This window comes from Neovison vison, chromosome 4, assembly GCF_020171115.1.
Source record: "Neovison vison isolate M4711 chromosome 4, ASM_NN_V1, whole genome shotgun sequence".
NCBI classification, from domain to species: domain Eukaryota; kingdom Metazoa; phylum Chordata; class Mammalia; order Carnivora; family Mustelidae; genus Neogale; species Neogale vison.
The window spans coordinates 173,402,276-173,546,454 of NC_058094.1; the positions used below are offsets into that span (position 1 = coordinate 173,402,276).

The 144,179-nt window shown below is 39.1% G+C and overlaps 2 protein-coding genes and 1 long non-coding RNA gene across 4 annotated transcripts; 2 read left to right on the forward strand and 1 right to left on the reverse strand.

Moving 5' to 3' along the window:
• The first annotated feature begins 12,128 nt into the window (after window positions 1-12,128).
• Window positions 12,129-45,385, forward strand: TSPAN13 (tetraspanin 13). The gene is made up of 6 exons (XM_044246145.1): window positions 12,129-12,291; window positions 35,577-35,744; window positions 36,407-36,487; window positions 37,566-37,679; window positions 39,199-39,312; window positions 44,255-45,385. Exons 1-6 carry the CDS (start codon window positions 12,229-12,231, stop codon window positions 44,327-44,329), a joined length of 615 nt encoding a protein of 204 aa, XP_044102080.1. The 5' UTR covers window positions 12,129-12,228; the 3' UTR covers window positions 44,330-45,385.
• A 4,393-nt stretch (window positions 45,386-49,778) lies between these two features.
• Window positions 49,779-74,355, forward strand: LOC122904056. Its single transcript, XR_006384137.1, has 3 exons — window positions 49,779-49,793; window positions 51,087-51,153; window positions 74,329-74,355. It is a non-coding gene; the product is annotated as an uncharacterized LOC122904056 (long non-coding RNA).
• AGR2 (anterior gradient 2, protein disulphide isomerase family member) lies at window positions 51,802-63,245 on the reverse strand. 2 transcript variants are annotated; one of them, XM_044244547.1, is made up of 8 exons: window positions 63,176-63,245; window positions 60,427-60,572; window positions 60,125-60,188; window positions 59,954-60,006; window positions 58,250-58,323; window positions 55,917-55,980; window positions 53,332-53,415; window positions 51,802-52,092 (listed from the first exon to the last, which is right to left on the reverse strand). In XM_044244547.1, exons 2-8 carry the CDS (start codon window positions 60,563-60,565, stop codon window positions 52,043-52,045), a joined length of 528 nt encoding a protein of 175 aa, XP_044100482.1. In that variant the 5' UTR covers window positions 60,566-60,572; window positions 63,176-63,245; the 3' UTR covers window positions 51,802-52,042. The 2 variants fall into 2 exon arrangements, with proteins under 2 accessions (XP_044100482.1, XP_044100481.1); XM_044244546.1 differs by having other exon boundaries at window positions 63,159-63,230.
• Window positions 74,356-144,179: the final 69,824 nt, after the last annotated feature.

Here is a 144,179-nt window from a genome sequence, read left to right on the forward strand (position 1 = left end):
CATTGGACAAATGGCAAAGAGCCAGTAAAATTTTAAGCTAGCCTGATAATCAGGTCATATCCTTTCTGTGCTTTAGAATGATTACTCTAGTTGCAGGACAGAGAATAGATTGAAGCAGGCTAAAATCCGAGGTAAGGAGGCTAGTTATAGAGGCTAGCACAGCAAGCCCCGGGAAAGCTGTCCTGAATTGATGGAAAGTCTAGGAAGGAAGGGTGGGTGTGGGGTGGAGAAGACTATGAGTAAGACATTTTGCTGGCTTTGGGATGGATTCTTGCAATGTATTCAAATAGTTCAGTGTCTTTTTTTTTTTTTTAAATATTTTATTTATTTATTTGACAGACAGAGATCACAAGTAGGCAGAGAGGCAGGCAGAGAGAGGGGGGGAAGCAGGCTTTCTGCTGAGCAGAAAGCCCAATGCGGGCCTTGATCCCAGGACCCCAAGATCATGACCTGAGCCGAAGGCAGAAGCTCAACCCACTGAGCCACCCAGGCGCCCTAGTTCAGTGTTTTTCTAAAATTTGCGAACACAAGATATTTTAACCCTCATCACCTGACTCTCCCTATGCCAACTGCCCCCTCTATTAATCTGCTCCCTTTTGTTGAATGGCTTTGTAGAGCCTGTCAACATATTTGGATTGAATAAGGGGAAGTTGAGTTGGGGATGTATTTCATTTAGGTTCACTGTGAATAGTTGTGTAGCCTGCAGTCTCTGCCATATGTCATTAGTTATCCCACATATATTTCATATATAGTTTAGCCAGTCCCTTGTAGGACTAGCTTCCAGGAAAATTCATACCGACACTGGGTCATGTCACCCCATGAAACATGAAGATGCAGTGCTAGAAGTCATAATGTGTTATGGCTTTATCCTATGGAACCCAGCACAAAAAGAATATTAAAAAAAAGGTTTGTGAGGTATAGGGCCAGAAGTCTGTAGAAAGTTTTATTAATCGTTGGATATGTAAAATTGCAAATGGAAGATTTTGTCTCAACCACGCTTCGCCAAAATGGAAGTTTTCTCCTATCAGAATTACATAAAACTCCTAATATTTCACTACACATGGACATCAATGCAAACTTCTTGAGTGTTGTCAATTCAAGAGTATTTAAGATTATGAAATGCCTTGAAATTAAAGAAATGTATTATAGGGTATCAGCTAGCATCAAAGATAGACCCCAGTGCCTCCTGGGGGCTCTGCCCTTCTATAAGGGCTAAGTCTCCTCCCCTGAAATCTGGGTTGGCCATATCACCTCTATCATAGAGGTGACTTCTGAAGCTACGTTCTAAGAAGTCTTGCAGCTTCTGTCTGGATCTCTTGAAACATACACTCCAGGAACAGCAATAGATTACGGGAGAAGTCCACTTTCCCTGAGATTACCATGTGAGAAAGCTCATGCTAGTCATGTGAGGAGCCTGCATTCCTCACCTGCTCAGCCATCCCAGCTCCTGACGTGCAATAAGGAAGCCATCTTGTATGTCTGGCCAATCTGAGCCTCCAGATCACTCTAATGTTAGCCTCCAACTGCCGGCAACAGAATGAGAACTCTCAAGTGAGAGAGGACAAGCTGAGTACCCAAAACACACAGAACCATAAGGACTGATAACAAATTATTTTTTTAAGCTTCTGTGTTTTAGGGGTGGTTTGTTAGGTAGCTGAGAGATAACTGAAATAGGATCACTGTGGTATAATTAAAAACAGCTGCAAAATCTTCACCATACTCCTATCAAGAGTTCTGGTCTCTTTTCCTCTCCCCTTGAATTTGGCCTAGCCTCTGGCAGCTCCGCCTGATAAGTCCAGTGGAGATACTGTTCCTGTTCCGAGTCCCACTTATTAAGAGGTTTGTTAGTGTCCACCTTGCTCTTAGAGCACTGAGCCACATGTGGCAAATTCACAGAGATCACATGGAGAGGTCCTGAAATGACATGGAGAAAGGACGTCCCAGGTGAGCCCAAGCCTGTGAGGACGGACCCTCCAGACTACCTGGCTGCTGCCTGAATATCACCAGTGGCTCTGGTAATACCATGTGAAGCAGAAGAATTGGCCAGCCAAGCCCTGTTCAAATACTTGACCTCTAACATTATGAGATATAATATAACGGTTATTGTCTTGAGCTACTAAATATGGGGGTAATGTGTTCTGTAGAAATAGATAATGATGAGGGGTTTTCCCCAAATGTATATAGAATTACCGATAATGAATTGTGACTGTAAGTTGTAAAGCAGAAAATGTTTGTTTAAATTACTGATAATAAAAACTAAACTTCAACAGTTGTGTGCTAGAGGAAAGATTGAATTACGCTCTTCTATCTTTTTTGTAGAAAACACTATAAAATGGTTTTCATATAAAGAGGAAATCTGAGAGTAAGAAGACAAAATATAGTGAACGTGTATTATAGGATTATATCAAATGGCTAATTAATAAAAACAATATGATTTTTTTGGCATTTTGAGAGGTTTGTAGTACTTATCGTTTGTTTTAAAAATTTAGAATTCATTGTTTTCTTTTTCCATTTTAAACAATTATTTTTGGTACTTAAGTTCATTTGTTTTTGTACTTTGGTATTCTTTTTCTTAAAGAGATCCTCCAAGTTTTCAGAACACTGAGGTCAAAGGGAAGATTTTACAAGCTTCCAAAGAGGAAAAAAATACAAATTGTCATAAGCAGAGTATCGGGAGGGGCACGTGAGTGTACAACTCTTGGTTGATTTCGGCACAGGTCATGATCTCAGGATTGTGGGATCGAGCCCCTGCTCAGGCTTCAGGCTCAGCGTGGAGTCTGCTGGAGATTCTCCCCCTCTGCTCCTCCCCATGCTTTCACTCTCTCTCAAGTATATATTTAAAAAAAAAAAATCTTCAAAGTATCAGAATCAAAGAGACTGTGGAATTTTCAAAAGCACCGCAAGATAAAATTTATTAGAGAAAGCCCTTCAAACTTAGAAGGAGAAACCATATCCAACCTGGATTTCAATATACTACGAGATATTAATAAAATGACAAAGAAGAATGAAAATATTTTCTGGCCACTCTACGATCTCAGAAAATTTACCATGCTCCCTATTTCAGGAAAGTTTTAAACAACGTGCGCCAGTATATTTAAGCCTGTGTAAACAGGATATGACCTAACTCTGGCACACTTTTAATTCCTAAAACTAGGTCTTGCTGCCCTAAATGGCACGTGGTAGACTTTGCCAAAAATATCATGAAGACACAATTGGCACTTTATGGCAATAAGGCTAATACCCAAAACCCTCTGATGTGAAATGACAAAGGTCAATTTATCAGCTTCATTCCCTAAAAAAGTTACCATTCAAACAAAAAATCTGTGCAAGTAACCAGTTTTGAAAAATACACAGATGGTTTTACTATTTTTTTCTAGAATAACAAGAATATTGTTTAAATAGTATAAAATCTGAGATTACTTCAGGCTATAAATTTTTCTCCCCTCCTCCACTCTTTCACAATGTAATCACAAAGGGATCCTCCAGGACCATGACCGACACCCCAGGAGTCCCCCTGTGCCTTTTTCCAATCACAGTTTCCTCACATAGCTCCTCAAATGCTTGATTCTCCTGTCATGTTTATCAATCCCTTGCTTTTATTTCTGGTTTGACCCTCTAGTACTCATCTCTAAATATTGCATTAGAATTGGTGTTTTTGAGCTTTATATAAATGGAATTATACAATATACATTCTTATATTTCTGGTTTCTTCTAACTCCGTGTTTGTAAGATGCATCTTTGTTGAGGTAGCTGTATTTTGTTCACTTTCAGTTTGGACATAGGTTTCCATCATGTGACTGTAGCATGATTTCATTATGCATTTCCAGTATTGATGGACATCTGAGTGGTTTCCAGCTTGAATGATTTCCACTGTGCCAGGAGCTATATTATGCTCTATCAATCTTGCTTTTAGAACTCATAAGCTGTTCATAGATAAGAAGCAAAAAGATAGTTTTTAAAAAAATTTAACATCTGGTTCTCCTTATAAATGTCGGGTTTCCTTCCATATTCTCAAACACAATGTCAGCTTATTTAAAAAAATTCAGTAGACCCCTTTAATTGCACCTTTTCCTATTCAATTTTACCTATTGTTCTCTGATACATATGTATTCACTAAGGCAGTATTATTAGCTTTCAATATAAAAATTACATTTTTACTGAAGTAGCTATTGGACTAAATAAATACAATATAAGTGGATTTACAATACTCAGAATGGAAACAGATCAGGCCTTAGAATCAGTAGGGTAGATTTCCAGAAAGTTCTTTCGGATGTGATTGGAACCTTAAAAATATCAATTCATTTCAAATTGTACTCTCATTGGTACTTCATTAATGCAGCATATGAAAAAAAATTTGGAAGGGAGGATGTGGAGAAAACAGAGGCAAGGAGTGAGCAGATTATCTCCTCCTGAAAGCTGATTTTCTCCCCTCATTTGAGGCAGCTGATCAGTGGTCTGGTTGATTTGTCTGGCCATCAAGCTAGATTTGCCCATTAGTGCCTGGAATTGCATGCAGTGCTATCATAGCTGAATCTACTACTAAAAATAGTCACAGAAATTCAAAATTGAGATTTTAGTGCCATAGCATATGACAAAATGGTTCTATAGGTGCATACTTTTAGTCCCGTTGACAACACAGGGGAGGAAAAAAAAGAAGTTGGTAAAAGCAAAAACAAAATAAAACAAAACAAAAAACCTTCAAGTTTAATTTGTGATTGGAAGAAAAAATTTCCTGTAAATGAACTATTATTTAAAATCCTTTGGCATCAATAATGAAACATCCTGCATAGCAAAAGGGAGACAATATTATTGTAGGATGGAAGAATATGTCGCTTTCAATCGCTGAAGTCTGGCATAACATCAAAAAGGATAACACAGAGAAAACAGCGGAAGAGATAGAGTCGGAAGGAGAGAAGCAGCTACTGATCAGTTTCTTTGTCTTTTTTTTTGGCCAAGAAACTCATTTCTTATGCTTCACTGAAACCAAAAGATTACAGATCATTTCAAGGGAAAGATTCTACAGTTCTTTCTTTTTTTGTCCCGGAGATAGTAGAATATCAGAGGAATAATGGACAAAAAAAATGTGTAATAGAAAAAAAATCTATCGGGCATTAGAAATCATTTAGCTGGATCAATTTTAGTTAAAATCATTGACAGATATTTTAACAATTGGCATTTGATTTATTTAATAATGATTTCAGGAAACATACTAGGGTTTAGCATAGCAAGGTGTACTGCAGTTGAAGTGATTTAAAATGATCTATATCACAGATATGTTTTGTGACTATAAAATGCGTATGAACAATTTCATGTTTATCTAATTTCATGTTCATATTTCTGAGAAGTCCAGAAAGTCTTTTGGTAGACCAGTTAACAATGTTGTACCAAAGCTTAGGAATTATTTTGCTTAAGATTTATTGAAAACACACACACACACACACACACGATTTATTAAACATGGGGTGCCTGGGTGGCTCAGTCAGTTAAGCGGCTGCCTTGGGCTCAGGTCATGATCCCAGAGTTCTGGGATCGAGCCTCACATCAGACTCTGCTCCACGGGAAGCCTGCTTCTTCCCTTTCCCTCTGCCTGCAGTTCCCCTTGCTTGTGCTCACTCTCTCTCTCTCTCTGTCAAATAAATAAATCTTAAAAAAAAATTATTGAACACAATGAAGTCCTTGTATTGAATTATTTTTAAAAATGTTGACCTTAAACTTGAATGGCAAAAAAAAAAAATAAAAATTTCAAGACAATGTCAAGCTCAATCTAAAGCATGAAGAGTTTTTATTAAAAAAAATTTTTAACAGCTTTTTTTTTTTTTAGGTAAACTCTATGCTCAGTGCGGGGCTCCAACTCATGACCCCAAGATCAAGAGTCACATGATCTACTGATAGAGCCAGCCAGGCACCCCATGAAGAGTTAAAACCTGAAATGGATTACCCAGAAGAACTTAGAGAATTTCCTTCCCTGATAAAATGATGAGGACTGAAAAATTAAAAGATGGTTTGAAATGTGACCACAGAAATATTTTTAGGACATAAGGGCAAAATATAGTTAGAATTATTTTTCAAGAAAAATAACCTCTCAGATCTGTTGTGAAGAGCATAACTGAAGCTAGTCTCAATTTTATATTCTGATACCCATCCTTGCATTTGTGCTGATGTTTCCAGCCAATAAGTGTGGTAGGGATACTGAGGCAACTGCGTTCCAGGGGAGTATGCTAGATTTTTTGGACACCTGACTTTGGCTCTCTTCTGGCCTTGCCAAATCTTAAAACTGCCCTGAAGTTTATATCTCCCTTTCTCCCTCCTTCTTCTTTTTTCTTCTTCCCCCTCTGCCTCCCTCTCTCCCTCCTTCTCTCTCCTTCCTTCCTTCTCTACTTCACAGAGGTCAGACCTCCATTATGTTCTTCTAGTGTTCACAACTTCCTGTAGCTCCTGGGAAAGCTCACAAATGTGTCTTCCAATAAATCTCTTGCACTGGAAGAGTCCACTCTTGGTGTCTGCCTCTCCAAGGATCTGGACTAATGCACAAGAACATAAGAATGCTGTTTCCCTGGCTCAAAATAAATAAATAAATAAACAAAATAATCAAAATAAAACAAAGGAGTAGGAGAAAAAGAGGGTACCAATCTCCTCAATTGTTAACAATTCATTTCATATTAAAGACTTATTTAAGAACCAATAAATTACATGTAAAATGGATTAAATTTAGTTTATCTTTCTTACTCCCATTTATTTTATATTTTTAAAAGATTTTTAAAAATTTATTTGTCAGAGAGAGAGAGCACAAGCAGGGGAAGTAGCAGGCAGAGCAGACAGAAGGAGAAGCAAGCTCCCTGCTGAGCAAGGAGCCCCGATATGGGACTTGATCCCAGGATCCTGGGATCATGACCTGAGTTTGAAGGCAGATGCCCAGCTGACTGAGTCACCCAGGCATCCCACTTATTCCCACTTAAACATTATTAAAAATGGTTTGCTTAGGAGACCCAATTTTTTTTAATTTTTAATTTTTTTATTAACATATATTATTAGCCCCAGGGATACAGGTCTGTGAATTGCCAGGTTTACACACTTCACAGCATTCACCGTTGCACATACCTTCCCCAGTGTCCATAATCGAACCACCCTCTCCCTACCCCCCTACCCCCAACAACCATCAGTTTGTTTTGTGAGATTAAGAGTCTCTTATGGTTTGTCTCCCTCCTGATCCCATCTTGTTTCATTTATTCCTTTCCTACCCCCCAAATCCCCCAAATCGCCTCTCAATTTCCTCATATCAGGGAGATTATATGATAATTGTCTTTCTCTGATTGACTTATTTCACTAAGCATAATACCCTCTAGTTCCATCCACATCGTTGCAAATGGCAAGATTTCATTTCTTTTGATGGCTGCATAGTATTCCATTGTATATATATACCACATCTTCTTTATCCATTCATCTGTTAATGGACATCTAGGTTCTTTCCATAGTTTGGCAATTGTGGACATTGCTGCTATAAACATTTGGGTGCACGTGCCCCTTCGGATCACTATGTTTCTATCTTTAGGGTAAATACCCAGTAGTGCAATTGCTGGGTCATAGGGTAGCTCTATTTTCAACTTTTTGAGGAACCTCCATGCTGTTTTCCACAGTGGCTGCCCCAGCTTGCATTCCCACCAACAGTGTAGGAGGGTTCCCCTTTAGGAGACCGAATTTTTAAAGGAAATAAATTTCAGAGACACCTGGGTGTCTCAGTCGTTTAAGCTTCTGCTTTTGGCTCAGGTCATGATCCCAGGGTCCTGGGATGGAGTCCTGAATCTGGTTCCTTGCTTAGCAGGAAGCCTGGTTCTGCCTCTGCCTGTTGTTTTCTGTGCTTGTGCTCATTCTCTTGTTCTCTCTTTCTCTCTCTTTGACAAATAAATAAATAAAATCTTAAAAAATAAAAATGAAAAGAAATTTCAGTTATCCATTCTATTGATTTTATGGCCACAGATAAATTTATTATATAAACATAAAACTTCCTCTTCCATTGAATAAAATGTAGTCTCTTAGCTTCGTCTCCATTGAAACTCTCTGAGAACTACAGTCTAATGTCCTGTTCTTTTTCCTCATATAAACAAAGGTAATTTGTAGGGTGGCTCAGCTGGTTAATCATCTGACTCTTGGTTTTTGCTCCAGTCATGATGTTAGGGTCTTGAGGTTGAGTCCCTTGTTGGAATCCATGCTGGGCATGGAGCCTGCTAGATTCTCTCTCTGCCCCTCCCCCATCATCTGCTTTTGCACTCTCTCACTCTCTCTCTTTCTCTAAAAAGAGGGGGCAATTTGTCAACGAAGGGGCAGTTTGGAGGCATAATATGGAAAAAGGACATTACTTGTGGCAGGCTTTATTTTCCAAAGATACACTGAAGTTTTTCCTATATATGTGCTCCTCTATAATGTGACCTTGCAACTCTCCCATAATAGGTGGAGTCTGTGTTCCCCTCTTGTTGAATCTGGGCAGGCTTATGTTCCTCTGCTCAGTAGGGGATGGTGGAAATGACCATTTTTGGATCGTGGGTTGATAGTTCTAAGTTTGGAAGATTCCTAACCATTATTCTCTTTATATATGTCTTCTCTCTGATTTTTTTTTGTCTTCTGCACACACACACTACTCGATCTTGTCCCACAAATATCAGAGGCCCTGGTACATTTTTTTTGGGGAGGGGGGACTCTTTTTATCTTTGTGTTTTAGTTTGAGCAATTTCTGTTGACCTACTTTCAACTTGTTTTTTCTGTCTGTTTTATTCAGTTTGCTTAAATCACATTTAAAAATTTTTCGGAGTGTCTCTCTCATTTCATTTAAAATTTTTTCCAACAATTTTGATTTTCAAAATTCCCCATATGTTCCTACTTGTTTTTCATGGAATTCTTTAACACATTTGTCACATTGAGTTTTCGGTACCTGTCTGATAATTCTAACATCAGGATCATCTCTGGGTCTGGTTCTATTCATCATTTCTGCTTTTGACCTTAAGCCCCAAGTTTTTAATCATCCACAACCTTCATAATTTTTTATTATGTGTCAAATAGTATGTATAAAAGATCTATTGAGAATAAATTAAATAATATTTAGTCCCAGAAAATGGTACATGCCTTATTCTATCAGGTTGCTATACTGGGTGCTTAACTCGGTCTAAACTATAGTTGGGAGGGGTCAGAATTTGTTAGAGGTTTAATTAGATTCAATCAGCATTGGCTTCAAATATTTTTGAGGGAATGATCAAGACTTTTTTCCTACAGAAAGGAGGTCTGTGTAGAGAGCTTTTTTACTTTATACCCAGTCACCAGCTTTCTGACCCCTGGAAGGTCTCTGTGCTTTACAAACTAGCTGTTACCATTTTGTTTGCTGGGGAGTGGTCTTTGTTCTCCAGTCATGTTCTTGGTTTTCATTCATGTCCTTGTGAGGTCTCTCCTTATCCTACTGTTCTAGCTCATGTCTGGAGGGCTGTAACAATATACCATAGAGGGATTTTTCTCTTCTGCTGCTCCCTTAGTCTTCAGCAGCCAATGCCTTCGATTAGTTAAAGACCCATATTGTTCTGTAGGGGTCTTTCTCATCTTTCCCATCCTTACCCCAGTTGTTAATCACTTTTTTGGGTTGGGGGAGGGAGATCTGTTAACCTTGAGATAGCTGGGGAAAGAGCACTCTTCTCTGACCACAGACTTTGAAACATGTAACCCTTGTACTAAGTGAAGGTTTATAAGTTAAAGCTGGCAAGTAGTTGTAGACTCACTCGTGGCTGGGGCCTCCTGGAACTGTCATAGTTGACATGTGGAGATTAAAAGATGGTTAAATGATCAGCTAGTTATTCTTTGTCTCTCATTTGATGTAGTGTTCTTTCTGCAACCAATCCACACGAGATAAAAGCAGCTGTGAACTCTTCTTCCTAAAAATGTCTTATTTCCTCCTGGATTTTAGTTCTGTTAGGTGTCTTTGGATCTTCAGTTTTCTGATAGCTTTTTTTTTTTTTTTTTTTTGGTAAACTGAATTTGTAGTGTTTTTGGCTCATTGTTGTTAGGATGGGATTAAATGGTCTTTTATAAATCCTAAAAAGAAACCCACTGTATTCATTTTTTTTCTAATTTGCAGTAGTTCCTTGGTTTTCTCTATTAAAGGCCATAACTCTTATCTTACAATGCTTCTACAGCTACAGCTCTTGCTTGACTTTTGTAACTGTTTCCTAAATTGCTGGTCAGACTTAAGGGAAGTGGCAATTACGCATTCTTGCTAGATCTGAACTGTTCCACTATTCTTTATTGGCTTCCTTTAAACTTGTCTACACTTTTAAAGATTTTATTTATTTATTTACAGAGAGAAATCACAAGTAGATGGAGAGGCAGGCAGAGAGAGAGAGGGAAGCAGGCTCCCTGCTGAGCAGGGAACCCGATGCGGGACTCGATCCCAGGACCCTAAGACCATGACCTGAGCCGAAGGCAGCGGCTTAACCCACTGAGCCACCCAGGTGCCCTAAAAATAGCTTCTTTATTAAACTCTTTTTAATTATGATATTTGAATGAGCTCTATCCTTCCACTGGACCCTGACCAACACATTGGTAGCATTTCTCTGAGATAAATTAAAGACTCAACCCACACGGAGACAGGAGAGGGTATTATGAAGAAGTCAAAGAAGAGTTGCCATGGTTGGGGGAGCAATGAAGTGGTAGCTGTGTTGGCAGCATCCAGCAATGAGAAGAGGAAAAATAGATCTTCCTGCTAATACCTCTTTAATAAGTCTCTGGCTTTTAGAAAGGAAAGCTGGGCAGCACTGTATTGTTTGAGTTGGAAGGTCATTTTCCAGAGTAATTTTTGGAATAGTTCTGACTGTCTACAAAAGGTTAATGTGGAATACAAAAGCTAAAGAATCAATGAAACCTTCTTGGTGTGGTAGGGTTTGGAGAGGTAAAGAGAGCTTAGAAGCGGGAGCAGAAAACTACATGAACACTATTTTGATCAGCTGCAATGTTCTATTTAACATATATTTAGCATTTGCTTTCACATAATTTACTCAACATGAACCCTTAGGCTCCACATAAGTATCTGAACATTTCTTTATATAAAAGGAACCTTTTTTGGGAGAAGGTACTAGGAAACAACCAAGCCTTTATTGGCTTAGTTTACTGCCTGGAACACAGCAGGTATTAAAAAACTGTTAGATCTACAAATACTAGCTGACATGCATTGAGCACTTACTTTGTGCCAGGCACTGTGCAAAAAGTGCTTAACATAATAACTCAATCTATAGGTGAGGGATCTGAGAATACAAGATGTATTTCCAGAGTAGACACTCAATAGTGCCAATGCAAAGACTGACGTGAAGACTCTATCATTTAAAAACATTTGCACAATCCTTATTTGTGAAAAAACAAAAGTTTATTGAAATTCAAGATTGAAAGACAAAAATTACCTCTCCTGATTTTCTCTTGCATGCACATATTCATAGTTACTAGTATTTTGCAAATCCTTGTAGAAAAAATTTTGGCCTGACAGGAGTCCTCACATTTATAGGCCATGTACTTTACCTATTTCCTAAGAGTAGCAGAGATTTCATTCTCTCCTTTTATTCTTTCACTTATTTTCTTCTTTTCATTTTCCCTCACTGTGTTGTCTCTTTTAAATCTTTCACATTCATTAATTTATTTCTCCACCTATTCATTCAAACAAGGCTAGGTGCTTAATTTTCAAATCTAATTCAAAATGGTGCCACGTCATCCACCAGGGCCAAGAACCGAGAGGTGCTGTCATATTCTGCCCTGCCAGCGTGGATCTCCGTCGGGCCCCGCCCTCTTCTCCTCACCTGCTCCCCAGGAAACGACAGCGAGGCGGCGGTCACACGCTCTGGCCTGGAGCTAGGTCCCATACGGCCTCCGCCCCCTCCCCCTCGCGCCGGGGCCGCCCCGCCCCTCCCCGCTGCCGGCTGGCGGAGCGCATTTATTTGCATATTTCTACCTTTGTTCGCTGCCGGCGGCCAATCAGCGCGCGGGGCGAGGCGGGGGGGCTGGGCGGGGCTCGGGCTCCGGCTCCAGCTGCGGCGGCCGTAGGTTCCAGAGCGGGTTCGAGCCGCGGCGGGCGCGCAGCGCACTGCAGCCCCAGCCCAGGGCCCCCCACCCCGGCCTCGGCCAGGCCCGGAAGGCAAGGACAAAGAGGCTGTCCCGGAGGCTCCGCCCGAGCCACGTTTACCTGCGGTTGCGGGAACCACAGGCTCCAAGATGGTTTGCGGGGGCTTCGCGTGTTCCAAGAACTGCCTGTGTGCGCTGAACCTGCTCTACACAGTGAGTACCCTGAGCCCGGTCCTCTCCTCCCGGGGGCTTTGCACCTGCTCGGTTCCTCCTTGGTTTTCCTGCCGGACCAGCGACTCTGACTTCATTCCGCTCCCGGTTCCCGTCTTCCCACGCTCTGCGCGCCCCTGGCCTCCCCATCAGTGCCCGCCGGAGACCAGGAGCCGGCGCTTGTCGCAGTCTCTTCCTTTCCTTCATTGTGAAGCCGTCGTCTTTCTGGCTCACTGGCCACGGCGCTGCCACATTGCTCTACCCCGCCCCCTCACCCACCGCCTTGTTTTTCAGTCATTTGACCAACCTTCCCACTTTCCCATCGCTGTTCCTTCTGATACTCCCTCCTGGCTTCCAGACCCATCTGGGGCGGATTTGGAGGCGGCAGAGCCGCCTCAGGTTTGAGGACAGTTTTGCAAAAATAGCGTGGTCTGAAACTGACAAGGCGGCATATGGATAGTGAGCATTTTGGTTAGCTCTGCGTGGTCTTGTGATTTGAATTGAGGTCACCGAGTAGGTTTACAGGATATCCGCAGCTTCCGAAGTTTTGTGCTTACATAAAGGGCTCTCTTTTCTTTTCCTTTTTTTTTTTCCTCTTTTTCTTCTTCTTCCTTTTTTTTTTTTTTCTTGTTAGTTTGCTCATACTGGATGCTTTTTCCATGTGGTCTCCCATCTTATTAATATCCTAACTCCATTTTAAGCGAGATCCTCCAGTAAATAAGCAAGCCTCCACCCGAGTCATTTCTTTCTTTCTTTCTTTTTTTTCTTTCTTTTTTCCTAACAAGCTTGGGCCTTTTAGTTTAAAGGGGTAGTCTATCTCTATGATTTTTGAGGCGCAGTTCTGGGTGAACAGGAGAATGGGGGAGCAGGTTGACGCTTATCCATTGCCTACTACATCCCAGGATTTCGTTCCTCGTTCTGACAGCCATCCAAGGCAAGGGGCATTGTCTACATTTTATACTTAAGATAATAGACCAAAAAGGTGTCCCCCCCCCCCCCCAGCTAAGTTTACATAGTTGGCAAGTCAGGACTAGAACCTAGACTGTGGGATCCAGATCTTTCCACGGGCTTCTCTCCCAGGTGGAAGAAACTTCCTATTCTGTCATCATCCCTCCATCCTAGTCTTGCTCCCTTCTATAAATACACCTGGTGGTTTGCAGCACCCACCCTGAAAACAAACCCAGCTCCCCTGCATTAGCAGAAAGCTAGGCCATCTGTGCAAGCTTAGGTTACATCCTTGGAATGGAGAGGCCTTGTGGTCACCAACAGAAGAGCAAGCCTGGATCATTTTACCATTACTGTTCCTTTGTATATGAACATGCTTGTTAAGCTTTGAAGGCGAGACAGTGGAATAAAGTCTGCTTTTCTGGCTAGTTAGTAGGAATCTAATCAGCAGGTCACTGATAGTAGGCATGGGGGAGGGGAATTGTAAAACACCTGGTGATTCATCTCCTTGTAATTGGAGAGTGTGTCAAGTTTCAGAGCAAAATCCACCTTTGTCTCACCTGAAGCATGTTGATCATATTGATTGTTTATTAAGTAAGTGCTGACCACTTCTCCAGGTATTTTCTTTTATTAGCATGGAGGGCCTGCTTAGAACTTCAAATTCACCATTTTGTGCCCTGACTTTTGCTCCCACCCCATGATTTAGTCATCTGCTCACCAGACACTTAGCCTTATAATGTGTGCTTACAGTGGAAGATCTGCTTTGCATGCTTACTTGACTGAGACGTCTATAGAAATTAAGGTGCAATATATATACATATACATAATACAGTTGATTTATATAGGTTAATGTGCAGTATATATTAAAAGGCAAGTTATTTTTAAGTCTAGTTGTTTTCAAGATAGGTCCCTTCTATTTGTATTCACTGTGTATTAGGAAAGCAAGGAGAAAGGTGATTCTAAAAGAACATTTTAAGACTTAAGTAGATAATTCAACTTACTGATCTTCAAAGTGTATTCTATTGATTTGAATAGCTATTGCAGTAAACCTTAATTAGAAATTTATAAGGCTGTAAAATGGTTAGCATCCTTTTAAATCCTAGACTTTTTAGATAAAAAGGATATTTTTTAAGACTAATTAATGTGTACTTCTTATATATTGTGAGCAAACTTAAATAAGGTGAGCAGTTTAGATTGGGGGTGAGTGAAAGGTAAAAAAGTTGGAACAGGTCTTAAACAGATGGCGAAAATGAGCCACTACTCTTACTGAGATTATGTATCTTCCGTCGTCTCTCCCTCCATAATTGAAGATGAGAATTGTGAAGTGGTTGGGGGCAGGGCTGAAGTTGAAGACTTGGGAGATACTTCTAAGGTACAAATAGGTGGACCTTTCATAGGTTCCAATCTCACCAGGATAACTACCTCTAAAATTGCACAGAGTTGAAGGATTGAGTCTGAGGTCATTTCTAAAAGTGTTAGTAAAGCCAGGATTGCATATGGGAGTGGCGGGTGTAAAGGCCACGGCCTGCTTTTGTGTTGAAGCATTTTCTTGAGGAACTTAGGACTCTGTGAGCCAGACTGTCCACATGCTCAGGTGGCCTGTAGATGAGCCTCAGAAGAGAGTGAATTCATGGTTGGACCAGAAAGAATGTCACTCAAATAGCTTGAAGGAACATCCCTCAAACTTGTCATGGTCTTCTGATCACTAGCCAAAGGTGCAGTTGATTCTTGTTATTTATGGTTTGGTCATTTTATTTTATTTATTCATTTATTTTTAAATATTTTATTTATTTATTTGACAGAGAGAGTGAGATCACAAGTAGGCAGAGAGGCAGGTCTTAGGCTTCCTGTTGAGCGGAGAGTCCGATGTGGGGCTCTGAGATCATGACCTGAGCTGAAGGCAGAAGCTTAACCCACTGAACCACACAGGCACCCCTGGTAATTTAATTTAATTTAATTTTAAATATTTTATTTATTTGACAGAGAGAAACACAGCGAGAGAGGGAACACTGGGAGAGGGAGAAGCAGGCTTCCCACCCAGCAGGGAGCCCAATGTGGGGCTTGGTCCCAGGACCCTGGGATCATGACCTGAGATGACGCTTAACGACTGAGCCAGCCAGGCTCCCTGGGTTTGGTCATTTTAATCCATAGGATCCCTACTACTGTATAAGTTCGTGTAGTGAACATAAACTATTTATAGATACGGTACGAAGAGGAGAAGCAGAATTCTTTTCCTTGCACCTTCATGGTGTTAGCAGAAAGAAGAAAACTGGCTTCAGAACTTTAGTATATTTCAAGAAACTGAATTGAATGTTTGTTTACTCAATAAATATTTATTTGTTTATGACAGGCACTGTTCTCAGTTTGGGAAGACACCAGTGAAACAAACTGGGCCTTAAAATCAAAATGGCTTCGTGAAGCCTCTTTTTTGTTGTTGTTGTTGTTTAATTACTCTTTTCTTTGTATGACCTCAGGAGCTTTATTCGGTCAATAAACATTTGCCTGCCGTGTATACTCTGCTGAGAACTGTGGGAAGTAATAAACACATACAAAGACAAAAACCTCGCCACTGTGTGAAAACAGGATCTAGTTAGGATTCATGGGATGGGAAAATTAAGTGTGATAGGTGGAATGACTGACTCGAGGTACCTTAAAATTTAGGATGAGGGGACACCTTTGTGGGTTAAAGAAGTCGGGGTAGTGAAGAAGTTATAAAGAAATGGGAGAAAATGTAGAAATAGCATGAATCTTTTTCATACTGCTTACGACATAAATGCAAATGAAAAGTACTTTGGGAAATGGCCTATTTTATGTTTAGTAGTTTGTTTTAGAATACTTCTGATTGAAAATGCTTTGACAAAGAGTGACAAACAACTTTTTAAAATTGTACTTATGATTTGTGGGGAATTTTAAGAATATGAAATAAGTGATATTCTAAAATACGTGAACATTTAGAAGATTTATAATTTATGTCCTTGTGCTTCCTTAGCAGAGAAGAAGAGATTTTTAGGAGTTGCACTGCTGGTTTTTAGTATATGTATTAAATATTATATATATAATATATATTCATATATATGAATAGTTTTTTTTTTTAAAGATTTTATTTATTTATTTGACAGACAGAGATCACAAGTAGGCAGAGAGGCAGACAGAGAGAGAGAAAGGAGGAAGCAGGCTCCCTGCTGAGCAGAGAGCCTGATGCGGGGCTCAATCCCAGGACCCTCCCAAGACAGAGGCTTTAATCCAATGAGCCACCCAGGCACCCCTATATGAATAGTTTTAATTGAGAATGTAAAGAACATAAGTACCTGATCTTAAAATGAGAAGGGTCATTTCAGAGTTTCTTTTTCCATATTCATTCTTCTAAATTCTTTCCAAGTTTGTTTTCTTGATTTTTTTTTTGAGATTTTATTTATTTATTTGACAGAGATCACAAGTAGGCAGAGAGATAGGCAGAGAGAGAGGAAGGGAAGCAGATTCTCGAGAGCCTGACGCGCTCCCAGGACCTTGGAATCATGACCTGAGTGGAAGGCAGAGGCTTTGACCCACTGAGCCACCCAGATGCCCCTTAATTTTTTTTTTTTTCCAATTTTTTCCCCCATAACTTTGCTTGCTTTGGGAAAAATTCCCATACAGCATCAAAAATTATACTGATTTATATCCTTTCATAGACCCTGATTTACAAGAATTTACATTTTAATATCTCTGAAACTGAATTGTCTTAAAGTAGATAAAACATACTATACATAAAGGTAAAAAAAAAAGTCTCTGCAGTCTATGGGAAGAGAAAGAATTGGGTTCAGGAAGAAAATTTAAGTTTGAATATCAACTCTACAACTTGCTTGGAATTTAATCTTCGCCAAACAGCTCCCTTTATTCAAGCTTCAGTTTTTCCATTTATAAACTGGTGATGATATTTTTCATCCTTCCCTCATGAGTTTTTAGGATAAAATGGGAAAATGTGGATAAATGCTTTGGATGTGCCACAGAAAGAAAAAATTAAGTTGTTATGGCTTCAAGATGAAAAAGTTTATTTTAAATTTCTGAATTACAAACCTGCTTGTGATAATGAAGATTTTTTAAGCTATTGGAATTCTAGCACTTAATGGGAGCTGGTGTTGATTCAAGCAGGCTCTGTGGAGGCAGCAAAGTTGTAATATTAATCTTCTAGTTATAAGAAAAAAAGTGACTGTGGTATAGTAAGTAAAATATGGAATGATTTACCTATACATTTTTTTGAGTCTCATTCTGGTTATTAGAGTGCTAGAAAACTATGATTTTGTTCGGTCTTAACTCCAAAATAAATGAGAAACACTAGTATTTCAGCTAAAGAAAAATCTATTCATTGCCGTTTCTTTCAAATGATTACACTGTCATTTTTCAAAATTCTGATCATCGTTTTTCAAATTATTCTTGTTTAATACTTTCATGTGTGCTTAGGTTTGTGTTATTTCTCTCCGGTTCTTGCTCAAACTACTGAATGAATTTAAAATGTTTAAATGGTGCCTGGTTATTTTCTTGCATTTTTTATTTAAAAATGATTCCCTGTTTATAGAACCTGAGATTTTCATGTGATGTTGCTGTGCTGATATTTATAGTCTGCCTTTTTGCCAAGTATGTTTGTAAAATTTCCAGCCTTTTGATTTAAAAACGGTAACAAAAATGTGCTATTTATGCCATTTCTCTACTTAGAGTGAGGTTATTGACTTTCATAAAGTTTAATGATGTAAGAGGCATTACAAAGAAAGAAACAATTCATTCTGGGAAAGTTGTATTTCAGCCCATATTTGAAAAGTGAGGTTTGAGTATTTTGGTGGCTTGATTTGCATACAGTTTTAAGGGGTTTAAAAGTGGGCCATTATCACTTCAAACACATACACACACACACACACACACCCCACTGGTGATGGCAGGTGAGGTTTAGATCCTTTTTGTTTGTGTTCCATTTCATCTGAATTTATGCTCCAGATTATGTTACCGCTGTAAAACAAGTGATCCAAACCCGTTTGTGATAATAGGTGAAAATTCTTAGAGAATCAACCCAACTTCCATACTGTCCTTCGAGATCTTTCACCATCTGCCACTTCCATCTGCAGCCCTGGACATCTTTTCACCACAGAGAATTCCCCACACAAAATGCCCTTTGTTGCCTGTTTTTGCTGATCCTCTGCCCTCAGCCTAGAACACCTTGCTCTGTCTTTGTAAAGTTACTCAAATAAAGCCTCTTATTTCCTCAATCAGAAGGCATTGTTTCCTCACATTTTTACTTGGGAATCTTACTACTTGAGTGCCACTCCAGATTAATTCAGTCAGATCTGTGGAGAAAGTGAAGGCATGTGATTATTTTTTTCCTACCGAATTCTAAATTACAGTGAGAACTGAGTCAGTATTGTAAGATTTTGTTTTACTTTGTCTTTGCCACTGACCATCCCAACTTTCCATATCGTAGATAAAGCTGCTTTGTGTTTGCTTTTTACCCCAGCTAGATCATTAACCATTTTTTTTTTTTTTTTGGTCATTGTTGGCGGGGATCTTAGCTTTCTCATTGCTAGATCCTTCAGTGTGTAGCACTTTTTTTAAAAAGAAAAACAAAAACAACTGTAGAGTGTATAGTAAAAGCTATACACTCTAAATACTCCTTGAATTGATTTTACAGAAATGATTGTTCCCTTTTCACCACTGGAAAACATTCCTAATGAAAACTTCATAAAAATGATAAAAATTATTAATATTTAGTCAAGAGAAATGATTAAATATTAGGGGTGCCTGGGTGGCTCAGTCAGTTGAGCATCTGACCTTCGGTTTTGGCTCAGGCTGTTACCTCAGGGTCGTGAGGTCAGGCCCTATGTTGGGCTCCAGGTTCAGTACAGAGTCTGCTTGAGATTCTCTCTCCTCTCCCTCTTCTTCTCCCTCTGCCCTCATGCTCTCTGTCTCTCTAAATAAATAAAATCTTTAAAAAAAATTATTCAAAGTCAAATCTAGAAGGCAGGCAAATATATTAAAACATTAAAGTTAACATTGGGTTAAAAAAATAATAAGTAGACATTACTTTTATATATCCCTGTTAGGATCTAATATGTTTCTTTTCTTTTTTCTTTTTTTTTTTTTAAGATTTTATTTATTTATTTGACAGACAGAGATCATAAGTAGGCAGAGAGGCAGGCAAAGAGAGAGAGAGAGGAGGAAGCAGGCTCCCCGCTATGCAGAGAGCCCGATGCGGGGCTCGATCCCAGGACTCTGGGATCATGACCTGAGCTGAAGGTAGAGGCTTTAACCCACTGAACCACCCAGGTGCCCCAGATCTAATATATTTCTTAAAATACTCTTTTATCCTCTGTTGTTGGCCAACCTTTCATATACTTCCCGGGTTTTCCTAAAACGTTTCAGAAGAACAAATCCACTTCCTATAAAATTGTACTCTAAATCATAGTTGGCTAGGATTTTTTATATTATTAGTCTAATACATTATTTTTAGTCTTATATAAATATAAGGTGATCCCAAATAATGTTTTATTTTATTCATTCCAAAAATAAAGATTAACTGAGCATTAAGAGAAATAAGGAAAACAAACCAAAATGTGCTGCTTTCATGGGTCTTAAGTTTACGGGATGAAGTAGATGGTGAGCGAGTAAGTAAATAAATTATACATCATATGAAAAGGTAAGAAAGTGCTGTGGAGAGAAATGGCGCAAGAAGAATGAAGTATGGTGAGGCGTGGGTGGGTAGGGGAGGATAAATCCATATTTAATATATGGCCAGGATTAGCCTGCTTGGGAAGACAAACACTGGGACAAAGATTTGAAGGAGATGAAAGACAGATATCTGGGAACCGCATTTCAGATAGATGGAATTTTGAAAAGATCGAGGAAGAGGAGAATGCCTGGTTTATGCAAGGGACAGAGATGAGTCCATTGTGACTGGGACAGAGTGAGCAGGGCGAGGAGGGGTGTAGGATGTGAGTCAGAGAAGGTGTGAGAGGCAGGTATGAAAGCCTTGAGTCCCCTGGAAGGATAAGAGCTTTTATATAGAGTGAAACGGTAGCCATTGGTAGCTTTGGACCTGATTTTTCCTTTAAAGTGTTGTCTGGCCACTGAATTGAGAATGGATTATAGACCACCACAGTGGAAGTAGTAAGATTATATGGAAGGCTACTGCAGTAATTTAGGGAAGAGATGTGGAGGGCTTGGACCAGTGTGATGTCCGTGTAAGGGAGATAGTCCAATTTGGGGTGTATTTTGAAAGTTGAGCCAACATAACTTTCTGGTGGATTGGAATAGGGTGTGAGAAAAAGAGAGGAGCCATGGATTACTCATGATTTATGGCCTAAGCAACTGGCAAGATGGATCTTCTATTAATAGGAATGGGGAGACTGGGTGGAGGAGGAGGCTTTGGGAAGAAGATAAGGGGTTCAGTATTAGATGTGATTCCAATCAGATACCCAAACAGAGATGTCACCCAGTAGGGAGGCTGACAACAGTGGAGTTCAGGGGAGAGGAGTAGCTGGAAGTTAAAATCCTGGTGACCACCAACATAGAGAATGGGCTTTAAGGTTGATGCTGGATGAGATCCACAAGTTAGTGAGGATAGATGGAGAAGTGCCGTCATCTGTGGTGTGAACCGAGGGGCCTTTTAAATAAGGGCTCAGCAGACAGGTAGGAACCAGGAAAGGAGCCCGAGAAGGTAAGAGGTAGAGGTCGGTGTCCTCGAAGCCAAATGCAAGTTATTTTAAGGAAGCAAAATTGAACATCTGTCTCAAATGCTGTTAAGTAAAATGGGGGCTAAGACTCAGTTCTGGAATTGATCAATGAGGTTGTTGGAAAGAGCAGTTATCATGCTTTTCATAGGGCAAACTCTGCCCCTCGACAGTATGGACAGGGTCTTCATCACTTTTCCTCTCCTGATGGCTCAGCACAGCCCTGGCATATGGTTGACATTTAGTTAATTGAATGAGAGAATCAGTGCAGGGCTGTTGTGCCTGTAACCCCACTTCTTGTCTACCAGAACTGCCCCATGGTGGGCAGGAGTAGGGGGGAAGTTGGCACTTGCTTGACAGCTGTGAGGGCCACCTTGAACTCTTACCCTTGGAACATGAGTCAGGATCCCATACTTTTGAATCCTTTTATATAACTTCTTCTTAGCAGATATTATGTAACAGTATATGTGTTTTGTGAATAGAAAATCTGCTCAGCACCATGGAGAACATAAGGAAGGAAAATATGTGACAAAGGCATGTGGGGCATCTTTGTGTCATTTGAAGAATAAAAACGAAACCAGGAACGGAGGTCCTGGCTTCAACACTAAACGTGTGGATATTTAACAGGATCTAGATTATTTATAGAATTTTTAAGTTTCTATCCAGATGTTTGGCATCATAGAAACTAGAAATGCATGCTTGATCATCGCTGAACTGTTCTTCAGTTTTTTTTTTCACATTAGGCAGAAGTTCAGAGGGAGAGTTCAGTGATCAAGTGTAATTGCTGGTGATGAATGTTGAAGCAAGAACAGGGAAGGCTGTCTGGGGTCTTTGCTTTCCTTATGTGTCTGTGGATGCTGGGCTACATTTTGGTGGTATAGTCCCTCTGAATCTTACTCCTGTTTTAGATTTCGTATCCTCCACTATTATCATCACTTCTCTCTCTTTAGTGCTGATAAAATATTTTTGAAGAAGTTAATACAAAATCAAATCCAGTTTTGTCCAATGTTCTCTATTCCTCTTTCATCCTCAAAGCAATTCACTTACCCTGGTAGAATTCAGAGGCTAAAAAAAACCATGTAGAAGTAATGAGAAGTATTTTAAGAATAGTTCAAGTTGCTTTTTGCCTCTTGTTTTGAAATGTGGTGGGTATCTGAAAGAAAGAAATTTTTTAAAATTATTTTTTAAATTTTATTTGACACAGAGAAAGAGATCACAAATGGGGGGTGGGGGGTGGGGGAGCAGGCTCCCCACTGAGCAGAGAGCCCGATGTGGGGCTTGATCCCAGGACCCTGAAATCATGACCTGAGCTGAAGGCAGAGGCTTAACCCGCTAAGCCACCCAGGTGCCCCAGTTTTTATAGGTTATATAGAGAAAGAATAATCTGAGACATCATTAGGCTGAGTTTCTTTCCCCAAAATATTACTGTTTAGGGAAGAAGCATTTACCTATCCTTAAAGCAGGTGAGCAATTTCATGAGCTCTTTGATTCAGCAGTGTTATTTTGAGTACCTCTCTGTACCAGGCACTTTGCCAGGAGCTAGGAATATCAGAAAAACATGTGCCTCGCTTATGTGGCACTTAAAGTATAGAAGGCTCTTTGAAAGAATTTGAAGTCTGGCTGGGAGTGGGGAATAATGGCTAATGAATTACCTCCAGCAGTCATCCAGGCTCTTCACGTCCTTGAATTTGTTAGCTTGGGATTTGGACTTTATTCCAAGATGAGAAACAACTGATCGCCAGCCTGGGAAGGACCAGATCTTACTGGCTTTAGAAAAAGACCAAAGACCACTGTCTCTGGAAGAGAGTCCAGCCCTTGGTAATACAAACCCAGCTACTGCTGCTTAAAATAGTAAGCTTTATTATTTTCATGTAGATAAATGTCCAGAAGCAGGTAGTCTAGAGCAGGGGCATGATTTAAGGGTCTTATCAATGTCCCAGTCATCATTGTGTTCCTGCTCTACCCTTCTTGGCCTGTAACTTTCTTCCTTTTCACTAAGTTGCATTGGCAACTCTAGGCATTATGTTTGCTCCATTCCCGAAGAAGGATGATACTGTAAAATGCTTTTTTTTTGGAAAATGCTTTTTCTTGGAAAACTGTGTCTTTTGTTAAAAGTTTTATTGAGGTATTATTTATATGCCATAAGCTGCATGTATTTACAGTAGAAATTTAGTAAATTTTGGTATATACATTAACCTCTGAACCCCGTGGCCACATTCAAGACCTTGTCCCCCACCGTTTGCTTATCCTCCCTTGTAATCCCTCCCTCCTGCTGCACAACCCCTGCTCCCAATCTGCAAGCAACCACTGACCTGCTCTGTGGTAGAGTTCAGGCTGGAGTTAAGTTTGGTAAGTCTAGACAGGCTGTTTGCAGACAGAAGATGGTATAGGGCATTTCTCTGGATCACTGATTTCCCTTCTTGTTTTGTCCTTCAAGTTTCCAGGTCTTTTCAGCCAACAGGGTGGGTGCTTATGTTTTTTAAAAGCCTACATTCAAGGTGAAGTATTTTGAGTTAGTCTAGGTGGGGAATGTGGTCCTAATTGTGAAGGTAGACAAAAGCTCTGAAAGTTGGAAGGTATTAAAAAATTTATGATCAACACTTGGGAGATGAAGCTTATATTAACCAGAATTCCTTATGGGTTTTAGATGAGCTTTAAAGAATATGTTTTTGAGAAAGCACAAACCCTTGTCAGCATACATGGAATTGGGACATCCAAAGAGGTGTATTTTCAAGTATGGCTGGATCAAGGGGCTCAGAAAGGGTCAGAACTCTCTTGCTCCTTTTTTCTCAGCTCAGCTTGACACTGCTTACATTCTTTTTGAAGATAGATTTTTTCCATGTGCCAAAGTGGCCACTGGCAGCATCAATTTTAATAGTTCTTGGTATGCTAGAGGAACCCATTTATTTTCTTTTCAATATCCTTTCATTATGGAAAGGAGCAGCTGATTGACCCATCGTTTATGGACCCATTCCATGGATCAATCACTGTGGATAGGAGGCTGGGCAACCAGGATTGAGAGGCCTATGTTGTGTGTCTCTGTGCTGGTGGTGGTCAGATGGGGCTGTAAAACACCATGATTAAGAGGCTTATAGGAGATGGATGTGCTAGGCAAAATATGTCTATTACAGAGGTCTCATTCTTCTTCTGGGCAGTACTTTTGTTCTTCTGTTCCTCCTTCTAGAATATTCTAGCAACTTCATCATTTGAAAAGTTTAATGTGGTGGTTTAATATTTCGACACACACTTTTAAGCTAGATTATAAAGATCATTATGCACAATGTATTTTTTTCTTTGTTCTGAAATGGTGTTGCATGTATCCACAAGTTTACAAGTACATGCATGCTTATTTTGAATAATTTTATGTGCTAGAGTGATGTCGAAGATAAACACTTTCCTTCTTGCTCCCTTCCTCTGGACAGTGCACTATGGACTTTTGTGTGAATGTCAGTGTATGTGCCAACATTTCTGGGGTGGATAAAGGGAAAGTAAAAAACACAAAATGAATTTGGTAGTTAACAAATGGAAAAGTCATATAAGTAGAAGACTTCACTCTTCCTGTTTTTATGTGGCTATGCAACCAGGTCTCCTGGGGAGTAAGTTGAAGAGATGCTATGCAAACCCACAAGGATCTGGCTACAAAGCAAGAACTGTATCTTTAGCATTATAACATTGTTGTTAGTATTATATCTCGGTGTTAAAAATTGCATAAATATAATGCTACACACTATGATATGCTCCCACAGGGAGAAAAAAAAAACACACCAAGCAGAAAGTTTGCCACAGTTCTGCCTCTGTGTCACTGGGCATGGAATTTCATTACTCTTATCAACTATAAAATGGAAGGGAATAGATGACTGGCCAGGTAGCCTTGGGCTTTGGTGTTCTGTGAATTTCTGCTATCTTGTGAGCCCTGCTTAGGATTGCCTTGTCTCTTCCACTAGCCCCTTCCTCACAGTCCACTCCCTGTGAACTGTTGTGTCTGCCCCCACCTCCTTCTCTCAGGGCTTGGCTGGGGAAGTAATGCGAGTTGTAGTTACTTTTCTAATCCTGCTTTGTGTGTCTTTTCCATTATAGCTCTTCTAATCTCTCTTTTTAGAAGCTCTTTTCATGCGATACGCTTCTCTTTGTTTTAAAGAGAAAACAGGAAAGGTTGGTGCTTCCTGCTCATAAAAACATTGCTATCAAGGAGTTAACAGATCCATAATCTGTTTTTATCAGTATTCTGTATCCCAAAGGAAGGAAACTATTTGTCATAGGTCTAAATTTACTTTCTATTACAATTGGTCTCATAGGAAACTGTTGTTATTATCGAACAAAGGATTCTTGCAGTTCCTTTGTCTACCAAGTTCTAGGGACAAACTTAGGCTTTTTAATTATATAGTTAGAATTAATTTTATCAGAATCAATAATTTTTAGATCACTAGTTTGGAAGACTTCATATAGCCCCATTCTCTTCAAAATTACAAGCCAACCAAAACATATAATTACCACTAGTCAGAAATAAATAGTTTCATTACTATCTTTAAAGGGTTTCTTTACAGTAAAAGTTAAAGAAACTCTGATAGGCAAATTTAATTAATGGAATTTAATTAAAGACATAACATGAACCTTTGGGTGCGATTTCTAATTTTAAAAATTAATTATGAATACTTGTGGGCTCCGTGTTGCAATGTGTTAGAAACATTAGCCACATAGAATGTAACATTTATGTTGTTTTCAATTATTTTGTTAAAAGATATTTTGGGGGTTTATCACAAAGTTGACTAGCCCAAATAAGTTTATGTTTGGACAGTCATACTGTTGTAGTTATAACTGCAGAATTTGTTTCGGATTGGACGGTTAACTCAATGTTCTGTTCCAGCTTACAGATGAGAATGTGTATTTGTGTGTGTGTCCACATGCCTATGCCTGAGACTTAGGCACAAGAAGGAGAAATAGGGTGGTGTCTTTTTCTTTTTCTTTTTTTTTTTTTTTTAATATTTTATTTATTTATTTGACAGACAGAGATCACAAGTAGGCAGAGAGTCAGACAGAGAGAGAGGAGGAAGCAGGCTCCCCGCTGAGCAGAGAGCCCGATGTGGGGCTTGATCCCAGGACCCTGGGATCATGACCTGAGCTGAAAGCAGAGGCTTTAACCCACTGAGCCACCCAGATGCCCCAGGGTGGTGTCTTTTTCACACATGCGATCATCCAAGTGTGACCGGTCCAAACCTTTGCTTTCTGTTGTAAACAAGTGAAGATACAACAAATCATTGGCTCTGCCCTCAGGTGTTTATACTACCGTCATTTGAAAGCCTTCCTTTTTCCTAACTGGGAGCCCATCACAGGAGAGAATATGGACAGTCCTTGAAGATGCAAATTAATATGAAATTAAAATTAAAATTAAAATTAATATGAAATATTTGAGAGATGATTGAGAATATCTTGATTTATGGGCCTGTGTTTGGGGAACAGGGGAAACAAAGGCTGGATGAGGAAAGTTGGACCAATTGACGGAGGAAAGCAAAATAGGGTAATTTAGAATTGGTGCCATGGTAAGAAAGAAGCTGTTACATTTTCAAGGCTGGTTTTAATTAGGAAATATTTCATGTGCAGAGAAGATGTAATGGTAGACTCTTGGGAACCCAGCAGGCTGATTCCACAGATGCCAGTGTTTTGCCACGTCTCCCTGTTTTTTAGAAGTTAAGTGTTACACGGCTAAAGGCCGCCTCCATCTCCTTTCCCATTTTTCCCCTCCTCAAAAGTCATCACTGTTCTAAAATCAACACCCGTCGTTTCCATGCACGTTTATGTACTTACGACAGTTTGAGATATTAGTCAACCACAAAGACTATCAGGTGACTTTTTGTGGGGCACCTGGGTGGCTGAGTCCGTGAAGCGTCGGACTCTTGCTTTCAGCTCAGATTTGGGAGAGGGAGCCCTGTGTCCGGCTCAGTGCTGGCTGTGGAGCTTGCTTCAGATTTTCTCTCTCTTTCTCTCCCCCCACTTAAAAAAACAAAACAAAACAAAACAAAACATAAATAGGGTAACTTTTTGTGTGCTTGAAAGTTTATTAAGTGGTATGTCTTCTATATTTATGTAATTTATTTGAAATTTATTGATTTAATAGAAATAGATCAAAATCTTTTGTATTCTACTGTGTGGTCACATCAGGGTTTATGAATGCCATAGTCATGGTTTCTGAAGTGGTTTTCAGTTTTTTATTGTGACAAGGCTGCAGCAAAATCCTGATGTATCATGTCTGGTTGGGGACATGGGTATTTCTTTTGGGTTTTAATCTAGAAGCAGAATTGCTAGTTAATAAGGGATATGTATTTTTAGTTTTCTTAGGTGCTTCCAGATTGTTCTATGAAGTGGCTTCAAAAATTACACTTTGACTTGAATGAATTCTAGATTCTCCACATCTCAGTATTATCAGGCTTAATTTTGCCCAATCTGGTGCATGTGAGATGATTTTCCATTGCTGTGATTTTTGTTTTCTTGATTGTATAATGAGATTTAACATCTTTCAGGTATTGATTGCCTTTTGGATTCTTCCTTGGCAGATTGCCTCTTATTACCTTTGTCTGCTTTACTGTGTGCTTTTTGTTCTTTTAAATTGATTTGTGGGCATTCTTTGATATATATGAGCTCAAATATCTTCTAGTTCTGAGCTTATCCTACATTTTCTGATGATTTTTTAAAAAATATTTTATTTATTTAACAGAGAGAGAGAGAGATCACAGGTAGGCAGAGAGGCAGGCAGAGAAAGAGAGGAGGAAGCAGGTTCCCTGCTGAGCAGAGAGCCCAATGCGGAGCTCAATTCCAGGACCCTGGGATCATGACCTGAGCTAAAGGCAGAGGCTTTAACACACTGAGCCACCCAGGTGCCCCTGTCTGATGATTTTTATTGTGTAGAATCTTAAAATTATTATGTGGTATATAGAGTGATAGGTAAGAACACAGAATCTGCAGCCATTCAGCCTAGGTTCGTATCCCAGTTCTGTCCTTTCCTTGCTGTGTAATCTTGGGCAAGTTACTTAACATCTTTGTGTCTGACTTTCCCCGTCTGGAAAATGGAGGCAGTAGTACTATCTACCTCTGAGGGTTATTGTGAAGATGAAATTAGTTAGTGAATGTAAAGCATTCAGAATACTTTCTTGCACATAGTAGACACTACATTAGTATGATACTTGATTGGGGTGGGGGTTGTTTAAGAAGTTTTTCTTTAACTACAAAGTCAAAACATTTTTCTTTACTTTTTTTTTTCCTAAAAGTTTGGTTTTATTTCATATTTAGGATTTAAATCTGTGGTATGAGGCAGGGACTACTCCTATTCTTTTTCAGAATGTGCAGGTAATTATCACAGTGCTATTATTGAAAGCCTCCTCTCCCTGCTGATTTGGAGTTCCATCTCCCTCCAAGCCTACACTGGTGGTTTATTTAGATCTGTGTCAACTACTTGGTTTTAATTATCGAACCATTACAACAAGTTGTTATATTTGTTTGAATTTTTAACTTAGTTGTTTAGTTTTATTTGTATGTTTAATTTTACTGATTAAAAAAATAAATAAAACCTGCCCAAAAGATGTCGAGTCAGGCCCAGGTTTTTCAGAGCTTGGTTGAAAACAACAACAAATAGAGAGTCTGGAATGATTAGTTGAAGGCTGATTTGCTACTAAGAGCATTTCTTAAGCATGGTGCTGGCAAAGGTGCCTCTGGGCTGAGAAGGAGTGGAGCAGATACAGCTTTTCTCTTTAATCTTAAAAGATGTTCCTAGTCCTTGGGGGACAAATAACATTTATTCTTCCATGGAAATTAATGGATCGTTATATCAAGTTCCACCCTAAAAAAAAGTTATTGAGACTTTAATTAGATTGAATTTGGGCACCTGGGTGGCTCAGTGCTCAGCAGGGCGCCTGCTTACTCCCTTTTCTCTCTCTGCTTGCCTCTATATCTACTTTTGATCTCTCTGTGTCAAATAAATAAAATCTTAAAAAAAAATACATTGAATTTGTAGGCTAAATTGGAGGCAAATCGATGGTTTATTATAAATAAGTGTTCCCCCCATGAACATGTTATTATCTCTTCATTAATGCAGTTTTTTGTGTGCTTCAATTAACTTCACAATTTTCTCCTTGAAGGTCTTATAATGCCTTTCTTAGATTTACTTATATATACCTGATATTTGTGGGGCCCATTACAAATCACATCCTAAAAAAATGCATAACACATTTTGGAGGGTGTGCATCAGGATGCTGTTGATGTTTGTGTATTGTTTCTGGTCATAGTAACTTTTCTCTATCTTACCAGTTTTAATATTTGCAGCCTCTTGTTTTATTTCTCATGTGGCTACTGCTGTTAATATGAATAATGACAGCTGTGTTTCCTCTGAAGCTTCACTCTTACTCAGTTGTCTAAGATCTCCACTATAATGCTGAATAGAAGGGGTGATAACACCCTGGTCTTAATCCTAAATTTTGAAGGAAATGTTTTTCAGGCTTTATTATTGAATATGATTTTTGTTTTGAGTTTTTGATAGCTCTTCTTAATCAGCTAATGACATTTTGGAGGGATTTAGCCTTATTCTTTTTCTTAAAAAATAATTTTTCTGAAGGCCTGTCATTCTTTTCTTTTTTAAGGAAGCTTTATTTATCTTTCCTCTAATACGTTTCTCTTCTTTCTACTTTGGCTTTGCTCTATTGGCTCTTTTTCAAGTCTCTCTTTTAAATTTTTTTTTTGTCCATATTGTTTTTATCCTTTTATCTTTTTAGTCCGTTTAAACATCATAATTTTAGTTAGTTCCTAATTTTGGTTAGTTCTATTACCTCAACTTCTTGGGGGCTCTGATTTTTCTTTTGCTGTGTCTGTCTTCTCTCTCTAGTGTAGTTCTTTTTTTTTTCCTTAGGTGTTTTTTGATAGACAGAAAAGTTTTTCTTTTGTCTTTGGGACTGGTGTGAGGGCTCTAATTTGCAGATGTCCCTCCTGAATTATTCCGGATTCCCTTCTGAGAGTTTTCCTTCCCTAGATCCCATCACTGCCTGTGATCAGCTTTTATCTGAATTGCTTGGCTGATTGATCAGAATCCATTTCCTGCATGCCTGGGTCATGACATCTAGACCCCAGACTCTAGGCCTAGAGCCTCTCTTTCTGGCAAAAAATTTTTTGAAGGGACTCAAATATCTTTGTTATCACCCTGGGTGTGGTAGTATAGTTTTTCTATAACACCTTACACTGAAAATACAGCTTTCTAGAAATGCTCGTAAGTAGTCTTAGCTCTCCATCCCAGTCCTGCCCGGTTTGAAACCCAAGTCCTTCCTCTTTAGGGACTGTTCTGATCTAGGAACTCCTTCCTATCCTTCCCATCCAGAACTCCTGCCTCACCCCCACCAGCTCTATGATTGTATTTTTGACTTTGCAGTTCTACTTCCTTTCTGGCCTGTAGAACTTTCCCATTGTTTCTTGGTGCTCAGGTATATATTTAAATAAAATATTACAATCTTTTACAATATCTTAAAGTATTTGGAGTAGGAAAGATTCTATGGTTGCTCAGTTGTCAATGACCTCAGAACCCTCTAAAGTAGGCTCAATAATATCCCTCTGCCCCCAAAGGTACACATCCTAATCTTTGGCTATGGATTGTTATGTGACCTTCCACAGTAATAGGGACTTCGCAGTGTGATTAAGTAAAGCATTTTGAGATGGGGCTATTATTCTGGATTATCTGGGAAAGCCCTATGCAATCACAAAGGTCCTTATTAGAGGGATGCAGGAGAGCTATCCTCAAAGAAAGAGATGTGCTTGGGGAAACAGGTTGTAGACTAAGAGATCTGAATATGGGACAATGTCGGCTTTGAAGATGGTGGAAGTGGTCACAGGTAATGGAATCCAAGTGTCTTCTAGAAGGTGGAAAAGGCAAGGAGAGGGATTTGCCCCCAGAGCTTCCAGAAGGAATGCAGTCTTATTGACATGTGATTTAACAACCCATGTTGGACTTCTGACCTCCAAAATTGCAGCAGAATAAATCTGTTCTTTTAAGCCATGAAACTGGTGATGATGTGTTAAAGTGACATGCTGATAAACTCTCTTCAGTGTTTTTCAAGAAGGAGCACTTTGTATTAGCGATAGGGATAGTCTGATGCCTATGTGAGAGACACAGCAGAGTGAATTTGGTGAAAAATACTTTTGACAGAGAGGTCTACTGATGGGAGTAGCCCCTTTCTTCCCCTACTTAGAAAAGAAAAATCTGAGCGGAGATATTTGTGAATGTTCTAGGTAACGTTCTCAATAAAAGCATAATGCCTAGTCTGTGACCTGGAAGAGTATTTCTCTCTTTTAGTTGTAGATGTTGTTTTTCAAAAGGGAAAATATTCTAATTATTAATGACTCTGTAAGTTGGTAACTGACAGAGTAGAAGACATTTTTCACATTTTGTTGAGATGCTGCTGCTGTAAATAAAGCATTTGGTCTTCTAGGAGGGTGCTGACAAGGATACCTGAATACTTCACTCCAGCCGCATGGTAGGATTCCACTAGTGGTAAAATAGCAGGCAGCTTTCTGTAATGGAGATGTGTAAATTGTTCTGTGTTAGTTTTGTAGGGTTTCTTGGATGAATTACCACAAACATGGCAGCTGAAACACAATAGAAATTAATTCCCACAGTTTGGGAGACCAGAAGTCGAAAATGAAGGTATCATCAAGGTTGCACTCTCTCTGAGAGCCCCGGGGGAGAGTCTGTTCTTTGCCTCTTCTATCTTCAGGTGGCTGAGGGCATTCCTTGACTTCGAGCCATGCCACCCTCTGCCTCTGTCATTACGTGGCCGTCTCCTCTCTGTGTGTCTCCTTCTGCCTCTCTTATAAGGATACTTGTGATGACATCTAAGGTCTATCTGATAAGCCAGGATAAGCTCCTCTTTTTAAGATTTTTTATTTAGTCACATCTCTTGCCATATAAAATAATATTTATAAAATGTTTTATAAATATTATTATATGTTTATTACAAATAATAGAATATTTATATCCTATTCTTTTGTTATATAATATAGTATTTACAGTATAGTCATTTTTTTTCAGCCCATTACCTGCTCCTTTACTATTTCTTTGCAGTCTCTGACCTATTCTATTTATCTAGATTTTTTTGGATTATTGTTGTGTCCTCTGACTCATCTTGTAAAAATATCCGGTAAGGCAATTATTCATCCTGTTTTAACGTTTTAGTCTCTGCTACCCTGCCTCCTAGAGCAAGGGTCAGCAAGCTATGGCTCTTGGGTCATATCCATCCCACTAATTGTTATTGGATAGCCTGCCAACAAAGAAGGGCTTTATAGTTTTAAATGATTAAAAAAATTATAGGAAGAATAATATTTGGTGCACATGAAAATTACGTGAATTTCAATTTCAGTATCTGTGAATGAAATGTTACTGGAACACGGCTCTGCTCATTGGTTTACTGCTGCTTTTGTGTTAGAGTTGCAGAATCCACTAGTTGTGGCAGAGACTGTGTGATCCATGAGGACGGATGATCAATATCTAGGCTTATATAGAGAAAATTTGCCAACCTTTGTTCTAGTAGGGATATCTTATCTCTGGTTTTGGGTGTACAGTGGGCAATAGTTACTTGTTGTTGGCTATTTAGACTTGTAAGAATTTCATTAATATAGGAAGGATTTGGTAGACTTCCAAAAGGATTCTTTGAAACTAATGGGGTTAAAAGAATTACAACTATCATATTATTCATGCTTTTGATCTTTTTGACTCTAAGACTCAAATAAAGAAGTAGAGAGTGACAATCCTGCTCCCAAATTTAATTGAATTGGGCAATAGGCATCAAACCCAAGAACTGAAGTTTGCACGTGTGCTGGTTAATTTTATCTGTCAATTCGGCCAGGCGGTGGTGCCAAATGTTTGTTTGGTTGAATGCTAGTGTAGCTACTGATTTGAAGGCATTGTTTTAGACTTAACCTTTACACTCAATTAACTTTAAGTTTAGCAGATTACTCCCATTGTGGTCTGCCTTATCCAGTCTGTGGAGAAACTTAAGAACAAAGACAGGTTCTTTCTTCTTCTTCTTCTCCTCCTTTTTTTTTTTTAAGAAGATTTTATTTATTGGAAAGAGAGCGTGTGAGCGAGGGCAGGAGCAGGAAGGAGGGGCAGCGGGAGAAGGAGAAGCAGACTCCCCACTGAGCAGGGAGCCCGATGCGGGGCTCAGTTCCAGGACCCTGTATCATGACCAGAGCTGAAAACAGATGCTCAACCAGCTGAGTCACCCAGGCGCCCCAAGACTGAGGTTTCTTTTCTTTTTTTAAAGATTTTATTTATTTATCTGATAGAGAGAGAGAGAGAGAGAGAGAGAGATCACAAATAGGCAGAGAGGCAGGCAGAGAGAGAGGAGGAAGCAGGCTCCCTGCTGAGCAGAGAGCCCAATGTGGGATTCGATCCCAGGACCATGAGATCAGGGCCTGAGCCGAAGGCAGAGGCCTAACCCTCTGAGCCACCTAGGCATCCCAGGACTGAGGTTTCTTAAGGAAGACAGAATTCTTCCTTCAGACTGTATGAGAGAAAACCTGCCTGAATTGTCAAGCTGCTGTTCTCCCACACATTTTGGACATGCTGGCCCCACAAATGCATGAGCCAATTCCTTAAAATAAATCTCTATTTCTAAATATATATCCTGTTAGATCTCCTACTCAGGAGAACCCTGACAGATAGAGCGCGTTGCTCTGATCTGCTGCACACGCAGAGCACCTTCCCTGTTTGGTACCCCGGTGCAGTGCGGAGGCCTGTGCCCGCATTTCTCACCTTTTCTTTCACCCCTTGTGGAAGGAAACCTGCTATATTTGGATGCCTTGGAGTTGGATGTAAGCTCGCTTGGGATGGAGCAGAGGACTTTTTCTCAGTCCAGTATAGCAGGAAGCCATGAGAAGATGGTGAGTGAGAAGAGAAAAACAAGCCAGAAGCAAATGGACCTGTTGATGAGGAGCACTTGAGACAACGAGAGGGACCAGGCAATTTTTGGGTGGCAAACGTTCTGAGCATTTCTTCCCTCTGAAAACAAAAGCCTTCTGTGTGTACTAAGTACCGCGGAGAACTGCAACTCCATGTAACTCCGTGACTTGGTTCTAGCATGCTACAGACAGTTTCTTTCTTCTCTAGATCTGCTTTGTCATAAGTGATAAACAGGTGGGGCGCCTGGTGGCTCAGGGGGTTAAGTGTCTGCCTTCAGCTCTGGTCATGATCCTAGAGTCCAGGGATCCAGCCCCATATTGAGCCCCACATCAGGCTTCCTGCTCAGTGGGGAATCTGTTTCTCCCTCTCCCTCTGCCTCCCACTTCCCCTGCTTGTGCTCTCTTGTGCTCGCTCTCTCTCTCTCAAATGAATAAAAGCTTTTAAAAATACAAATACATGTTCTTTGTCAATATTAAGCAGTTTTACTTGTATCTGTACACATGGAGGGCATTTTAGATAGGAAGATATTTAGAATTTGTGTTCCTAAGCTATGATTTCATATATAAAAAATTAAATATTTGAGTAAAAATCCTTTTGAGTGAGTGGTGATTTATTTTATCTTTCAAAACAAAGTTTATTGGGTCTTGATGCCAGGAAGTGTATTTTATGTATTTTGATTCCTCTCTACTGTGTATGACGCTGTCACCTTGCTCCAGGAAATGGCTGACTTTCAGAGGATACGGCCTTTTTCCTGCCCCAAACCCCAACCCCCATCCCTCCCACATACCTGTGTCAGCTTCATCTTCTATCAGTTCAACATCATATATACATGGTGTGTTCTTCATTTGCTATTTTAAAGAAGTGATTGTAACTTTGTCTATTACAGGTAATGGCTGATTTTCAGGCATGTGTTCTACTTCTTCACTTAGTTTTGTTTTATAAGTATATAAATAAATGGAGTATAAAATAATTTCATCTTGTTCAGTATACCACTTTACTCAAAAGAGCTAGTCTCTTACATTGTCTGAAGAGTTGTAATGACCTCTCTCTCTCTCTCTCTGAATTCTCATAGGATACACGATGATACCTAAAGCAATTTTTTTCCAACAATTCTTTGAGAAAGTTTTGATTGTTTGCAAGGCCCGGGTTCTGTGATAGGTTCTGGGAATAGAGACAGATGAGAAGATGGTGCCCCCTCTCAAGGCGCTCTTAGTCTTCTAGGAGAGACAGGCTTGGCAACAGAATGAGAGTGTGGGGAGGGGAACAATAGAACCAACTTCGAAGAACAGTTTATGGAAAACGAGGAAAGCATCATAGAGAAGGTCACAACTGGCTTTGAAGGAAGCAGAAGTAATGTCCATGTGAAGAAATGAATACTTTGGACTGAGGTGTGTTGGCATCTGGGAGTCTCACATACGCCATGATTGCAAAAGCTTGGGCAGAAATCAGTTAGGCTTAGTAAGCCAGATGACCTCTGAGGCTTCATAACAATTTCATAGCTCATTATTACTTATTTTAAAGCATGCCCGAGGATTAAATTAATTTGTTAAAACAATACTATCTATTAAGATCTAGCCTGTATTCTGTTATTGAGTATGAGCAGTCATTTGTAAGACACTGAAAAATGTTCTTTGTATTATTATAGAAATTGCTGTTTTCCTCCCGTCCTTCTCTTCCCCCTGCCTCCATCCCATCCCTGACCCTTCCGGTTGTCTTTGTAGTTGGTCAGTCTGTTGCTCATTGGAATCGCGGCGTGGGGCATTGGTTTCGGGCTGATTTCCAGCCTCCGGGTGGTCGGCGTGGTCATCGCTGTGGGCATCTTCCTGTTCCTGATTGCGTTGGTGGGGCTGATTGGAGCCGTAAAGCACCATCAGGTGTTGCTTTTTTTTGTATCCTTTTTTAAAAGCAGAATATTTAACCCAGTTGAGTTTGTCCTTCTATTGCTTATTCTTCTGATAACTGCCACTGATTTGGAATTCTCATTAGGAAAGTCATTGCCAGAGAGCAACTCCTAGCATGCCCTATGTGTGTTTGTTCCACCAACATTAGGAATATTTCTTAGGGTAAGACTACTGTATTTTTATATGTTCCCACTTTCTCCTTTTCACATCATGAAGAATGTATTCTACAAATTATAGTCCTTTTTATACATTGCAAATTCAGAGGTAAATTGAACTGATTCAGTGACCTCTAGACCCTTTCCAAACGGTTAGTATGTGGTTGAGAATTTCAGTGATTGTTTTTTAAGATTTTAATACTAAGAAAACCTACGTACATTTATCCATATGTATTTCTTATTTTATACATGTAAGGATTTTTATTTCAATCTAAAAGAAATTCTAATATTTTATCCTTTAAGTATTAGTATTTTTATTGTGAACTATCTACAGTGTATTAATGAAAATAATAATTGTGTATATTCTTTGTAAACTTTCTAGGTGCCATTTGTTCTGTTTCCTGGTTGAATGCCTTCTAGTACATTCCGAAGTTGTCAGTACCTCTATTTTGTTATTTTAAGAGTGTTAAGAAATACCTTAACTTGAATTCTCAGTACATGATTATTCTCTTACTTGTATTTATTGTTCAGTTTTCTGTATCATGTGCTTGCTTAGCCCTGAACCAGGAGCAACAGGTAAGCCAAGACTTTTTTTTCTCTTATTTTATTACACCTCACAGTATAGTGTAGGAAAAAAAGAGGGAGAATGATTGGAATATATGATAACTCCTCTTCCCTCAGAATGGCCTTTCACTGGAGACAGCTAGAATCTGCTGTTCCTGATTGTATTAGTGGGGCTGATTGGAGCCCTGAAATGCCATAAAGTGTTGCTACTTTTCGGTATCCTTGAAGTGAGATTTTTCCCTTCCCTGGGTTAAAAGGGCCACTGCTGAAAGATGTTCACCCTGCCTTTTCCAACCATTATGCAGTGAAACATTTGTGATACCTTTCTAGCAATTACACTTTTCGAACTCTTAATTTGTGAAACAATATGCAGTTCTGTTTAGGACAGTGGAAAATTTGTTTCAGTCTGAGAATCTTTTGAACTAAGTGCTTCTTCTTCTTTTTTTTTTTTTTTTTAAAGATTTTATTTATATGTCAGAGAGAGAGAGGGAAAGAGAGCGAGCACAGGCAGACAGAATGGCAGGCAGAGGCAGAGGGAGAAGCGGGCTCCCTGCTGAGCAAGGAGCCCGATGTGGGACTCGATCCTAGGACGCTGGGATCATGACCTGAGCGGAAGGCAGCTGCTTAACCAACTGAGCCACCCAGGCGTCCCCTAAGTGCTTCTTTTAAAGAGCATGTAAAAATGAAGACTTTTCACTCTTGGAATAGAAGCAGTGCTTTAATTTTTTTTTTATTTAAGATTTTATTTATTTATTTGACAGAGATCACAAGTAGGCAGAGAGGTAGGCAGAGAGAGAGGAAGGGAAGCTGGCTCCCTGCTGAGCAGAGCCCGAAGAGGGGCTCGATCCCAGGACCCTGGGATCATGACCTGAGCCAAAGGCAGAGGCTTTAACCCACTGAGCCACCCATGTGCCCCCAATGTGCTTTAATTTTTGTTGTAGATTTAGGTATTACCCTTTAAAAACTTTTAATCATCTTAGGAAGAGCATTTATTTTAGGTACACTCAGTATTAAAAATTACAAGCTTTAGCTCTATACATTTTGTGCAGGGATAACTCATGTCAGTGTATGTATTACATGCATTTTCCAGGGTCAGCTTCTGGAAGTGGGTTGGAACAATACAGCAAGTGCTCGAAATGACATCCAGAGAAATTTAAACTGCTGTGGGTTTCGAAGTTTTAACCCAAATGACACCTGTCTGGCTGTAAGTACAAAGTATAAAATGTTTTCTGGAGACGTATTATATACAGAGGAATAATGATGAACGTGAAGAAAATGGAATTCCTTATGCTGAGTTGTATTTTTAAAATGCTTTACATGAACCTATATTATATTCATGTACACTGGTGTGTCATTTGTCTGTTCTCATATCCACTCCTGAGAGTACTAAGTATCCCAGAGCCCTGCCAGACACAGATGCTCACAGTTCTTTACCCCTAATTCCTTCCCATGCAATTCCTCCTAGAACAAGTTGTGGAAGAAAAATAAGACTACATCAGTCTTAGAGGCGCAGAAGAGCTGTAGAAATATCTTGGTTTTGAAGCATCTCAGGGCAGTAGGAGGAATGGTCTTTCCTGAATTTGGGGCTTTTTAACCAGTTAAACATCCCCAGCGGGGAGGATACATGAAACTAACCCCTTTCCTCCCTCCCCTCGTTCCCATTACAACTTCATGCTGTTTCCATGGGAGCTGAGTTAGCAATGGACAAATTAGAGCCGTACTGTTGTCCCAGGACAGACCCCAACATGAGGCTGGATTTGGAGCTTGACTGTCCTAGGAAGTACATGTGTTTAAATTTCCAGGAAACTCCTATTACCGTCTCTCTGAACTGAGAGCTGGATTTCCTTTCAACATGGCCTCTTATATGGGATTATTATTTTTCTAGTGCTATGTGACACATGAATTCTATCCAGGTGTTCTCTCAGTTTCCATGGATCAGGAGCGTGAGAATGGCTTCGTTGGGTTCCCCACTTAAGATCTCACCTGGGTGAAATCAAGGTGTTGGCCAGGGATAATCTCATCCGAGGTCTGGGGTGGTCTGCCAAGCTCAGCCAGTATTGGCGAATTCAGCTTCTGGTAGTTGTAGTGCTGAAGTTCCATTTTTCTTGCTGGGTTTTCCTCAGTTCTTGGAGGCTGCTCTCAGGTTCTAACTGTACAGCCATCTCACAACATGGCGGCCTCCAAGTCAGCATGAGAATCACTCCATTCCGTTAACATAGATGGTGTCTTTGTGTAACCACATGGTAAAGATGGGAGTGACTGTCGTATTCACAAATCCCATCCATGCTCAAAGCTGAGAGCTGTGGGGGGGTTATTCAAGCTGTGTATACTGGGCTTGGGAAACTTAGGAACCATTTTATTTATTTTATATATTTTTAAAGATTTTATTTATTTGACAGACAGAGATCACAAGCAGGCAGAGAGGCAGTCAGAGAGAGAGAGGAGGAAGCAGGCTCCCTGCCGAGCAGAGAGCCCAATGCGGGACTCGATCTCAGGACCCTGAGATCATGACCTGAGACAAAGGCAGAGGCTTAACCCACTGAGCCACCCAGGTGCCCAGTGGGAACCATTTTAGAATTTAGGATGCTACGAAACAGCCCAGGCCCAGATTGGATATAATATTCCAGCCACTCATTTTTAGGTGGGTTCAGTGTTTATCTGCTTTTCATAACTGCACTTTGATAGAAAAGTTCTTTTTTTTTTTTTTTTCCAAATTCATACAGAGCTGTGTCAAAAGCAGCCACCCATGCTCACCGTGTGCTCCAATAATAGGAAAATACGCTGGAGAGGTTTTGAGGTTTGTCGGGGGCATTGGTCTCTTCTTCAGCTTTACAGAGGTATGTGCAAGTAACTATCTTTCCATTTTCGTCAGGGGGTTTTCTGTTGTATACGGCAAGAGGGCATGGCATTTTGCCTTAGCATGGCCCCTAATTTTGGGGTTGTATTGATAAATATGTTTATTGAGAACTAGTATTATAATCAGAGGAGCCCTGGCTTGAAATCAGAAGACCCCACAGATCTAGCATTAATTTTATACAGGGTGGAGGCTTGATTATTAAATTATGTAAAATTTAATGAATACATGAAATGGATTTAGGCTGGGTTATTTCTAGAATCTCTCCTATTAGAGTTGTATGATAAATTATAATTCTAAATTTAATTTTGGAATAGGTAAGACATTCACACTGTTTAATACATATAGTATAGAACACACTCACATACATACATAGAAAGATATGCTTTGAAAAATGGCCTTTCAAGCCCATCTCCCATTATCTCTAGCTTTCCAAAAACTACAGGTAAACACTATTATTAATTTCTTATTTGTATTACATATATTTATACTATGTTAAAATATCTATCATATTGATTAATACATTTATGTATAAGATAGGTGTCTGTAAGCAAAACCACACTCATTATTTAATAATTTTGGAGGAATGCTAATTCCTTTTGCAGTGTCTTTATTAAACTCTAAATATCTACAGATGTTTTTTGCGATAGCTGACTTAACAATATGTATGAAAATTAAAATTTTTAAAATTCATACATTCTATTTTATAGCACTTTATTTCATGGAGATAATCATATGGCTATTTAAATGACTAGAAAGGAATGTTTGTTGTTTATAACTGCAAACCCTTGGGCCAGTTTGTGTTCTTCAGTAATGAGCTGGTTAAATTAGAGTGGGTGGGAAAGGAACACTTTTTTCTGCCCTTTAAGTTCCTTTTAGCTGGGCAGTCAGAATGGCATGAGATTGATTAACAGGAGAAAATAAAATTTAATGTGGTATATATAATGCGTATACTGCATTTGTGTAGATAATGCATCCACTCTACATGGATATGATGTTGGGTCAATATACAGCACATTATAGATACATATATATGTATATTTTATTCTCTTCAGTTTTCTTTTCTTCTCTGGAGAATGAAAAATTCACATTTGGTTGTTATTAACAAAGTAGAGATAAAGACCACAGTTAATATTCATTTCTTACAGGAAGTCTCCCCTGACATCTCTTCTTATCTTGAGCTTTTTTCTTTTTTTTCATTTCACTTTTTCTCATGAAAGAGCTGTCTTACTTGTGGGTTGGTTGTGACATTGATTCAAGAAAATTGATGTACTGTTTAAAAACAATTCTGTGCATTATTCCTTCATTTCCTTTTTAAAAGTACGATTTTTTTTTTCATGAAAACTTAAAAATACAGATAGGAGAAAAACCGGAATGAGCAATCTCCATATAGCCCGTGAGCCAGATTTTGCCACATGGCTTCCTTTTTATATTTGGAATTTATTTTGAGAATTTAATTCTTTTGAGCAGCTCCACTTTCTTTTCTTTCTTTCTCATCAGGTTACATTACCTTCAGTTGTCCCTATTTTTTTTTTTTTTTTTTTAAGAGCACTTTTAAGTCCTTCGCAAAATTGAGAGAAAGGTGACAGAAATTTCCCATATATCCTTTGTCCTTACATAGGCATGGTCTCCCCCATTATCACCACTACGCAACAGAGAGTGTTTTTGTTGCAACTGATGAAACTGCATTGACACATCATAATCACTCAAGGTCCATAGTTTACATTAGGGTTTACTTTTGTACATTTTATGGATTTCAACATACATATAATGACTTGTATCCATCATTAGAATATAATACAGAATATTTTCACTGCCCTAAAAATCTTCTCTGTTCTGCTATTCATCCTTCCCTCTACTGTTTTTTAAAAAATATTAATTCTTTTAAGAATATAAACTCATGGGGGCATGCCTGGGTGTTTCAGTCAGTTGAACAACACCTGTTCTGATTGAGGCTCAGGTCATGATCTCATGGGTCGTGGGATCAAGCTCCATGTCTGGCCCTGCACTCCCTCTTACTCTCTCTTCCTGCCCCTGCCCCCCCTCACATGCACCTATGCTCTCTCTCTCTCTCTCTCAAATAAATAAAATCTTTAAAAACAAAAAGTATAAACTCATGAGTCTTAGGTGTCTTAAGAGCTAAGAAGACTTGGTGTTCTTTCATGGAATCCTGCTCTATATTTTAATATTTTACATACGTGGCTAGAGATTTTAATAATAATTTATCCAACCTGGTATTTTCTGGATAGTGAATATATTATACTAACTTTTTAATTTTTTGTTTTATTCAGTAGTTCACTGAATCTGAGAGATGAAGCTAACCAATGACTTCCTTTCCTTGGTGAAAAAGATTGATTTTGAACTATTTATAATAGTTGAAAATAAATTTAAGCCATAAAAGAAGCTTTGACTTAGAATCTGAGAAATAGCTGAGACATGATAACTTTTAACAAGTTAAAGTTAGTACATGTTCTTTGTAGAAACTTTAGAAAATACAGAAAATTTTTTGAACATGAAAATTTAGATGGATTTACTAACGTGAATGAAAAATAACCAACGTTTATATTTTGGCATATTACTTTCTGCCTTTCTATATGTAATAAATAAGCATACAATTTAATAAATAAGTATAAAAATAATGTATAGGCTCACTGCACATATTTCTGTGTAATATACTATATGCTTAGTGGGCTGCATACTAGGCCTGGGTTCTAGGATCACTGGAGTTCATGATCAGTTCTAATCAAAGTTACTCTTGGGACTCTTTAGATCATTTTAACCAGCTTTGTAAGCTTAAAATCCATTAGTTATCTAACTTTGATCTTTTTGTATTTTGGGTGTGGCATCCCCTCCAGACTCTCCTGGGGAGGGAGGGATGAGATCGTGGTTCAACAATGGGACACAGTCTGATTTTGTCACTTACAGCTGAAACGGAGGAATGAAGTTTTGGTAAAATGTGGCTTCAGGTTATGAGTGTCTAATTTAATTTACGCAGTTGCTTTGTTTTCCCTGTAACTTATACTACTGGCCTATATCCAGGGCTGATAATCAAACTATTTAAAAGCTCAAAAAATTCTCACCCAAACTCTCTCCCTGTGTGCCTGTGTTTCTGAGGTGGGAGAAGGAAATGATGCTTGTGCAGATTGGGAGGGGGGCAGGGGTGTCTGAGGAGTTGCTGTCCACAACAGGTGTGCAAGGGTTTCAGTGTTGTAAAAACCAGCCTGGTTGCCATGGTGGGTAGAATGTTCCCCCGAGATTGACCTTTAGAATATCAGATTGATTACACATACATCCCCAAATATGACTGAGGGCATAGATTGTAGGTTTGAACCATGGCTCTAGGCCTCATGACCTGTGTGACTCTTATTTAACCTTTTTGCCTCAGTTCCCTTGATGGTAAAAGGAGGATACTGTTCCCATCATCCAGGGTGTTTGGGAGGACTGTTTGAATTGGAAAGTGTGAACGACAGAGCCTGTCACAAAGTACTCCTTATGTGTTTATTAAGTAAATCCCCACCCCCCCTTATATATACTCCACCCCAAACTTTCCATTTCCTTAAATTAGACTTATTTTTCCTTGATTCGGCTCACAAACTATAGTTCCATCGGCTCTTACGTGTTATAACTATAATCCGTGCCAGTCGTGAGTTTTAGAATAACACAGGGATTATTACTCTGGTAATGAGAAAATTTTGGATTGATCACAATTCTCTAGAAGTAGCTTAAAGGGCTAATGGGTAGTTATGAAGTCAAACAAAATTTAGATGAAAAGTTGGCACAGATCTAAAGTGGAAGGTGTGATTTGAAGTTCATTTTGTTACATTAAAATTTTTTCAAAGAATTTTTGATTATTTTAAGTAAATCAACTTTGAGGTAGTGGAAACAGAATGAACACATTCTTAATTTAAAAAAATTATATTGGTTAACGCTTTGGTGAACCTAGTGTGGGAAACAACACAGTAACAGTAACGACTCAGTCACAGTAACAACTCAGTATTTTTCTAAATACTAACAGTATTTAGTACTAAATACTAAAGTACTAAGTATTAAACAGTAACAGTAACAACTCAGTATTTTTCTAAAATGAGAGATTCCCCAGGCCTTGAGAGGAATTAGAATATTTTTTAAAGATCTGCTTTAGCAAAATTTGTTATTGTGGAGTTTTCGTTATTGCTGAATTTTTCCGGAACCCGGTTTGTTTCTCAGTTATCAAAATAATGTGGTATTTTAGCTATCCAGACTATTCAGTGTTTCAGCAGACAATTCAGCAGTAAAAGTTCCTCTTGCAGCTCTAACAAATAGTCACAAATGGAATTGCTTAAAGCAGCACAAATTTATTATCTTCTACTGCTGGGGTCAGAAGCCTGAAAGGCAGGCTTCTCCGGGAGGCTTTCTGCGAGAAGCTGTGTCCTTGACTTTTGCAGCTTCTAGAGGCTGCCTGTACTCAGTGGCTCAAGGCTTTGTCCTCTATCTTCAAGGAGCCATGCCACATCTTCTCTCTGACTCTGCTTCCTATTGCTTCTGACATCATTTTATCTTTTCTCAATGTCTCTGATTTTGTTTTGTCTGGCTCTCTTTTATAAGGACCCTTGTGACTACATCAGTGAACCCACCCATATGATCTCCCTGTCTCAATAGCTTTAACCAAGCCACATCTGCCTGGTTCTTGTTACCATGTGAGGTAACCTATTCCCAGGTGCTGGGGATTATGATACAGACATCTCTGGAGAGCTAGTATTCATATTACTTGTTTTTAGGGCTTCAATTTGGGCTACTTTTAGCACTTTCACGGGAAAAAGAAATCTCTTCCTCTTTGAACAAAGAAAATCAAGTGCTTCAGAGGTTCCGGATTGTGTACTGATAAACTGAAGAAACAGATACCATGATACTTTCTCTTTCTTCTTTTCTTCTTTCTTCCATTCCAGATCCTGGGTGTTTGGCTGACCTACAGATACAGGAACCAGAAAGATCCTCGTGCTAATCCTAGTGCATTCCTTTGATGAGAAAACAAGAAACATCTTTCGTATTTGGATCTTGTTCACTTTCTCTAACTTAAAGTTCAACTAATTTGCCTGTTTAAGAAAGCAGTATCTGAAAAGTTACATTATTATTGACAGTGGAATTATATATTTTTATTCTTATGTTTCTCTAAATGTTTTACTTTTCCCATTGCTGAAAAAAATTAGAAACTTGTGGTCTCCTCTGACCCTCAGTGGTACCTGTAATCTACTGTATTCACAGTGTCTGGCACTGTCCACTGTGGCCTTTCTTAGCATTTTTACCTGCAGAAAAACTTTGTATGGCACTATTGTGTTGATCATATTGTAAATCTAAGTATACATCTCACTGGAATAATTAATTGTATGTCGCACTGTGCTGTGTAGATAGTTCCTGTTGGAAAAAAGAGTTGAAGTTTATTAAAGCCAGAAAGTATGAGAGCCTATTATGTTAAATTCAGTAAGGGAAATCCAAAATCCTGCATTTTTAGAAAAAATCTTTTTAGGAAAGATGTATTGTGGTGAAAATTGTTAACATAAAAGTGATAATTTAGTTCTAGTAGTCTTCTATGATTACACTAATGTAGCCTAGAAATAGCTGTGTCTTTAGGAAAGTATGGTCTGATTTTTTATTTTAATAGGTAAGTACAGAGCAGATATGATCTCATGAATGTTCTGATGTGTAACATTTGCCTTCAGCTTTTGAAATGGAATGGGTCTGAGAAATTCAGAAAGTATGACTATATAATCTTGATATTCTTTTATAATAATTTGAGGTCCAAAAGACTGCATTTTTAAACAAGTTACTATTAATGCATTGGCCCATGTAGCAAAAAGATATTTGATTATCTTACAAATTGTTAAATACCTTTTTCATGAATTTTCTCAGTATTGTAACAGCAGCTTGTCAAATCCAAGCGTATTTGAATGTAAGCGCCCATAATTTGAAATTGAAATAGTATTGTGGTTCTGTATATTATGTCAAAAAATTAAAGAATGGAAACCTCTCCTCGTGTATGAATGTTTCAATTAAAAGTAATGGAAGAATTGCTAAATGGATTAAGTGGAATTCTTTCCTTTATTGCTTTGTTTCCTTTGACCTAGAACTGAGTGCTGCTGTTTCCGTGTATAATCCAGCCACAAAAATGAACTTCCAGCACTAATGTCTACTGGTAGTCCTCCCCAAATTCTTTCTTGAAATGTTTCAGTGTTTAATATTTTCTCCACAGTGAGAACTGTTATTTATTTATTTAAAAAACATTTTATTTATTTATTTATTTATTTGACAGACAGAGATCACAAGTAGGCAGAGAGGCAGGCAGAGAGAGAGGAGGAAGCAGGCTCCTTGCTGAGCAGAGAGCCCAATGCGGGGCTCGATTCCAGGACCCTGAGACCATGACCCAAGCCGAAGGCAGAGGCTTTTAACCCACTGAGCCACCCAGGTGCCCAAGAACTGTTTTTTAGAAGAGAGGTCATTTGTATTTATTTGGGGAAAATATGTAAGTTCTTTCGTGTTACTGACAGTTATTAAGTTCTTGTCTTGCATTCTGTGTAGAATATAGTATTTTATTGGTAATTGGCATCATGGCAGGTTTTAGGCCAAGAAAGGCCAGTGGTTGATCTGTAGAATTTTAGAGTATTATGGGGTCATTTCACGTCCATGACTCTAGAAGACCGGCTGATCTTGCAAGAGAACCCGATTGTGCAATTCCCGTGATAAAGTAAGGGAGGAAAAATAATTTTCCCTTTACTCTTCTGAGTTCTTGTCTTAGGCCCTGTCCAGTACAGGTGAGATTAACAAGAGCAAAACAGGTTTATGAACATGAATGCGTATCTACTAGCATGTATACATGTTAGCCAAAATGGAATCATTCCCCTAGATGGCCCAAGATACCATGTTAGATGCTATCTTTAGCCAAAGACGAAATAAAGATGTGTGTGTTGGGGTGTGGGAATTGGAGGAAGGGCAGTTAGGAGGGTAAAAGCACCAGGAAAAGGACGCCAAATAAAGATAAGACTTGTGAGATTTAAGTCAGTGACTTCTGCAGTGCTAAGTTCCTTGTGATTTAGAATCCTCCTTCTCATGCTGCAGAGAGGAGACGCTCCTAAGTACAGAGATTTCCTTTCTAAGTGTAAAGTTTTCTTAATGAAGGGTTAACTTCTCTGTTTACAGAGCTATCCCTGTGTCTGCATGTTTTCAGAAATAATGAGCTCAAAATAATCTTGATGTCAAAGAGTGCCATAGTCTGCTATCCTTCAATGCCATCTTGAGCTCTGGGCAACACTAACGATGTTCCCACTTACACGGATGAAACTGTAAATGACACACAGAGCAAGTGAGCTTTTTGGATACTGTCTTCATTTTAAGGCATTCTGTATTTGCCTTGTTTGCTTAGTCAGATTTTGAAGTTCCCATGAGAGTCTGGTGTCTCTTCATGTAATATTTCTCTTGGTGCAAGTGACTATATTGGGAAGAGCTCTTCCGTAGCCTTGGTCTGTGCTCTGATTGCAGTCGCCTTATTTGGGCCAACGCAATTACAAATCAGAGCCTGGGAAGCATGAATCTTTAGGGCTATTGAACTATAGGATTATAAGAGTGGATTGTAACTAATGACTAACCACTCAGGAAATAATCCATTTTCAAGTACCAAGAGCAGCCTTGTTAGATGAATTTGGGCTTTCTGTTCCCGCAGGCAGATCTGAAGGTTATAGACTGTCCTGGGAGGTCTCCTGCGATCTTGGTTTGTGTCTGTGTGCTGACGTACAGCTCACATTGCAGTGTATTATAAACCTGCTGGAAAGGCCTCTGACTAGGTCTATCCTGATTCCTCAGTGGCTGCGAATGAGGCTGCGGAAGTCGGGCTGATCCCACGATTCCAGGAACACCGCTGCCTGTGTCCATAGAAATGTTGCCCATAAACACATAGGATCAGAGGAAGGTGTTTCAGAGCAGTCTGTCCTTGAATTACAACAAGTGTCCATAATGCATACTCAAGAGCTCTCTCTCTGCATCTCTCCACCTAGCATTTATTTAAGAAAGAAGCTCTACTTGTTTTTAAAATTTCTCTTATTCCCTACTTATGTATTCCATTTAGGGGAATGGTTCTTAGAACATAGCCTTGATGTGAAGGGTGAAACTTGAGTTAATAAAGTACAAATATAAGGGAAAAATGTTAGGCTGCAATTTCTAAAACCAGAGTTCATGGGGCATAAATTCATCTCAGACACCGCGTGATCAAAACAGCCAGTTTGGTCTGAAAACCAGTTCTGCGTGTTCAACCTAGGTCCTCTGCTGCTGTGTACAACCTTTCAGAGAGAGAAAAGTGTCCAGAAGTGGGGTGTCAAGTTCTTAGTTTCCTTAAGCGAAAAACCTCCTGCAATTTTTCTAAATATTTGTTTAACTCTGTTTAAGTTTATTCATCCTTTTGAAAAGGCACCAAGTAAATTTATGAAACCATTTCATTGTATAGCTGGTACTGACGAAATTAGAACAGAATTTTTTTTGATAGTATTTCATAGGAGGAAAGGACACTTTCAGGCATCGTGATTGTACAAATATGATCTTTCACATGTCAGTTTTATTAGAGTTGACAGTAAAATTAAAGACTAAGTTTTTTGGGTTTGTGGAAATGTTGAAGGGATTTGTGTAAAGTTGCTATGCTCGTTATGTTGGCAGCTGCTGGTTAATTTTTACACCTGGCTACTCATGCCAGATGCAGTTATGGTATGTGTTATTGGTCAGTGTTTTCTAAACAATTTTAAGGGAACAACCCAATCATGCCCTTTGTCCCATTTCTCCACTGAACTCCCAGGGAGGGGGAGAGAGAGAGGGAAAAGAGAAGAGAGGTCTTCCTGTTTGTCACCATCATGACTGGGTAATTGTAGTCATCAACATACCCCTGAGACAGTGGCAAGGAGGAAAATCAGACCTTCTGCCATATGCCAGGCTACTTCTCCTCCACTCTCCTCAGGAAAATCAGATTTGGGAATTCATTCTCAAATAAGGGCGGGAGGGAGTTGCCTGAGTTAGATTATACGGCAAACAGTGGACTGTGATACCACTTGGAAGGTGAAACCACCGTTGCTTACTTTCAGGATCTGGTTTTATGGGGTCACAACTTGACAAGTGCCTTTTTAAAAAGCGAGGCTCATTTGGGGCAACTGGGTGGCTCAGTGGTTAAGCATCTGCCTTCGGCTCATGTCATGATCTCAGGGTCCCCCACATCGGGCTCTCTGTTCAACAGGGAGCCTGCTTCCTCCTCTCTCTCTGTCTGCCTCTCTGACTACTTGTGATCTCTGTAAAAAAAATTAAAAAATAACCTTTTAAAAGAGCGAGGCTCATTTTACTTGGATTTTGAAGTCTGCTTCCTTCGTGAGTAACTGAAGGAAGCTCTGTTCTTGCCTAAGAGCTTTTTCTTTTCTTTTTTTTTTTTTTTAAATTATTCTTCCCCCACTCCTGTGCTCACCAGTGACTGCTAAATATAAGGACCTTAGGAGAGAAAAGAAGCTACTTGGGATTATTGAATGCCTGAAACACACAAAACCCAGAGCAGAGCTAATCAGTGTAGATGATTGTTTGAGGACAGCAGTTCTCAAGCAGGTGAAAATGGTTTAACCAGACGTGTTGCTCACCATGTAAATGACTCACAGATGATTTATGTTACCAACTTTTTCTAAATTACCCTTTCCCCTCTTCAGGTGTGGGGCCTCCAATAGGACCAATAAAACATTCTTTTCTTCGTGTGGTAAAATACACATAGTATAAAATGTATCATTTTAACTATTTTTAAGTGTGCAATACAGTGTCATTAAGTACATTCACATTGTGGCCCAACCATTATCCCCCAGGAGCTTTTTCATCTTCCCAAGCTGACAGTATGCACCTGGCAAACAATCCCCCCACCTCCATTTCCTCCCCTCCCCCTCCCCCTCTTCTGTTAGCCCCTGACAACTACTGTTCTCTGTGTCTGTGAATCTGACTCTTCCAGATCCCTCAGGTAAGTGGAAACAAAGCGTTTGTCCTTATGTGACTGGTTTCTTTTTTCACTTAGCATAGTGTTTTCAAGGTTCATCCATATTATAACAGGTGTCAGAATGTCCTTTCTTTTAAGGGCTGAATAGTGTCCCATCATTGGCGTTTGCCATTTTGTTGATGCACTCAGCGAGCGATGGAGTTTGGGTTGCTTTCACCTCCTGGCTCTTGTGATTCGTGCTGTTACGAAAGTGAATGCACAGATAGAGCTTTCCTGCTTTCAGGGGTTTTGGGTACATGCTCAGAAGTGGAATTCCTGGATTGTATGGTTATTCGTTGCTAAAGTTCTTGAGCAACAGTCATATTGTTTTCCACAGTGGCTGTACCATTTTGTATTCCCACTGTGTTACCAACATTTTTCTTCAGTGGTTTGGAATAATGCTCTCTAGACCTACAGCTTTCTTCGAGTTCTGTGTGGTTGGAGAAATAGTCAAGGTATGCTTTCCCTTCAGTTTATTTGAATACAAAGGAAAGATTGTGAGATGACAAGAACAAACAGGCTTTGCTAATAACTCTATAAGCTTCAAGCAGAATTTCCTCCCTTTGCACCTTCATTTCTCATTCTAACCGGTGTTCCTGGAGCTACAGTTAGAGCACAGAAATACCTACATTCTGGCTCACTTACTCTTTGTTTCTTCACAGTGTTTATGTTTATAGATGAGAACAGACTGCGCTTTGTGTGAAAACACTATGTAACCACTATATTTGATAGTTGCCATTTTAAGTATGTTTAAATAATGTTGCCATTGACATCTTCACAGAACTTTGTTTCTCGTGAATGATTTCCTGATTTGTATTAGGACAAATTCTCAGAAGTAGAGGAGACCATGACTCTGTTTAACACTTTTCTAAGGGAGATTCATCTTCCTTGAAACCTTAACATTTGACTTCCCAGAAATGTATTATATCTTAAAAATTATATATGTTGTTAAAATAACATTTTGTCATTCAACAAATTTTAAGGACTTAATCTTATTAGCCCAATAAAAAAGCCAATTTTTAAATTTTTATTTTGCTGTACTATAGAGGAAACCTGAACATCTTAGAAGCTGTCATTCAAAATATTTGTATATATTGGGACACTTGGGTGGCTCAGTGGGTTAAGCCTCTGCCTTTGGCTCAAGTCATGATCTCAGGGTCCTGGGATCGAGCCCCACATTGGGCTCTCTGCTCAGCAGGGAGCCTGCTTCCTCCTCTCTCTCTGCCTGCCTCTCTGCCTACTTGTGATCTCTGTCTCTCTGTGTGTCAAATAAATAAATAAAATCTTTTAAAAAATGTATATAAGTGAAATTGCTTTTTTCCCCTTCATTAACTCTGAGAACTTTCTGAATAGGATATTTAACTTTTTCTAAACATATGAACCCATTTGTAAGAAGAGAGCCCAATCCCTCTGCCGGTGTTTTTACTGAGGATTTGTATGTCATTACATCAGCCATATGTGCACAGAACCTATTAGTTAGTACATAGATTTCTGATAGTACTGTGAAAGAGAAAAGAATTTAAAATGTATATTCTGCCCTGGAAAAGATAATGATGCCAAAGAAAAGTTTGTCAAGAAGTAGCTATTCAATATCTCAGTACTCCAAGCATCGTGCAGCCCACCACAGCCATTTGTGGACCAAAGAAGTCAGCAGGGGCTGGGTGAAAAGGCAATTCCATGTGACAATGAATGTGAGATTAAATATGTAGTGAAGAAATTAATACACAGTTCTAATTTTTGTCATTCAGAATCAAGAGTTGAAAGTAGCAAAAGCCGCTCCCCTATTTGATGCCACTATCTCTCTCAACTTCAAAGGTAAGTGGTGACCTCTGACTTCTGCTCCGTAGACATGATGTCATTACCCTTTGCTCTTCTTCCAGCTAGTCACATTTTGGTGAAGAGGGGAACAACTCAGTTAAATTTATCCTAGGACAGTGCTCTAAAATCTTGAGAGACCAAATGTACTGTAAGATGAATTCTTAGGATTTCTTTAGGCTATGTTCATGGGTACAGATGTTCTTTGAATGACCTTTTCACTAAATTAGGGCTCTGATAGAGAAAGCTATCTGTAAAGACTTACCCTGAGAGGGTTCAGTTGTACAAAATCTAATTAAAATTGAATTCTTGAAGTGAAGTGTATACCTAGGAGTTTCTGGTCAGGGTGGGAAGGGCTGTCTCCAAAGAGGTACCTGATCTTGGGGTGCCTTTCTACACATTCTTTTGCACTAACACATCTTCTGTTTTGATACTTCTGTTGACTAAGCTCATGCCTACTTCTCGTCACCCACTGAGAAGTTCTACAGTGAAGTGATTACTTTGACCTTGGTCTTCATTACTTCCAGTTAAGTCTGTTTTGTCTCCTCTTTGAACATTTCATGTGTACAGAAGTCCTGTTGGGTGAATGAACTGAATAGCTTTTTTCCGAAGGACTAAGTTAGGGGTGACAACAACAGTCTGAATACCTCAAAAGGATTTAATTTTTTTTTTTTTTAAAAAAGCATGGCTTACTATGCTAGTATGCAATATTGTTTTCATACAGGTATACTTGAGACCAGATTTTTAAAAAATATCTGTTGTAACAATAACCATAATCTAATCAGCATGTCCATCAGTGTGCCTGCATTCTCCAAAGTCTTCTAGGATCTCCTCTTGATCCAAGTCTCAGGGCCGGACACAGAGGGAAAAGCTTGCAGACGTTTTTTCTCTACAATTCAGTCTTCAGCAGCTTGAGAGCTTTCTTCATGTTGTCGAGCACTAACAGCGAAAAAGTTGCCAAGGTCAAGATATTGCCAGAATTATACCGATAGCTCTAGTAAACCCCTAAACTCTAGTAAACCCCTTGGGTACTTTATTCATTATTGAATGGGGCGCTATTTCATGATAGGGTGTATTGTTGGTAATTTTGTTAAACATTTTTTTCTCAAAGCATGTGACATGGCTTTTACTACAATCCAGTTTTCTCCCAATATTTCTCACATGTCTTTTCTACCAAAGCACTGTGATATTACTCATGCCAGATACGTGCTTTTAAGGAGCTCAAAGTCTTATTTCTTAATAAGACTGGCCATTATCTCGAGAAGGGCTTGTACTTGGAATGTGCTTCCCTGGTCCTCCCTGCACCCACCGGAGGCATTTCTAATCGACCATGAGCATCTTTGCTGCTGCCCAGATGCAGCCTCTAGGCTTCCCTAGCATACTGTTTGAGGTTGTGCCACTCAACAGGTATTTTTGTGATGAACAAAAATATTCAGTGCCTGTGCATTGAGAACTCAAACAGTAGTTAGTGTGCCTGCTGAATTGAATTCTGAATTTTAATTAACATTATGTTAAAGAGCTACATGGAGCTCATGGCTCAATTACTGGGCAGTACAGTTCCAGGCAGCCTTAGTCACTGAGCTGAACTGGTTCTTAAGACAAACCCAATTGTCTTCCCAGAAGGACTCATTAGTGACCACAACAGGTACAGTCTCCTATTGAGGTGCTCTGTCTGCTCTGAGTTTGACTTTTTTTCCTTTCCATTTTTTGGCAACTCTGGGGATAGTGAGTATCTTGCCAGCTTCTGGGAACCATCTTCCTACTGATCTTTAAAATTGAATTTAAACTCAGCATCACCAAATGGACCATATCATTTTACTTTCATTATTTGGAAAAAATACTGAAGGCCCGAAGATTCCTATTACTCGTGTAATAGGACAGTTACTGTATTGCACTTTATTCTGTCGTAGGACTCTTTATGACAGGGTGCCTGAGGAAACCTTGAGAAGCAGGTAATACGGTTAAAGAATCCTCCCAGAGAAAAAGATAGCCAATCAAAAGACTCTTTCACAAATCATTCACTTAAATAAATGAGACCAAAGTGAAAATGATTTGCCTGAGGGCACAAGGCTAGTTAGGGTCACACTGATTCTCTGCACGTCTGAGCCCAGCTTCCTTCCTCCTCATCGTGGACTATAAGTGCAACAGCAAGACACGTTCACCGGAGGCGACACTTACATAGAGCTGTATCTGAAGGTTCATAAGCGTAGAGACGATTTGAGTATCTTCCAGTGATGTCAGCTCTAACTGTCAGGGATGGGTCTACAATGAAAAAGCAAATGGGAATGGAATCAATGTTTCCAAGGAAGCTCTGTTGCACAGGGAAGCCCATGTACTTGTCCATGACCAATGAAAGGAACACAGCATGTGATCCCCCTCATGAAGGTCTAGTCCATCTACTTGGCAACCCAGACTGTGGCTGCCAGTCCCCAAAGCAGGGCCCAGAGCCCCCGACAGCTGCACAATGCTATTTGTAGCCAAGGTTATGAACCCTGCTATCCTATCTATAGCAACCTGAAAACAGAAGAAGACATACTGGCAGGGGGATGTTGGGTGCTTTGGTGAAAACCCTGGCATTCTATACTAAGGCATTTTGAACTTTTGAAATGCTTATGTTGTAATCACAGCCTGTTACCAGGAGCAACCTAGCTAATTAGAAACCGACTTCCAATGCTAGTTCTCGAAATAAAAGGTTGTTTTTAATGAATAAAGAATGCAAACCATAAAGGGCAGCAAAGTTCAAATAAGCACGTAGGGCCCCTCTCTGTTTTTTACTTTTTTGTGATCTAGCTGTATTTAAAAAACAAAGATTTAGGAGTCTTCCTTTATGCATACCTATGATAGTCCTTAGAGTTTAAAATCCATTTTTCCATGTTTTATATTTATTTTGAAATTATCCACTCATGGGAAAAGAAGGCATTTTTAAAATAAGGCATATCGACAAGGGAGTTACTAGGATCTATGCAGGCCTAGAAACCTTCTCTTGTCAGAGAGGTTTGAAAAGGCCCAAAGAGCATGTCCTGGAAATCAGATGGTGGAGGCACGTGAGACCCAGTTGGCTGTGTGCAGTCTGGCCCTGGTACTTAAGCGGATGATCTGTCATTTCAGAATGTTGGAATGGGCCCCACTGATGTTAATGACAAGAAGCAGACATTTATTTGTTCAACAAAGACTTAAAACCTATTATACTTCTGCTAGTGCAGAGGATACAAACACACATCTACTCTTTGTGATAAATTAACATAAGAAAAGCTTTTGAAACACCCAACCCTAGACTCACAAAGCTGCCCCCCTGAACCACCTGAAGAGCTTTAAGAAATACCTCCTGCCTCCCATTCCTGGCAGGATTCTGATTTAATTGGTTTGAGGTGTGGCCCAGCAGTTTGTTTTTCTAAAATCTTCCAGGTGATTCTAATCTGTAGCCGGTGTCCATGCTCCTGAGCTCTAGTTGGTTCTTTTGGAAGGCATGGAATGTGGGTTACAATGCCCTTAGACAGGAATAAATGCTATAAAAAGAACTCTAGCACAAAGTGTCACAAGATGACCCATAAAGTCCCAATTTAAATGTTCTAGATTTTCTAAATCCTCACATAACTGAGTGTATAAAATTAGCTCGAGTTCAGCCCTCCTGCTTTTCACTCCTTCACGTGTTCCTCTCCCCTGTCCTGTGCATTTAGCGTGGACTTGGCTGGATCCCAGCCCCAAAGCACTTGATCAATGCGGGTTCTGCCGTGTGATGGATTTATTTATGCGTTGTCCTTAAATCAGTATGACTTGGCTCAAAGCTAATCTGAATTCATGTGTCCAGTCATTTAACAAGAGCGTCATGCTGAAAATAAAATGATGGTCAGAAGAAACCCACACAACCCCAGCCACAAAGAGCTGTAGTCCTACAGGGGAAAATAGATACTAAACAATCACCCCCGGGATGCCCGAGTGGCTCAGTGGGTTAAGTCACTGCCTTCAGCTCAGGTCATGATCCTAGGGTCCTGGGATCAAGTCCTACATCAGGCTCCTTGCTCAGTGGGCAGCCTGCTTCTCTCTCTGCCTCTGCTGCCTCTGCCTGCTTCTGCACCATCTCTCTCTCTGACAAATAAATAAATAAAATCTTAAACAAACAAGCAAATACCATGACCCCATAAATGCAGAATTATAACTGAGGGAAGAATGACGGCTGAGAGGATCATGGTGCCACATGGGCACATGGTATTAGTTGTGCCAGGTCAGTGAGCGACTGTGATGACTAGGTGCATGGGGGAAGCAGGAAAAGCTTTCCAGCAGAGGGAACAGGATGTGAAAAGTACCAGCAGCTGGAAGGAGCATGGCTCCTCTGATTTCTTTCCTGGCAGCCATATTCCTAACTTGCCCAGAAATAATTACCAAAAAATGTCAGAAAGAAAAATCCAGCATACCAATTGGAAGTTTGCCTGATGAAAAATAAGAATTTACCAGCCTGATGGTCTCAGGAAAACAGGCAATACATTTAAAAGTTAGCAGGGTGCTTCCCTCTTCGATGTACTTGTGATGGGACATGATAAGTTTACATGTGCAGATGAGAATCAAATGAGGAAATAGGTAGAAGCTTGAACTTTGTAATGAAGAAATGTTGAGAAACATAATGGAATGTTACACCCCTTGCTAGGGTGGGGCAGTGACATTGGCCCTGATGGAGTGGCAAATGAGGGAGGGGAACTCCGAGGAAGAGATAGCAAAGTGCTTGGGCAATTATCAGTATGCTTAATCTCATTGTCATTTTTACTTACCAATAAACATGATCCTGGGGACATATTGGCCATCAGGAGAAAGGTGTTTGTCAGTTGTTTCATACTAAGATTTAAAAAAAGGACAGTTTTAGCTTGTCTGTTCTTCAGGTACTGTCAAACTTGTTAATACAGAAATATGTCTTCTACTGGGGGAGGCGTCTTGAAATGCTGTAAGGCATCTCTCTTCCCCAGAGAGTTGATAATACAGATGAGGAGGTGAGTTACACACATGAAATAATAAATAAGATAGAGCCAAACACAGTGCAGAACCCGAGGTAGAGAGCTGAAGGAACATGAGCAAAAAAAATTCAAGAAGGGAGAATATAGAGGGAGTTCCAGTATGTGGGGAAGACATCTTGGATGAGAGAGATAGGGGGAAATAGAGTAGTGAAAAAAACAGGTCAGTTTTGGAAAATTACAGAAACAAACAGGCTTGTCTGTGGCACTCATCGTTAAGGAACACCGGTCAGCTGAGAGACACAGGTAGGAAAATGAATACCGAGGATCCACTTGGTGTGGTATTATGGAGGCCGTGCAGGTGCGGTGGGTGACCAAAGCAGGGCATTTAACCCTGTATGCAAGTTGGACTAAGACTTAGGGAGGGAGAAGTCTTAAAAAAAATAAATAGGACAGGACACCTGGGTGGCTCAGTTGGTTGAGTGGCTGCCTTTGGCTCAGGTCATGATCCCAGTGTCCTGGGATTGAGTCTTGCATTGGGCTCCTCACTCCACGGGGAGCCTACTTCTGCCTCTGCCTCTGCCTGCCACTCTGCCTGACGGTGCTCTCTCTCACTCTAACAAATAAATAAATAAAATTAAAAATAAATAAATGAGTAGGAGTCAGGTACATCGAACACAAGTTTACTCCAGGTAATGGGAAGGGTTTGTCCAAAGGTAGAGGGAAGGCACAGCACTTTCTGGTAGGACTGTGTGTTTTGGGAGGATTGAAATACAGAGGACACAGGAGGCAGTGGTGAGAGAAGATGCTAGAGAGCTCCTTTTGGGATTGGCTCGTGAGAGGTCTTGCACACCATGCCAGTTTTTGCCTGTGTTCATAAATAGATCAGAACCCCTGGAGGGATTTAGAAGTACCATGATCCCAGTTTGGTTTTTAGAGTCATTACCCTGAAGGCTATGTGGGATTAGCTAGGATTTATTTTGTAGGCAGGGAGCCATTTAGTAATACTGTAGTGACCTAGGCAGAGGGAGAAATTCTTAAACTAAACAGTGGTCCTCACTTTATAGGGAAGTGACCTACAGTGAAAATATTTAGAAGTTAGAACGACAGGGTTTCTTGACTGCTGGAGGGGAGTAAGAGTGGAATCTCGAATGAAACTTTCAGTAAAACACGGACTAATGAAAGAAGAGCTGTTGGAAAATCCCGCACCAAGCTGATAAATCCAGCACTGAGCACGTTGAGTTTAAGCTAATAATGCAAAATGTGGACCACAACTGCACACACAAGTCGGGACTTGTTGCGTGTTTGGGTAAGATTTGGCAATTACCAGTGCGTGGGCATTGATTAAAGGCAGATGTAGATGAAGTACACAAAGAATATAAAACATTAAAAAGAATATAAAATATTAGGAAGAGAAGCGGGCAGAGATTCACCAAGTCACTAATATTAAAAGGTAGAAAGAGGGGGAGAAGCCTGTGGAAGGAAGGTGAGGAAGAACCACTGATGTGAATGTTCTTTGAAGAAGCCAAATTTGTCAGCTTGCAAAGAGGGAGGGAGGGACAGTGAAAGAAGTGGGTGGAAAAGGGGAGGAAGGGCAGGAGAGGACCTAGGGTTAGAGAGAGTGGTTTTGTGAGTTGTTCATTGTTACTAGTTTCCCTTTGGAAGGAAGGTGGAACCGTTTGCATCTGAATAGAAAGACCTTGCGGACTGAAAGCTTGGCCCACAGCAAGGGTGTTGATGGCAAAGTAAGGTGGGAATGAGTGAGGCTAAACCTGGTGCTTTAGACAGCTGGGGACCTGTCACTCCCCAGGAGAGACAAGCTGAGGACTAAGAAGTGGAGGCAGAGCATCAGGACTGCAGGGAAGAGGGCACAGGAAGAGATCTGCAAAGAGACCTTGCATTTTTACAGCAAAGAGAAAATCCTGACCACAAGAGCCCATTTTTCAGCCTGGAATTGTTCATTACTGAATAAAAGCACAGCCATGCAAGATAGATTTTGAGTAAAATATCTCTTTTTTCTCTGTCATCTGTGAAATGAGCTCTCCGGAACAGCCCCCAGTCAGTGCAGTATGACTAACATGCATAGGAAACCTGAATCATCCATTTCACAGAATGAGCCGCGGAGAAATGTCGGTGATGACGAAAACTGAACTTACAACTAGGTTGAGGAGGACAAACTGCTCTGCCAATTTCTGGATTTCTTTATTTTCAGCAAACACTTTCTTTAAAGCTAGAATAGACCAAAGAATCAGTAAATATCCATCTCGTCGCTGGTTGAAACCGTTGCTCTCTGTTATATCTTAAGCTGAACTGTATTTTCAATATAATATCCAACTTTGCCTTTTTAGCAAACAATTAGTGAAGTAATATCTAGTCCATTCACTACCTTTGATGCTTGCCATTCACTCATTCATTCTTTCATCCATTCGTTCATTCATCCATTTTTTCCCCCAACCTATATTTATTGCTTGTCATGTGGTACAAACTGTTTTATGGAAAAAAGAAGAAGAAGAAGAAGAAGAAGAAGAAGAAGAAGAAGAAAGAAAAGTAATGTGTTGCTTCCTAGAGCTCAAATGCTTCTGTGGGAAACAGACCAAAAATAAATAAACAAATATATTATCTAATACTTCAGTTGGAGATATATATTTCGAAGAAAAATAAAGCAAGGCAAGAGGTTTAAGAGCTCTAGACTGTTCAAGGCAGAGCTCTCGGAGGAGGTGACATCCAAGGAGAGAATGACATCAAAGGAGAGAATGACCCATTAGAAGATTTTGGGGGTCTGTCGTGCTGGGCAGAGGAGGCCGCAGGAGCAGTGGCCAGGAGGCAAGAATGAGCTTGGAGGAAACTGCACAAAGGCCAGGCTAGAGGGAGTAGAGAAAACACAAAGGCAGAGTAGGAAGGAAAGCAAAGATAGCCAGGGGCCGGATTATGTCCAGCCTTGTAGGCCATGATCAGGAATTCAGATTTCGTTTACTTGTGATAAGAAGCCACTTGAACACATGAGCGAAAGAGTCTGATTTATGTTTAACCGCCTCAGTCTGGCTTCAGTGTGGAGAGCTGAGTGTGGGCTGATTAGTTAGGTGGCTGATACAGTATTGTAGACCAGAGGGAATCTTGGCTTGGATCAGGGCAGTAGAAAGGAGTCAGTAAGAAGTGGCTGGATTCGGGGCTGGACCTACATGATACATGGATCCCAGGACAAAACACAATTATGGGGCACCTGGGTGGCTCAGTGGTTTAAACCCTCTGCTTTCAGCTCAGGTCATGTTCCCAGGGTCCTGGGATCAAGCCCTACATGGGGCTTTCTGCTCAGCAGGAAGCCTGCTTCCCTCTCTCTCTCTGCCTGCCTCTCTTCCTACCTGTGATCTCTGTCAAATAAATAAATAAAATCTTAAAAAAAAAATCCACAATTATGGAGCCCCTTATTAAAAAATTCTACAAATATTAAGACAGCAACAACCAGAGATTTAAATCCAGCACAAAAACCTTCCAGGCCCCCCGCCTTGTGTGAACACACAGTTTGCACATCCTTCAAGCTGGGGCTGGCTTCTGGGTATATTTCGGAGGTAAAGCAGTATATTTGGGAGGTGTTTGCTAGCATAGTAGATATGGGTTACAAGAGAAAGCAAGAAGTCAGGATGAATCCTAGAATTTGCTTTTTTTTCCCCTTCAAAATGTGCACCACTGGTTAGCACAAAGTATGGAAATATTTGAAGTTACTTTAAAATATGTTTTTCTTACATACAGATACTGTTTTATTTAACTGTGACAGGCGCTAAGAATAAAAAGATGAGTGACCTGAGCCTTGTCCCTAAAGCTAAAAGCCGATAAAGGAAATTATATTTAGAAGAATAAATTACCTTGACTGTGTGGGCATTCATCCAAGTGATGAATAATCATTATGGGTTTGTTGCTATAAGAGACAAAGAGAGATTGGGTCATTTTTAATGAGCAAGATTTCTTGTAGAGCGACATGCCACTAGAGGGTGCTCTTGTGAGCTTGGAGAGAACTCTGTAACCTGTATCTTTACCTTGTCTTGGATTTGTACAAAGCTTCTTCATAAGTCTGAGTCCAGATGAGCTGATCACCCCAACCTAGAGCAAAAGGAATGGGTGTATTTAAAACTATTATAATTTCTGACTAAAGCTGTTGAAAAGCAGTGGTAAAGTCTGGAATAAATATATACTGAATACCAATCAGAGGCAAAACCCTCTAAAGAAAGTTGAAACAATGATCAACTTTGATAAATTTAGTGCAAAAATATTTTTCGGCACCCAAGCCTTGGGTTCTCAATGAAGGGGCACTGAAAGCTGACCGGAAGCGGACTCCTACCTCTGGAGAGGGTCTGGGGCAGTTTGGGTCCAGAGTCCTTGGTGTCTTTCTTAGCTCCTGATTTGGCTGTGATGTCTTTGGCCAGAGTGTAAGAGAGGGCGACAAGGAGCAGGAATGCGGACACGGAGATCTTCTCCATGGCAAATCTGATACGGAAAACAAGGGAAATGTCAGTGAAACAAAAGGGAATTAGGAGCCTTCTCAGTCTTTAGACTGTATCGTGACCCTGGGATACAAAGGAACTGACGTTTAGCTGAGACGGAAAACATGCAGCTGGTGTGAAACACTCCCTTCCACAGACCTTTCCTAAGCATGCTAGGGTATCTATCTACTTTTGGATCCATCAACAGATACAGACCCACGTAGATATAAATATAGTGAGGGAGCTCTCCACAGAAACCTACAGTATAGAAATAGGTATATAGATGTATTTTAGGAAAATAGATGTTATACACTCTTACATTTAAGGGAATTTACATTTAAATTTTATATTTTAAAAAATTTTACCACTGGAAGGCACCTTGGGGCTGCCTCCTCCATTCCCACTCCCCAAGTCCTCTGCATCTTGCCATTTTTCAGCACTGGCTCCTGTTTTCCCCATCCTGAAACGATCACCCCCAATATACGTACTTCTTTAGCCTTCTGTGAAAATGGGGCCGTTGCCATTAAAGAGTAAGATCTAAGTAAAGAGAATCCTTATATAACTCAAAGCTGCCAACTCTGTCACATAACTGAAAACTTAGGCCCAACTAACTCTCCCTCGTGTAATTTTCACTCAAATTCCATTTATTAGTTCTGAGGTGACCCAAATATGTCCACACGGGTTTATTCTACTGAAACAATTCTTTGAGTCTCTCCATGGACCTGTATCAGTAGGTGATGGTGGGCATGGGTTTTGGGGCACAAAAATATTCTACGGGGCTTATAAGACAGAGAAACCAACCCCTGTGTGTCTCCTTGTTAAATTTTTTTTCCCCTTCCAGAATTTCAGTTAATTCTTCAGAAAAGTTACACCACTACAAAGCAGATGCCCATAAACAGGAAAGGGAACGGTTCGTTAAGGTCGATGAGTGAGTGAGGGAGTCTGACTAGTAAAGAGAGTCACACTGGCAGATCACTACAGTTACCCATCGCGGGCACGATTAGAGGTGGGATTCCAGGAGAGACAAAGACTGAACTCGCTTCACAAAAACCTCACTAACATGGGTGTAGGCCTCAGCAAACTGCAAAGGAAGCAGGATGGACTATCAATGTTTGGTATTTTTAAGGCGGAAAGCCTCTCATGTTCTGATAGCTTGAGTGGGAATTTTTGGTGAGCGTTTGCTCTTTTTTAAAAAAAAGCGTTTGAAGCTACCAAATTCCAATGATGCCTTGGCTTCACCTGACCAATTATCATCTATCCAAATCATACTATGTGGCCACAATATGTCTTACTCGAAAGAAGACCTAAACAAAAAGCAAAGGTACACTTGCTTCATTTTCTACTCGAATAAGAATGTGTCCTATAGGTCAGTAATTCCCAGCCGTTTTAGTACAAAGAGTTCTTTTTCATATAGAAGAGAAACACACACACACACACACACACATCCCAGGAACTTTGATGTGAGCCTGATTGTACTTTCAAAATATGAGTTGATTCAGAAACCTATGACCTATAACCTCTAACTGGCAAATAACTCCTTGGAATTTACCAACAAACATTTGCTTTGGTCTTTTATATATAGCAATAGCCTCTCTTTATCTTAGGAAAAAAACCGTGACTCGGGGGTGAAGCATTTGATCTGTGCGGCTCATGGAGGGTTCTTGCGGCATGCTCCCTTGTCATAGTCCTGTAGCTCAGCGGTTGGAAGATGCACTTAATGCCTGAGTTTCTGGCAGGATGACTCACTGAAGCCTATTGTCGCTCCTGCTGTATAAACACACTGCTGTGGCCTCACTTTCTGAGATTCATTCTATCGGGTTCTCATTGCAGAGCTCTCTGCTCCCTCTGCAGAGTGAGTAGACTCTGCTCTGCAAGGGTCCTGCCTGAACCACCTCAAAACAGAACGCTAACTGGGAGAGAGAGAATTTGGATGCACACGTGTGTGCACATGCACACACACACACACACATACACACACTCTATGGAACAGCCCTTTTTACTGGTCACTGTAACTCTGTCTTCTTATCTTTAGTAGGGAATGAACCTGCAGGAGGTTTCAGTGTCCCTGCTCGTAAATGCTTCCAGAAAGCAGCCAGATCTCTCCTCCTAGAGCCTATGCCGTGAATTTCAAGACTGCAAATGCAACAAGAATATCTTCACGGCAGATGGAGAGACAGAACTGTGTTTCCTGAGGTGCAGTGATAATCGTGAAATGCAGTTCCCAGCGGGCAGTCCGAGCTGAGGTTGGCCAAGCCCATGAGTCTGTGCTCCAGCCATGGGTGAGAGCAGAGAATTAGATGGTGACCAGTGCACAGTGGCAGAGGACGCAGGGCCCTGTCCCAGGCCTGAACGCTGTTAGAGCTCACCCGATCCTAAACCCGTTGTTTCTAGAGGGAGAAAGCATTACCTTGAAACAGCCCTCTCCCAGCTCTGCCCAAAGAGAGGCCCCAGTAAGCCTTGGATGGAAAGTCCATTATTCCCCATCCAAGTCCCTGGGAACTACTTTGAACTTTTCTCTCCTTGGGTTCCTACAACTTTACAAGGTAATCAGAGCGAGTGCCCTGCAGGACAGTCTTGTCAGGAGTCTTACCTGGTTTCCCCACCCACCTGTCGGTGTGAGCCAGCCGCCTCTGTGCTGTCCAAGCCTCCTGCGGTGCTGGCTCCCTTTGCGCTTCTATTTATGTGCAGAGCACACCTCAATCCCACCCACTGATCCCGTATTTACATGTTGCAAACCCAGAAAGGAACTTTCCTTTTCCCCAGGGATGATCTTCCCTGGGCTAAAGAGTTCTATGTTTTTTAAAAATAACAGTGCAAAGGATATGTTTTTCAGTATGCATGTTTTTAACTGTTTGTGAAAGTATATTGTTAAGAGATTTGGAAAAGATGGGCAGAGTGCCAAATCCAGGTAAACTTTAAATGAAGACATTTGATTTGCCTGAAGGCTGATTTGTCTTTACATGATTGGATGGAGTGTGTGGTTTGTAGATTATTTTTCCCCTCCCCCTTGGGCAGATTGCCTTTATGTAGTTGAGAACACACAAGAGATGATTCACAATTCTTAACTCTGCCAGTCTTTGACCTGCTACCCTCCATTGTAGTACAAATTATTTTCCACCGTACACTTCCTCTTCCTGGCAAACAAAATGTATATTCACAATGGCAGTGAAGAAATTACAAATCAAGCAATCACAAAGTATTTCAAAGTTGAGGAAGTTACTGAAAAAAAGAAAACTAATACTATGGGTTTTTATTAATTACATTGTAGTTGAACGTATGCAGCAATTTCCCTCAAAAAAGTTCAAAAGTAATTGACAGGTATTCTCTCATTTAACTGCAAACTTTCCTGTGAGGCATGCAGAAAGCCATTTACTTCATTTTTCAGACCTAGAAACTAAGGTCTGCAACTAGTTTTTTTCACTCAAGATTACACAGTCATTCACTAAAGATTTTAAGACTGTTTTTTTTTTTTAAGATTTTATTTATTTCTTTGACAGAGAGAGATCACAAGTAGGCAGAGGCAGGCAGAGAAAGAGAGAGAGGAAAGCAGGCTCTCTGCTGAGCAGAGAGCCCGATGCGGGACTCGATTCCAGGACTCTGGGATCATGACCAGAGCTGAAGGCAGAGGCTTAACCCACTGAGCCACCCAGGCGCCCAAGACTGATTTCCTATAAAAAATTTCAATCCTGAGTTTTGTTGATGAAGCCATATACAATCCTTAAAGCTCAGAATGGGTAAATCTTTAGCAATAGAAAATTAACTGAGATACAAACCCTATAAAATAACTTTTAAAATAGGTTAAGATCATAATATTTCAAAACATTTTCAAGTATATATATATTTTTATAAAGCCAAAATTCCCATGGGCAAAATAGTGATTCCCCAAGTACTGAATTTTCTTTCACTTCTGAGTTTACATAGGTAATTTCTTCCAAAGTTTGACTGAAGACTGGTTGGTTCAGTCGGTTGAGCTTCCAACTCTTGATTTCTGCTCAGGTTGTGAACTCAGGGCTGTGGGATGAGCCCTCTGTGGGGCTGCACACTCAGCAGGGGTCTGCTGGTGATTCTCTCTCTCTCTCTCTCGCCCTCTGTCTGTGCATGTGCTCTTTCTCTCTCAAGTCAATAAATAAATCTTAAAAAAAGTTTTGGAAGGCAGTGATTTGAGCTAAACTTTAAAACTGGGAAGGCTTTTATGTGAACCCTTAGTCTATTCATATTCAACTCAACCCCCTCAACTGTGCAGAGAAAAAAACAAAGATGATAAAAAGTTATGACTCCGAGGGTCCCCACAACTCCTTTAGGGCATTGCTGGGACCAAAGCCCAGGGGTCCTCTAGTCCATCACCTGCTCAGAGTAGAAAGTGGGCAGGATTTGGGAGCACAAGATTTCAGTCTGAATCCTGCATCCTGGTGTGTACTCGCAGGATAAGCAGAGATGCCATTTAACTTCCCTGAAACTTCGCTTTCCTTTTCTTTAAAAAGGGGTTACTGTTACCATATATAATTGTTTTGAGTACTAAATGAGATTTGAATGAATTAAGAAATGAGAAAGTACCTGGTGTATTAGTTTGCTAAATGAGCTGAAACACAGTTCCACAGAGTGGGCGGCTTAGACAACAGAAATTCATTTTCTCAGTTTTGGATACCAGAAGACTGAGATCAAGATGTTGGCAAATTTGATTTTTTGTGAGGCCTCCTCTTGGCTCCTCGATGCCATCTTCTTCCTACATATTCACATGGCCTTTCTTCTGTACCAGTGTCCTAATCTGTTCTTATAAGGACGCCAGTCATCTTGGGTTAGGGCCCATCCTAATGACTTATTTTACCTTACTTACATCTCTAAAGACCCTATCTCCAAATATGGTCATATTCTGAGGTACTGGGTATTATGATTTCAACATGTGAATTTTGAGGGGCGAACTCAGACCATACACTTGGTACTTGAAAACATCTTGCATCTGTTATAATAATGAATTATAATGGTATCGTAATTATTCAACTGTACTACTGTGCCTGATTTTGTGCCATTAGTATTTGTCATAGTGACCAAAGTATGTCAGGGAGGAAGTAATTATTAGAACATACATTAGACATGTCATGATGACTGTGGTATTTTCGGCATATGTAACTGTCTTGGGGTGAAGCAATGAGGGTTTTGTAGACGGTACCAGTTTTTCTTTTTATGTTTCATTACTTTTAACAGTGACATCATATAATCAGTCTTTCAGATTTTCCAAGTAGTGTAAAACCCTATTATTCATAAATTACTGTATCTTATTTTAAAAATAGAGTCCACATCTAGCATGCAGCCCAACACGGGGCTTGAACTCATGACTCTGAGATCAAGACCTGAGCTGAGATCAGGCAGCAGACGCTTAACTGACTAAGCCATCCAGGTGCCCAATAAATAAACATTTTGAGTCCCCAAGTAGGATTTGATAATGTGATATATAAGATAATGTTTGGCAAGTGAAACTACACATAGTACCAGGGACCCTAACAATAGGTTGTTTAAGTGCATGCTATACATTTGTGTTTTAGGCATTTATGTTATCATACTTTTGGAGGCTTTTATTTAAGCAGATTTTAAAGTAGATTATTTTCTATTTTATAGCAGAATTTGGAGAATTACAATAATAACTAGCAATTACTGAAATCCACTAGGCACTGGGCATGTGACTATATTACTTCATGCATTCACACATTATTTTTTTTCTTCACCAAATAGTCACTGAACCTATTCGTGTAGCAAATACCATGCCAGACTCTAAAGATAGAAAGGTGAATAAGAAACGGTCAGTTATTGAGGGAGCCAGAAATATACCTAGAAAATTGTCATTCAGGGAGTAAGCAGTCATGGGGACACCCAAAGAAGTTGAAGACATTGTTACTGTCCTAAGGTTATGTACAATCTGATTGAAAAATGAAGATAGAAACTCACTGAAAATTAACTATCCATGTGAGAATTTCATCCAATAAGGGACAAGTAATTGATACAGACATTAGCTGTTATTATTTTAAAGAGAAGATAGAGATTTCTATCCACTACAATGTTTACAGTGGTAGTGGAAAGTAAGGTTTCCAGATGGAGAAAATGAAGAATTTTTAAAATATGTTTGTTGGATAATTTTTATTTGTCTATTTATTTGTTGGATATTTAATGGGATGAGGGTATTAGAGTGAGATCTCTCTGGATAGTTAAGAGGCAATAAATAGGTTCAGAAAGGTGTTTTGAGGGAGCCTGTCTCCTCTGATGTCATTATAAGGAGTTTAGATTTCACCCTTAAGAGGGAGTATCCTGCAGTGGTAAACAGGGCCATTTGTAGATTTAGAGTGATTTGGGTTCAAATCCAGATTTATGATTATGACATTCTCTACTAAATCCTGCAGATCACATAAGTTTTCTGTACTTTAGTCATCTCAGTTGAAAGTGGAGATAGATAGCATGGCCTGCTTTTTTTTTTTTTTTTTTTTGCTGTTTTTTAAAACAAATTTTATTTTATTTTTTCAGTGTTCCAAGATTCATTGTTTATGCACCACACCCAGTGCTCCATGCAATACGTGCCCTCCATAATACCCACCACCAGGCTCACTTATCCTCCACCCCTTCCCCTCCAAACCCTCAGTTTGTTTCTCAGAGTCCACAGTCTTTCATGCTTGGTCTTCTCCTCTAATATACCCCAATTTACTTTTCCTCCTTCTCCTAATGTCCTCTGTGTTATTCCTTATGCTCCACAAGTAAGTGAAACCATATGATAATTGACTTTCTCTGCCAGACTTATTTCATTCAGCATTATCTCCTCCAGTCCCATCCATGTTGATACAAAAGCTGGGTGTTCATCCTTTCTGATGACTATGTAATATTCCATTGTATATATGGACCACTTCTTCCTTATCCGTTCGTCTATTGAAGGGCATCTTGGTTCTTTCCACAGTTTTGTGACTGTGGCCATTGCTGCTATGAACATTGGCGTACAGATGGCCCTTCTTTTCACTACATCTGTATCTTTGGGGTAAATATCCAGTAGTGCAATCGAAGGATCATAAGGTAGCTCTATATTTAATTTTTTGAGGAATCTCTACACTGTTTTCCAAAGTGGCTGCACCAATTTGCATTCCCACCAATAGTGGAAGAGGGTTCCCCTTTCTCCACATCCTCTCAACACATGTTGTTTTCTGTCCTGTTAATTTTGACCATTCTAACTGGTTTAAGGTGATATCTCAAAGTGGTTTTGATTTGAATCTCCCTGATAGCAAACAATGATGAATATTTTTTCATGTGTCTCTTAGCCATTTGTATGTCTTCTTTGGAGAGGTGTCTGTTAATGTCTTCTGCCCATTTTTTGACATGATTATCTGTTTTTTGAGTGTTGAGTTTGAGGAGTTCTTTATAGATCTTATAAACATTGTTAAAATGTCTATACTGCCCAGAGCAATCTATACTTTCAATGCCATCCCAATCAAAATTCCACCAGCATTTTTCAAAATGCTAGAATAAACAATCCTAAAATTTGCACGGAACCAGGAAAGACCCCAAATCCTAAGGAAATGTTGAAAAAGATAAACAAAGCTGGGAATATCAAGCTTTACTACAAAGCTGTGATCATCAAGACAGCATGGTACTGGCACAAGAACAGACACGTAGACCAACAGAATAGAGGAGAGAGCCCAGAAATTGACCCTCAACTCTATGGTCAAATAATCTTTGACAAAGCAGGAAAAAATATCCATTGGAAAAAAGACAGTCTCTTTAATAAATGGTGCTGGGAAAATTGGGCAGCTATATATAAAAGAATGAAGCTCTACCATTCTCTTACACCATACACAAAGATAAACTTGAAATGGATGAAAGACCTCAACATGAGGCAAGAATCTATCAAAATCCTAGAGGAGAACATAGGCAGTAACTTCTTTGACACTGGCCCCAGCAACTTCTTTCAAGACGTGTCTGCAAAGGCAAAGAAGGGAAACAAAAGCAAAAATGAACTTTTGGGACTTCATCAAGATAAAAAGCTTCTGCACAGCAAAGGAAACAATCAACAAAACAAAGAGGCAACTCAGGGAATGGGAGAAGATATTTGCAAATATCTTTGGATATCAGACAAAGAGCTGATATCCAAGACCTTTCTAATATCCATGGAAGATTTTATAAAATAACTGAGGTGAAGTGCTTCAGTGGTACATAGCACAGAGCAGGCTCTTAGAAATATTAGTTACTGTTACAGAATGTATCACTTGCTTCTCTGAGTTATAATCATTTAGGTCTCAGTCCATTAACTCCATTACATAATATTAAGTCAGTGAACTCCCTAACTGCAGAATCTTTCATTCCTATATAATCTTTGGTTATAATCCATCACGAGGCTTAGAATTTCAACACACACTGTTGGAAAAATGAAATTGTCATCATAACAACCTTACCAGACACAATTCTTTTAAAAAATAAGGAAAATAAATTCAGATGTGTGGATATAATTGACCCAGTGCCACAAAAGTGATGAGTGGAGGGATGATGACTGAGAGCCCTCATAATTGCTGATAATTAATTAAATATTCCTTTCTGTCTACCAAGCTTCCTTCTGATGTCAGGAAGTAAAGAGATGAACCTATAAGCAAATGTTAACCTTCCCCCAACCAAATGGAATAATGATGAGCTTTACGGAGAGGAAAAGAATAGCTTCTTGTCCTAAAGGACTTGCCCCTCACGGAGGGCTTTTCAGAAATATTTATCTAACTGCAGATCAGGCTGCTGAATAAATATGCTTTTCCTAAACTCTTGCTTGGAGAAATAGACGTATAACATTAGTATTTTGACATATACTTGATTGCCGTTTTAGTTATCTTGATGTTTGATGGGGGCTTTTGCATACAAAAATATTTGTTTCCCACTTTGTGGAGTTTAATTGCTATTCAGTGTAGTAAAGGTGATAAATTAAAGCCTAGCTTTTCCTAAATCTACAGGCTTAAGAATCAATTTCAGTAAATTAAATTTATCAGATTAAATTTAATCTGTGGACATCAGGCTGGCTCAGTCATTGGGCATCTGCCTTTGGCTCAGGTCATGGTCCCAGGGTCCTGGTATGGAGCTCCCCCCCACCCCCCCCCGACCCCGGCAGGAGGCCTGCTCCCCCCTCTGCCTGCCACTCCCCCTGCTTGTGTTCCCTCTCTCACTGCGTCTCTCTCTGTCAAATAAATAAGTGAAATCTTTAAAAAAATAGATTCAATTAAACAGTCACAAATTGATTTTTTTGTGTCAATAGATTTAAATTCAGTGGATCAATAATCTCTTTTACAAACTTTGCTAATGGGACTCCCCCAAATACTTTTAACTACAATTTATAAATTTAATACCAGAACATCTAATTCACTTAAAATTTAAATTGCCCAATAGGGCACATTTGTAGACATAATGAGAAAAACCTTTCTAAGCACTTTAGTAGTTCTTGTAAATATCATAAATAGAAATTACTGGATATTACTTTCAGTTCAATGAACCTTTTAAATATTACTCACAAACAGTCAACTATACCCTTTAAATTAAGATTCTAATTCTAGGTTATTTTTAATGAGTCACAGACTAATATTCAGATTTGTTAAAATATCTTTTCTTATATCTTACAAACACTTAAATAAACACATGAAGGTTATCCCAATACTTTCAAAACTTATTCTTCAACTTCAGACAAAGAAGTTCTTAATCCTTTTCTGAGAAATAATTAGATCTGAGGAACTTAATCAGTTTTAGTCTTACTTCCATTCCTTCCAGGGGTGAACAAAGAAAGAGCAGACTTACCTCTCACATGGAGAGAGGTTCCTGGGTCTAAAGTTTGGGGCTGTGACATGTATCAAAGGCTGCAAAGTCATCATTGACATGTTATATTGAAAGTTGTATGATAGGATGGGTTTCTCAAGGGAAAGTATTGAGCACACGACTCAGCACCCAGCCTTGGTCATAATACTCGTCCACTTAGGAAGGTGAGAAAAAAAGCCAAATTCTCTGCTATGGTAGTGCTTATTTTCTTGGGTCATGAATACAGTTTGTCCAGAAGAGTCTCATTTTAGGCCTGTGGCTGAGTATAATAATTAAAAATATCCCCTTCTACTCATTAAAGTAGGATGATTTGGACAATTCTTCATATGGTCTAGGTGATGAAATCCATCAATGTTCTCTGTAGGAAAAATGCTCATACACGTTCCTCCTTGGAGGAATCCATCCACCCCAGCTTAAACATTCTTACTTGAGTGTTCATATATCAATTAGGCATCTCAAGGAGCCCACAGCTTTAGAATTTTTTTTTAATTTAGCTCTCTGTCCTTGTTTTATAGACAATCTAACACTTCTTCCTAGTTATCAGATATGTTATACCTTGTACTCAACTGGAAGGAATCCTAGTCTCATAGGTCTTCAAGTCCTGCTTTACCTGAATAAAGTCCCATATTTGGAAATCCTTTTAGATCATAGAGGGGATGTGTCTTATAGGAAAGAAGATATAAAAAATAATAGAAAAGTTTGGATAGGCTGGAAATAGGGGTGATTTAAAATATTTATATACATATTTGGTTCTCATCATAACTTCTTTAGCCATATATGAAAGAAGGAGTTGAAATACATTGAGGAGACGTGTCCTTGGCAGTTGGAGTTTGACCCTAGAGTCAATATTGTTACATGACAAATACACTTCTGAGGGTGGGGCCCTGAACAAGCAGAGATGTCCTCTGAAGCTGTCATTCCTCTTGAGGCAAGTGACTTTTTAAAAGCCTAATCCTGCCTTCTGAGATAGCTTTCCTTTGACTTCAGTTCTAGGAAATGTCTTCTGGGAGTTTTTTAAGCTTCCCTCCTTCGAAAACCATTATATCATTATTTTGCTATCCAAAGTGAACCAGCACATTGTCAGGTGGCCATGACTAGAGTTTTCTCTCTTATTATCTGCCTGTCTTTGCCCTGATGTGGCAGGCCTTTTGTAAGGGATGGTGATAAACGAACCGCAATATAATATGGAAACAACAAAAATGATACATATCAATAGTAGCCTGGTAAGTAAAACACATGGTATACTCTATCATAGGATATAATACTTTAAAGTTGGCAAAGTTTTCTTTAACAAGCAAAAAACTTGTAAGTTTTAATATTTTAACCCACAGCAGAAAACACTGATTACTGTTAAACAAGAGGCTCACAAAGAAAGGACTATTATGCTTATAACTTTCTCATCTGTCAAATAATAATAAATAACTTTCCAAACCCTCAACATTTTTTGTGCATATAATCGAGTATATAATTGCGAATATATTTGATCTTTCTTAGGAGATCAGAATAATTCTTTTGTGATCTGTGATTCCAAATTTGCCTTGAATGTGCTTGTGTGTGTCTTTTGCATGCCAGTGAATTCTGTTATATTTTTTCTCCAAATGGAAGAATTGGTTTCAAAATCTGAGTTTGGATAATTTGGGGTTAAAAAAACCCCAACCTTCTCTAATGGTTATTTAGAGAAATGCAGGGGTGCTTGGGTGGCTCAGAGGGTTAAATGTCTGCCTTTGGCACAGGTCATAATTGCAGGGTCCTGGCATGGAGACCTGCCTTGGACTCCCTCCTCAGTGGGAAACCTGCTTCTCCCTCTCCCTCAGCTTGCTGCTTCCCCTGCTTGTGCTCTCTGTCTTTCTGCCAAATAAATAAATAAAATCTCAAAAAAGAAAGAAAGAAAGAAAGAAGGAAAGAAAGAAAGAAAGAAGGAAAGAAAGAAAGAAAGAAAGAAAGGAAGGAAGGAAGGAAGAAAGAAAGAAATGCAATCATGTATTGCTTTCACAAATTAATCTTTTTGGGACACTTTGCAATATCCAATTTTTACGTTTTATCCTTAAAGTACCAATGAAAGAGTAACACGTCCTCATGTTCTCAGCATTCTTCTATTTGCCTGTGTTTTCCAGGTGACTCATTCTGTAATAACTTTATTCTCAGTCCTCAGCAATAAGTCAGCCCTGAAAGCAAACACAGAACATTTACTTTCTTCCAGATTTCTTTAAGACCTCGTCATCATTTCAAGACCAAATTCTGTGGTGTTCACCACATTGCATTTTACTTATCTGTCCTTATAGGAAAATATCACATTTGTTCGTTATTTGTAGGCTTTTAGACACTGCACAATGAAAAAAAGTGGGCTCTAATTCTGTGAATATTTAGGATGTAATTTTAGAAATGAGTCTTAATTACACTTAAACCAGTTTTCTGTTATTCTTTTTTTTTTTTTAAAGATTTTATTTATTTATTTGACAGAGAGAGATCACAAGCAGGCAGAGAGGCAGGCAGAGACAGAGGGGGGGAAGCAGGACCCCCGCTGAGCAGAGGGCTTGATGCGGGGCTCGATCCCAGGACACTGAGATCATGACCTGAGCCGAAGGCAGCGGCTCAATCCACTGAGCCACCCAGGCGCCCCTGTAATTCTTATTTTTATATTGGATTGCCAAATTAAAAACTTTAAGTAAAAGAAATCCTACCAACTAATCACTGTAAATGTTAAACCATTTGATGAATTTGGTCAATTTCCTGAGCCTGTAAAGATAGTTTAAGGGATTTTGAGTGTCTTCAGGGCATGAAATGCAGACATACTATAAGGAGGTTTTCATATGGAATCATTTGGGTCATTCTGTTTAAAATGATAAAATTAATATTGGGATAGTTTTTGTTTTTTAAGCACCAAACTATGGATAGGAAATTTTTAAAAAATTCAAATGGACACAAGGACCTCTTACATATATGACTTAAAGTCTAGTCTTATCTAATTCATTTCACTAGTCCTACTCAGGCTCATTTTATACTGCTTTTAAATGAAAATCTTCATCTCCTCAAAGTGATTGCAAAAGATTTTTATGTGACATGTCCAAAGTTTGTATCATCTACAGCTCAGATTGGTTTAGGAAACTGGCGTTAATGGCTTTCTGAAGATGGGGAAAGGAAATAAGGCAAAAAAAATCTGTGACGATAATTAAAATTTCTGAAATCATACATTTTAAATATGTCTTAAGTTGTTATTAATGTATATAGATGTGATTTCTGAAGTTTTTTTAAGGTGCTAATGTAAGCACAATTTTCTCAAAATGTAACTGGCCTCCCATCCCGTGTTGAATATTCTTTTGATTCTTGGTAGTAAATTGGGTGTCATGGTTAGACCATTTTCCCCTGCAGCCCCATTTGTCACAAGCTTTTCCTGCACAATTTTGTTTATTAGAGTCAATTGGGTAGTTTAGTACTACTGGACTATGGAAAAGTGGAATAAAAGGACTTAAAACGATTTCTTTGGGATTACTAAACTAACCCATGAATTTTAGTGCAGGATTTTTTTCTGCAAAATTACTGTCGTAAATAAAAATAAAATTTTTATTTCTATGGGCTTTGGGTGTTACTTTTGTAACCATTTCAAATTGAATACCTTACTGAATTTTGGCAAAAGTGACTCCCTTTGTTGACTAACTACATGTTCTGAGCTAGATTAAACTAGAGATCTCTTATGAAGTAATATAATATTTATTCTGGCATGTGATGCAAGAAAGACTAAACCTAAAAAGAACTAATCCCCAAAGCATTTTGTACTGGAAACAATGGTACATCCTCTAACATCCTTCCACTAGGAAGCCCTGCAGGTGTCAGTGGACCAACAGATCAAGCCAGCTCACAGTCCCCCCCCCCAAAAAAAAGGACAGCTCTCAGAGGGAGCTTTGTAAACCATTATGAGTTTCTGATTCTGTGTCCATTTTCCCTTTTGGAAGGCACTCTGGAGGAACAATTCAGGTTAGGAGATAATGCAACAAAGATGTATTATGCTCAAAAGAAGGACATTACCGATGCAAAAGTGGTGCCCAGGGGGTCACTGGATGCTAGCTTATTGCCAGGGGCTGGGTAAGTAGAAAGAATTTAATATTTTCTTTCCAACATGGGTCTGCATCAAAGATATGCCTACAAAAATGCATTGTTTAGTCTGTCTGATTATCTAAAGTCCAGAAAAAAGTATATCTAGGGTCATATATCTGCACTCAGTGTTTATTACAAAAGGAAAAGAAAAGGGACAGTGCTGCCTCTACCTATTGGTAAAACTCAAAAGACCCCTGGGCCCTCTTTGGACCCTCAGTGTCTGTCTCAGCAACTCAACTTGCTGTCCTCAAGCCTCCTCTTCCAAGAATGCCTGTGTATTCACTAGACACAGCACTATGTTACGACAAGAAGTTGTGTAAACCCCAACTGAGTCGGGATCCTCCTATGTTGTTCCTCTGTCAGTATCATTCCCCTGGGGCTCTGAAGAGAATTATTGTGCTTTCTCATTGCTAGAATTGGGGCAGAGTGATACCCTTTGACATCTTAGAAAAGTTCCTTTTTATAAAATGTAAATGGACTCATTTCAGGTTTTCCTGGAGGGCACCAGGGTGATGGTCCACTTTCACCACCACAGTTCATGGATATGGTATGCACTGATTGTTTGTGAATGGTGTTATTTTTCCCTTCTAGAAGCTTGATTGAGTTCTTTATTGGTCCTCCTGTTTATAGCATTATACCATTATTGTTTCTTTCCTCTTAAATATTTATTGAAACCTATGTATTTGAATTGGCAGTGCTATACAAAACTTTCATTTGTTTTCCTTGTTGACTCTCTGTTGGGGAGCCTTTTTTTTTTTTTATAGAAATCTATATCTTTACTTGTGAACTCATCTTCCACTGGGATGATTTTTCTGCAGGAATCCAATTGCTCGGTTGTAGATAAATTTCTATAGAGAAGTTCTGAGTTTGTGTGTGGCAGGTGCCTGAGTAGTATCTTTGGTGAGGGCAATTTTTATGTTATTCTCCTCTAGAAGATTCCAGCGCAATGGGGGTAGCGTAAACTTCATTTCTATACCCACACGTAGGGTAGACGAAGAGCTTTGCTTTTTCACAAGACCACATTTGTTTTATTTTGACTTCCTTTACCAGGTCTCTGCAAAGACAAGTTGCTTTCCTGTGTTTCTTGGCCACAGGGTGGAATTTTTTAGCCCCTTTTCCCCAGGGCCCTAGTTTCGGGAGGGCTCTCTCTCAGTTTTAGCTCTCTGTCTTGAACCAAAGTCACTTTTCCTGAATGATTTGGCACTGTCTGAAACTGTCAGTTGGAGACGGGTAGGGTATAAAAGCAACCTGCTACATTCAGGTCTGAATTGATTTGTGCATATGGACGCTCTTGTGATTAATTTCCCCTCAGTATTTGCTTGAAGTAATAGAGGATCCAGTGGCACAGTATAGAGAATGTTGTATGAGGGGTGATTATTGCCATGGTGATGAGGGAGTGTCTTTATTTAAGGTCCTGGTGGAGCCAGCCCTAGACTTTACTCATTGATTGATGAGAGGGAGACTAAGGAAGGGAAGTAGATGAGGAGGGGAGCTGGCAGGAAGCCTGGGATGAGCCAGGTGGTAATTACAAATGTTCTGTGCAGCAGATGGGGACCAGATAGAGACCTGATTTGGGGTGGGTAAAATGACGATACTATGTAATTCTTTCTGGAGGGTTAGAAGAAGGCCTCTATTTCCTGCTTTTGTTTATTTATTCTCAGAAGGAGAAGTGATAATGTTCAGGATATGTGTGCCCCAGTGTAAACATCTAAGAAAGTAAGCTAATGGGATAGAGGGTGAGTTCGCATATTTCCTAAGATGTCTGTGTTTACTCCAAGAACACTCAGTCTTTAGTATTAATCATGTTCTTAATATATCTAATATACTCTCCAGGAGCATATGTGGGTGTTCATATGTGTATATGTATACATATCTATGCATATTTATGTGTGTATATATGACTTTATTTCTATATCTATGTACATATCAAGTGCATAAGTATTTTTGGTGGTAATGAATCATTAACAAAAGTGAAGGAAACTTCATTCAATCAAAAAGTAATTGTGATATGCCACCATTTCCAGGTACTTTATAAGCACAGGGATACATTAGTGATTAAAATAGCAAAATTCTTGGCCTCATGAAATTGATGTTCTAGTGCAGAATGGCTGACAATAATTAAAATAAGTTAGCCAAACATATAGTGTGTTAGATAGAGGTAAGTCGGTTAGAGGAAAGGAGAGCAAGTGATGGGACGTCGAGCACGGATGATGGGACTCTGCAATTTTATTATTTTATTTTATTTTATTTTTAATTAACATATAATGTATTACTTGCCCCAGGGGTACAGGTCTGTGATCATCAGAGCCTCTGTAATTTTAAATCAGCTGTTTAGGGAAGCCCCCACAGAGTACCAGGTGAGGGTACCAGCCAGGCAGAGGCAAGACCAAGGGCAGAAGTGCTGAGGAAGGAGCTTCCATGGAGTGGAGGAGGCCAGCTGGCTGGAGCTGGGTGCACGAGGAGAAGAGAATGGGAGACAAAGCCCGAGAGACCCCAAGGGGCTGTGGAAATTTCCTGATGCCACAGAAGGCACCATGTCCAGTCTCCATGGAACTGAGAACACTGGGCAACAGCCCTGGGATGTTTGGGTGAATGAATTCTTTAGATTAAAGGACGGAGCAGAGTTCTGGGTGGGTATTGGAGAGGGTACACTTTGTTCTCAGGGTTCGCCCTAGGGATGGCAGAGCCTGGGAAGGTTCTCCCTGAAAGCTGCATCACTTCCTGTTTCAACAGGCTGGGCCTGTCTTGCATCCCTGCAGCACTGCCTTGGGATCCTTGCTCTGCAGTGACTAGAGTCATCTGATAAGCCTGTCCCTGCCTTGGTCCTGGGTCCTGGCTGATATTAGTTTCAGGTTGTCACCCACTTCACGTCCTTAGAATGCTGGAGGATAAACTTCCTTTCAGACTCAATGAGAACCTAATTTGAGTCCTTGCACCTAGAAATTTACTTCTGTGTTTTGTTGCATGTATGGCCTTGTGCTAGGTCCCTCGGGGAGGTGCAAAGAGGAAGGAGACACGCAACCTGCTCTCAGGGAGTTTACTATTTAAAGCAGGGATGGGGGACGAAAGATACTTGCCCAAACAGTCACAGATTCTAATGACAGAATTTCAGGGATGGTTACCCACAGTATGCAAGATGTCTTTTGGGAGGGAAGACATACTGGTAATTTTTAAAACATAAAAACATAAGCAACTGTAAAAACTGGTCTACATGGAGCTGTGGTCACCAGGGCTCTGCATCAGCCTGGATGGTGGGCAGCCCTGCAGGGCAGCAGGAAGCCGTGTTCTGAGCATGGGACATGAAGACAACTCTTGGGTTGGAATCCTTGTTATTACCTGAGGGACCGTAGGTAACTTACTAATCTTTCTACAGTTTGGTTTCCTCATGGTAAGCTAGGGATAAAAAAGTAGATACTCTACAGAGTGTTTTAGAAGGAAAAAAATGAGGTCATATCCCTAAGGTACTAAGAACAGCAGCTGGAACCCAGCAAGGCCTTTGCCAAGGTTTCATGTTATCCCAAGCAGCAGAGTCCTTCTACCTTCCCCTTTTCAAACCGTTACTCCTCTCTAGTTTTACTATCTTCATGGACAACATTTATTGCATAGACAAATAGTACAAGTCTTGCTCTCTTAAAAATAATCCAGAGGTTCTCAAGAGATAAATATGTGGAGAGAACTTATAGGCGTTGGGGGAAAAGTTCTTAATTCCCCCAACTGTTACGCATGACAGAAATTTCTGGAAAATTTAGCTTCTAGAATTTAACTTTTTTTTTTTTTTTTTTTTTCAAGTAGGTTCTATGCCCAGTGTGGAGCCCAACCCATGGGCTCTAGCTGAGATCAGGAGTCAGATGCTTAACTGACTGAGCCTCCCAGGTGCCCCCAGAGTTTAACTTTCATGGATGTTACACATAGTCTCTCTGAGGGGTGGTGGAAAATAAAGACTGAAAACAGCCATAGGGAAGCAGCAGAGGGACTTTGCTGAAAGTGTTTTCCTTGGCAAGAAGGTGGAGTATCTTTTCTTGAGCAGCAGGGAGACATGCGGGGAGGGAGAGGGTAGCCGATGAAGCTCAGTGTGATTTGTTTTCCTCTCCTTTGCCAGTGAGAGATGGTTTTGTCTGCTTAGGCGAATCAGGAACTGGAGAAGGGAAAGATTCTTTCATTCATCCTAAATGGTCAAAATTCACTTACCAGAACTGAGGTAACTTGCAGAATCTATGTGTTGGGCGTGAAGTACAAGACATGAGTGGGATGAGACACAAATAAGAACATAGAAACTAACGGTCAGCAAGGGCCCAGTTGAGGGCAGAGCATGACTTAGAAGTGATCTCAGACAGCTGCCACTTTTAATCTTTCTTCAGAAGAACACGTTGCTTTGGAATTCGACGACTCATACCGCAGGGGCTGGGCTGTTGGAATTCACTCTTACTGACTTCACCTGTGTGTTTTTCACCCAAGGTTTTTCGTTTCCTGGAATTTTATCTTCTCTCTCTCTTTTTTCAGAATTTTACATTAGTATGAGATAAGCTGAGAGCATATTTCATGGATAATTTAGCAGATACTTGGGGTAAGGGAAAAAAAGATATTGAAAATAGGGAAAGAAGAATTTCTTTTATATTAAATAACGCAATAATATTTATTGTAAAGCACTAGATTCGTATTTTATCTGAGCCTTTTTTTTTCCCCTCCCTGCTAGGATTAGTTCTTCTTTGCACAGTCAATTTTTCTTTGGGGATAAAATTTTTAAAAAGCTGAAAGTGTCCAACTTGATGATTTCCTTCTCACTTGACTGATAGAGTAAGTCTAAAGTTGATGTTATGCTTGGTCACTCATGTAGGGCTTGGGACCTCAGCTTCTTCATTTCTAAGAAGAATATGATAGTAATGAACTAATTTGGGTTGCTAGGAGGAAGATAAACAGTAAAGTTGTAAAGGGTTGGCTAAATATTAAATACTATACAAATACCTTTGCTGCTGCTATTCAGGAAGAACTCATGACCTTTAGATAAAGTTTATTAAATTTCTGAGGGGAAAAAAGTGAATGAACAACAAAGCAAGCATTTGCAGTTGGAAATCAGTCCCCTGGTACTTTACTGATAAGTAAACTGGTTTTCATTTATACTTTTCCTTTTGAGGAAATGCACACACTTGAGTAACGTGATTTTATGAATAGTCCTAGTCTCGTGAAACAGGAGGCCATTTTTATAGAGAAGGAGGCTAGAGCAAAGAATATAAAAGACTTGATAAGGACCAGCAATATGGTAGTCTAGAGGGAAAATTCATAGGAACATCTGTTTCTGTAGGTAATGAGTCACTTATTCCAGGATTCAACCACCGTTGCACCAAGAACAGCTCCTAGTACCTAGTTGGTGTTCAATGAAGTGTTTATGGCTTGAGTGGATATTGTTTCCAACACCTCCTATGGTATGACCAACAGTGTGTTAAACAGTGTGAAATACACTCATGAATGGATTGGTTCATGACTGTGAGTTTCATGTGTGTCTTAGCACCCTAATCCTGAGGTCATAGTCCACAAGTAGAATAAGCAGTGGTCTGGGTGGAGTGAAAAGCAGCCTCTTTCCTCAGCATTGTATGTGAAGATCACGTTTACATTCATTTTCTTTCTTGACCCCATGAGGTAAAAAGAACAGGTATGTGTTCCATTTTCCTGAGGAGGAAACTGAGATAGGTTACATCCCTGCCTGATGGGTTATGACTAGTACTTTGCCTGAAATTAGTTTGACTAGAAATGAAGTCTGTTGATTTACCCTCATGTTTTTTTCCTTCCTAAAAAAGATCCTCAGGTAAAAACAAGCTAATGAACACACAAGTAAAATTTGAGGGTTGGTCCCTTAATATATGGATCACAGTACCAAGAGCTTCTGTTAAGTAAAAACAAATTGCATAGAAGAGGTCTGTATTAATAGAATAGAATTTTTATGTCATATTGGTTGAAACAATAGAAATAGGAAATACTATGTACCAGTCTCAAAGTGCTTTACAAATAGTCACCACTTTAATCATCACAATGACTCTATGAAGTAGGTACCATAAATATTCCTTGCTGTCAAATTTATTTTGTGTTTGGATAGCAAGGTTGGATAACAAGGGATATGATACTAACTAGCAAGATCAATTGGTTCCTGATTTTCAGACAGGAAGTAGTGGGAGTTTGAACAGGAAAGGATTTATTTAAATGTATTCAGTTCCTAAATTTAAATAATAAGGATGCCCATCTTATTCTCTTTACTCTGGGGGAAATAGAGGCCAGGGAAAGTGAAATAACTTGCCTGAGGCCACCCAGCTAGTCGGTTGTGAGTGTTGAACCTAGGACTCAAATCCAGAGTTGTGTGAGTTCTTATTTACCATCATATGCTCTCTTCCACTAGGATGTCCAGGTGGGACCCAGAAAATTTAGGATCATAAGTGTTGAATAGAAAAGCAAAAGGAGCAGAACATGAGGTAATAGAATATGAGTTCAGGGTGTGGGGTGAGAAGGGAGAACAGCTCCGTGATGTGGGTGGGTAAGTTTTGGCCAAACAACATCAGCTTACCTGAGCCTTACTTTAAAATCTGGGAAGTAGGGGTTGCCTGGGTGGCTCAGTTGTTGAGGTCTGTCTGCCTTCAGCTCAGGTCATGATCCCAGGATCCTGGGATCGAGCCCCACATCGGGGCTCCCTGCTCGACGGGAAGCCAACGTTTCCCTCTCCCACTCCCCATGCTTCTGCTCTCTATCTCACTGTGTCTGTCTGTCAAATAAATAAATAAAAAAAATCTTAAAAAAAAAAAAAACCAAAAACCTGGGAAGTGGGAAAAAACCACAAAAACAAACAAAAAAAAGCCTTGTGTCTAAAATAGCTGCTGCCCAGAAGCCTTACTTATCCTAATGTCATTAAAAGAGTGATTAACTCAGCTGGAATCAGCACCATTCCTCTGATGTCTTTCTGTGTGTCTGTCTGGAATTCCAGCTTGGAGACATATGCCGAATGGGTTCTGCTTCATTCAGCAGGTTGTACCAAACTCCCACATTTTTATTAGTGCTCTGTTTCCTAATGATACTCAGTGGACATTACTGCCAAGAGACGTCCCTAGGGAAAATGGTTTTATAGTCAAATAAGCTTAGAAATGACTGCATTATATGGTGCCTTTGGCGTGTTGCCCACAAGCGTATTAAAGATATTAGGAAGTTCCACGGGAAGGAGGTCTATTGAACTTCACCTAACCAAGCTTTTTCCAAACTCCTTGATCAAGTAAAATTTGTAAGGGGTTTTACGGTTGCTGTTATTTGCATAATATCTATTAACATTCCATGGAACAAACTTCATGAAATCTTGCAGTAGTATAAAAACATGTTTTATAAAAATAGATATTTTAGAGCATCAGACTACCACTCAGTTGATAGGATAATGCGCAACCTGTTCCTGGAAAGCTAGAGATACTTACACATTTCCGTTTCCATATGCTTCTGTGTGCACGAAGTTCTTTTAGGGACATCCTACCGTTTGACTCTTAAAACTGTTGTTGGAGAAAGTAGGGCAGCTCTCTTTACCTTCCTGGACATCAGGAAAATTATGGCTTAAAAGGGTGGGCTCGCTCTAACGCCTGGCACCTCCAGAGCTACGCTGAAGGCTGTCACTTTATTTCACAAATGTGTTGAATTCCTGCTTGGGGTACTTGTGATTTGAGTTGTATTTTTCATCCTGGTGACTGGTTTGCCTTGATCTGTCAACATCCTTTGTGTGGTGATTCCCACTAATAGTCAATTATCTGACTATGTGGAAACATAGTGAAATTAATAATAATAATAATAAATAATAACATCTGACTGATGTGGGAAGAGAAGTTTATGGCCATGAAGCTGAAAATAGAAAGTAAATGTTCTATGAGAGAGCAGTGATATTAATGTGTGTTCTCTACAGTTGAAATAGCTCGATACCACTAGCACACTTTTTTTTTAACACACTAAAAATTTTACAAAGATTGGTCGTTGTGAAATTGTGTTATCTTTCAGAAAAAAATAGTCTACATTGAGTACTAACCCAGAGCCAACAGGAATTATAAATATTATATTCCTCAAACAATCAGGGCTAGAGATTTATCTCTAAAATATTTTCAGTGGGATCATGGAATTTTACATTTGGAAATGATTTTACAGATCAATTGCTCTAGCTTCTTTACTTTGCAAATGGGGAAATAGGCAAATGGGGAAATCCCTCAGAAGAGTGAGGGATTCCATCAAATACTTACTGCTTTAGCACAAGACTAGGCAAGATCTCAATTGTCTCACTCTTTAAGAAAAGGCTGCCTGTTACATGAAAGATGGTGAGGGGAATTTTCAGGGCCAGATTTAGGTCGCATTTGACATGCAAGTGTATCAAAAACCCTCAAGAAAGTGAATAGAAACCTAGTCACTGCGTCAGAATCTGTCTATAAGACTCATCTTGGGATGCCTGACTGTTTTTATTGGTAGAACATGTGACTCTTGACCTCAGAGTCATGAGTTCAAGCCCCACATTGGGCATGGAGCCTATTTAATAAAATTAAAAGTTAAAAATTAAAAATTAAAAAAGACTTAGCCCTTTGATTGTCCCCTTATGTCCAGAGGCATTTGAATGCCTGCTATCCTACAATTTAGAGAATTCACATACATATTTGATTCCTGCATAAAGAGAGCTTAAGAAGCTCATCTATGTGAGAACCTATCAGGGTAGTTTGATGACTCCCTCTCTTACTTCATGGTGGCCATAAAGATTTTTCTTTTGTTCTTTTGGATGTCCATGTAGTCATTCCACTCTGGCTACACAACCTTTAGGTTGCCTTTGAGCCTGTGATTATAATTCTTGTCGGCAATTTTTCTCATGCCTAACCTCAGGATTTCTCCTGGTATCTTCTCCTAATGTAAACACTGTGAAGTAGTGAAAAAACAATTTTTGAATAAAAAATTCTCTCCACAGTCATAGTCTGACTGAGTGGAGACAGATACAAGTTAGGCTTCTGGATTGGACACTTGTGAATGAGATAATATGCTTCCAGGACTTGTTTTAACAAATTTTTTTTAAAGATTTTATTTATTTGACAGACAGAAATCACAAGTAGGCAGACAGGCAGGCAGGGAGAGAGGGAGAGGCTCCCTCAGCAGGGAGCCTGATATGGGGGCTCGATCCCTGGGATCATGACCTGAGCCGAAGGCAGAGGCTTTAGCCCACTGAGCCAACCAGGTGCCCCCCAGGACTTGTTTTAAAGATTAACAGTAATATTACAAGATACCTGGTAATGTAGGTATGGAAGAGGAGCCCAATGAATGGAAGATACCAGTACTATTACTAATATTAGATGCAGGACTGCCTCTTTGAAAAGCCGGCACAGCAGTATAGCTGACAGCTTTTGCCAACATGCAATATAAGAAAAGCCATTATGTATGTGTATGAGGGAGGGGGATAGGGTACAATTCAGGGTAGTCCAAGTACCCCAATCTTGCGATCTTGCTTGGTCCAAGGCTATATTAACTCTTTGGGAAAAATAGGCCTCTTGGTCTTCAAATCATCAGCCTTATGTATTGTTTTTCCTCTAAAACAAATTTTGATGACTATTGAGTTCAATACTGTAATGGCTGTTAGAGGAGCCCACTGTGTATAAACCAATGTGTTACAATCAGTAGCCACATTATAGGGAAGCTGAAGCTAGGGGATAGCTTTGTATTGATGAAGAACACAACTAAACCATTAAAAATTTTTACCCAACTCTAAATTCTAGAAGAATAAGAATTTCCCACTCTGTCTTCCTGTAGGTTACTTAAACTTCTTTTTAATTCCAATTTTTTATTTCAATTCTAGCTAGTTAACATATATGGTAAAATTGGTTTTAGGTGTAGAATTTACTGATTCATTTCTTACATGTGATACCCAGTGCTTATCACAAAAGTGCCCTCCTTAAGGCGCATCACCTACCTATGTGGCCCATCGCCCACCCATCTCCCTCCATCAACCTTCAGATTGTTCTCTGTAATTAAGTGTTTCTTGTGGTGGTTTTTCTCTCTCTCTCTCTCTCTCCTCTTCACTTTCCTATGTTCATCTGTTTTGTTTCTTGAGTTTCACATATGAGTGAAATCATATGGTATATCTTTCTCTGACTGTTAGTACAGTACACTCTAGTTTCAGTCACAGTTGCAAAATGGCAAGAGTTCATTCTTTTTGATGACTGAGTAATATTGCATATATATAGCACATCTTCTTCATCCATTCGTTGGTCAATGGATATTTGGACTCTTTCTGTAATTGAGCTATTGTTGATAATGCTGCTATAAACATTGGGGTGCATGTGCCCCTTTTGAATCAGTATTTTTGTATCCTTTGGGTATTTGGGTATCCTAGTAGTGCAACTGCTGGATTGTAGGATAGTCCTTTTTTTTTTTTTTTAAGATTTTATTTATTTATTTGACAGAGAGAGATCACAGGCAGAGAGGCAGGCAGAGAGAGAGAGAGGAGGAAGCAGGCTCCCTGCTGAGCAGAGAGCCCGATGTGGGACTCGATCCCAGGACCCTGAGATCATGACCTGAGCCGAAGGCAGCGGCTTAACCCACTGAGCCACCCAGGTGCCCCTATAGTCCCGTTTTTAACTACTTCAACATTTCAGAATTCCATTTGAGTTATCCATAGTATTTCTGAGTGTATCTGTTTATATTTTCTAGTTGTAACTCTAGGTATTAAGTTATATGTACATAACAGTTTACTGCCATTAGCATTTTACCAACTTGAGTAAAGGGGATAAACTTTACTTCCCTCTGAATAGTCTTAACATATTTCCTTTACATATCTTGAGCACTACATGCTATATTATAATTTTTGCTTCAGGCATCAAACGTAATTGGGAAAACTCAAGAGAAGAAAGCACATCCATTGCATTTATCCAATGCTTACTTTTTATATTCTTCCTTCCTTCTTGAAATTCCTAGGTTCACTCTTTTAACATTTGCATTGTTTTAAGGGTTTTCTTTAGCCATGCTTTTTTTAAAAAAAATATTTATTTGTTTATTTGAAGAGAGAGAGAGAGAGAGAGAGGGAGAGAGAGACAGCAAAAGAGGGAACACAAGCAGGGGGAGTGGGAGAGGGAGAAGTAGGGCTCAAATGCAGGGCTCAATCCCAGGACCCTGGGATCATGATCTGAGCCGAAGGCAAATACTAATAACTGAGCTACCCAGGTGCCCCTTTAGTCATTCTTTTTGAGTAGGTACTGGCAAAAGGTTCTCAAATTCTCAAGTTTCCTTTACTGGGCAATGTCTTGATTTCCATTTAATTCCTGAAGAATATCTCATGGAATACAGGATCCTGGGTTCACAGTTTTGTTTTGTTTTTCTTCCTTTCAATATTTGAAAAGTGTCCCTGTCTCTAGCTTCCAGGGTTTCTGATGAGAAATCTGCTGTCATTTCAATTGTTTTATCCCTGTAAATAGATACAATAATGTGCCGTTTCTCTGTTGTCAAAACTTTGTCTTTAGTTTTCAGAAGTTTTGTTATCATATGTCTTGCTGTTTATCTCTGGGTTTTTCCTGTTTGGATTCTGTGGGTTTATAGTCTATTGCCAAACTTGGAATTTGTCAAGTATTACTTTTTCAAAGACTTTCAATCCCAAAAGTCTCTCTCTTTTTCTTCCAAAATATTGGTGACATGAATGTTAAATCTTTTGTTATAATTCCGCAGGTCCCTGAGACTGTGTTCATTTATTTTTTTTTTCAACGTATTTATTCTCTGTTGTTCAGGTTGATTTTCTCCTCTTCTCTTTTCAAGATTATTGATTTTTTGTTTCTCTCTACTCTGCTAGCGAGTCGACCCATTTTTTTAAAAAGTTCAGTTGTGGGGCACCTGGGTTGTTCAGTGGGTTAAAGCCTTTGCCTTTGGCTCAGGTCATGATCCCAGGGTCCTGGGATCGAGTCCTGCATCAGGCTCTCTGCTCAGCAGGGAGCCTGCTTCCTTTCCTCTCTCTCTGCCTACCCCTCTGACTACTTGTGATCTCTGTCTGTCAAATAAATAAATAAAATCTTTAAAAAAAAAATCAGTTGTGTTTTTCCATTTAAAAATTTCTTCATGTCTTCTCTTTCTCTGCTAGACTTTCCTTTTTTTTTCATTTATTTCAAGTATATTTGCAATTGTTCATTGAAGTATTTTTATGATGACTGTTTTAAACTCTTTGATAATTCCAACATTAGTATCATCACACTACTGACATCTATTGATTATCTTTTTTTCTCACTCAAGTTGAGATTTTCTTAGTTCTTGGTATGATGAGTGTTTTATTTTTCCAATAGATCTTGGATATTTTTGGCATTATGCTATGAGATTCTGGTCTTATTTAAATCTGTTTTGTTATTGACACATCTGATACCATATGGATGAGGGAAGTAGGGAGCCATCTCCTTACTGCCCAGTGGTGATAGAAATCCAAGTGTTCCACTCAACCTCTGTTAACACAGTCTTTAGGGTTGAGGGCCTTGTTACTGCTGTGTAAGGGTGAGACTTCAGACTTCCCACTGGACCTCCAGGGGTAACATCTTGCCTGGGAAATGAAGGGGTACCTCATTACTCTTCCCTACATAGCCTTTACTGACAACCCAAGGGTAGAGAGAGGGGAAGATGGGTGAAGGTCCTCACTTCCCTCTTGGTCTTCTTGACACCACCTCACCTGGGAGAGATGCCACATTATCACCAAATGGTGATGGAAGTCTTGGCTTTCTGCTAAGTCTTTGCTGACAATGGTTATAGGGAAGACACAGATTTTCCCATAGATTTTGGCTAGAGGACTGTTGTTACTGTCTAAAAGTTTTTATGTCTTGCTGGACTGTTTCTTTCCTGGTCTTCTGACTAGAAGAGCAGGTTTTTCTTGGAGCTTATTTTGTGTGCATTCATTAGTTGTTTCAGGTTGCCAACTTCTTCTTGACCACATTTAGGATATTTGAGGCAAGAAGAAAACCCAGGGAACCCAATATAGTGCCATTCTTTGGGTCTCAAGTTCTCTATCTGGTTTGTTTTCTTTCTGTCTTGAGAGGTTCTCTCTCTCTTGGTTTCTCCCTGTCTCTCTCTGTCGCTTTCTCTTTTAAAAATATAATATCCATAGTTTATATCTGTACTTAGCAAGAGAAATAAGAGAAGCACAGATACTTTATCCTGTCCCCAAATGGAAGTTCAGAATGAGATCTTTATTCTTGGATAGACCAAAATAGCTCAACTTAAGACTAAAGCTTAGAATTAGGCAGAAATAACACAAAAACTGAAACAGTTTTGTTCTCACCCATTGAGAGTCAACTCTGTGCCAAGAACATACAATTATTTGTTTCTAATACTCACAATACCATCATAAGGCAATTAGTATTCCAGTTTTATAGATGAAATAAATAGGTTTGTAGAAGTCAGTAATTTGCCCAAGGTTTCACAACTAGTAAATGTTGGAGCCAGGAATCAAACTTTTGTCTGTCTGATTCTAAAGGCTGAAATTTTTTTTTTTTTAAAGATTTTATATTTATTCTGACAAACAGAGATCACAACTAGGCAGAGAGGCAGGCAGAGAGAGAGGAGGAAGCAGGCTCCCCACTGAGCAGAGAGCCCGATGTGGGACTCGATCCCAGGACGCTGGGATCATGACCTGAGCTGAAGGCAGAGGCTTTAACCCACTGAGCCACCCAGGCGCCCTGAATTTTTGTTTATATACCAAAACACACAGATGAGGCAGGCATGGAGGCTGGACCTGCATATAGAAAAAAAAAATGAAGGCCCAAGTTTCAAACAATTATTAAACAATATAAACGTGAGATGTAAATATTCTATAAAGCCCTCACATACAGATGGTGTATGCTAGAGTACATGAACAGGTTGGCAGAAAATATGCCTCCTAGTGGCAGGTGAGCACAATGTTCTCCTTTTTTTACACTTGGATTGTTGCAGTAAAGAGCTCTAAATATATGACTATCAGGATGGGATTCAGTCCTGTTTATCTGACTCATGATTTTTTGGAACTCATAAAAGGTAACAGTGGTGATACTGGATAAAAATATTTATTGAATAAATAATCATCATAATCAGACAATTGTTAGGCTCTGAGCTAGGCATTTTGCTACATTATTTCTCTCTCTTGAAAGAATATGTCAAGTGGGTATTAATATTACTGTTTCTTACATAAAGAAGCAGAGGCTTTGACACAAATTAGATGACTTATCTAAACTAACATAGGTTAAAAATAATAAACTAACATAGGTTAATAAATGGCTAAACTGGGATTGGAGTCCAGCACCACTCAAAATATGGGTGCTTGACCACGATACACATGGCTAAGGAGTGCTGAAGGGAACCAGAGATGTGACTGTGAATCAAACAGCCAACAAAGCATTCCTGTAAATTGTCCTTTATTTAAGCCAACAGGCAGATTTTAAAGAAATTTTTTATTTATTTGAGAGAGAGAGAGAGAGTGCATGAGCAGGGGGAAAGAGAATTCTCAAGCAGATTCTGCCTGATGCCAAGATCATGACCTGAGCTGAAATCAAGACTTGGATGCTTAACCAACTAAGCCACCCAGGTACCCCAAGCTAAAAATCAGATTATGTTGTTATTTAACACTGGTCAGTGGAACACTTAGGAAGGTACTTCAAATTTGAGCTTTTAGGAAGGATTGTGGTTTACCTTGACCCTAAGACCCAAAGATGTTTGTTCCAGGTTTATTTTGGTCTATGAGTTATTTCTGGAAAGCCCTAGAGTAGCTTCATGACTCTGAAGGAGAGGGAATCATTTTTACAGACCATCATTTCTTTCTGGTCCCTTTTTTATTCTTTCAATCCAAATCTTGGCCATTAATGAATCTTTTAGGTACAGTAGAAGGAAAAGAAAGTTAACTTTGGCTTAAACACTTTTCATAATACGAATGTATAAAGGGTAAGTACCACTTTGGAACAGCGCCTTTGTGTTGCCATAAAGTCACACTGTCAATTTTCATTAACTTGGACTTTATGGTAGTATGATAATGAACATCCGGCTAGGTTGACGTTAAACTTTGATATGCCTTTGGAAAAGTGGGTCTATGCCAGAAAATGGTGTAAATAAGATTTCAAGTGGGAACATTAACCTATTTAAGACAATAAATTAATTAAAAACTTGAACAATTTAATATAAAACAGTATCAGTAGGTTGAGATAAATGCTTCTTATACAACTTCTCTTATATATTAAAAACAGACTGTTTTTTATTCGTTCTCCATTTAATAGCTGGATCCAATGATCTAAACTTCAAAATAAACTACTTTATTTTTTAACTAGTCTATTTCATGTTATGTCCTATGAATGAGGCATTCACTGAGGATCTGGGGGGGAGTTCCAGATCTGTTAACTAAGTCAGCAGTCTTTGTCAGTCTACTGCCTGATGGTGTTTAAGGGTGTCTGGGAGGCCCTGAGTGCTCTGAAGGTAGCAAGCAAAAACCACAAAACACACACACACAGACGAAAAAAAAAAAAAAAACTAGTTGAAGGAAATTGCACTGTTTCTAATCCAGGGGGATTTTTCATATACTTTAGTATATATAGTTCCTTCTTAAAAAAACCTCTTCTAACAAATCTTAGGCTTCTCTGTGCTCAGCATGTGAGTATGGGCTTTTGCTAACTAACCAGTTACCTTCCCCTTGGGTCCCACTTGAAGTTCCAAATCAAAGCCTGAAAAATGGCTCAAAGTATGTCCTTCTCAATAACAGATGTGACTTTAAATCCTTGGGTGCAAATGAATAATTTATGGTCATTTCCCAAAGAGAATATTTTCTCTGTCTTTGAAGATGTGTTGAAGATAGTAAAGCATGGCCCTTTGAGTAGCCATCATTTATAGGAGGGTGAACCTTCATCAGATGTCGGGATCTGAAATTATCTCTCTTTGTAGGGACTGGCTTACAGTAGCCAGAGTACTTACATAAACCAAGAAGCGTGGATCGGCCTCTGACAATTTTGTTCAAGTCCATCCATCCATCTTGGGTCAGATGAACCAGAAAAAAATAGCAAACACAGATCCCCTGGTACTCTCTTGCTAGCTGCAGGAATATTTTAATTGCTATCTCCCCCACCCCCCACCCCAAATGATAGTGTTATGGTAAAATGGTAAAACAAACAAACAAACAAATGAACACATTCTTAATTGGTTATTCTAGATTTCGAACCTAAAGCTTAAAAAATCATGTCTCAGATATAGAACCTTTTTTTTTTTAAATCATGAAAAAACTGTATTTACATTTAGCCAGCTGGACTCAGTTTAGATGATCCCAATTTTGTTGGCAACATCCAAAGCATCATAGTCAGGGGCCAGCCGAACGTATGCCTTCTTCTCTCCATCAGGACTGATTAAGGTGTTGACCTTGGCTACATCAATGTCATAGAGCTTCTTCACAGCCTGTTTGATCTGGTGCTTGTTGGCCACAATGAACACAAGTGTGTTGTTGTCTTCTATTTTCTTCATGGCTGACTCAGTAGTCAAGGGGAACTTGATGATGGCATAGTGGTCAAGTTTGTTTCTCCTGGGGGCGCTCTTTTGAGGGTATTTGGGTTGCCTTCAGAGACTCAGAGTCTTGGGTCGTCAGAACGTAGGTGATGTGCGGATCTTTGTGGACGCCTTTCAGCACCGCTTTCTTGGCTTTCAAAGCCTTTGCTTTGGCTTCGCTTTGGGAGGGGCAGGGGCTTCCTTCTTAGCTTTCGGCACCATCTTCGTAAAAGGTGATATAGAAGCTTTTGAATAGGATTTAAACCACCAGTAACTAGCTTTAGGTAATATATAAGGACACTTAAAAGAGAGAGGGGCACCTGGGTGGCTCAGTCGGTTAGGCTTCTGCCTTCGACTCAGGTCATGATCATGGGATTCTGGGGGCTCGCTGCTCAGTGGGGAGTCTGCTTCTCCTTCTCCCTCTGCCCCTCATGTGCTCATTCCCCCCCAATAAATATGTAAAATCTTTAAAAAAAGAGAAAGAGAGAGGGTTCCCTCTTATTTCTTTACTTTCTCTGCTATGTGTGTGTGTGTGTGTGTGAGGCACACGCATGCTTGCACATGAAGCATTTAAAATTACTCTCATGTGGAGATTTCCAAATTTGTGCAATTAATAGCTTGGGTGAATCTGCCATTTTGTTATAGAATGCTATTATGTGAACCGTTACTGTGAGAGGCTTCAGCAAAGGGCTTCCCCCCCACTTAAATAGTCAGAACTGGCTTATTTGTAGGAAGAATGTAATTTAATACTCTAAATTTGCTTTTTCCATTTTCTGCTATGGGCCATACCTGTGAGTTGTTTTCACTTTACAATGTAAGAATGATAAAGTTCCGCTAACTTCTTGAGTGTGGTGTTAGATAGTAACCAATGCTATAGGAGAGCTTCATGTACTGCTTAGATGAAAGTATGAGGATTAGATTACATTTTAAAGTTCAGTTCTATCATGTGTTTTGCGTTGTGACACATATTTTAAAAAAACACCCAACATTCGTTTTGGTTTAAGTCACAAACCACAATAAAGTGCCTTTATTGTGCAGTCTATAAAGAAAGCTTTCTGCATAAAAAGAGTTTTACTAGCTCAATAAAATAATTTATTATCTGACAGAAATCTGGAAGGGCATGTTAATTAGGCAGTGAGAAAAATGCAAATGTAACTATGTCTCTAAGGAGTTCAGGTTACAGCCTAAGAAGTTAAAGAACAAAGAAAAAAAGTGGGCCTATTGAAGAAGAATCTTCCAGGTTACAACTTTTGAAATGTTTTGCTGTCAATGTTGATTTTTTTTTAATGGTACCATGAAGCTTCAGAAGCACTGATTTAACATCTATATTTATTTCTCTAGCTAATTAGCCCAGTCAGCTTCAGATTTCTATTTCTCTTACTCATTTGTCCCTAATGATTTCTGAAACTACCAATGAATATTTATACTTTTTTGTTCAAAAATTCACGTTTTGTTTCCTTAAGAAGTCTCCCTGACTTCTGTTTGAAGTTCATCCTGTTTCTTTGTCCTCACAAACATCCTCTCAGTCAAGACAGGCCCTGTGTGATGGGCCCCTCTCAGATCGTGTTGCTTCAAGGGCCTGTTGAGCTTGTGGTTGACTGGGACATTCAGTGCCCTCTTTAAAATGTTTTTGGTAGTTAAAAATATAAAGCTTTCTATAGTACTTTGAATTCTATTTCCCTGTTTCAAACTCTGGCCAGAAATGTCTATTTTGGTACTTTTAAATGTCCTCTACAAGATAAATCAAATCAAAGGCATTGTGTAAGGAATGGAAAGTGCAGGGAATTAGGGCTCAAGTAGAAAGGCAAATTTTTAGCCTCTTGAGGCTCAGCTTTCTTATCTATAAAGTGGGAGCAGTGACACTAATCTCATAATGTTTCAAAAATAAGATATGAAAAATAAATATTATACTAAAGCACGTTGGATATGAATGCACAAGGAAAGTCACTTTTTAATTCATATGAATTCTTTAATTTAGTCTTAAAAAAAAACCCAGAACCCTTATGACCAGAATTGTTTTAGCTTGCTTTTCTAGGCACAAGTTAGTTCTACTGAATGTCTCTCCTCACTTAGTTTATATGATAGGTCCTGAGTATCTATATATCCAAAAATAACTTTATTTCTTCCTAGCTTTGATCAGCTTAGTTTGAAAAGCGACTATGAGAATTTGGTTAGCACCTGTTCTCTTTCTGAGTATATGAACATAATAATCTTTTTGATAGTTCTGAGTGATTTTCTGCACTAGGCTGGTAGTTACTAGACATTTCCAAATGTCAACAAGTGTCTCTCTCAAATGTTTTGGTGCATGGCTATGCCATAAGAAGTGCTCGCCTTTCAGGTTGTTCTTAAATTTTGTCTCTGTCCCTCACACTTTTCTCATTCTCTCTGGCAGATGGTGTTTTCCAAACAGCTTGTGATGACATCTCCCATTTCACTTGCTCTTCTTCCCATGTGACTCTGACATTCCTCTTGTTAAAATGTGGGCTCTTCATAAATCTGGTGGTGCTCTGTGACTTAATGTGATTTCCAAGCTAGGTTGTAAAATCAACACAGTTGCTGTCTGACTCTCTTGGGATGCTTGCTCTGGGAACCCAGCCACCACACAGTGAGGGCACCCCAGTGTCCACTGGCAGACCACAAGGAGAATATCCATGCACATTTTCTGGCTGACAGACTAGCTGAGGTCCCAACTGACAACCAGCATCAGCTGCCAGACAGAGGAGCAAAGATACCTTAAGATGGTTATGACCTTGGGGCACCTGGATGGCTCAGTCAGTTAAGCATCCGACTCTTGATTTCCGCTCAGGTCATGATCTCAGGTTGTGAGATCAAGTCCTGCATCAGGCTCTGCGCTGGGCATGCAGCCTCCTTAAGATTCTCTCCTCCTTTTCCTTTACCCCTTCCCCCCTTCTCTTTCTCTAAAAAAAAAAAAAAAAAAAGAAAAGAAAGAAAGATGGTTATGGCCTTTGACTGATGAGTTATCCTCCCCTACCTTTGAGTTTTCCCAGCCGAGGCCCCCAACATCATAGAACTATGTCCTGTGTGAAATCCTGACACCCAGAATCAGGGTACATAACAAAATAGCTCTTTTAAGATACGAAGTTTTGAGGTGGTTCCTAAATTAGCAATAGTATCTAGAATGCTTTCCTTTCCTACTCCCCCTTCCAATGGGCATGTCAATAGAACCTAATTGTATGCTACTTAACATGTGTATTTTGAATGGATGTGAAATAATTAGAGCTTCCATTTACTCAGTGCTTGCTATGGGCTAGGCACCATTTATTCCAACCACTTCACACATTTTACTGAAGTCTTACAACAAGGCTATAAAAGAGCCCTTATCGCCAATATCTTCATTTACAAGTGAAAAAAACCCAGAGTAGATATAGCTTGTTCAAGGTCAAACATCTATTAAGCGTTGTCTCCAAAACTTTCATTCTATGTTGAAAAGTGTAGAGGCAAATGAAAGTAAAGTCAGAAAGCTCGATTTGCCTTTTAGGTGTATAGATTGAAAATGTCCAATTCCAGATATACCTAAAAATATTTAATTCATTTAAAACTACCTCTTTCGAACTTTAAGCAAGGTACAAGAAGTCACTTTTCGTAACTCAACTAGTTGCTGAGATCCAGGGAACTGTTAGTTAGTATTTTTATTTTTTCTTAAAGATTTTTAAAAAAAAATATTAGAGAGAGAGGGAGAGAGCGCGCACAAGCAAGGGGAATGGAGGCAGTGGGAGAGGGAGAAGAATGCGGGCTTGATTCTAGGACTCTGGAATCATAATCTGAGTCAAACGCAGGTTCTTAACCAATTGAGCCACCCAGTCATCCCTGTGACTTAGTAATTCTAAGCTGAGAAATCAAGGATAGTAGGGGTGTCTGTGTGGCTCAGTGAGTTGAGCATCCAACTCTTGGTTTTGGCTCAGGTTGTAATCTCATGAGTTGTGATCTCATGGGTCATGGGATCCAGCCCCACATCAGGCTCTGTGCTCAGCACGGGGGTGCTGTAGGGAGATCTACTTGAAGGATTCTCTCCCTCTGCCCCTTCCCCTATTCACTGTCTCTCTCTCTCTAAAATAGATAAATAAATCTTTTGAGGAAAAGAAATCAAGATTAGCACTACATTCTGTCTTTGACAAACATATCTCATCTATTCTAGGATGCACATTTTTCAATGTTTTACCAGCTTTTAAAGGGGAATGCTTTTTACAATTGATCATGTGTTATTGTTAGATTATCAATATTTTCATTGTTTTTAGTGATATATATATAGATATAAAATATATAAATATATAAAAAATACATAATATATGTATAAATCTTTCTTACAATAGATTGTATCTTACTTTGGTAAAATGCACATGCTACATTTTCATTTATATTTCAACCTATCGGGGGTGCCTGAATGGCTCGGTCATTCAGCGTTTGCCTTTGGCTCCCATCATTATCACAGGGTCCTGGGGATCAACCCCCCACCCCCCTGCATTGGGCTCCCTGCTCAGCGGGAAGCCTGTTTCTCCCTCTCCCACTTCCCCTCCTTGTTTTCCCTCTCTCGCTGTCCCTCTCTGTCATTAAAAAAAAATTATATTTCAACCGATCAGATGCTGGAATCTGGCATATGCTATAGTTGCAACAATGGGATACATAAACAAGGAAATGACAAACCATTTTAAATGGTTGAAGCATTGCTGAACTGAATAGTCAAAGACTGTCCAAGATCTAGCAGGCTCTAAAATGAGGCCAGTGTTAGCATCCCATCATTGCCTTACAAATATATGTATTTTTGCTCAAAGAACTGTCGTTGTATAGACACTTGGTAATCAGTATTAATTGGGTCTCTGCTAGAATGAGGTTTCACAGGGACCTAGTGAAAAGGGACAACTGCTGGTGTTGCCCATTTCTTCCCTTTTTTTCAATGAAAAGAATCTCCTGCATCAAAGGTTTCTGGTACCTTGTTTTATCTTGACATTAGTCCTATAAATTTACTTTCCTCTACATCAATTATCATAACTCCAGCTTTTTTCCAAAATATCACAACATGTTTGCAAGCTTGTATACCAATTAATAGTTTTGAAGTCATTGCAATAGTAAAAGTGCGAAGTATTGCAGATTGTTTTCATCAACAGTATTTAATTTTCAGAGATCAATTATCTTCCTAAAAGTTTAATTTAGTGATTTTATGCACTACAATGGGTCAGTCTAAATTCTCAATATTCATAAAAGGAATGATCACAATAGAGTGAGAGTTGGGACGCTTTCAGACAGTGCTTCTGATCAGGTGGCAACATGGCCTCCTCTAAGCAGAGTTATTGCAGCTGCTCCGGCCATTGAAAACATGTCTATGGCTCAACAGTTCCAAAGGTGTTCATTTATATTTCTTCTTTTAGTGGGGTTGTTGCTGAAATAACAGGACTTCTTCTCTGCTGAAGAAGCAAGGTTTCAAGATTTTTTTTTTACACTCCTCTGAGAGTTTCTTTTTCTTTCAAAGGGGAAAATGACCAATAAGTAATTATTTTAAAATTAAATAAAAATTCTCTTTTAGTTAATTATATATAAATTGTAGTAATTAAAGGAAGACTGAACTTTTAAGTCACTACACTGTGTGTGCCGAAATCTCTCAGAAATGCAGTGATTTCTAGGACCCCATGGTTAGAGAGCTGGTGTGTCCATCCATCACATTCATTTAATTAAACAAACCACAGCGAAAGAGACAGTGTTCTGAATTAAGATCAGAGGAATAGAAGGAATCTGCTGTGTGAAGAGCTGCGGAAGAAGAGTGATGTAGGCAGGAGCAGTGAACGCAGATAATCTGAGGTGCCAGTGAGCTTCCTGGCATTAAAGGGTAACAAAAGGACCGTTGTCCCTGGATATGGTGAGAGGGACACTGGTACGGGACTGCTGGAGAGAAGGCCAAGAGAGGAAAAGGGATTGTTAATACCTTACAGGTCATGAATCGTGGACATTGTTGGCTGCCTACCTAACCTCTGTTTTCCTCGTTTAGTCCTCTGTTCTGGACTAAATGTTTGTGTCCCCTTAAAATCCGTATGTTGAAATCTTAACTTCCAAGTGTGATGCTGTGAGGAGGTGGGGCTCGGGGGTGGCGAGGGGGTCATGAGGACGGTGCTTCAGGAGTGGAATTAGTGCCCTTGGATGAGACTTGAGAGTGCCCTCTCCCTCCCCCGCTGTCTCTCTCTCTTACTCTCCCCTTCTCTCCCTCCCTGACCATCAGCGTCTTGTGAGGATATAAGGAGAAGACAGCTGTCTGTAAACCTGGGAGAGTCCTTCATGAAGAATCCAGCTATGCTGTCACTCTGATCTCAGACTTCCAGCCTCCAGAGCTGTGAGGAAGGAATGACTGTGGTTTAAGTCACCCATTCTGTGGTATTCTATTACAGCAGCCTGAACCAAGGCAGCGGGATTTTCTGGCTCTTTTCCATCTTCATGCATTACCCTTGCCCCTCAGTGGGAAGCTAACTCCATCTCTAGCTCCAGGAATGGGCCCTGGTTGGCTTAGGCCAATCAGCTTCCTCCAGTCCTCTGCTCATAGTCATTGTTTCAAAGGTGAGCCTGTGACCCAAGAGACCCAACTGGGGTAAACCACTGGACCCTTACTTCCTCCTTTTGGACATGAACAAGAAAATCTGCTGTCCCGATTGTGTCTTACAGACTTCTTAGGAACTATGATTGGGAGATACCACTGGGGATGGTTGGAGAATGCAGAAAATGGAATTTGATGAGATTTTTGAGTTGCTTTATTTCTAGATTTTTAAAATTTGAATCAAATTCCCTTTGTTGTTTAAGCCCATTTGATTTAGGTATTCTTATTACAGCATACACAGCCACCATCCTCTTGGAAGCCATTGCATGGTTTTATGTCAGGGAGTGGGTTACTTGTGTTTCATTTTTTCTTTTTTTTAAGATTTTATTTAAAAGCGAGGGGGGAGGAGGAGGGATAGGGAGAGGGACAGAGAGACTCTAAAGCAGATGCCACACTGAGTGCAGGGCGCAACTCAGGGCTGGATTCCCAGGACCTTGAGATCTTGACCTGAGCTGAAACCAAGAGTCAGATGCTTAAATGAGTGTGCCACCCAGGTGCCCCTAAATATTATTTGACAGAGAGAGTGAGCGATCACAAGTAGGCAGAGAGGCAGGCAGAGAGAGAGGAGGAAGCAGGTTCCCTGCTGAGCAGAGAGCCCGATGTGGGGCTTGATCCCAGGACCCTGAGATCATGACCTGAGCAGAAGGCAGAGGCTTAACTCACTGAGCCACCCAGGTACCCCTCGTGTTTCATTTTTTAAAAAGGTTAATATAGGTTAAGCAATAAAGGAGATTTATTAACTTACAAAAGGAAAAACTAGATCAAGAAGAATAGTAAGAAACAATTGTAGCAGGTTATGTGAAAGGTAATAGTATAAACCTAGGGGGTGACATTGGGATAGAGGAAAGGTCACATAGAAAGAAATACATCTTGGCAGCACAATTGATAGCACTTGTTGAAAGTTTGGCTGTGGGGGGTGAGGAACAAAATAATTATGGATGACTTCCCCAAAACCCTGGTAATGTTTTGGGGGTGACAATCGAGATGGTGCCATTTACTGAAGTGAAGAAGCAGCTGAGTTAGGGGGTGGGGTGGAAAACAAGCGTTTTGGTTTGACATATGTTAAAGTTTATGATGATTGGGTTTATTGTTTGTTTGTTTGGTTTGTTTTGTCTTATTTTTTAATGAGAATAAGCCGAGCATATAGTTGTGTGTATGAGTCTGACATTCAGAGGAGAGATCAGGGCTGGAAATGAAATTTGCAAGTCAGCAGCTTATTGGTGGATTTAAAAAAAAATAGAATTAAATGAGGTAAATTATAGAGAGATTGTAGATGAAAAGTAAAGGGGAGCCTGGTATAGAGCCTGGTGCTTTCAAAGTTTGGGAATTGATTAAAGTGCTTGGGAGGATATCAGGGAAGATTGGTCAGAAAGGCAAGTGGGAAATCTTCAGGATGAAGAGTTTAAGTAATAACAACAACAACAAAAAAGAAAATATTTCAAGAGAGGCATCCATTTTGTGCAATTCTCCTGAGAGTCTGAGTAGTAGGGAGAGAATCGCCCATTTATTTGGGCATGTTGGAAGTTTGAGATACTAGAAAGCTCTCAATAATCAAAGAATATTTTAAAAATTTATTTATAACACAGAAGTTCTAATATCTATGCTTTATTTCTTTGAAGATTTATTTATTTAATGAAGAGGGAGAGAGAGAGAGCATCTAAGCGAGGGGGGAGGAGGAGGGATAGGGAGAGGGACAGGGAGACTCTAAAGCAGACGCCACACTGAGTGCAGGGCGCAACTCAGGGCTGGATTCCCAGGACCTTGAGATCTTGACCTGAGCTGAAACCAAGAGTCAGATGCTTAAATGAGTGTGCCACCCAGGTGCCCCTAATATCTTTGCTTTACACATAATACTTCATGGATTACGCATCATAATTAAGCAGAATATTTGATCAAAGAAATGATTCTAACTCAAAAAACTTCCAGGTCCTAAAAAGCTTCATCCAACAAAAATAATTAAATATGATTCCCATTTTTACCTACACTTCTTAAAAAACATTAATGGAGATTCATGTAGTAACTCATAGCCTCAACTTTTAAATTCTCTTTCCGTTGCTCCTTACTTCTCTCGAAATTGTACCAGAGGGAGAGAGAGAATGAGGGATGGGGGAGGGGGGCAGCTGAGGTAAGTGTGTGTCTATTTCGCTTCTGGTATTTTCAGAGTCTTTCCCAGATAGTCGTCCTTGACTTTCTCTTTACTTCTCCCTTCCTCCACCTCTCACCACATTGTGAGAGTGCTTCTCCCAGTAGGTGCTGAGACTCTTCCTAGTAGGAGCCATTCCAGCCACTCTTGAATGAATGGAAGATCCAATTACTGCATTTCTCTGGATCTTCTTTCTGAAGGGAAATGCAAGAGGCCTCTTGGAAATTGTATCTCACGCTGATTGCTTTTTCCTCGTAGAGAAATTCAGATGAATCAAATTATCTTCCTTCTGAAATCTAATTTTCCAGTCATGCTGGATGGGGTTTATGGGTCAAATTATTTTGCTTTTTGGAGCATTCATTTAAATAAATTTTCCCACTGTTACTAATTTTCAAAAGCCAAAATACCACATTTTAAAGGACTTCAAATTCACTGCATTTGTGAAAATAATTTCCATGCCAGTGGCTGATTCTTGCTTTTCTTGGGTTGCTGCTTTGGAGATTATCTGTTTTTTATAATGTCATTATCCTGTTGAAATCCATCCGTCTCATTCCCCCTGTAGTGGGACAGTTCTTTCAAGTTCAGCAGGGAAACCACACTGAATACGAATCTCCACCTTTTCAATAAGTAATGAAAAACAAAAGCAAAAAAGCCAGGTCCGTGTGGAAGTGACGGGTATGCATTCTTATGTTGTGAAGGTGTAATGTGAAACTAATATTCTGTCAAACCTGTTGAACACTTACTCAGGTTCCTTCATCAGGGCATTCACATTTAGGATAAAATATGACCATGCCATTTGAAGGAAAGAAACAATGTAAGTTATTAGAGAAAGCAAACTAGACTGGCCACAGGCTTTGGCTCAGGTTGGGAAACTGACCAGTATCCTTTTATTAGAGCTAAAGTAGGCTTACACCCTCTGCTTCAAAGAGCTCTCCAAATGGGAGACATCCCAAAGACACCTCAGGACGCTTCTGTCTGCTGACCATTTTCCTTTATGGGTTAGGGCAGGATATCACCAGAAGAAAAAGCAAAGGACGGACTCAGGACACATTCATCTCCTACAACAGTTTAAATGCTGAGGTGTCCTAAAACTATAGGAACTCTTTAGAAGCTAAGCTGACGAAGGTTTTCGTATTTATTCCGGTCCAGTGCAAATATTTGTCTATTGAGAAATACATAATACATTAGAATCATAAACCCACCATCTGCTGAAAGGGAGTCAACACCCACCTGGAAGGAGACGGATGCCGGCTGGGATCCTGTTCCTCCCGCTCCCAAGGCCCTGAAGAAGGTGGTGCTAAAGAGCCCGGCTTTGTTTGAGCGGCCCCATGCTAAGAGTCCCTGATAAAATTACAGAAGGGTGTGTACCTTTTCGCAACCTCTAGAGATTACTTTCCTGCTCTCTTAGAGAAATCTTTTTACGGTAATTGGCTCCAAAGGAGGCTAATAAATACGGTCAGTCTGGGGGTACGCGGGTACATTTGTCAGTCTCCTACAAGGAATGAAATAAAAGAGTAAGTCACCTCAGGTTTTGCAATGACGACAACAGATCTGGCTGTCCACATTAGCTGAAAGGGATCCTCTTTGGTGGAAAGAAGGACGGGTGACAAAGGACCGTCTACTCACAGTGGTTTGTCTTTTTAAATTACCGTAAGTCTTCATTTTAACGAACCCTTACGACACTAAGGGGATATTTGACCTCAGGGTTCTCCCTGAAATGCTTGCTCTAGCTACTTAGCGATAAACTTAGAGAATCTGGAAAACGAATTTGTAGTGGAGCATTGTTCTGGCAGGAGATGACGTTGCTTTTTGCAGAAGGCTTCCAGAACAGAAAGATTTCAGGATTTCAGAATTTCACATCCCATAAAGTGTTCCCCTGAAGGGCTTGCCTCTGAGGTTGTCCTTCTTTGGGAAGACTTTAACACAAAACAAAGACAGATGACTAATTATTATATTTTAGAGTTTGAAAGTTTTGAAGCAAATTACCAAGGAATTTCTATGAAGATTGGGATTAGTATTAACATGCCTGAACCAAAAACCGTAACTGTCTATGACTACAGGGTGATTTACACAGGTTATTCGCCAAATATAGGCATGAAAGCTAATCAAGCTAAACCTGCCCTTTTGGGACACATTGCTTTACTCTGACACTTTTCTTAGGATGCCAAGGACACATGATTAATGTAAATAAAATTCTCAAGTGTCCCTTAGGATTAATGCAGTGGGAAGAAAGAGACTTCAACATGACAAATAGGTAGACAGAACAGGTGATTTTAAGAAGCCACTGAAAGCCCACTTATTAATATTACCTGGAACCTTCTGAAATCTCCAGCTTTCCATTGTTAAACGCAGATGCGTGGTGGAGATACTAATCTCGAATATCTTGAGGAGAGCAAAAAGTTGGTGAAGTAAGGCTTTACCCAGAGCCTGTCCAGTAGGGAGTGTTGAGGGCGATCTGTAACTTGGGAAGAGGTCTCCAAGAAAGTCAAGAATGCTGCCAAAGGTAAACCATCCTCTGCGAAATTTTCCTGTGGGTACAGTGCCTGAAGTAAGAATACTGGGTCATTTAGATCACGGAGTTTTTACTGAGGGGGTGTGCTGGGGGTTTTGGAGTCAGGTTATTGTAAGGACCTATTTAGAAACTGTCCCTGCTCCCCTGACCCCAGGGGATTTACTTGGAGAGAAGTCCCAGAAACCAGCTTCAGGTAATAAAGCCCAGATACAAAGGTGGGTCAGGTCAGGTGGAGACATCCAATCAGTGGGGGGATGCATACTGTCTCCCTGGTTACCAAGGAGTATGGGCCGCGCCCTTTGGGCGCCTTTTGGGCGCCAATCCCAATCAAGGTGTAATAGGCTGGTTCAAATGTCTACTAGGGTAAATTGTAACTCAGTTGGTCACCTACCATCACTGTGGAGTTTCCTGTGTGTGTTACAATCTCATTGGCCACTGGTGCGTGGCCTTTGCTTTTAAAAGCTAAACCGTGAAACAGAGAAGGGTTACCCTCTCTTGTAAGAGGTACGGCCCTGAACGTTCAGTTAGATTCTTGATGCTTGGTGCAAAATAAAGCTTTGCTTGACCTTCACTTTGTATCAGTCTCGCTCCTTTAATCACGGGCCCATTATTGGGGCATAACAGTTATCTTGTTCTTTCTCTGTTGTCCCCAAGATTCTCAGGTTGAGCCTCACTGAGTCACCAAAAGCCAAAAGAAACTTGTCCTTTTTTTGTTGGGGGTGGAGCCTCCATTCAGGGCATGGCGAGACTGCCTACAATTTTTCTCTGAAAGGTTAATTAAAAGTGATGTGAACTGTCCCTCTTTTGTAAAGGACATACTCTGAACACTTTTTTTTTTTTTTTAAAGAGAGAGAGACAGAGATCACAAGCAGGCAGAGGCAGAGAGAGAAGCAGGCTCCCCGCTGAGCAAGGAGCCCGATGCAGGGCTCGATCCCAGGACCCCGAGATCATGACCTGAGCTGAAGGCAGCGGCTTAACCCACTGAGCCACCCAGGCGCCCCCATACTCTGAACACTTTAAGTTGTGGCCCAGTGTTTGTTTTGATTAAATATGGTTTTTCACAACTTACAAATCGGAAGCAGAATAGTATGGCCATTCGTTTGGAGTGTTGCCCCTGGAGCCAGATTTGCTGGGTTTGACTACTGGCTCCACTAATGAGCTGTGTGACTTTTTTTTTTTTTTTTTTAATCTTTTAAAAACCAAGTTATTGAATGTTTTTAGGCCCTGGCTAAACCATAAGGAAAATGAGGGTAACAGTATTTCACTTTTCTGATAAGGAACTGAGGAAATGATTCCTGAACAGACTTCAGCAAATCCCTGGGGCACAGGAAGGGTTCCCTTTGTGTCTGCTTTCATTACTACCTCTTTCCTGGAGTGTGATTTTTGCTTTTGAATGGAAACCACAGCATTGGTTTTGGGTATTTCCCCTCACTAGCTTAATAGGTTTTATAAACCATCTTGAGTACTGAAATAACATTTAACTGGGCAAAAATGTGTTTGCAGGGTAGAATTTGAACCTAATAAACTTACTTGTAAAAATGGCCCCTCCAGGGGCACCTGGGTGCCTCAGTGGGTTAAAGCCTCTGCCTTCAGCTCAGGTCATGATCCCAGGGTCCTGGGATAGAGCCCCTAAGGGCTGTCTGCTCAGCGGGGAGCCTGCTTCCCTTCCTCTCTCTCTGCCTGCCTCTCTGACTGCTTGTGATCTCTGTCAAATAAATAAATAAATCTTTAAAAGAAAGAAAGAAAGAAAGAAATGTAAATTCTCAGGCTCTGTTCCAGGCTCATTCCATGAGGATTTCTGGGGCTGGGGTCCAGGGGTCTCTGGCTTAAGCTCACCATTTCACTCTCAAGTACACTGTAGCACAGTTAGAAAAGTGAAAATCAAATCTCTCTCTAGAGATGAAAGGATATGAGCAAGATAATAATTTCCAATGAACATCTGGTATAAGATTTCAAGAGTCAAGGTTTTTATTTTCATTTTTTTAAGTTTTTAGGAAAAAGCTATTTAATATATATTTTCCCATTGTTGCATTCTTGTAACAACACACGACAATACAAACAATCTCTGTAAGTGTTCCTTCTCTGCATTTTTCAGTGTCATTTTGATTTTTAACATTGTGAGAAGTTTTTATGGTAGCTGATTGACTATCCTGCTCTTTGGAGTAAGATAAAGATTAGAAGATTAACTACAGTAAATGATTAAAAATGATTGGGATATATAAGATGCTTTTAGAAATGTTTAATTTTGAGGGGATTCTGGGTGTAGAAAGGAACTCTAGAGTATATGTATTTTAAGCACAAGTCTTTTAAAAAGTCACAGAAGTAATCAAACTACTTGTCATTTAATAACCCTATTTTTTTTTTTAGCTTTAGTCTCAAAAGTGCTAAATCACAAACTTGAATTGTTAATCATTTTCAAACTTGGGATATAAATAAATTTTAAGTGGGAATGAATCCTATAGCTTGGCTTTTCAGATTTATGATGTAGATAGAAAGCTAGCTTTTGCCAACAATTTCAAACTTACTGGTGAAAAGCCTGGAAGTCTGATGAATATAATTCCTTCTTCTTATTTTTTTTTTTAAGAAAATTAAGCCCAAGAATATATATTGGCATTTTCTAGAGGCAAATAGAGAACTCAGACCTCTCAAACATTAAGTAATCTTCCTACTAGGTAATTCTTCAAGGTAAGCTGTGGTAGGAAAAGGTGTCTTGAGACACACAGAAGTTTATCAGCATGAGTCCTGAACTTCGGCTACCATTTCTTCCCAGCACCTGCCCAACAGCTGGGAACAAGGACAGCTGTGTAGAAAGAAAGGCATTGATGTAACTCTTGGAAAACTAATTTCAGTATCAGATTTCTGGGCAATTGGAGTCCAAGAAAGCACTTATTAAGACCACAGAATACTCAGTCTTAACAGCTCAGCGATGAATGGGTTGTTCAGACATGTAAACTAAGATTCTATTCCATTTCAGGAAAAGTAGGAAGTGTTTCTATTTCTGGTAGACATTGAAGAGAGGAGGTCTACAAAAGATACTAATAACTTTTTTAAAAAGTTTTTTTTATTTTAGAGAGAGAGCGCGAGAGAGCGCGCATGCACATGTGAGAGTGGGGGGCAGGGAAGGGGCAGAGGAGAGACTCTCCAGCGAACGCCCGGCTGAGTGTGAAGCCCTAAAGCAGAGCTCAATCTCATGACCCTGAGATCACGACCTGATCCGAAATCAAGGGATGCTTAACCAACTGAGTCATTCAGGCACCCCAAACCTTGAAAATGTTTTAAGTGAAGAAACTGACGGTAAGTGTTTGAGGCTTTGCAGGCCATCTCGTCCCATTTGCAACTGCTCACCTCTGTCATTGTGGCACAGCCAGCGGCCATGGACAATATGGAACAACATGAGTAGGGCCTTGTTACCATGAAACAAATTATGGACACCGAAATTTGAATTTCACGTAACTTTCATGTGTCACATAATATTCTTTATTTAAAATCTTCCATTTAAAAAAATTTGAGTATAGCTGACATACGATGTTACATTAGGTTCAGGTTTACAACTTAGTGATTTGATGCGCTTCTACGTGATACAACTTCCCTCACAAGCCTAGCTACCATCTGTCCTATTACCTTGCTATTGCAATACCATTGACTGTATTCCTTGTACTCTTTTGATTTAAAAAACATTTTTTAAATATAAAAATCATTCTCCGCTCACAGACTAATCAAAACAGGTGGTCACTCATGTAAAATCTCATGAACCAGCCCAGCAGATTATGAGAAACAGTCAAAAATTTGGGGAGGTTGAACTTCTGAAGGTCTCTAAAACAAGTGCCTCTCACGTCTCGCTGCTTATCAGCATCGTTTGGTGAATTACCTTCTAAAGTTCGACATTAAGAAATAGGTGACAAAGCGAGATAGCGGAAAATCCAAAACTTAAAAAGGTAAAAATTCTTTTTCCCATTCCTTCCTTCCAGAGGTAAGAAGTATTTATTAACATTTCTTCTGTGTCCTTCTAGATGTTGTCAGGTCACATAACTGGATATGTATGTGGATCTATATATACAATAATGGATATGTATGTTTATATATGGATTTCTATAAATGTGTATATTATAAATAGGAATTGCACATGTTTAATGCATATGTATGTGTGCATATATATATTCCTTAAAAATACAAACACTAGCATGCTATAGACAGATATTTGCATTTTGCTTTTTTAACATAATGGTATATCTTGGATATAATTATTTTGTGCTTCTATACAATATTGCATTATGTGCACATACTTGAATTTATTTAATTAGTCCTTTGAAGATAGAGACACTTAAATTGGTTCCAATTTTTTGTGCTTAGATTGTTTCCAAACCTTTACAAACATGGCTTCAGTGAACACAATGTTATTTATATATGATTTGAACATGGGTGAGTATATTTATAAAAAAATTTCCAGAAGTGGAATTTCTGGGTCAAGGCACATATGCATTTATAATTTTGATATATATGCTTTCCAGAGAAGCTGTACCAATTTATATTCTCTGTGGAACTGTGGGAACTAACTATTTTCTCTACCCTCCCTGAACTGCTCATCAAAGTTTTAACTCTTTCAATATATGAAAAGAAGGAAGTTAATGTAGTGTTACATTCATAGGAAAACAGTGATTCTATGATTTAGCAGTTCTACCTGTCAGAGAGTTTTCTGCACTCCCATGTTCAGTGCAGCATTATTTACAGTAGCCTAGATGTGGAAACATCCTGTTTCTGTGATGCACTTGTGACAATATGGATGAACCTCATGTATGTTACACTAAGTGAAGTAAGTCAGAGAAAAACAAAACTATATGATGTCACTTACTTGTGAAATTGAAAAAAAGCCCACACAAAAAAAAGGAACTCATAGAAACAGTAGACTGGTTGTTTCCAGAGGGTAGGGGAAATTCCTGAAGGGTGAGGATGGGCAAAGGGTACACATTACTGTGATAAAATGAGTATATTCTGGTGATCTAATGTACAGCATGGTTACAATAGTTAACAACACTGTATTATGTACTTGGAAGCTGCCAGGAGAGTAGTCTTCAAAGTTCTCATCTCATACACTCACAGAAGTAACTATATTAGGTGGTGGGTATATTAATTAACTTCATTGTGATAATCAAGTCACAATATATACATCTATCAAATCATGTTGTACACCTTAAACTTGCAGAATGTTATGTGTCAGCTGTATCTCAGTAAAGCTGTAAAAATAGTCTTACTCATGTTTAGGTTACTTGTTTATCTTTTCTTTTACTTTTTTTTTTTTTTTTTGAGAGAGAGACAGAGAGAAAGAAAGAAATCTTTCCAGCAGACTCTGGTGCTGAGTACAGAGTCCCTCTGGGCTCTATCTCAGGATCTCAGGACCCTGAGGTCATGACTTGAACCAAAACCAGGAATCGATGCTCAACCAACTGAGCCCCCGAGCGCCCCTACTTTTATATCTTTTGGTCACTTCCCCCCCCCCATTGACTTTGTTGATCTTTTTCTTATTAATTTATGTGAGTACTTTGTATATGAGAGAAATTCACAATCAGAGAAATTCACATATATATTTGTTCTGTAGCTTTGTTTAAGTTTATATCTACTTTAGCTTATAGTTCTGATTATGTAGAAACTCATGTAATCAGAAGTATTAGTCATTTCTTTAGGCTTTGTTTTCTTCCTTTGACCACATTCAAACCCAAAGTAGTAAGGTGAGACAAGTGCTTTATTTCTGCATCAGAGGTACCCCCAAGTCTCACCCTAATACCAGCCCTTCTCTACTCCAAGTATTTAATTGTTTTTTGGAATAGTATCCTATAAAATCTTATTGGTTTAATTTTTATAATTAATCTTTATAATTTATTTTGATACAAAATACAAATAGATATAAATATATTTATTTTTCTCAGAAGGCTACCAGCTTCTACTAATAATTATTTTATATACTATATTTCCGCTACCCCTAATTTTGAATGCCACATTATTGTGTGAAAAAAATTCTGTAGTATCAGTTTTGTTTCCATATGTACCATTTCATTCAATTCATTTGTCAGTAACCTATTGTTCTGATAGAGTTCTATAAAATGTTCCATATTGATAAAGGAATAGTCCCCACTGATTTCTTTTCAGAGTGTTCCTAACTATGACTATTTTTCCATTTCAATTTTGAAATTATTTTTCTTAATTCTTGTACCATTTTATTTTGATTGTCTTAAATTTTTTAAGTGTACAGATTGACATTTTTCTGATGTTTAGTCTTCCAATTCAAGAACATGGTATACCTTCTCATAAGTTAATTTTTTTTCCTCAGTAGTACATTTAGGTTCATATAGATTTTGTAATTTCCTGTAAAGTTAATACTGAGATATTTTATCTTTTTTATTGCTATTTTAAATGGAGTATTGTATAAATTTCAAGTTTTTTCCTATACATAAATGCCATTGATTTCTTTTTTTAAAGAATCCTTTTGATTTCTACTAATTTGGTCTTAACTGATTTAACTGAATCTTTTTTTTAAAAAAATATTTTATTTATTTATTTGACAGACAGAGATCACAAGTAGGCAGAGAGGCAGGTGGGGGGTGAGGGGAAGCAGGCTCCCTGCTCAGCAGAGAGCCAATGAGGGGCTCCATCCCAGGACCCTGAGACCATGACCTGAGCTGAAGGAAGAGGCTTAACCAACTGAGGCACCCAGGTGCCTCTTAACTGAATCTTTATTCTGAATACTTGCAGCTGATTCTGATGTTTTACATGTATAATCATCACCTAAAAGTGAAGATACTTTTACCTTCTCCTTTCCAAGTTTTGTGCTTATAAATTTTCTCATCAAATTACATTGGTCAGCATTTCTGGAGCAGTGTTACAGTGTTACAATTGTGGTGATTGTAGACATCCTTGCCTTATCCAGATTCCAGTAGGATACTTTATTTTTAAAAAAATTATGTTATGTTCTTTTTAAAATTAACATATAATACATTACTTGTTTCAGGGGTATGGGTCTGTGAATCATCAGGCTTACACATTTCACAGCACTCACCATAGCACATACCCTCCCCAGTGTCCATAACCCAGCCACCCTATCCCTACTCCTATTTAAAAAAAAAAAATTAAAAATTTTATTTATTAATTTGAGAGAGAGAGAGAGATTGCATAAGGGGGGAGAGAGGCAGAGGGAGAAGCAGGCTCCCCACTAAATAGGGAGCCTAACATGGGGCTCAATCTTAGGACGCTGGGATCATGACCTGAGCTGAAGGCAGATGCTGAACCAGCTGAACCACTCAGGCGCTCCTCAGTGGGATACTTTATTTTGTCTTCAGTAAGCATGATCTGGGCTTTTTTGCTGGGGTGGGAATTTCCTTCTTAGGATAAATAAAAATAAATTAATATACAAGTGATTCTTTTTAAATTAAAAAATGAGTTTGTATTCTAGTAAATGCTTTTTTAGCTTTTCAGGAGAGACGAGATACTTGTAAGATTTGTCTCCTTGTAATATTATTTGAATTAATAGATTTCTTACTCTTGACTCTTAGTGGCATTCCCAGAAATCTGACTTCATCAAGGTATATTCTTGAAATGTTCTGCTGGATGCTCTTTTGGTGGTTTATTGTTTGCTTGTTACATTCCTATTTGGAAATTAGATGACTATGTAGACTTTTTCTCTGTTCTCGTACTGTCCAGTGTTGAGACACTCATTGTTCTGCTCAAAATTCATTTGGAATCTTTTCTTCTTCATTAAAGAGTATTGGATTGAATGTTTCTTGGATGCTTGATAAATTCTTGGGGAGTTTTTAAAAATAGAAGTTTCTCCTCTCCATCCCGATTTAATTTTCAGGGATAAAAATGGAATTACTCTCAGTCATTGAGTGGAGAACAGTGCCTGGCACGTAGCATTGGATACTCTGTAAGTACTTGACTGACTTTCAGAATCAATGTAAAGAAAGCTGTCTGAGTTGTTCTGATGATCCGACAGGCTTTTGAAAACTGCTAGTGTGAACCATTTTCCTACTGAAACTTGCATAATACCTAATGAACGATGCTGTTCTGTTTATGCAACTTATATTCAAAAGCTTGCTTGGCTGATGTCAACTAGACTTGCTGTGGTGATCTTTTTGCCTTCTATACAAATATCAGCCATTACATGCTACATCTGAAAGTAAAATTATGTCAATTACACCTCAATATAGGCTTGCTTGGATAATTAAGAAATCAATGCAATGATATACAGAGTTTTTTTTTTTTTTAAACAAATGTCTTCCAGAAGGTTCCGAAAGAGTGGAGGAGAAGGACATAGAACATAAGGAGTACAAGCTAGATCCCACTAGCCTTTAAAAAAGTACAAAAAGTGGTGGAAGTATTTATTAGAGATCAAAGAATAAAAATCACTGAGAAGAATACATGAAACATTCACAAATACTACATATGCTTTACTGCACTTGGCACTGGGTGTACCAAGGTAAAACAATATTATCCCTGCTGTCCATTCATAGCCTTGTAGTGATGCCATATTGTATTTTTTTTTATATACTTTATCTTATAATAACAATAGACTGAAAGTTTTACAGAGTTTAAACTTCAGGGTCTCTGTTCCTTACCATAATTCTGTCTCCAGTTCTGATTATGCTTATCTGTTTTCTGAAATTTTAATCATTCTCTAGTCTGTATTTATTGAGGACCTATTTTATGCTGGGCATTGGGCTGGGTTCCAGACAGTTCTTTTGATTCAAAAGGGAGTTAGGATCTAGTTGGGGGACACTTTTTTTTCCTTGAACCATTTGTTGTCTTTTTTGCAATTAATCTTCCGTTTTATGCCTAACATACTTAACTTTTGGTGAGGTCCTCTGCGGGTCTCCATATGATACTCTACAGTGTACTCAGATTTCCCATTCACCCCTACCTTTAATACACATTGATTGTGGATTTCATTTTCTCAATTGTTTCCTACATGTTGCTAGATGGTAAAAGGCTTAACCAATGTGAACCAATTATTAATGGAGTTTCCAGATGATGTCAGTCATTTTTCCCACTAGAATCCTAGTTTCTTAGTTGAAATAGCAGACTCATCAAGTCATTTGAAATTTATGCCACAGTTGGAGTGTATTTTTCCTAAATATCACCACAAGTTTTAATGAACACTTGAAAGTGATTACACAGAGTGTTGATGCCTTATGTTAAAGTGTGCTGTCTAACTTAATCCTGGAGGTTTTTTAAGGGTAGCAACTAGTTTAGTCTTTGGTACATTAACAATGAGCTCATTGTTTTACAACTATTGTGTTTGTATAGAGAGATGCCTGATAAATTGTACTTAGAAAAATATTTCTCTCTTTGAATTTATTTTGCAAAAGTGTATTGCTTTTTTAGATAAACAGTTTCTGTGACTGTTAAAAGGAAGTAGAATTAACTTGGCTGAACATTGATGAGTAATTGACTGGTGCTTGATACATGTGGTAAGGAATGAATGAACCTGGAAAGAAAATCAGTATTTGAGAATTTGAAATTATGCTTTTGTTGGTCTCTCTTTGGTCCATTGATGTTACCATTCTAAGTAGTAGTCAAGTGTTTTGTGGTTATACTGCTAGTTTTTAGTTGGTTATGTGGAGACAAATGATTCTATTCCTATTTCTGTTAAATGGAGATGTAGAAATCCATTTTGACAATTCTCTTGGTAAAATATTTCTTTTTTTGAAAAAGATTTTATTTATTTATTTGACAGTGAGAGATCATAAGTAGGCATAGGGACAGGCAGAGAGAGAGAGAGGAGGAAGCAGGCTCTCCGCTGAGCAGAGAGCCTGATGCGGGGCTCGATCCCAGGACCCTGAGATCATGACCTGAGCCGAAGGCAGAGGCTAACCCACTAAGCCACCAAGGTGCCCCAAAATATTTATTTAGAGATGAAGATACATGTATTTGTTTCTTAGGTCAAGGTGAAAATATAAGAAATACAGATGTTCTCTAAATATGTATCCAATGACAAAGTTAGATGTTGAGCTCTAAAATCACTATAGCTGTTAATTGGAGTCAATATAGAAAACACTTCGTTAGCTGAAATTCTTAGCAAGTGGGATAAAGTATAATTTTCTGAAGATCCTTTTATAAAGTCATTCTTCAGTATTTTCTGGCCTTAATAAGTAAATCAGGGCATTGGAGCAGATTTTCATGGATCTTAGTTGTTTTTAGAATGTCATTATGACCTATAAACAATTATTTTCCAGGACTCTGCTTACCGAAGTTATAGACAACCAAACCAACTCTCCACTATTTCTATAAAAAATTGTACAAATTGTTACTGTATTTCACTTTTTTAGGTTCATGCTTTAAAAACATCTCATCTTTTCTGATTCCCCTTCCCTCATTTGGAGGTGGTACATAAATTATTCCAGTTAATTGAGTTTTCTTTTTAAACAGACTATGGATGAGAGGCTAGGTATTTTAAAACAATACACATGACATAATTTAGAAAGAAAATGAGATTCCAGTACCTCCTGAGAGTGTCAAGGTAGTTCTTCTTTTTTGTTGATTGCTGTGGCAAAGTTGGAAGGAACGGTGATGAGAGGCAGAGGACCAAAGTGTACTGTAACATCATGGCTTCTCGAAAACTCTTCACAAGAAGCTAGATGGTAGGTAACTTTCAGAATCTAGTAGGTGACTTGGGCTGCTCCTAAAGGACACTGATTACAAGTCAGACCAAACCTACGTGGACAGATTGCTCTGCCTGTGTGAGTTCACATACAACCACTTAGAACTCTCATTCACATTTTATTTCAAACACATTTAAAAAAATACAGTCAACTCAGTTAAAGTCAACTTAGTGAAATGCCACATTCTGGGCTTCCTGGGAGCAGTACCATGAAGTTTAAAAAGAACTGGACCAGGACACCAAAAAGTTTACTTCTGGCTGAACGTCAATGCTCGTGGCAAGGCAGTGAAACTCAGGGAAGATTATCCTTATCAAGGGCCTTGAAACTGTTAAATGCAACCGAATGGTGACTTTCAGTCTGCAAAAATACTCTTTGCCTTTTGGTTTTTCTTGATCAAATAGGTTAAAACCGTATTTTAAATCTATACCAAGATAATAAGATTTGGCATGAATAAACACTGCTTAAAGTAGAATTCAGAGAGAAAACAGAAAACAGGATTCTTGTCCTTGAGTTGCTCTGTAATCACTTACCTTTCTCATCCTTCTACCAGTCACTCAGCCTTTTACTCCTCAACTTAAAACCCTGCCCTTCTTTAAAATCATTCCTTTCACTCTAGTATCTTCCCCCTGCCAGCAGTGTATCCCTTTAGATCCTTTCTAGGTTAAACATGGTTACCTCTCTGCGTTGGCTCTGTTTAAATTACTTCCCTCCCTCATCTGCAGTGGACCCATTTAAAAAAAAATCATTTTAAAAGTTTTATTTATTTAAGTAATTTCTGTACCCAACATGGCTCTTGGACTCAGAAGCCTGAGATCCAAAGTCTTGTAATCCTCTGACTGAGCTAGCCAGGTGCCCCTGCCTTGAACCCATTTTAAAAAATTTGTCTCCCAGTATCAGAAAATGCTGCTTAACATTAACCATGGTGACCGATAAGGATCTCAGTTTGTTTCTATAACCAATACCATAAAGCATTTCAGCCTGCTATCTATACCTTATGGACTGGTCATCTTGTATCTTTAAGAATGAAATAAAGAAAGGATAGATTTAATAAGGGGGTAAGGACAGCTGAATCCAGAGCCCAAAGTCCAATGTAGGGAGAGGACAGGCTTTTTTCCTTTTTCCTGGAAAAAGGAAAGCAGCCATCCAAGGCAGGGTCTTCACCTGTTTCCAGTGGGCTTCTAGATGGTCTATGATAGGGTCACAGGAAGCTCAAAAACCCTGAAATTAAATGCAAAATTTTATGTACCTCTGTTCATTTTCTTTGGGGAAGAGAGCTCCTAATTGCCTTAATTTTTTTCCCATTGGTTTTGTATGCAAAGAAGAGTTAAAAAAAAAAAGTTAGTTTTCCTCTTGCATTGCTGGTGGGAATGCAAGCTGGTGCAGCCGCTCTGGAAAACAGTATGGTAGTTCCTCAAAAGGTTAAAAACAGAGCTATCTACTGTACAATCCAGGAATTGCACTGTTAGGCATTTATCCAAAGGATACAAATAGTGATCCGAAAGGGTGCCTGTACCCCAATGTTTATAGCAGTAATGCCCACAGTAGTCAAAGTTTGGAAAGAGCCCAGCTACCCATTGACCGATGAATGGATAAAGAAGACGTAGGATATATAATACATACATAAAATGGAATATTATTCAGCTATCGAAAAAGTGAAATCTTAACATTTGCAACAACGTGGATGGAACTAGATGATACTATGGTAAGTGAAATACGTCAGACTGAGAAAGACAATTATCTTACGATTTCACTCAAATGTGGGATATAAGAAACAAAACGAGGATCGGGGGGAATGGAGGGAAAAATAAGATGAAATCAGAGAGGAAGACAAACCATAAGAGACTGTTAACTATAGGGAACAAACTGAAGTTTGTTGGAGGGAAGGTGGGGGTGGGGGTGGGGTTAGATAACCAGGTGACGGGCATCAAGGAGGGCCCTTGCTGAAATGAGCAGTGGGTGTCATATGCAACTGATGAACCATCAAACTCTACCTCTGAAACTAATAATATACTATATCTTCATTGAATTTAAATTAAAAAATAGAAAGTCAGTTTGGAGGAAGCATTAGAAAAAGTTCTCTATGGTAGCATCAGAGCTAAGTAGGGGAAGTCTATATCAAAAGAGAGGAAACATAACTTCACCATTTTCATATTCTAAAACTGCCAGATTTAGAGTCGAGTGGGGACCAATCTTTTTTTTTTCTAATTTGAAGTTATGATGTATTATTGTCAATGACTGTTCAACTTAAAATCACAGTACTGGTTTAACATTTTACACCAATAAATTTTTTTAAAAGTTATCAAATATATTCTATGACCAAGCACATCCATTTACATGTCATTATTTTTGGATGAAAAATACTTTTATTGGTAAAGTAGAATGGTAACTGCTGAAGGTTTTTAAATACAAATGTGTGAGTTAGGATACTTGGGGAAAACAGGTGAATATGAGAAGGTCATGGCCCTGCTTCAGCTTATAGTGTCCTCAGGAGGCACATAAATCAATGTCTACGATTAGGTGTTAGAGATGTTAGCTAGTTAGCATTTTCTGCCCCTAGAATTATACTTTTCAGAAGTATTTTAACAAACTCATTTACTTAGGTATTATATTTTTAAAAAAAATCTCAATTTGAAAATGAAACAAACAAAAAAAAGGAGCAGTTGTTACTTGTAGCATAATTTTTAAAGGGTCATTTTTGGTCCATGTCAATTTATTATGTTATCAGTAATATAAGCAGAGAATAAAAGTATGAAACTAGCAGAGGAAATGCAGTTCATTAAAAGAAGAATAAAGCGATTTCATTGAACTTTCTCTACCCCTTGCTGAAGACCTCACTTTGGAATAATGACAAATTGATCATTTAAATGTAACTGAGCTTGACCAGAGATGAAATAATCTGGAAATTTTGCTTGCTTAGCTGAACTAGCAAATGTTTTTGCTGGAAGTATATTCTGGATATTTCTGGTTAAAAATGGGTGTTGAAGACAAACTGAGGGTTCCCCGGGGGAGGGGGATAGGGAGAGGTTGGTGGGGTTATGGACATTGGAGAGGGTATGTGCTATGGTGAGTGCTGTGAAGTGTGTAAACCTGGCGATTCACAGACCTGTACCCCTGGGGCAAATAATACATTTTATGTTTATAAAAGAATAAAAAAAATAAAAATATCACTAAGAAAAAGAAAATAATACGCAAAACAGAAAAAAAATGGGTGTGGATTTATAGACACGCACACACACACACCCCTGATCAACAGCCCCACCTGCATCGAAACAAGAGCCCAGTCACCTGCAAACCTAAAAAAAAAAGGCTTGTCTGAAAAACCCATACTCCTTTCCGGTTCTCAGGATTCTCATACTAAAAAACTTTTTTCTCTTTCTCTAACTTAAGTTTGAATGTCCTCATAAAATGAGGCCAAATGCCATCTTGGGCTTTTTTCTCTTCTACCTTTTTTCCTTCCTAAGATAACTTACTGTCTGGCTAGAGTTCAACATCAAAAAAAAAAAAAAAGAGAAAGGAACTCTGTGAACGTAGGAACCGTGTGTGCGCCACTGTACGTGTTCCTGTTGCGAGCGCAGTGAGGCTTGCAGATGAGATAGAAAGCTCAGAGAAATTCCTCAGGCTTACTCTGCTTACAGGAACACAATTAGCAGCTAAAGAGAGCAGGTCTTTTTTTTCCCCACCCCCTAAGAGAGGAAAAAAGAAATAAAAATGCTGTCTTAAAATTTAACACTTTCAGGACACATGCCTGAGTGGCTCAGCGGGTTAAGTGTCTGCCTTTGGTTCAGATCATGATCCCAGTGTCCTGGGATCTAGGCCCACATTGGGTCCTTGCTCAGTAAGGGGCTTTTGCATGCTCTCTCTGACAAATAAATACAATCTTAAAAAAAAAAAAATTAACATTTTCATAATTTTATAAGTTGATTACTATGGACAGACTTTTGGTAGAACCCTTTATTGACCTTACTGTGCAAAAACAGGAAAACAGGCAGTTGGATAAGTTTGTTGGTACTTATCTAACAAAGATTTTTAACATTTTTAAGATTTTTACATTTTTACAATTTTTAACATTTTTACAATTTTTTAACATTTAACATTTTTACAATTCATGAGTATGGTAAAACATTTTTAAAGTAAATTATTGGGTCAAAATTAAAAGTAAAATTCTCTTCCTCATCCCCCAGTATGGCCTTTGTCCATCCCACCAGAATGCAGCCCTAACCAAGTTCTGCTTACTTGAGTTAATTACTGTTGGTATGCAGGGCAAGTTTACCAAATCTGACCCATCTGTTTTTTTTTTTTTTTTTTGTACAACCCAGGAAAGAGGACTGTTACATTTTTAAATGGTTAGGGAAAAAATTATACTTGTGACATGTAAAATTTACATGAAATTCAAATTTCCATGTCTACAAATGGAGATTCCTGGATGGCGTGCGGCCATGTTCATTTCCTTACCTATTGTCTCTGGTTACTTCTGCATTCTAACACCAGAGTTGGGTCCTGCAACAGGGACCCTACAGCCTGCAAAACATGAAATATTTGCACTATGATCTTATAGAGAAAAAAATTGGTGATCCTCAATCTAGGGTATTTTCTATGAGGTTTTTCTTCCTTCTTCCTTCTTCTCCCTCCCTCTTTGTTTCTCTCTTTTTGTCTGATTGCTCAGTTTATTAACAAATGCACTGCTAAAAAGTGGGGGAGATGTTTGTCTTGCTTCGCCCATTAAAGAGAGCATGGTTCTAGTATCATAACTTTAGATGTAGAGCTGGTTTGATTTACCATGTTAAGGTAAACATTTTTCCTGTACTCCATCCCTTAAAAAAAAAAGAATATTGTATTTGTCCTTATAAAGATGGATGTGTGTTTTCTCATTTTATATAGCAAATTTACTGTTTTCCTAATTGAACCTTCCTTGCGGTCCTAAGAGAAACCCCATGTAGCCAGGTTATATTCTCTTATGATTCCACTGGTTTATGTATTTCTTCAGTAGTGCTTTCTTCCTTACGTGATGGGATTCTCAAAAGCAATCTTTCTTGGAACATGGTATTCAAATAGAATCCTTCATGCTGAAGATGAGTAAACTTGGCTTACAATTTTAGTTTTAAATCCAGCATTTATAAAGCAAAGAAACTGCTGAGCAGTGATCCCTAAATTTTCTTCCTACAAAGATGGGGAAAACTTTCACCTTGTTCTTGACAGCTGGTGGTTATGAAAAAACTTCTAAATATTCTGACATCCCATTAAACTCCTCACGCAAGCTCTACCTTAAGAGATACTGAGATAATGGTAAGAGGAAGTCAATTATTCTAAGGGATAGTGAAGTCAGGTCTGGTGTTATCTGAGCCGATTAACGTCATTGGTTCTCACCCACTAGGATGACTACATATGTTCTCTAAACAAGGACAACTTTGAGAGTAAAAGGAAGTAACAAAAGTCATTGGAATTGTATAATTTAAAATATGTTTGCTAGCCCAATTTGGTTTTACTGTATAACACATGAGAAATCATTCAACTAATGATTATTCTCAAAAGTAAAATTCTTTAAAAAGTAGTCAAGTATATTATACCAAAATTTTAAAATTATTCTTTGTATATGCCAACATTATTATTATTATTATTATTTTTTTTAGTAGACTCCACACCCAGTGTGGGGCTTGAACTCACAACCCTGAGGCTGAGTCACATGCTCTGCTGACTGATCCAACCAGGTGCCCCAACATTCATTAGTTTCTTAACGGTAGTTGTCTTTTCTACCAGGTGCCTGGTAGTTTTCTGAAGATTTTTCTGGTTATTATCAGAATTTATTTTTCAATGTGATCTTATTTTTTTTCTCATAAAAATGCCTGCAATTATTTTCAGAGTTTTCCTTGTGGTTAATATATTTGGAATGTTCATCAGCTTTAACTGACATTTTTCTATAGGCTCTACTATTTTTTTAAAAAAGATTTTATTTATTCATTTGACAGACAGAGATCACAAGTAGGCTGAGAGGCAGGCAGAGAGAGAGAGGTGGAAGCAGGCTCCCTGCTGAGCAGAGAGCCCGATGTGGGGCTCGATCCCAGGACCCTGGGATCATGACCGGAGCTGAAGGCAGAGGCTTTAACCCACTGAGCCACCCCAGTGCCCCAGCTCTACTATTTTTAATTAAGAAAATACTCATTCTATAAGTGCTTGGCTATCTGATAAATTCAAGAAATTTTTTGTTTCAGTGGAGGATTATCTTTTTAATCTTTTTAAATTATTTTTAAATTTTTTATAAACATAAAATCTATTTTTTAAATGTTAATTCCAATGTAGTTAACTTACAGTGCTAAATTAATCTCAGATGTACCATATAGTGATTGCATAATTTTAACATTACTCAGTGCTCATCATGATAAATGTGCTCTTTAATCCCCATCACCTATTTCACCCATTCCCTCTGCCCCACATTTCCTCTGGTAATGATCATTCTTTTCTCTACAGTCTATTTTATAGTTTTTCTCTTTCCTTTCCTTTTTTTTAAAGAAAGATTTTATTTATTGATTTGACAGGGAGAGAGACAGTCAGAGAGGGAACACAAGCATGGGGAGTGGGAGAGGGAGAAGCAGGCTTCCTGCTGAGTAGGGAACCCTATGCAGTGCTCTATCCCAGAACCCTGGGATCATGACCTCAGCCAAAGGAAGACACTTAACGAATAAGCCACCCAGGCGCTCCCCCTTTTTCTCCCCGCTTTGTTCATTTGTTTTGTTTCTTAGATTCCACATAATGGATGAAATCAGATGGCATTTGTTTTTATCAAACTTATTATTTCACTTAGCATGTATACCCTCTAGATTTATCCATGTTGTTGCAAATGACAAGATTTCTTTTTTACGGCTGAGTAACATTCTATTGTGCATGTGTGCATGTGTGTATCCATTCACCTATCAATATCTCATTGTGGTTTTGATTTGTATTTCCCTGTGTTGAGTGACACTGAATGTCTTTTCATGTGTCTGTTGGCCATGTGGATGTCTTCTTTGGACAAATGTCTGTTCATGTCTTCTATTTTTAATTGGATTATTTGTTTTCCTGATGTTGAGTTGTATAAGTTTTTTATATATTTTGGATACTAACCCTTTATCAGATATGTCATTGCAAATATTTTCTCCTGTTTCATAGGTTGCCCTTTAGTTTGCTGATTGTTTCCTTGGCTGTGAAGAAGCTTTTTATTTTGATGTAGTCCCAATAGTTGTTGCATTTGTTTCCCTTGCCTCAGTAGACATATCTAGAAATATGTTGTCATGGCTGATGTCAGAAAAATTACTGCTGTGCTCTCTTATGGGATTTTATGGTTTCATGTCTCATATTCAGGTCCTTAATCAATTTTGAATCTATTTTTTGTATGGTGTAAGAAAGTGGTCCAGCTTTATTCTTTCACATGTTACTGGTCCAATTTTCCCAGTACATTTTTTATAGAAACTTCTTTTTACCATTTTATATTCTTTCTTTCTTTGTTGAAGGTTAATTGATGACATAATTGTAGGTCTATTTCTGGACTCTCTTTTCTTGTCCATTGATCGATGTGTCTACTTTTGTGCCAGTAATATACTTTTAGAATACTACCACTTTAAAATCTGGGATTGTGATGGCTCCAGTTTTGTTCTTTTTTAAAGATTGCTTTGGCTATTTGGGGTCTTGCATGGTTCCATACAAATTTTATGATTATTTGTTCTAGTTCTTTAAGAAGTGCTGTTCATATTTTGAGAGGGATTGCATTAAATTTGTGAATTGCTTTGGGGAGTATGGACATTTCAACAATATTTTTCCAATCCATGTCCATGGACTATCCTTCCATTTGCTTGTATCATCTTCAATTTCTTTCATCATTGTTTTATAGCTTTCAGAATATAGGTCTTTTACCTCCTTAGTTAACTTATTTCCAAATATTATTTTGGTGTAATTATAAATGGGATTTTTTCTTAATTTCTCTTTCTGCTGCCTCATTATTAGTGTATAGAAATGTGAATTTCTTTATATTGACTTTGTATTCTACAACCTTAATTCATTTATCAGTTCTAGTAGTTTTTTTGTGTAGTCTTTATGGTTTTCTATGGAAACCTACCTATTAAATTTTTATATTAGCACAAATGATGCCATTCTACCAATACTTCTGAACCTCTCTTTTTTATTTAATAATACTGAATATTGTACTATATCAGATAAGGTATTTATGCAGCTGTTCACCAAGTGAAAGAGAAGAAATATGTTGTAGAGAATGCTTATCTGTCTTTATTTTCTAATTCCCGTAGAGGGGAAATATTTACTTTAAAAATAGTGTTTTCTGGGGAATAAAATCAGATTCTTTGGTTTAAAGGAATAGATTTCTCCAGCATTTGTTTTGGAGCAGTGTTACTTTATTTTATTTTATTTTTAGATTTTATTTATTTATTTGACACACAGAGAGAAAGATCACAAGTAGGCAGAGAGGCCGGCAGAGAGAGGGGGAAGCAGGCTCCCTGCTGAGCAGAGAGCCTGATGCAGGGCTCAATCCCAGGACTCTGAGATCATGACCTGAGCGGAAGGCAGAGGCTTAACCTACTGAGCCACCCAGGTGCCCCTGGACCAGTGTTATTTTATACAGAACATTTGAAAAGCATAGTGTTTTTATAAGCTGCTCATGTTCAGCATCTGCAACCTACAGATTCTTGTCATATCAAGAATGATGACATTTCCCAGTGCAAAATAATGCTCCTTTCATTCCTTTGAAGCATCTCAAGTTCTTAAACTTTAGGACACTACAGCTAAACACTTGGTAAACATTTGTTTTTTTCACAATACGGATATAAATGAGATTTATTCTTTGGTACTCGCCCTATGGGCTACTTAAAATTAAGTAGAATTGTGAATATAGCTGTTGGGTTTACTTTAATCCATAAAAATGTTCCTATGTCTTGTGTAGGCAGAACATTTTCCCTTCCCTGGAGATCAGGGACCAAGATTGGTCACTCAGTTTCCCCAGATCCGGTTTGGGAGAGATTCCTGACAGGTCTGCAGATGGCTTTCAAACTATTTTTGAGTGGATAAAGAGCAGATCAAGAGGGAAAAAGAAAGCAGAACCAACTAGTCCCAGAACCCGGGGGAGGAGAGAGGTCAGCAGTGGGTCCAGGGAGCAAATGCGGTAGGGCTCTTGGATGATGTGTGGGACAGTAGGCTCCATTTAAGAGCTGGAGAGAGTGTGGATGTGGCCTTATCTTGAGCTTAGACAATAAAGAATCTTAAGATGGCAAATATAATGTTTATAATGAAATAACTTTGAGTTTTAAAACTTAGGATTGTATCTGCCAAAACTAAATTATATTTATAACTTAATGTGAAAGTACCATGATACAGAATACATTATGTTTTTAGGGGAATTATACATCTTTGTGCAGGCAATCATTTTATTTTGATAACTTAAAAACTATTGAAAGAGGAATGTTCCCTGAAAGAGAAAATAGCTCCTCCAGCTGGTCCTCCACACCACACAGCTAAATGCAATCCCTGGTCAGTATTCTTAGGGGTGAAATGAATATTAATGTTCAAAGAGCTACTTCTTCAAGTCCATTAAATTGTGTATTATAGTTCTATATATGGGACTGATATTTTGTGTGCTTCGTAACTTAACAATACGCAACAGTCCTCAGTTCTGCTAAAGATCTTCATCCTTTTCCCTTCTGTTTAGTTTAAGATAATACAGGATTTTAATTTGGTATTTTACATTTACTATATATATTCTTCAGAGAACTCCTTGACTAAATACTGTGGGTTGCTCACTTAAGTTTATTTTTCTTTCATACAGGCCTCTTTTTTGAAATACACTGATTTAGTTCAGATTCTCCTTTTTTTCTATGCTGGTCTATATTGAGGGGAGGTCAGCCACATACCTAGTCCCAGAGGAAAATGTTCATTAGAAAATTGCAGTGTCGGGTGCCTGGGTGACTCAGTGGGTTAAAGCCTCTGCCGTCCTCTCAGGTCATTGTCTTGGGGTCCTGGGATTGAGCCCTGCCTCGGGTTCTCTGCTCAGCAGGGAGCCTGCTTCCTCCTCTCTCTCTCTCTCTGCCTGCCTCTCTACCTACTTGTGATCTCTGTCTGTCAAATAAAATAAATAAAATCTTAAAAAAAAAAAAAGAAAATTGTAATGTCTTTCAAGCAGAGCCATTTGGCAATGTCTAGAGACGTTTTAAATTGTCACAGCTGGAGAGGGTGCAACTGGTGTCCAGTTGTAGAGGGCAGAGTTGATTTTAAATGTCCTATCATGCACAGGACAGCTCCCACAGCAAAGAATCACGCAGCCCCAAATACCAGTAGCGCCAAGGTTGAGAACCCCCAGTCTTTTTTAACCAAGTCATGGTGATCCCACTCCAAATCATTCAACAGTGGGTTAAATATGAGCACGTGATTGATTCTAGCCAATGAAGTAGGAGAGGGAATCTAAGTAAAGTTTTTTTTTTTCTTTCTCATTAAATACAATTCAGTAAAAATGGAAAAAAAAAAAAGGCCCCCTCTGCCATCATTTATGGTCATGTTTATATGTAAAACATGTAACTATGATGGTCACCTTGAGAGCATGAGGGCAGTTAAGGAACACAAAGTTCATGTCCTTTAAAGATCTTGATAGGAAGATGAGAAGAAGCTCTGTGTGTGTGTGTGTGTTGAACTATCAGAGTCCTTGCCTTGAGCAGTCTTAGAACCATCATGATTTAGGGCTTGCTCTATTAAAAAAAATTCCTATTGTTTAAATCAATAGAGTCTGTTTTCTGTCACTTTTAGTCAAAAATGTTCTAATTGATAAATTTTAGTAGCTGTGGGTTGCCTCCATGGCTCAGTCAGTTAAACATATGCCTTCAGCTCAGACCATGATCCCTGGGTCCTGGGAGTGATCTCCATATCTGGCTCCTTGCTCAGCAGGGAGTCTGCTTCTCCCTCTGCCTGCCACTCTCCCTGTTTCTGTGAGCTCTCTCTGTCAAATAAATAAATAAATAAATAAATCTAAACAATTTAGTATTTGCTTGTTGTGTAATAAATTTTTCAATGTCTCTTTGGCATTTAGTTTCATTGGTTTCATTTCTAATTGCTACTTCTCTATGTCTTATTTATTTTCATTGGAGTTTTGTTTTGTTTTGTGAAATTTTAGAGCCAAAGTACTTGTGTGATATTTCTTGATATGCTTAAGTCTAAAATGTCTTTATGCTCCTCTCATGAAAATGAGAGCTTGCCTGGATGTTGACTTATTCCTGGTTCAGTGATTTTTGGTTGTACTTTGTTAGTATACAGTATCATCTAACTGTTGAGTGTAGAAGGAAGATTTGAGATGACTCTGGCTCGCTCTCTCTCTTTTTTAAGATTTTATTTATTCGGGAGGAAGAGAGAGTGAGCAAGAGCACAAGAGGAGGGGGAGAGGGAGAAGCGCAGCAGGGATTCCAACACAGGGCTCCATCCCGGGACCCTGAGCTGAAGGCAGATGCTTAACTGACTGAGCCACCCAGGTGCCCCCAATCTGACTCTCATGATAAAAAAATACTTAATCAAGATATTATCAGGTGTAATTTTGCCTAAAAGGCTGAAAATTTATCTAATGTAAATACCAAGGCTGTGTTCTTATCCATAGAAGTTTGTTTGTTTTATACTATGTAGCTGGTTATTGATTTTCATTCCATTAAACTCTTTCTTTCTTGGAAATTTGTTTTATGTATTTTGGTTTTCTGATACTATTATCTATGTGTCCCTTATAATTACTATCTCTTTAACTTTTTACTCAGAATTTCTCACTTATCTTCTGATGTGATTTTTGTAGTATTAAATTTATCATCCACTGTTTCTATTACAGTAAAAAAAGTTAGCTGTCCTACTTTTCAGTTATAAATCTTTTTACTGTTTTGAAATTGTTTTCTTTATGATTGCAGATCTTATTTTCATATATATGAGGAAAGATGCCTTTGTATAGCTGTATTGAGCCAGATATTAAACCTTCAGAGTTAATTTAATTTAACTCAGTTTCTCATGCCAGATTTAGACTGTGGGTGTCTTTGTGGCACCCCACTCTAGGAAAGGCTCCAAGTTTTATTGCAGTTCCTAGAAACTCCAGCAGAATTTAAATTTACTCCCACTTACCACCCCATAACGAAGCCTTATTTTCAGGACCCACTGCAAACCTGCTGGACGAGGGTTCCTTTCATTTTTCACCCCTGAAGGCACACCTTGATATGAATTCGATTAGGGGCACATCAGTCCTTCTCTCAGTCTGGTCTTGCCCGTACCAGATTTTTTGGTCTGGCTACATACACCTAACCGTAGTTGCCAAGAAGGTATAATTTTTTCCTCTATACTACTCAGAGGAGAGTTTGGAAGAATGTGGACTCTACTTGCCATCTTGATTTGAAAGTTGCCATTGATCCCACCTTAAACCGAGCCTAAATGGGTTCAGTGAGTTGGCTAATCTCACAGTAAGTGGCTCAGACTTAGGTTTTTGAACCTAGATTTTGTGTTTTTCCCATTGAGAGAGAGCTCACATACAGTGCTTAAGAGTGGAGGTCCTAGGGAAGACAAATAGATAGGTTCTAACATCTGGAAGAGCGGGTCTGTAATGGGTCCTTTTGGGGACCTGAGTCTCCACTGCTGATTGGAGGGAAAGCAAAAGCACGAAAAAAAGGATTTTCTTTTCTTTCTTTCTTTTTTTTTTCTTTTTTTACCACTATTCTTCATAATGGGACCAGTGATTTTAGTCGTGTATTTCATCATGCTTCAGCTAACATTTTCATCATTGCCTTAACAATTATCACGATAACTTATTACTTACAGGAGTCACTTGAGAAACAATGATCACGGGGCCATTTGCCTTCTGCACTCACCCTCCCATTGTCCCGCTCTGATCCCTGGATGTCTGGGTTCAGATACCTCATTAGTAGCCCCTGCAACCCAAGGCAAGTCATTAATACAAATAAAAATGATGATAATGTTCTTACAAACTTGTCGTCAGGATTAAATGAGTGAAGACCTGAAAAGCGACAGAAAGTGAGCCCTACCTCCCAGACATGTTCTGCTCTGAACCAGGCTATCTTACAGTAAGTGGAGGTGAGACAGAAAATACAAAGATCAAGTTGATCTCTTTTTTGGAAGAGATGATAAATGCATAGAAAAATAATGTTTGATGAATTCCCAATCTCAGCTCCCTTATTTATGACTGTAACTGTTATTCAAATGAGCCGACTAAATCCAGAAACTAAGAAAACTCTTTATCAACAGGACAGATGGATGTGATGTATTAGATATTTTCCAAAAATGTATCATTTTTAAAGGGAAGACTTCCCTCAAGAAACAGCCTCTTTGAAAAATTATGACTTAAAGGATTTCAAGTACTAATTCCATTTTTATTTTGAACAAATGTCACTGTGTTTTACTCCTGTTTTTCATGCCCCAACAAATTATTTTAGTGAACTCTGCTGAGAAGGTCCAGTTATAACCTGAGCCTCCCAGTTAGTGGGGAAGCTCCACGGAGGCTGAGCTGAAGACCTTCTCTGGTTCTGACATTAGGTGTCACTGCAATCAAGGGAAAACAGAGCAAGCAACCGAGTCGTGAAGGGGAACTTGAACATGGAGGGACAAAGACACACATTTAAATTGTGGTATGAAATACCTGGAGAAGAACCTATGACAGCAAGATTAGCATATTCACATTGCCATTGCCAAAAAAGAACATCTTAATATATGTAACAGCACTCACTTTCCTAAAACTGATTAAAAACACTAACTACTCTGCAAGTCTTGCTGTTTCTTCCCCTAGTAGATGATAAAACAAATTGATAGACGTTCCCCAGGATTTTCAAGGAACCATAATTCTAATATGTTATAAATAATTTCATAGACCAGCTATGAGTCTAGTTCTTCAAATTGAGCTTAAAGCTTAAACTTTAAATCTTCCTTTAAATGTATTTTGATCATGTACCTTATCAGATATTTCCAAAGTTCTTTTTTTTTTTTTTAAGATTTTACTTATTTATTTGACAGAGAGAGAGGGATCACAAGTAGGCAGAGAGGCAGAGAGGGTGGGGAAGCAAGCTCCCTGCTGAGCAGAGAGACAGATGCAGGGCTTGATCCCAGGACCCTGCAATCACGACCTGAGCTGAAGGCAGAGGCTTAACCCACTGAGCCACCCAGGCGCCCCCCAGCCAAGTTCTTTTGATTGCTGATATTATGAACCAAGAGATTCATGGCCTTAAGTTAAAAATTTATTTCTTACTTGGAAGGGAGTATTTTTCTTTTTCCTTCTGCATCACCAACATTTGAATATTATGTGGACAATTAACAGGTACATTCACTTTTTTTATTTAAGTAAATGATTTACAAACATTTGGAGAGAATGGAGCCCATCCAATGTTTCCCTTTATTGTTAGGCAACACAGTAAACTGAAAAGTCCATACTCCCAGGAGCTGTATTAAATTCATTTTCCCATGTGTATGAATTGGCAAACACTGTTGGAGCAGATTCAGAGTATTAACAATTGATAAACCATAGGTACTGATGAATCAAATGAATGCTGACTCTAGTGGTGTCCGGGGGATCTAGGGGAAGAAGAGTGTTCCATCTGTGTGGATGGTCAACAGTTCCTACAGCACCTATTTATCAAACTCATGATGTAGTTGAACACATTAATAACTGAAATGTCAGGATTTGGTTGAATATAAGCTTTATGTGTATAAAACTTGACTTTATGTGTATAAAACTTGACTTACCAAGGGCCTGCAAGATCTCTGGTTTAGAGTCCAAAAATGAGTACCAAGGTTCAGTCTTGCTTCCCTTTTAGTGATGGTCCCTACTGCACAGGAGTGGTTTTAGTGGTTTCGGGAAAGCTCACATTTGGGGAAAAACTGTGAGAGATACAGAGGGAAGCTTGGTCTATGCGTTGCTATAACCTCTTTCTTCCTCAAGCTGTGATGGAGGACTTGATCCCTCACCTCTCAAGATTCTTTTGGACATTATGAGGCTAATGCATTGCTGAAGATTAAGAAAGTCAGATTAGTATTTGACATAACTACATTATTTTGGTGATCCTGGGGAGTGTATGATATCGGGGAAACAGCTAGGGCTCTCAATACTGTAGACAAATACTATGTCAAGGTGACTTGAACAACGATTTCTTTGCTCCACCTGTTAACTTCTGTACCAACTTGCATTATAGGCACACTATTGCATTTATATTTGTCAGAGAGGAAAGACTAGATGGTATGGGCCTCAAGAGAAGGTGCTTGTCATGTTCAAGGTGTTTCTGCATCATTTGCAGTGCTTACTTAGATTATGAACCCTCATTAGTTGTCCAGGCCTTATTTGACGTTTTATTGATAGTTTTGTTTTCTTTTGGTTGTTCTCACTGAAAAGAAATGGATGTATGGGATAACTCAGACCAATGATTCTAGTGTTGTTTTGAAACTGCTATAATTATGGAAGCTGTTCTCCATATCTGTATTAGTATCTTGATGATTCACAACCAAGCTTACAACTAAGTTATCCAGGTTATATTAATCTGTATATTAGCATGCTTTAGAATTGCTAATTTTTTATAGCAGGAAGGAGTGAAATATCTATATATGTCTCAATCTGCCTCTGCCAAGCTGTTTCAACAATTACATTCACTGCCAGAAGTAGGGATGTGTCACAAAATTTTAAAAGTATGAACATATTCTTGGACAGTATGACTCCAAGAATTTATGATTATCTTCATGATTAGGGACCTTGTCTACCAACATCAGGAACCTATTAATGTCATAATTCACTGTATTTTTCACTGTATGAAAAATTACTTTCTTTTAATTCCATTTAGCCTTCTTTACCCATTTTCACTTAGTATGGTTCTCTTAATTTCTTTGATACTGGTATTTTTTTAAAATTTATTTTTTATTTATTTTTGGCATAACAGTATTCATTATTTTTTCACCACACCCAGTGCTCCATGCAATCCGTGCCCTCTATAATACCCACCACCTGGTACCCCAACCTCCCACCCCCCCGCCACTTCAAACCCCTCAGATTGTTTTTTGTTCCTAAGGCCTAACAGTTCCAATTCTCAAGGTTGATTCCATCATACATTTATGGATTTCACAGTGTAAGTTGGTTGCACTCCTGTTGTGACATGAAATTACCTTAATGTTATGGTAGCTCTAAGTATGCTACCAGGAAACTATGTTAGAGGTCAGAGTCTGCAAAATCTCACAGACCAAACTCAGGTTCTTGGATTGTATGAGAACCTTGGACCAACACACAGAGAGGAGCAAGGGGAGAGATGGTCTAGATCAGCATGACTTGGATGCAATGCAAATGGGGAGGAAGAACACAATGCCTAAATCCTCTCCTATATAATATGTGTACTTCCTGCACCTTTCTACTAGATCACTCTTCTCTGTTAATCGTAGGTTTATGATAATGGAAGTTGAAGTTGGGCAAGGGGCTCGGGAAAAGAAATGTATCCAGAGTCAACTTGTTTTTGTCAAAGAAATAGGATAAAACCTCCGACCAGTAGCTCTCTGTGAATAGCAGTGGCTTTTACCTGTATGGAGTAGAAAATGTGAGGGGCTAGTATGAGTGTGACTCATTCACTCATAGGTGACCGATTCAAGGATGACATTAATGAAGGGGGCACGGTGCGAACCTAGGAAACTTACATGTATTTTTACACATTTATTGAGACTTACTTTGCATATAATTAAATGAATTCATCTTAACAGTACAATGAATTCTTTTTGGGGGGGGAAATTGCAGAGGAAGAGGGAGAGAGAGACTCTTAAGCAAGCTCCATGCCTAGTGGGGAGCGCCACACAGGGCTCAATCTCATAACCCTGAGATCATGAGGTGAGCTGAAATCAAGTTTTGGCTACTTAACTGATTCAGCCACCTGGGCACCCAACGCTTTAACGACTTTTGAGGAAAGTATACAGCTGACCCTTGAATAATATAGGTTTGAACTTCACAAGTCTACTTATATGCAGGTTTTTTCAATGAAGACAGTAAAGTACTATAAATTTATTTTTCCTTGTAATTTTCTTATGAAATATTTTATTTCTCCAGCTTAATTTATTACAAATTTATTATTAAGAATATAGCATATGATATAAATAACATACAGCACATATATTAACCAACTATGTTATCAGTAAGGCTTCTAGTGAACAATAGGCCATTAGTAATTAAGTTTTAGGGGCATCAAAAGTTAAATGAAGATTTTCAACTGTGCAGGGTTGGGATTTCCAAATACTTTTATTAACATACAATGTATTATTTGCCCCAGGGGTACAGGTTTGTGAATCATCAGGTTTACACACTTCACAGCAGTCACCATAGCACATACCCTCCCCAATGTCCATAACCCAACCACCCTCTCCATAACCCCTGCCCCACAGCAACCCTCAGTTTGTTTTGTGAGATTAAGAGTCTCTTATGGTTTGTCTCCCTCCAGATCCCATCTTGTTTCATTTTTTTCTTCCTTACCCTCAAACCCCCCAGGTTGCCTCTCAAATTCTTCATATCAGGAAGATCATATAATTGTCTTTCTCTGATAGACTTATTTCACTTAGGCTTTCTTTGCTGTTCTTTCTCCATCTCTTTTAGGTGTAGGGTTAGTTTGTGTACTTGAGACCTTTCTTGTTTCTTAAGAAAAGCTTGTTATTTCTAAATACCTTACTCTCAGAACTGCCTTTGCTGTGTCCCACAGATTTTGAACAGTTGTATTTTCATTATCATTTGTTTCCATGAGTTTTTTCAATTCCTCTTCTATTTCCTTCTATTTCCATTTTTTAGTAGGATGCTCTTTAGCCTCCATGTATTTGAGTTTTTCCAACTTTCCTCTTGTGATTGAGTTCTAGCTTCAGAGCACTGAGGTCTGAAAATATGCAGGGAATGATTCCAATCTTTTGGTACTGGTTGAGACCTGATTTGTGACCCAATGTGATCTATTCTGGAGAATGTTTTATGTGCCTAGAGAAGAATGTATATTCTTTTTATTTGGGATGGAATGTTCTGAATATATCTGCTATATCCATCTGGTCCAGTGTGTCATTTAAAACCTTTGTTTCTGGGACACCTGGGTGGCTCAGGGGGTTAAAGCCTCTGCCTTCAGCTCAGGTCATAATCCCAGGGTCCTGGGATTGAGCCCCACATTGGGATCTCTGCTCAGCAGGGAGCCTGCTTCTCCCTCCCATCTCTGCCTGCCTCTCTGTCTACTTGTGATCTCTGTCTGTCAAATAAATAAATAAAATCTTAAAAAAAAAAACCTTTATTTCCTTGTTGATCTTTTGCTTGGATGATCTGTCCATTTCAGAGAAGGGGTTGTTAAAGTCCCCCACTATTATTCTATTATTGTTGATGTATTTCTTTGATTTTGTTATTAATTGGCTTATATTGTTGGCTGCTCCCATGTTAGGGGTATAGATGTTTAAAATTGTTAGATCTTCTTGTTGGACAGACTGTTTGAGTATAATATAGTGTCCTTCCTCATCTCTTATTATAGTTTTTGTCTTAAAATCAAATTGATCTGATATAAGGATTGCCACCCCAGCTTTCTTTTGATGTCCATTGGCATGATAAATTGTTTTCCATCCCCTCACTTTAAATCTGGAGGTGTCTTTGGGTCTAAAATGAGTTTTTTGTAGATAGCATATTGATGGGTTTTGTTTTTTATCCATTCTGATACCCTGTGTCTTTTGATTGAGACATTTAGCCCATTTACGTTCAGGGTAACTATTGAAAGATATGAATTTAGTGCCATTGTATTGCCTGTAAGGTGACTGTTACTGTATGTTGTCTCTGTTCCTTTCTGGTCTACTACTTTTAGGCTCTCTCTTTGGTTAGAGGATCCCTTTCAATATTTCCTGTAGGGCTGGTTTGGTGTTTATTAATTCTTTTAGTTTTTGTTTGTCCTGGAAGCTTTTTATCTCTCCTTCTATTTTCAATGATAGCCTAGCTGGGTATAATATTCTTGGCTGCATGTTTTTGTCATTTAGTGCTCTGTATATATCATGCCAGTTCTTTCTGGCCTGCCAGGTCTCTGTGGACAAGTCTGCTGCTAATCTACTATTTTACCATTGTATGTTATACAGACTTCTTGTCCTTAGCTACTTTCAGGATTTTCTCTTTGTCACTAAGACTTGTAAGTTTTACTATTAGATGACGGGGTGTGGACCTATGTTTATTGATTTTGAGTGGAGTTCTCTGTGCCTAGTGGATTTTTTTTTTTTTAAGATTTTATTTATTTATTTGTCAGAGAGAGAGGGAGAGAGAGTGAGCACAGGCAGACAGAGAGGCAGGCAGAGGCAGAGGGAGAAGCAGGCTCCCTGCCAAGCAAGGAGCCCGATGTGGGACTCGATCCCAGGACGCTGGGATCATGACCTGAGCCGAAGGCAGCTGCTTAACCAACTGAGCCACCCAGGCGTCCCTGCCTAATGGATTTTGATGCTTGTTCCCTTTGCCATTTTAGGGAATTATCCACAATAATTCGCTCCAATATACCTTCTGCCCCCCTCTCTCTTTCTTTTCTGGAGTCCCAATTATTCTAATATTGTTTCATCTTATGGTATCACTTACCTCTCAAATTCTCCCCTCATGGTCCAATAGTTGTTTGCCTTTCTTTTGCTCAGCTTCTTTATTCTCCATCATTTGGTCTTCTATATCACTAATTCTCTCTTCTGCCTAATTTATCCTAGCAGTAAGAGCCTCCATTTTTTTATTGCACCTCATTAATAGCTTTTTTTTTTTATTTCAGCTTGTTTGGATTTTAGTTCTTTTATTTCTCCAGAAAAGGCTTTTATTTCCCCAGACAGGTTTTTCTAATACCTCCCATGCCTTTTTCGAGCCTAGCTAGCACCTTGAGAATTGTCATTCTGAACTCTAGATCTGACATATTACTAATGTCTGTATTGATTATGTCCCTAGCCTTTGCTACTGCCTCTTGTTCTTTTTTGTGGTGAGTTTTCCTGCCTTGTCATTTTATCCAGATAAGAATATATGAACAGGAGAATAAAATTCTAAAAGTGTGGCAAAGACCCCAGAAAAATGTATGCTAACCAAATCAGAAGAGACCCCCAAATCATGGGGAGGAGAGAGGGGGGGAAAAGGAAATTTAAAAAAATCAAATATATATATTAGACTGGTAAATAGAACAGAGCACCCACTTGATTTGGGGTGTATTTTCCTCTTAGAAGAAACTAGCTCTCAAAATTTTAAAGAAAGAAAAACTTATATATATACCAAAATAAAAGTAAACACAATGAAGGGATGGAATATGACTGTAAAGATGAAAATTTTAAAAAATTCTGAAAAAGGGATTGATAAGATAAGTTGGTTGGAAAAAGAAAGAAAAAGAAAGTGGAGAGAATTTGCTCAGGTGGAGACTACAACAAAGCCCTATGCTAGATTTATGGTATATTTTGATCTATTGGAGAAAATTGTATCCCAAAATTTTTTATAAGAAAAAACTATATATGTATACAAAAAATAAAATTAGGTACAATGAAGGATAAAATATGACTATAAAATTGAAGGTTTAAAAAAAAATTTTTTTTAGGAGCACCTGGGTGGCTTAGTAGGTTGAACCTTTGGCTCAGGTCATGATATCAATGTCCTGGGATTGGGTCCTGCATAGGGCTCTCTGCTCAGCAGGGGGCTTGCTTCCCCCTCTCTCTCTGTTTACTTGTGATCTCTTTCTGTCAGATAAATAAATAAAATCTTAAAAAAAGATTTTTTAAAAAAGGCATTGTTAAGATAAACTAGTTAAAAAACATTAAAAGGGAAAGAGGAAAAGTAAAAAAAGAATTAGAATAAAAAAAATTTTAAAAATTTAATTGACTTTGCAAGACTAAAGAATCATGGGGAGAAAGCTATGAATTCCATGCTTTGCTTTCTCCTCCTTTGGAATTCTGCTGTTCTCCTTGATCAGTGAGCTTGGTCTTGGCTGGATGTTCTTGCTGATATTCTGGGAGAGGGACCTATTGCAGTGATTCTCAAATGTCTTTGCCTGAGGCATAATTGCACTCCCTTGCCAGGGGCTGGAGACTAAGTAATCTGCTTGGGTTCACTCTCCGGAGCTTTCATTCCCTGAAAGTTTCCATAGAGCTCTGGAGGATGGGAATGAAAATGGCGGCCTCCCAATCTCTGGCCTGGAGGAGCTGAGACTTTGGGACCCCACTCCTCAATACGCCTTCGGAGAAAGGTGGTCAATCACTCCCATCTCCCTGGCCTCTGGTGGCACTCCAAGCTCACCCAGCCTATGACTGAGTGTTTCTGTCTCTGTCACACAGTCCCATCTGGAGTCTCCAAACCCAGCAGATTCCTGCCCCCAGAGGAGGAAGGTGAGTCTCCCTGGATCTGTCACTTGTGGGACCCCTGCTCAAAGAGCAGTGGCCCAACTGTGTCATGGATCACAGTTTAAGGTAACCCCAAGCTGAGAGCTCACTCCTCGGCTCCATCTCTTTAGTTGGTTTCCCCGCTCTGATACCTGCAAGCTCTGCTACACTCAGACACTCCCAATTCTTCTGTTACCCTACGGGACCTGAGACCACACTGTTCCCATGAGGGGTCCCACTTAGTCTCTGGAACAATGTCCCTCAGTGGAGCAGACTTCTAAAATTTCAGATTTTGTGCTCTACTGCTCCATGGCTTGCTGGGAACTGGCCCCTCTCCCTGCAGTCTATCTTCCCATTCCTTCAGATTCACTTCTCTGCACGTCCTACCTTTCAGAAAGTGGTCGATTTTCTGTGTCTAGAATTGCTGCTCTTCTTCCTTCAATCTCCTGTTGGGTTTGTAGGTGTTTGGAATGGTTTAATAACTATCTAGCTGAACTCCTGTGACATGATGTCATCTCCTGTGACTATGTTTTCATGTCTCTTACACAAATAGCTGTTTCAGGGTCATGTAGTAAGTATGTATTCAGTCTAATAAGAAATTACCAATCTGTTTTCCAAACTTGTACTAATTTCCATTGCCGTTTATGCCACACACATATCAACACTTATTATTATGAATCTTTAGCTTTAGACATTCCACAGATGTTTAATGATACCTCATTGTAGTTTTTTAATTTTTCTAATGACAAATGATATGGAGCACTTTTTCAGGTATTTACTGGTCATTCATGTATCTTCTTCAGTAAAAAGACTATTAATATATTATACTTTTTAAAAAATTAGGTTGCTATTGAGCTGTTAAGAGTAGTTATATATTCTGAATACAACTTTTTTTTATCATCAGAACATTGTCTTCCAATGTATAGCTTCCTTTGTAATTTTCCTATGTCTTACTAAGATCAGAAGTTTTCATTTTTATGAATTCCCATTAATTTTTGACTTTGTTTTTTTGTGTTCTAAGAAATCTTTTCTTTGCTTACTCCAGTTTTACAAAAAAAAAAAAAACAAAAAACCCCCCAAACTTTTCTGTATTATTCTAGAAATTACATAGATTTGGCTGTTAAGTTTACACCTGTAATCGACTTTATTTTGCTATATATTCCATGTGCATTTGAAAAGATACATATTTTGTTATTCCTGGGTGGAGTGTTCTGTAAGTATTAATTAGATCAAGGTGGTTGATAGTGTTCTTCAAATTTTCTAAATCCTTATTAATTTTCTTCTTACTTGTCTATCAGTCATTATAAGAGAAATGTTAAAATACCCCCTCTAATCATGAATTTATCTCTATGCCTTTTGAATCTGTCAGTTTCTGCTTCATGGATACAAAACTCTGTTATTATATATACCCAGTGTAGGGAAGTTAAAAACTTTATGACAAATCTGCCCTTTATCTTTATGAATTGTCTCTCTTTATCTATATTAAGATCCTTGTCCTGCAGTCTACTATTTCTGATAGTAATACAGCTCCTCTTTCTTCAGATTTGTATTTGTATGGTTTAGGTTATTTCTATCTTTATACTATAAACCTCCAGTATTTATAGTTAAAGTGGGTTTCTTGGAGAGACTAAATAGTTGTGTTTTCTCTTTTAATCTAGTCTGATAACTTCCATTTTAATTGGATTGTTTAGACCACTTATATTTAATGTGTTTATTGCTATGACTGGATTTAAATCCACCTTTTATTGTTTATTATCCATTTGACCCATCTGTTACTAGTTTCTTTTTCTGGTTTTGCTTTTTCAGTTGAGAATTTAACTTTACTGTTGGTTTATTAACCTATCTGTTTTTTATTTTTATTTATTTATTTATTTATTTAAACATTTTATTTATTTATTTATTTGACAGAGAGAGAGAGATCACAAGTAGGCAGAGAGGCAGGCAGAGAGAGAAGGAAGCAGGCTCCCTGCTGAACAGAGAGCCCGATGCGGGACTCGATCCCAGGACCCTGAGATCATGACCTGGCTGAAGGCAGCGGCTTAACCCACTGAGCCACCCAGGAGCCCTAACCTATCTGTTTTTTAGATTAGATTTTAATATTTGGTCTTGGGTTTATAACAGTTTATCTAATGTGTCACCGTGTACCTTCATATATTGTGGTGCTTCCTGTGGAAAGTAGGAGCCGTATATCCATTTACTACTATTACCTCTTCTAACTTTTGTTTTATCATGGCCATGTGTTTCATTTATACATACATTTTCAACATATAGTACATTTCTATAATTTCTCCTTGTCCTGTTTTTGAATCCTATAACAGCTACTCCTTTATGGAAAGAAGTGGAATCTCTGCATTTGATGCATATTTGTTTACTTTGCTCTCCTATTCCTCCTTATCCACAAATAATGTTCTTGTTTTTTCCCATCCTTAAAAATCTTGGTCAAAAGTTAACAAAACAAAGAGGCAACCCATGGAATGGGAGAAGATATTCACAAATAACACTATAGACAAAGGGCTGATATCCAAGATCTATAAAGAACTCCTCAAACTCAACACTCAAAATACAGATAATCACATAAAAAAATGGGTAGAAAACAAGAGCAGACACTTCTCCAAAGAAGACATACAAATGGCTAACAGACACATGAAAAAATATTCATCATTGTTAGCCATCAGGGAGATTTAAATCAAAACCACATTGAGATACCACCTTACATTAGTTAGAATGGCCAAAATCAATAAAACAGTAAACAAGTGTTGGGAAGGATATGGAGAAAGGAGAACCCTCTTACACTGTTGGTGGGAATGCAAGTTGGTGCAGCCACTTTGGAAAACAGTGTGGAGATTCCTTAAGAAATTAAAAATAGAGCTTCCCTATGACCCTACAATTGCACTACTGGGTATTTACCCCAATGATACAGATGTAATGAAAAGAAGGGTCATCTGTACCCCAATGTTCATAGCAGCAATGGCCACAATCACCAAACTATGGAAAGATCCAAAATGCCCTTCAACAGATGAATGGTTAAAGAAGATATGGTCCGGGGTGCCTGGGTGGCTCAGTGGGTTGGGCCTTTGCCTTCAGCTCAGGTCATGATCCCAGGGTCCTGGGATTGAGTCCTGCCTCGGGCTCTCTGTTCAGCGGGGAACCTGCTTCCTCCTCTCTCTCTCTGCTTGCCTCTCTGCCTACTTGTGATCTCTGTCTGTCAAATAAATAAATAAAATCTTTAAAAAAAATAAAGAAGATATGGTCCATATATAAAATGGAATATTACTCAGTCATTAGAAAGGATGGATATTCAACTTTGTACCAATGTGGATAGGACTGGAGGAGATTATGCTGAGTGAAATAAGTCAAGCAGAGAGAGTCCATTATCAAATGGTTTCACTTACTTGTGGAGCATAAGGAATAACACAGGGGACATTAGGAGAAAGAAAGGAAAAGTGAATAGGGGGAAATCGGAGGGGGAGATGAACCATGAGAGACTGTGGACTATGAGAAACAAACTGAGGGTTTTGGAGGGGAGGGGTTGGGGGGTTAGGTGAGCCTGGTGGTGGGTATTAAGGAGGGCACATATTGCATGGAGCACTGGGTGTGGTACATAAACAATGAATCTTGGAACACTGAAAAAAAAAAAAACAACTTGCATAAAAACAGACACATAGACCAGTGGACTAGAGTAGAGAGCCCAGATATGGACTCTCAACTCTATGGTCAAATAATCTTCGACAAAGCAGGAAAAAATATCCAATGGAAAAAAGACAGTCTCTTCAATAAATGGTGCTGGGAAAATTGGACAACTATATGTAGAAGAATGAAACTCGACCATTCTCTTACACCATACACAAAGATAAAATTGAAATGGATAAAAGACCTCAACATGAGACAGGAATTCATCAGAATCATAGAGGAGAACTTAGGCAGTAGCCTCTTCGATATCAGCCACAGCAACTTCTTTCAAGATATGTCTCCAAAGGCAAAGGAAACAAAAGTGAAAATGAATTTCTGGGACTTCATCAAGATTAAAAGCTTCTGACAGCAAAGGAAATAGTCAACAAAACAAAGAGGCAACCCACGGAATGGGAGAAGATTTTTGCAAATGACAGTACAGACAAAAGGCTGATGTCCAGGATCTATAAAGAACTTCTCAAACTCAACACACACAAAACAGATAATCATGTCAAAAGATGGGCAGAAGACATGAACAGACACTTCTCCAATGAAGACATACAAATGGCTATCAGACACATGAAACAATGTTCATCAGCACTAGCTATTAGGGAGATTCAAATCAAAACCACATTCAGATACCATCTTACACCAGTTAGAATGACCAAAATTAACAAGACAGTAAACAACGTGTGTTGGAAAGGATGTGAAGAAAGGGGAACCCTCTTATACTATTGGTGGGAATGCAAGTTGGTGCAGCCACTTTGGAGAACAGTGTGGAGATTCCTTAAGAAATTAAAAATAGAGCATCCCTATGACCCTGCAATTGCACTACTGGGTATTTACCCCAAAGATACAGATGTAGTGAAAAGAAGGGCCATCTGTACTCCAATGTTTGTAGCAGCAATGGCCATGGTTGTCAAACTGTGAAAGGAACCAAGATGCCCTTCAACGGATGAACGGGTAAGGAAGATGTGGTCCATATACACTATGGAGTATTATGCCTCCATCAGAAAGGATAAATACCCAACTTTTGTAGCAACATGGACAAGACTTGAAGAGATTATGCTGAGTGAAATAAGTCAAGCAGAGAGAGTCAATTATCATATGGTTTCACTTATTTGTGGAGCATAACAAATAGCATGGAGGCTATGGGGAGAAAGAGAGGAGAAGGGAGTTGGGGTAAATTGGAAGGGGAGGTGAACCACGAGAGACTATGGACTCTGAAAAACAATCAAAGGATTTTGAAGGGGTGAGGGGTGGGAAGTTGGGTGAGCCTGGTTGTGGGTATTATGGAGGGCACATATTGCATGGAGCACTGGGTGTGGTGCATAAACAATAAATTCTGGTACACTGAATAGAAATTTAAAAAATAGGGACGCCTGGGTGGCTCAGTTGGTTGGACAACTGCCTTCGGCTCAGGGCGTGATCCTGGAGTCCCGGGATCGAGTCCCACATCAGGCTCCCAGCTCCATGGGGAGTCTGCTTCGCTCTCTGACCTTCTCCTCGCTCATGCTCTCTCTCACTGTCTCTCTCTCTCAAATAAATAAATAAAAAATCTTTTAAAAAAAAAAAGAAATTTAAAAAATAAAAAAATTAAACAAAAAACGCCTGCATTATATGCTACTTGCTTATTCCATTTGTTCTATCTCTAACATGGTTCTCAGGTTTCTTGCTAGCTATACTGGATATCTCTTTCATGTTTTTCCATCACATTTGTTTTTCTTCTCATCAGCAATGTTATGTGTTTTGCACATACATTTTTCTAGTATGTGTTAAGAGTTTTGATGACAACTATTAGAGAGTGATCAGTTTCTCCAAAGATGTAAGCATATGGCTTTGTTCTTACACATAAGGAATGAAGACCTTTAAAATAGTTTAGCTGATTAAAACCATGATGCATTATGATGGTATGCTCATGGTACACTCTTTTTTAACTAAACAATACTGACATGATTTTTTCCTATGAGGGTTATTCAGGTTATTACAAAGTTAACTTTATAAAATTGTTCTGAGTTTATCAATTCTTTTTTCTGCTTAGAAGTGATATTCTAAGCTGGCCGACATTTAAGAAAAAAACTACAGTAGGTGCTTTATCATGCATTTGCTAAATCTCTTTGATCTGGTTGGATGCAATTGTGAGAACAGAACTTAGCTTCAATTTCTCTGTTGCTAAGATATTCTACCCTTCTTGCCAATATTGTACCTTGCGAATTCCAATCTCCTTAGCCTTCCTAAACTCTTATCCCTTTCTTCAAATTGTTTAGAAAATTTTTTTTGACTCACTCCAGTTTTGGCAAGGTAGATTTCTGATATGGATCAAGGTCAAAATTATTACTGGGGTATTGTACTAAAGGTGTGGGGATTCCTTCATGAAGCTTAAAGGGTTATAATTTTTTGTTTCTGCATGGTACAGTCTGTTTGGTTACCACCCTCCTGCTGATCATGAAAACTGGCTTAGATTTTCTCCCCATTATTGCATTTTTCCTTGGGTTTATATTTTTTTCCCTCTTTCTGATACAGTGGCAAAATGCTAAGGACCAAGATAAGAATATGAGACCAGATGCCAAGAGACCATTGGTTAAGACTTACCTGGCTGTACTGTCAAGGTACCAATGCATTCACATACCTCACCAGGGCTGGCTTTTTTATAGAAAACGTTGACTTCAACACCTTGTGGTCACAGAAATGTACATTGTCAGGTGTGTCTCCTTTGTGAATCTTCTTCACAAACCAGTGCAGATGGTAACAGGTTGGTCAAAGTTTTGGCATTACAGAAATCTCTTTAGCTTAGCTTTTTTCCACTGCACAGCCATGGGTAAATTTTGACATAGTTTGGCAGATTGCCATGAGTATGGGCAAGATCCACGTGTTCGAGAAGCAAAGTCCCTCATAGATTTTAGAACTGCAGCATCAGAAGAAGCTTCTGATGTAAATATCATAACCTATAAGTGTTGTAATTTCTGGGTACAGTTGGTGAAATCTGAACTGATGAAAGTAATTAAATCTGAACTCTTGGTCAGCATTCCATGTTGAAAACAAGCTTGACATTGAGGAATATTTTGATTCCTGATTTTTGTTAGTGGAAAAGTAGTGCTAGTTGAATATCTTGGCGAGGGGGACAGAAAAGGCTCCTCTCAAAACTAGTAGCATTTTAAGACGTAAGTTTTGGACTTTGAATTGATGGTACTATGATTGGTGGGTTGTGCAGGATTTGCTAACCTAGAGTGTTCTGTTTCAGCTTCAGCTTCATTTTCCTTTATATCAATGTGAGTGATATCACCTGCAAACTTTTATGACCAAAGAGTCAGTCAAAGAAAGAATAATTTTCCAATTTCCCCTCTCCTCCATGGGCTAGCAAGTTAACTCTGATTTCTTTCTTTCTTTCCTTTTTTCTTTTTTTAAGATTTTAATTTATTTTTGAGAGAGAGAGAGAGAGAATGCACACACAGAGGGTGAAGGACAAGCAGACTCCCCCCTGAGTGAGGAGTTCGACACAGGGCTCAATTCCATGACCCCGAGATCATGACCTGAGCTGAAGGCAGACACCTGACTGACTGAGCCACCCAAGCACCCCAGCTCTGATTTATTTCTTAGCTATCTCTGATTTCTGTAACTGTGTATGAATAGAGACAATGAGGAGAAAACTAGCCAAGTTGTGGTGATCTGAATGGTTTGACTATGTGATATCAATGGATTTCAGTTCTGATCAGGGGTCTGGTGGACATTTAAGAGGACTTACTCATAGTTGTTATTTCAGGGACTCAGAAAGTAGGCCATTTACTTATGGATAATGAAGCTGATTGGTAAACAGATAAAGACTTGAGACATTTTATCCGGCATGTTTATACTATTTAGAGTGGAGGTAGAAGACAAACTTGACAGATGTAAACCTTGAGTTAAAAATTAAAAGAGATTCTATGGGAAAAGGAAAAGGAAGGGGGAGGGAGGTACTCCGACTGAATACACAGTATTTGCACAGTACAAGAAACAAGTTATAATATTTCTTTTTTTTTTTTTTTTAAAGATTTTATTTATTTATTTGACAGACAGAGATCACAAGTAGGCAGAGAGGCAAGCAGAGAGAGAGAGAGGGAAGGAAGCAGGCTCCCTGATGAGCAGAGAGCCCGATGTGGGGCTCGATCCCAGGACCCTGGGATCATGACCCGAGCCAAAGGCAGAGGCTTTAACCCACTGAGCCACCCAGGTCCCCAAGTTATAATATTTCTTTAAACCAACTAAAGACATGAGGGAAACACTGGACTATCAGAAGAAAGGCTCAACGTTGCTGTTGTAGGAACAGGAGGCTCCTTAAAGTTGTTATGTCCCTGAGTGAAGTGGTGAGTACTCACAAATAGAATTGAATTATTGAGGAAAGGTGCATCTTTGAGAGGGAGCATGATACAAGGACAATTTGGTTTTCATGGCCCATAACGGAAGAAGCTTGAGAGGGAGAGTGTGGAGCGTACTGGGCTATTAACTCTTTTTTTGGAATGGTATCTTTTTTTTTTTTTTTAAGATTTTATCTACCCATTTGACAGACAGAGATCACAAGTAGTCAGAGAGGCAGGCAGAGAGGCAGGGAAGCAGGCTGCCCGCTGAGCAGAGATTCCCAATGCAGGGCTCCATCCCAGGAGCCTGGGATCATGACCTGAGCCAAAGGCAGAGGCTTTAACCCACTGAGCCACCCAGGCGCCCCTGGAATTGTATCTTTTAAAACTGGAGATAATCTTCTCCTAAGAGCTTAACACTAGTTTCCTGAATAGAATCCACTGTTAGCTGAATATGGAAGTGGTTGAAATGCAACAGTAAAAGTGTAATTGCAAAAAGAGGAAAGATATAAAAAACAACTGGAGTGGTAATTAAGTACTGAGAAGGAAATTGGGGAAATGAGTAAGGTTCGGTGGTAAATTCTGACTGGAATAAAAAGCTAGTACATTTCAGACGTCAATTTCTAAAAGACGTCAATGAGATTGTTTTCTCAGGGAGGCAAATGTAATATCAGAGTGACACCATTTACCTCTTGATAGGAGATTTAAGTCTAACATCATTTGACTGTGGATGGGAGACTAGGAAAACTAAGACTTACTGCGAAACTGGCAGAAGCAAAACAATAGTCTTTCTTTTGTCCTCCTGTTTTCTTTGGAATCGTTTCTCTCTGATAACAGAGCCTCTCTACCATTGTGTAGAGTTGACTGGGTACTCTCCTTTAACATCAGTTTGGTAATTACACTGAATGAGCACTACCACTCCTCCATCCCCTCCCTGTGCAGACAACGCTCCCTATGGACAGCCTCTCCTGATGGTGGATGTGAGGAGGGGGAGCCCCCTCACTCTGAGCAGTGCCTTCATCGTGGGAATAGGGGTACCTAGTTCTGCTCACCTGCTTTCAAAATTTCATTGGCTTTGCTTTTTGCATGAGCATCTCAAGGACCCCGTGATCACCAGAAGATACTCCTGACATAGAACAATCCTCGAAGTCCCTATTTTGCGATTCTGATTATTTAGTGTCTAAATTGTTGGAGAAGGAGATGTGAGAACAGTACTATAAACTAGAGCAACGTTTTGATGATGTTAACTTTGGGGACTCTTATTACTTGAGCTGAAACTATGATGTTCACCTTAATACTCCCAGGATGTCACAAACTAAATAAAAATTACAAGTCCAAAAGCCAGAGTGGTGTGCTATGTTATGCCAGCAATTACTAGAAATAATAAATTTCTATTTGCTATGAGGAATGGTAGAACTTGTTAAAGCATTTCCAAAAGCATTGTCAGAAAGTGTTAATGTATGTTGTAACATACACTATACGCTATGGGTACGCAGTGGTCTAGAACCTGGTCTGCACTTTGGAACCCTAGTATCTCATGAATATAAAATATTTGGCTGAGGTCTCTGTGCTGGTGATACCAAGACGGTTGGTGCTGCAGTAGACTCAGCCTCCCCGCAGGGTTCACTGGAAAGGACATGAGGTGCATAGGTGCTGGCTGCGGTCTCAGTGTGGACTCTTCTGTCAAGGACATCTGGCATCCAGCAAAGCTGCCTGGACAGAAACAGCAATATCCTGGGAGAAAACTTTTGACACTTCAGTGTCAAAGAAGGAATTGCAAGTGACTACACAGCATGGAGAAGCATTTGCCTCAGTCAGAGGGAGTTTAGGGAAGATGTCTCCAGGGATGAGCTACTTGGAAGAAACTATAAAAATGTCCCTTCAGGAAGAAAGCCCTACATTTCTTCCAGACCCAGAGTGTGGGAAGCCAGCTTAAAGTAGTACCATTTGGTACCATTGGTAGTACCAATGGTTTCCCATCCATTTTCCATACTTGGCTTTTAT

Excerpts from the sequence above, each read along its gene's own strand:
- TSPAN13 (XM_044246145.1), top strand. The coding sequence starts at position 12,229 with ATGGTTTGCGGGGGCTTCGCGTGTTCCAAGAACTGCCTGTGTGCGCTG. Across the intron at positions 12,292-35,576 it reads CGCTGAACCTGCTCTACACA|TTGGTCAGTCTGTTGCTCAT; the intron begins GTGAGTACCCTG and ends TTGTCTTTGTAG. Across the intron at positions 35,745-36,406 it reads ATCAGGTGTTGCTTTTTTTT|TACATGATTATTCTCTTACT; the intron begins GTATCCTTTTTT and ends TTGAATTCTCAG.
- AGR2 (XM_044244547.1), bottom strand. The coding sequence starts at position 60,565 with ATGGAGAAGATCTCCGTGTCCGCATTCCTGCTCCTTGTCGCCCTCTCT. Across the intron at positions 58,324-59,953 it reads TGAATGCCCACACAGTCAAG|CTTTAAAGAAAGTGTTTGCT; the intron begins GTAATTTATTCT and ends GGTCTATTCTAG. Across the intron at positions 52,093-53,331 it reads ACCTTCAGATACAGCTCTAT|TGCTCGACAACATGAAGAAA; the intron begins GTAAGTGTCGCC and ends TTTCGCTGTTAG.